We start from the raw sequence: 121,142 nt of genomic DNA, 5'->3' as shown, positions 1-121,142 counted from the left end.
GATTTGACAGAGGATTGATGCAGAGCTTCAAAAATTAAGGAGACAATTTCAGAAAAATGCACATAAATGATTTTTGTTTATTTGTGTTGTTTGATAACTGCTGTGTGTCGATTTTTATTTAATTTCATTTTACCCCCCAAATCACACTTCACACAATACATGGTTTCTACACTTTAGGTTTGTTATACTGTATTATAGTATCTATTGAATACAGTAAAATTTCTGGTCATTGTATTGCAAAATTTGTGCTAATAATTTGCAATTTCAGAAATTCTCATTTTTATTTAATTTTTCAAACATTTTCCCCAAAATTCACATTTCACAAAATTACATAGTTTCTTTACTTTTGATATATTAAACTGTAATATTTATGAAATACAGTAATTCTGGTCATTCTATTGCAATATTTGAAAAAGTTATTGGCAAATTCCAGAAATTCTCATTTCCATTTAATTTTTCATACATTTTACCCCGAAAATCATATTTTAAAAAAAAACTGTGTTTCTATATAATATATAATAATGTTAAATGATATATATTAGCTGCAGTAGTTCTGGTGTTTTTATTGCAAAATTAGGCAGAGTTATTGGCAAAATTCATAAATTGTCATTTTCATTTAATTTTTCCAACATTTTACCCCAAAAATCATTTTTTGCGCCATATAATTGTTCTATGATTTAAGTATATTAAATATGTTGCCTGATATGACATAAATTCATCAAAACTATTTTTGTGCAGTTTTCTTCATTTTTTGTTCAAAAATCTCCGTTTGTATACATTGAATAGAGAACAGAGGTGTTGAAGCACTGCTTCAACACCTCTGAGAATGAGTTTAGTATAGTGCACGCTACCACAATGTATATAGACTATAACACAGGTTCAAATTTACAGATAGAGAATAGTGCACGCCACCACAATGTATATAGACTATAACAGAGGAATTGATGTAAAGTTTCAAAATCTCTGGTTGATACATTGCATAGAGAACAGGGGTGTTGAAGCACTGCTTCAACACCTCTAAGAATGAATAGAGTATAGTGCACGCTTCCACAATGTATATAGACTATAACAGAGGAGTTGAAGTAAATCTTCAAAATCTCTGGCTGTATACATTGTATAGAGAACAGGGGTGTTGAAGCACTGCTTCAACACCTCTTGACAATGAATAGAGTATAGTGCACGCTTCCACAATGTATATAGACTATAACAGAGGAGTTGAAGTAAATCTTCAAAATCTCTGGCTGTATACATTGTATAGAGAACAGGGGTGTTGAAGCACTGCTTCAACACCTCTTGACAATGAATAGAGTATAGTGCACGCTTCCACAATGTATATAGACTATAACAGAGGAGTTGAAGTAAATCTTCAAAATCTCTGGCTGTATACATTGTATAGAGAACAGGGGTGTTGAAGCACTGCTTCAACACCTCTTGACAATGAATAGAGTATAGTGCACGCTTCCACAATGTATATAGACTATAACAGAGGAGTTGAAGTAAATCTTCAAAATCTCTGGCTGTATACATTGTATAGAGAACAGGGGTGTTGAAGCACTGCTTCAACACCTCTGAGAATGAATAGAATATATACCGTGCACAGTATATACTGGTATAGAATATAACGCCAGTGTATGTACTGTCACGGTGTATCGTGCATATCCATATAGTGTATAGAGTCTATGCACTGTGTTGATATAAGATATCAATCTCAACTTGGTCTAAGCATTCTAGATTTAATATTTTTTTCTAGATTCAAATAATTCACTGTTACTAAGTCTTAATAACAAACCATTGCATTTTGTAAGCTTGGCATTTCTTGTTTAAATCTGCTTAATTACTAATGAAATGGGGCAGATCAGTAAAAAATATCCGATAAGAAAATGTTCAAAGAAATCATAAAATGAATGCTTAAATACGGCGTGACACATTTACTACATAGATATATTTTAATTGCTTATTATAAATGCATTTGTTTGCTGTATATACGGACAAAACGGCGTTAAAAGTTAATTGTCATGAAACTTTCGTAAATAAGACGGCTACAGTTCATTATTTTGCACTGCATTCAATGAAAACGCTTTTTTATCGCTACAGTTAATGACAAAAAACAGGCCGTGAGACCACCAGGTCGCTCATAGCATGCTACTAGGCCGTCGGCCTCACGCTATTAGTAATCCGGCCGCTAGGCAACATACATCATGCCGCTTGGCCGTTCACTTCACACCTCTAGGCCAGCTTACTTCACGCCATCGGACCGCGAGGCAACTACCTTCACGATGCTAAGCAGTCAACTGAAGGCCACCAGACCCCTAAGCTGTCAACTTCGCCAGAAGTACACGAACAGCTACTATGCCATTAAATACACGATGTAAGCCAACATGTTCATGTTACCTGGCCTCTAGAATGCTTATTTCACACCGTTAGGCCACCAGGCCGCTTACTTAATGTAAATTATAATAAACTTTTTTTCAATCGCGAAACCAAAATATTCCTTGTAAACGACCCTTGTTTATGCCTTTTCTGCGTATCAGTGCTCCTTTTCATGCCCTTATAATCGCGTGTAAAGAGAGATGAAGAAGTGGAAGGGGAAGGTGTTTAGCAGGGCCTAGAATGTCCGTACATTCCAGCTTGTTTCCGGTCGCAACCACATCAGGTTTGACCATAATGATTTTGACCCGCAACAACGGTTCGCAACGGTTGCTTTACGCCACGCGAATGGGTCAAGTCTAATTGTTTGATATTCAGCGTTTTTGTTTTGAAATAATTTTACATCTCTCCCAGCAATACTTTTTTAGATATGCTTGTTTGTTGTAGTAACATTTTTTAAACATTCACCTCTTCACCGATGCCTGTTTTTTGTTGGTCGTAAAGGCATCCGTCTTATCCGGGTAGGTGTTACTTGAATAGAAAAACCGTACGTATTTATGTATGTTCAGGTAAACAAACATGTCGTATTTCATTTACGCGTATAACAAAATGTGTGTGTGTGTGGGGGGGGGGGGTTAATTCCAGTAATACAATGAAAACTACAGGAACAATCTCAGTAGTAAACCGTTGTTATTATTCACAAATAGGTTTTAATTTATTTTTATTTTTTGAATACTCTAGGTGTTGATGTCTATTAAAATGTCCGAAACCTGGATACTTAGTCTTCGCTAAACAATTATTTAAAGTTGATTGTAACTTTCTCTTTATTCCAGCTGTGTGAAGTTAGCTAAACATACGACATTGGACATTGGACATTCAAAATCGAATGTTGTGCTGGCACGACATTGGACATTGGACATCCAAAAGTGAAAGTCGTGCTAGCACGACATTGGACATTGGACATTCAAAATCGAATGTTGTGCTGGCACGACATTGGACATTGGACATTCAAAATCGAATGTTGTGCTGGCACGACATTGGACATTGGACATTCAAAAGTTAAAGTCGTACTAGCACGACATTGGACATTGGACATTCAAAATCGAATGTTGTGCTGGCACGACATTGGACATTGGACATTCAAAAGTGAAAGTCGTGCTAGCACGACATTGGACATTGGACATTCAAAATCGAGTGTTGTGCTGGCACGACATTGGACATTGGACATTCAAAAACGATTGTCGTGCCCGCACGACATTGGACATTGGACATTCATAACCGAATGTTGTGCTGGCACGACATTGGACATTGGACATTCAAAAGTGAAAGTCGTGCTAGCACGACATTGGACATTCAAAATCGAATGTTGTGCTGGCACGACATTGGACATTGGACATTCAAAAGTGAAAGTCGTGCTAGCACGACATTGGACATTGGACATTCAAAATCGAATGTTGTGCTGGCACGACATTGGACATTGGACATTCAAAATCGAATGTTGTGCTGGCACGACATTGGACATTGGACATTCAAAATCGAATGTTGTGCTGGCACGACATTGGCATTGGACATTCAAAAGTGAAAGTCGTGCTAGCACGACATTGGACATTGGACATTCAAAATCGAATGTTGTGCTGGCACGACATTGGACATTGGACATTCAAAAACGATTGTCGTGCCGGCACGACATTGGACATTGGACATTCATAACCGAATGTTGTGCTGGCACGACATTGGACATTGGACATTCAAAAACGATTGTCGTGCCGGCACGACATTGGACATTGGACATTCAAAACCGAATGTTGTGCTGGCACGACATTGGACATTGGACATTCAAAAGTGAAAGTCGTGCTAGCACGACATTGGACATTCAAAATCGAATGTTGTGCTGGCACGACATTGGTCATTGGACATTCAAAATCGAATGTGGTGCTGGCACGACATTGGACATTGGACATTCAAAAGTGAAAGTCGTGCTAGCACGACATTGGGCATTGGACATTCAAAATCGAATGTTGTGCTGGCACGACATTGGACATTGGACATTCAAAATCGAATGTTGTGCTGGCACGACATTGGACATTGGACATTCAAAAGTGAAAGTCGTGCTAGCACGACATTGGACATTGGACATTCAAAATCGAATGTTGTGCTGGCACGACATTTGACATTGGACATTCAAAATCGAATGTTGTGCTGGCACGACATTGGACATTGGACATTCAAAAGTGAAAGTCGTGCTAGCACGACATTGGACATTGGACATTCAAAATCGAATGTTGTGCTGGCACGACATTTGGCATTGGACATTCAAAAGTGAAAGTCGTGCTAGCACGACATTGGACATTGGACATTCAAAATCGAAGAATTGTGCTGGCACGACATTGGACATTGGACATTCAAAATCGATTGTCGTGCCGGCACGACATTGGACATTGGACATTCATAACCGAATGTTGTGCTGGCACGACATTGGACATTGGACATTCAAAAACGATTGTCGTGCCGGCACGACATTGGACATTGGACATTCAAAACCGAATGTTGTGCTGGCACGACATTGGACATTGGACATTCAAAAGTGAAAGTCGTGCTAGCACGACATTGGACATTGGACATTCAAAATCGAATGTTGTGCTGGCACGACATTGGACATTGGACATTCAAAATCGAATGTCGTGCTAGCACGACATTGGACATTGGACATTCAAAATCGAATGTTGTGCTGGCACGACATTGGACATTGGACATTCAAAAGTGAAAGTCGTGCTAGCACGACATTGGACATTGGACATTCAAAATCGAATGTTGTGCTGGCACGACATTGGACATTGGACATTCAAAAGTTCCTGGTTGTCATAGATATTCGCGCAGTGATTCAGATTATGTTGATAGTCAAATCGTTCTTTAAATAGTTCTGGATGCAGCAAAGTGAAGGCAATAAAAAAGAGTTCCATACGGGTACTTGTTTATCTTTGCCCGTTGGGAAGATAAGAATTTCACGCATGGACAAATGTTTGAATCTACTTTTCTGAGGTGACAGAAATATATATATCCGAAATCTTGGACTGGTGATAAGGCTGCAATTCTAATTTGTCCATTCAAATTATTGTGTTAAATAACGACATTCAACTTGGCTTTTATTTTTTAAAATATGGTTTATAATAACGTATATCTGTCTATTCATAGTGACCAAATATTATTTAGGCATCCAATGGAAGTGGTAAATATTAAGAGAAAAAATATAATGAAACGACAACCAGTATACAAATAATAATTGTTGGACAAAGGTCATTTTTACTCATTAATTATCTGTCAGGAGTACCCTTTAAAATAATACCAAAATTATATGGGATCCCCATGCATCAAAATGTAGCATTATCGCCAATGGTTTATGCATTGACAAGTTTAGCTGTGTGTGTATGTTGCCTTAAGTCACATCCATGTCCGACAATATTATACATTTGAGGTACCTAACACATATTTAACAAAGAAACTTGTATTTGAAAGTCCGCAACATTGTTATTGAGAGTTGTATTAAAACAATCCTTTCGATTGATATACATACATATTTCCATGTAAATGCAGACACATTCATTAATGTAATATAATTATTCTAAAGCTCTGTAGATAAACACATACTGAAGTGCACATTTGTTGGGTTTATATAATTATTTGCGCTTTGTTTCCTTTCAACCCTTTCAACCATTGTCAGTTCTGCCCAAGATGCCATTTCCAATGGCGCTGGTGTCACATTTTACATGTATAAATTGTATATTCTGTAAAACCTATAAGAACTTATGTCGTATGTGATGAAGACGTCATTTTAAATTCTTTAATGTCGATGCGATTGATTATAAAACGCTTTGTGTAATTCTGTCGACTTATCAAAAAGGTTTATCGAACACAATTATTTCATATTAACTTTACCAAATGAAGACGACGTAGCATGTTCGACTAACTGAGTCGATAAAAAAACAAGTCGACAGGCAGGAATAGGTTACTTTATCGACTCATTGACAATATTTTTTTATGTTTACGTAAAACCAGATAAAAAAGATGTACGGACGATTACATTTATACTTGTAGGAATCATCAATGCATGTCTATATTTTCCATATGTCATTATATACTGTGGATATAATTATCTTCACTTCCTTTATAAATGGTACTAGATGTGTAGCAGTGATGTGTAAACATTTAAGCTTATTAAAAATATGCCATTTTGAAAGCATTATCACTGTTTGTCTACATATAATCCACGACCATTCATAAGTATATTCATTTGAATCTTTCTCTGCATATGTGACATCATATATATCTGAATCATGCTTAAGTTTCAAATATTGCGATGGAATCGTCATGACAATGCTCTCTTGGTGTTAATAAATTTTATAATGGTTCATTGCTTTGTGATCTCTGACCCTTTTCAAATAATTTCAAGACAATATCTCAAATAAACAAAAATCCGAATAATGCATGCAATCAAAATTAATTTAAAGTCGGTAAAAAAAACATTCATTCATAAAACATGTCATACATTGATTTAAATGTGCTAACTGCTAGCACGACTTTCACTTTTGAATGTCCAATGTCCAATGTCGTGCCAGCACAACATTCGATTTTGAATGTCCAATGTCCAATGTCGTGCCAGCACGACATTCGATTTTGAATGTCCAATGTCGTGCCAGCACGACATTCGATTTTGAATGTCCAATGTCCAATGTCGTGCCAGCACGACATTCGATTTTGAATGTCCAATGTCGTGCTAGCACGACATTCGATTTTGAATGTCCAATGTCCAATGTTGTGCCGGCACAACATTCGATTTTGAATGTCCAATGTCCAATGTCGTGCCAGCACGACTTTCACTTTTGAATGTCCAATGTCCAATGTCGTGCCAGCACGACTTTCACTTTTGAATGTCCAATGTCCAATGTCGTGCTAGCACGACTTTCGATTTTGAATGTCCAATGTCCAATGTCGTGCTAGCACGACTTTCACCTTTAAATGTCCAATGTCCAATGTCGTGCCAGCACAACATTCGATTTTGAATGTCCAATGTCCAATGTCGTGCTAGCACAACATTCGATTTTGAATGTCCAATGTCCAATGTCTCGCTAGCACGACTTTCACTTTTGAATGTCCAATGTCCAATGTCGTGCCAGCACAACATTCGATTTTGAATGTCCAATGTCCAATGTCGTGCTAGCACGACTTTACTTTTGAATGTCCAATGTCCAATGTCGTGCCAGCACAACATTCGATTTTGAATGTCCAATGTCCAATGTCGTGCTAGCACGACTTTCACTTTTGAATGTCCAATGTCCAATGTCGTGCCAGCACAACATTCGATTTTGAATGTCCAATGACCAATGTCGTGCTAGCACGACTTTCACTTTTGAATGTCCAATGTCCAATGTCGTGCCAGCACGACATTCGATTTTGAATGTCCAATGTCCAATGTCGTGCTAGCACGACATTCGATTTTGAATGTCCAATGTCCAATGTCGTGCCAGCACAACATTCGATTTTGAATGTCCAATGTCCAATGTTGTGCTGGCACGACATTCGATTTTGAATGTCCAATGTCCAATGTCGTGCTAGCACGACATTCGATTTTGAATGTCCAATGTCCAATGTCGTGCCAGCACAACATTCGATTTTGAATGTCCAATGTCCAATGTCGTGCTAGTACGACTTTCACTTTTGAATGTCCAATGTCCAATGTCGTGCCAGCACAACATTCGATTTTGAATGTCTAATGTCCAATGTCGTGCTAGCACGACTTTCACTTTTGAATGTCCAATGTCCAATGTCGTATGTTTAGCTAACTTCACACAGCTCTTTATTCCAGGAGAATCATAGACCCTTCTTAATAAGCTCTCATGAATAATGTATGAGCCAACTCAGAACGAGGCTTACACGGGTCAGATGTAAACACAGCTGATAATATAAACTTGAATGTTACCTTCAACTCGACGGTCAAACGTTAATATCTGACATTGTAAGGGGAACAAACTGTGCAAGGTCGATAGAAATCGGGTTCCATGGTTTGTATCCCTTCCCTGTCATCTTGTTAGCGATTCAACCTGTTGTCCTTGACGTGACCAAAAAGGAAGAAACATTGTTACAGGTTTTGTGGCGCCTGCACGCAGTCCGAGTGCGCGATGGTTTAAATAGATCCCATGGCCGGTATTTATTTCTTCCCAACTTATGTTTTGTTTACTTTCTCAACTATCACATGATAATGACAAGCGTATTTGTTTCATACTCGCTATTCCAAATTAATAAATTGATAATAGGAAAACATTAATTTCACAAATTTTACATCCTTATTTACCTGTTTTCTTGCTTTAACACTGTCATGTCACTATCTCTGTAAAACGTTCGATATATGTTTGCTATGAATGTTACATTTAAAGCTGAATAAAGGTTATGTCAAGTGTTTTTGTATACTTTCTCAACTGTGTGATTCAGTGATCTGACAACAACAACATCGTGTGAAATTTGTCCGAACATTGTGACATTCCTACTATGTTATTATTATTATTATTATTATTATTATTATTATTATTATTATTATTATTAGTATTATTATTATTATTACTATTATTGTTATTATGATTATTATTATTATTTTTTTATCATTATTAATACACCATTATCACCATGATTATCATCGTCCTCCCTCCTCCTCCTCATCAACTCATCATCAGCATCATCATCATCATCATCATCATCATCATCATCATCAGGATCATCATCATCAAAATCATCATCATCATCATCATCATCATCATCATCATCATCATCATCATCATCATCATCATCATCATCATCATCACCATCATCATCATCATCACCATCATCATCACCATCATCATCATCATCATCATCATCATCATCATCATCATCATCATCATCATCATCATGAGTTTTTGATATCTCGCGATACAATGTCGAAACGGATACTTTACATTGGTAAACAGGATGAGAAACATGTGTATAACATAAGGAAAACAAATACAATGTATTTTTAATTTGCACAATGTGGTGTCTATAAAAAACAAATTGACACAGATTTTGATCATGCACGTAAGATATACACAAGGAAGAATATTTGAGAAAACGCGTAATTTGAGATCAACTGCAAATTTAGTTTTATTAAACTGCATCTCAAAAATCATTCCTTTACTTTTGTATATCTTATTTTAGCTCATCTTCTAAGCTTTGTTTACATGATAATGTGATAGGAACTGTAGGGAAAAGCCCAGCATCCAACATGACAAGGCCACTTATATAATAGAAATCTGCTGTGTTATGAAAATTATATTACATGTACATTTAGAAACCATTCACGAAACGTGAAAGCTAAGTCTTTCAAGCCATGAAGAACTTGTACAAAACTGAATATGCAATACTGGGTAGATGTTTAGATGTCCTGAAATTAACAATATCATTTGCATTCTATTTGACCATTTTATAATACATGCTAACACATTTTATATAGAAACAAATATTAAACAATCATAAAATGAAAACATTATATATGAAGTAGCTCATTATTTAAGCGAAATCTATAAAACCACTTGAATATGCCATATTACTCCCAAATAAGATTTTCCACAATTAATTATTATCTTTTAATATTCCATAAAGGATGAATAAATGTCGAAAACAATGGCTAATATGAGGGATACCGATTAAGATTTGAAAGAAATGAGCGTAAATTACTTTCTGCTATTAAATACACGGTTACAATCTTGTTATCAGTAATTAATATGTTCCATAAATGCATTAGTTAGTAAGTAGTTAAAGGTTCATCAGTCAAAATTGAAGTGTGTTGTTCATGTGTATGTATTGCTGTTGAATAAGAGTGTCACTTTAATATGTGATAACATTGATAACAGTTTTTGTTCTTTATATTATTACAGAAAAGCAACAATTTCAAACCAAAACTTACATTACATGATCTGTACTTGACACTCAACCAAACTCTGTGTCCACTCTCTTACTAACTTGTTAAAAGGTGACCCCAGGTTTGTGCTGTTTAAACATTAAGGCATGATAAGAAATGAGAAAATAAAATAGTAAATATCAAATTAATTTGACAGAAAAATATATACTTAAGACAGGTCGAAAGACAATATGAAAGAAGCCGACCTGAATAGAATTTTTTTGAAATAACGAAATGAAATCAAATGCAGTTTAACAAAGCAAATGAATATAAGTCAATTATCAATATTTGATCAGAGAACGAAGCACATTATTCCCCCTTAATACAAGGAATTTATCTTATTTATTTAACTAAGATAATCAAACTGTTGACAAATTTGTGGAAAATTGAAAACGGAAGTGATCTCAACATGTTTGCCCACACTGTTGAGTTTAAACGCGAAAAGGAGCGTATGGTTACACATGTTTAAAGATAGTAGAGTTTGACTGGTTCATGGCGTTTCGAACCAAACAGTATGAGTTGGAGAGGTACAGATCTAAAATAAGACTTTTTCAGGAATAATAAGTCTTATGTCATTTAAAGTGTATATGAAAGAAATAGTGGAAGCTGTTTTCAATCTTCCCGCACTGATACAAAGGACTTTGTATAATAAGTTTTGAAAACAACTTCTCGTTTAGGTTGCTGGTAGTCGTCTGTAACCTTGCGTATTTTGTCCATTTTGGCCCGCACTAGCAACGGTTGATTCGGGGACCTATCCAAGTCTGCGAGATAGCTGGAACAGCGTCATAAGGATTGGGGCTAACTCTGATGCAGCTTTCAGATTCCAATGTTTGTATGTCTTCCCTAGTAGTCTTGTTATCGATACAACTTGCTGTCAATTACATGACCATAAAGTAAGAAATTCTTGAAACGGATGTTGTTGCCGCCGACACGCAGTCCATGTGTGCGACGGTTTTAGTACAGCTCATTGCCGGCATTCATAAAACAACATAAGTCATTTCTAAAAGAGAATAGACACCGGATAGTCCAAAACTCGGCATGTTTATAGTATTTACTCAAAGACAAGCCTAGAATTGTCCATATAAGCCAGTATGTGGCCGAAAATACGTATTTGTACAATGAAAGAGTATACGCAACAATCATTTCGTCTCAAACGCTGTCTCAGCTGTGTTTCTCCGTTTAGAAATGGCAAAAATTGTTTTTGCCGAGCACCTCTAAAGTCACTCGATCGTTTCACACATTAATATGTCACTAAGCGTTACAGCCAAAGCCCTGTCACTTCCAGCAGTAGTATTCTCTTTCAAAAGTTTCCATTACCGATGCTAATTTGTTGGGCTCTGTGTCTACGTTGTTTTGCAGCAGTTTTCGCCTTCCTTGCATTGGCCGTCCTTTTTGGATTCCATGCATGTCATGTGTATATTAAGCATGTGGAAGTCACTTGATAAACGGCGATAAATATACCGTGGTTATTTTTTAACTTACTGGGTAGATTATAAGTATCTTCCATGACCGAGAGTGTAAGATAGGTTCATCCCGACCCGGGCGTAGGGTGTTTTGCGGAAACGAGGTTCACCTTTTCACCCACCTCAGTTAAACAAAATCAAATAAAAAATGTATTTTTGCTGGAACTCTTTTGTGCGTAGTGAAAACAAAGGCATATGGATATGTGATCATTCGTGATTGTCATGGATATGTGCGCAGATATTTAGATTATGTTTAAAGTCAAATCGGTCTTTAAATAGTTCTGAGGAGGAGAGTAAAGCAATATTTCTTGAAAGGTGTATGCAAACTTTTTTATGGTGACATTTGAAGCGAACAATAATTAATTAGCATTCTAAATATTGTCCAAAGACATGGTTTCTATGATGCTACAGACAACAGTCTTCAACAAAGGAGGTTATTACAAGGTGATAACCATTATTAAGGAGTTCCATACGGGTACTTGTTTTATCTTTGCCTGTGGGCAAGATAAGAATTTGTAGCATGGTTAGATATTTGGATTTACTTATGTGAGGTGGGGGAATACCCAGTAGAATTTGAATTGGAAACAATACACAAAAACTGCAAAAGATCAATGAAAGGTGAGCGATGTGTTACATCATCAATAAGTAAGATTCAATGGATTGTACATAAAGATATAATGTTTTTGTACGTTTTTAACAATTTTGATTTTTTTTCTGGCAAATGTTGTATCTGTCTTGTCTCTTAACTTCTCTCGTGTGTCATATGATAATGTCAAGAATCCTTGTTTTCATTCAATACTAATACTTTTATAACAATCAACAACAAAACCTTATCGACATATTTTGTTTTTAATTTGAGGAAATCTACTTAAGTTGGGAAATAATTTAAGATGTTTTATAAATACAAGCGATGGTAAACAGCAGCATGCACAGACAATTATTATGCAGTCTAATTGAAGAATGTGATCGGCCGAATGTAAGTAAAGCTTAGTGTAAGATTATTTCACAAAGCACCATAAGTACAGTTTGTGGAAAATCACGGTATTGACAAAGTAGTATTCTACAAATTGTGATCACATTTTTTTCTGAAAATAAACTTTGTAATCACATTATTCTTGAATGATAATGCTGAAATGCTTATTTTCATAATGGAGTCGAAGCAAATTTTTACAGTATTAGGTTTCATGTTTGTTCGCCTGCATAGATTGGCAGAAATACAGGGATGTCCTCGTCGTCGTTGTCGTTCACGTCGTCATTCTTTCATGTCCGCTCTAATGCTTAAGCATTTGTTATCCAATTTGCTGTTAACTTAAAAATGTTTATTGGCATACATTATTGACAGGTTTCGATGTTAAACCAGATCGCAACATTTAACTAACAAAGTATTGTGTTGCCTGAATGTTTTTAATGAATACACTTATAAATGCATAACGCAGTATCAATTGAGTACAAATACTATTAGAAAAGAGTGGTTATAGCTTGGCACAGGCACTTCCAAGACGATATCACATCACCTCCATTTATCACCGGTTAATGAAATAGTAGTACCTCCATTGTATCGTAACGACTAGTGGAACTATACTTTGGAACCTCATACTGATAAAGTAAAGGGTTTGCGATGACCTTTTCTGACGTACATCATGTATATCAATACAGAGTTATAAGTTTTAATGGCTGTTTGACATGTTATATTAAGATGACACGTTTTAAGACTTTATCTAGACGTTAGATAGGACATTTTATGCATTTGTGCCGTGTTTGACCACTATAACGTGTAACAGCTTCAGGAAAAGTATGCGTCAAGTCCGGAGATCGAAACCGGGATGCTGTCCTTGCAAGACATGCGCTCTACAACTGAACTGACCGGGCACGATTACCATATTGTGAAATAAGAATACAAAATTTTAACCTTTTGATTGCCATTGGTCTCCAAAACCAAAGTTTATTGATACTATGTCAAGTAGATTATCTTCTATTAAAGTCAATGTAAGACAAAATATTTGTATAACGCTTATAGCTTAAGGACACTCACATGTATTTTAGGAACATTACTATCCCTGTAAAACCCTCAGATACATTATAAATTTTATCATCATCATCATCATCATCATCATCATCATCATCATCATCATCATCACCACCACCACCACCACCACCACCACCACCACAACTACCACCACCACCATCATCATCATCATCATCATCATTATCGTCATCATCATTATCATCATGATTTCCAATCGTGGCTCAAAATAAATTTTTAAACTTCCTTACCTTTTATCTTACAGTTGTACAATGTATAAAATTGATTTCTGTTTACAGAATGAAAAGCATTGGCTGTCATAAGGAAAACAAATAACATATCTGCATGTGATAAGTAAAGACTTAAATATTCAAATTTACATAAAGGGGTTTAGATAGAAAACACATCAACGCAGATTTTGGAGATAAACGCTATAATATACATTATTTACAAATGTTAAGGAAGAAAATTTGAGAACGCGCAAGGTTTAAATTTATCTGCACATTTATTTTTATTAAACTGCTTCACAAATTTCCTTCCTTACTTTTTGTCAATTTATACTGTAATGGAAACTGTAGAGAAAAGCACATCATCCAACAAACCAATCCATGACAAGGCGACACTAATATATCAGCGAACTGGTTTGCCTTGAAAAGTGATATATTCAGCAACAAAAAGTTTAGGGTTTTGTTCAACTTCATTACATTTACTTCCAGATAACTTAAACGAAACAAGGAAGCAAAGCCAGTCTGGGTGCTAGTTTTGTTTTACTAGAATCACTGACCGTCACTTTTTAAAACATCATTTCTTGTATAAATCTGATGAACCACTAATTAAATTAGATAAAACAGATTATTATATCCGGTATGGAAACTGAAATACAATCTGTGCAAAATAAAAGTTCAAATTGACGGAAAATGGTTAATACTTAGTTTTAATTTACGAAAATATCTTTTTATTTGACTGCAAAATGCATTACTTTGAAAGATGTATTCAATGAAAAAAATATTGTTATTGCTATAGCAGATAAAAAGAGACCGTTAGGCGCTTGACCTGTTACGTAACTATAATAGGTGTCTAAACCACGAGCCTAACTCTGCTAGTTCGCCAACTTCTCACCACCAGACTAGGCCACTAATTTCACGCCACTAGGCAACCAACTTCACGACACCGCTAGGCTGCCAGGCCACAAAGTTAATGCACATTCAAAATGTTTGTCTTTCACCGTATTTAGTTAAGTTCGAATAAAGGCCATGTCGGATAAAAAGAAATCAGGTAACACATCCAAACTACTATATTTTATACCAGGTAGTAAAAGGCAATAATTGTCGTTACGTAGATCAATAATACAATTAAAACTATAGAAACAAACCCTTAAGTCAATAATTCAAATATAAACCCTGAAAAGAGCCAAGGTCTTGTCTTCGCTCAAGAGTTTTAATTCTCTGATGAAACATGTAAGAAAGTATGGTCCTGCTAAGTACATATCTATAAATTTAAATTGTGTTATTTTGAAATAAACCCTTTCATCCAATTTATTTCGACAAAAAAAAATTAACGATTTGAAGTATTCTATTTTAACTAAAATTATTTTAAACGCACTTCCAAACGCGACAATTGGTACCCACCGAATCGATTTCGTGCAACTTCACCCCCAAATGAAGACGAAAACACGGAAGAGAAGAGAAACCACACTCGAGATGATATTTAATAGCAAGATTTACGACGAGTAGACAACAGGCATTAGCGCATCATTCAAATGATGTATAATAAAGCTGTGAGTTATAATATGATTGGTTTAATTTATTAAATACTACGTATTGTTTGACATTTGACATCGGGCAATGTTTTAACAAAAGTTAATTAAAGATGGGTGATAGTCTTCTGACAACGACTACTAGTAGTTTTGAACATACGGTTAATGGCCCCACAGGCGCTGACAACGACATGGGACTGTCCAATGCGACAGAAAAAGAATTACTGGACCAACTGAATGACGAAATAAAAAGGGCATTAACACCTGTTTCAGTTTTTGTTGGAATTGAAGCTGTTGTGGGATTTTTTGGAAATTTATTTGTGTTGTACGTTTTTATAAAACGTTACCATGATTGTAACTTCCGGTACTTCGTGCTGTGCTTGGCTTTTCTAGACTTTATCAGCACACTGACCACAATTCCTGGGGAGATTCTCACGCAGCAGTTCTGGTACAAGTACCCGTTTCCCATCGTTTGCAAGATCAAATCTTTCTTTAACGTGTTCACGGTGTCAGGTGAGGCCTTATGTCTATGCATAATTGCCGTCGACCGCTACCGGAAAATCTGTGCGCCATTCAGATGGCAGATCAAGCCTCGCCAGGCGCTCATCATGTGCGGCGTCATCTACGGAGCGGCGTTCATCATTTCACTTCCGGTCTCGTTTCTCTGGGGAATCCACCATGACATTAGGATATACAATGGAAGAAACGTTACTGTCACCATCTGTGAAAAAGATGCTAAATATGCAGACAGTAGACACCCATTTGAATACGCTACATCTGTGGAGGTTTTAATTGGGATTTGCCTTATCGTCATGCTCATTCTTTATATACTGGTAGCAAAGAAACTCATCTTGGGACGCTCATTGGCTCAAATGCGCCAAAATTCGAGAGTACCTATGGTCAGCAAGACGACAGCATTACAAACAAAATTTAAACAACCTCCCGAGATCAGCGATGAAGTTGGTATTTCTACTTCTGACGTACCGACTGGGAATGAAAAACCAAACAAAGAAACAGAAATGAGGTCTATGGATGACGAAAGTGAACCAGTTGACGTCAATGATGTCTGTCTTACGGACGCCGAAACAACGTGCGAGGGTGGGACGTCGGAGGAACGAAACAAAAAACGGGTGCGACGTCGACGTCGAGAAATAGCGAGACGCGTTCGCAGGAAAACATACATCATGTTTGTTCTGACTATCATATTTATTGTCACAACAATTTTGTATTTGACGTTATTAGCGTTCATATCAGGAGGTATCTTAAACGGTTTAAATGACTATGAGATGGCAGTGTATTTCTTCTTCTTCAGGCTTGTTTTCATAAACCATGCTATCAACCCTTTCGTGTACGGCTGTCTTGATCCTCAGTTCAAACAAATACTAGGAGACATGAAAAATGTGTTTAAAAAAGGTCGGAAAGGGTAACAATACTGTATGCGTGTTCTTTATTTTCAACGAAACTTGTGTTATTCCTATTATACTCACCGTTATGTGCATACAAATGGTTTGCTAATTACAATTAACAATTGCGTATATACAAACAGAGTGCGCGTAGAAGACGATATTGTAACCATATTAAAACAGAGCGAGCTTACAAGACAAGTTTGTTACTATCTAATACAAGGACAATTCAAGAGATGAGTGGAGGGAGGGGGGGTGCACACGTAAACACTCCCCTCTCCCCTTGTCTGATTTAGATGTACAATCAAATTAATCAAATTGATTTATAAACATTGATTGTGTGATCAAATGGATATAAGTGTTCAATATTTTCATTTTCCATGTCATTTTCAACAAATGTTGTATTACGAGCGAATTCTAAAGTGAACTTTCAATTTTTCCCAACATATATGAATCATCGTAACACATTCACGTTACTTTTCGTTCGGGAACAATTCCAAATGGCCCGTTTATTAATACAATTATATACATTGCACAACAAAATTATGCATGTCTAGATATCAACTCTGTGTACATTTAAGACAATATCTTTTTTATAAAGAACCAAAATGTTATTTTTATTTAATCATTTATTTAAGAGTGAGTATCTTTTATAATTTTGTCGGTAATATTTTTCCAATAGTATATCAATTGAACTTGATTGCTGAAAGATATTTTAAAACGTACACGCTAAATCTTTTGGAAACACAATATCAATCATATTAAATTTTCCTTATTTTGTGACAAATATATAGCAAATGAGACTTACTGGGTTCAGTTTAGAGCGCCAAAGCTCTATGAAAATGGTGTTGTGGACAAAGTTGGTTCAGTAAAGAGTGGTAAACATCCATGCAAATGGTGTTCTAAACTAAATTGGTTCACTGAAGAGTTTTTAACCTCTGTAAATATGGTGTTCTGGGTATACAGACTTACGTCGACTTTGATGTTGATAATAATTTTCTGCGAACATATTAATTTCAAAATAAACAGTGCTAATACTATTTTGCCGTTTTATTATTGTTATAACTGGATATGTGCTCCAATTTTATTGACGTTCTTGCTTGTTTCTTTAAGCAAATGTCCAGGTACTACTAGTTTAAATTAAATATTTAACAATGTTTGTTTTTACCCCGATTCAATAAGCTATCGATGCAAAAGAAAAAACAAAAACAATGAACTAATGTTGGTACTCGTATTTTATGATTTTTTTCACATAGCAAATACGTTTCTAGTATGAGTCATTCGAATGGATCAGTAAGCAAGCAGGTTGTTTTTTCACAAGTAAACGGTTTCGTAGTTTTGATATATTTTACAACGATTTTAAATAATCTCACAGGCATCGGATATACTTTTTTCAATCGTGGACAATCGTGCGTTATTGCTATCTTAATTTTTTAACAGTTCAGGAAGAAAAGACATGAGTCACATGTATACACATTGCTTAATAGAATTCGCTTCGCAAAGATATCTGAACAATCGTGAGGAATCTTTCCTTAATATATAGATATCGTTGTAATTCGTATCCTCATCTTGAGATAATCGCCATGGACTATTCACAATCCCATCGTTGTGGAGTGGAGTAAATTTAAAGCACTCGAGTAAAAGTATATTATCAATCGAGGTCATTCATCACGATTAATATTTAAGCACACACAATAAAAACACTTAAACAATACATCAAAGGACGACATAATTTATTTTGAGGTCAAGCATAAAATAATATACAATTATGATAAATAAACAGCTTAGTCAGAAACAGAAATTAATAAAACAATATTTTAATAGCGAGTAATCAAATGATTATATCACAGTAAGATCTCGATTACTTAGATGATCCTATTTCGTTTCCTCCCTATGTACACATAAAATAAACTTCCCAAATCAGTGGTGTGACTTCATTTATATTGCGATGCGGAAATGATGAGAGCGTTTTTAAAGGGGTATTGATAAAACTGTTATTAGTGAATCCTTATTTGTAGAAATGAATCAAAACATTTTAAGGATGTTCCAACGTTCTTATAAACATACATTTATAAATGCTCCATTTAGTATAGAACTACTGGCTTCTGTATGTCCTATGCGTAAATCAACCACTGAATTAATGGCAAGGTCGTATGTAGAATTCTTTAGCGCTCTCCCATTCTAAAGCTTTGTCAAGTCAAGTCAAGTCAAATTTTATTTGTACAGAAAGGCCTCTGGCCCATAATACAACATATACATTACAAAACATAAAATCTATAGAGTTGTGTTTTCTTAATGGCAGTCATTTTTCTTATCTTTTTGTTTCTATATTACATTATATATTATTTTTTCGGTCATCGTTTAGACTTTGCATAAGATTTATGAATGTTTGAAGTCTTGCCTACCTGTGAACCATTTATAGATATAAAATTGCCTTTCTTGCCTGAATTTGCTATGAAAACCAAAGAACATATATGTGTTCGGGGATTAACAATAATCGTTCTGATTTTAAGGAAATCATATTGATTTAAAACATTTCATATTGACAATAATAACACAGTTTACATCCGTACTGAAAAGAAATTTACTCTAGCCGCCGAGTATTCACGTAGCGAACTCTCTACATTTAACTTTATTTTAATTTTTCATTCGAGTATCTTACACTATCTTGAAAACGTAAGTTTTACATGAATAAGTTTTATTGAAACAAAATTTGTTAATCTGTTTCTTATCGATATAAGGAAACACAGGAGGTTAAAATGAAGATAAACAACAACAACATTTAAATAGTTATTTATTAGCACAATTAACTTATCAGAACATAACAGTCATAAGTTTTGCACAAATAAGTTTTATCGAAACAAAATCTGTTTCTTATCGATATTAGAAAACACAGGAAGTTAAAATGGATCTACACTTTGTTACATGGAGTAATGGGCTGTATCACTCTTTTAACTAACACGCATGATTTAAAAAAAAATCACATTTAAATAGTTATATATTAGCACAGATAATACTTTTCAAAACATAATAGTCATACTGCTGTAAAATAACCTCAGTCCAAAGGAAGCACGCGTATGTCAGTTCGCAGTGTATCGAACGTTTCTGGAACCGTGATGGTAACTAAGTAATTATGAAAATCTGAAATGCATTATCATAATATTAAATCTTTGCAATGTCATATTTAAAATGGTCAAAACAACGTTCATTGTCTGCGACAAGGCCACTTAAACAAGGCCGGGCTGTTGAATCTTTGATAAAAATATCACCCATATGAAGATGTTGTGTGCGATTATCACGTGACGATCTAGAATATTAAATCAACACAGTGTTTCCGATTCAGCAGCGTATGGTTGCCAATAGCAATACAATGTATGTATTCGGGTCGATGCTTTCGTTAAATACATTGAAGAATCTTATTAAAATGGGTGCAACAACGAGGATAGAAGGGAAATATCTTTATTTAGTGCTATACAAAGCTAGTTTTGTTTTAAGCGGGAAAATAGTGTATTTAAAAGTCCCGGTATTCTCAATAAAGTATAACAGGTCCTCCATCCCGAAAACTTTCTACAATGCCACTATAATAGCCAGTGCGCTTACTTTCCCGCCTATATATATGTTTTCGTGCTTTAAAGCAATTAGACTCTTTACATAATCATCCTTTATAAAGAGCTTCATATTGTAAATCAAAGACGAAACCAAGATTAGCTGAATTCCTGTTGTCGGATTATACTTGTCATATGGTACGTAACGAAAAGTAATTCCGTATTAGAGTACGTGTTGCATTTTATTAGAGTTGTCTCTCCTGATATTAATAAATAGAGCGCTATAAGTTATATAAAATGTATATTGCATATCGCGTCATTTGCTAAACTTAACAAATATGTATTTTGTATTCAAACACATGTTATGTATAAACAAAATACTTAATAAGTTAATGTATCTAACTCTAAGTTTTGTCAAATTGTACAATACGCTTCCCGTTTTAACCGGTCACGAAGTGAAATTCGGTTCGAGTCTCTCAAAGGAGTGTACGAATAAAAAGAAACAATTTGACATACTAAAATTAAATACGAATACAAATATTAAAATAATTAATAATATAATGACAAGGTTAAAACACATATTTTAAAGTCCCGATTGAATCTCGCGACTCAAAACTGATCTCCACTATGTTCCAACTCGCTTACTACTTACCTCCTAATTCGTCTCCGACTTCTCTCAAACGTATCCCGAACTCTGCACTATCAACTCGTCTCCGACTTCTCTCAAACGTATCCCGAACTCTGCACTATCAACTCGTCTCCGACTTCTCTCAAACGTATCCCGAACTCTGCACTATCAACTCGTCTCCGACTTCTCTCAAACGTATCCCGAACTCTGCACTATCAACTCGTCTCCGACTTCTCTCAAACGTATCCCAAACTCTGCACTATCAACTCGTCTCCGACTTCTCTCAAACGTATCCCAAACTCTGCACTATCAACTCGTCTCCGACTTCTCTCAAACGTATCCCAAACTCTGCACTATCAACTCGTCTCCGACTTCTCTCAAACGTATCCCGAACTCTGCACTATCAACTCGTCTAAGGCACGTTCCCACTCGTTTACTAATACTCTCCACATTCATCTCCTTATAATCACGTTCCCACTCGTTTACTAATACTCTCCACATTCATCTCCTTATAATCACGTTCCCACTCGTTTACTAATACTCTCCACATTCATCTCCTTATAATCACGTTCCCACTCGTTTACTAATACTCCCCACATTCATCTCCTTATAATCACGTTCCCACTCGCTTACTAATACTCTCCACATTCATCTCCTTATAATCACGTTCCCACTCGTTTACTAATACTCCCCACATTCATCTCCTTATAATCACGTTCCCACTCGTTTGCTAATACTCTCCACATTCATCTCCTTATAATCACGTTCCCACTCGTTTACTAATACTCTCCACATTCATCTCCTTATAAACACGTTCCCACTTGTTTACTAATACTCCCCACATTCATCTCCTTATAATCACGTTCCCACTCGTTTACTAATACTCTCCACATTCATCTCCTTATAATCACGTTCCCACTCGTTTACTAATACTCTCCACACTCATTTCCTTATAATCACGTTCCCACTCGTTTACTAATACTCCCCACATTCATCTCCTTATAATCACGTTCCCACTCGTTTACTAATACTCTCCACACTCATTTCCTTATAATCACGTTCCCACTCGTTTACTAATACTCTCCACACTCATTTCCTTATAATCCCTAAATGCATCTCAGTTGTGCATACATTTTGTTAATACCGATGCTGTTCTCATACATATGCTTAGTTACGGTGGCTCGTTTTTTTCAGTTGTGTTATCTTGTGGCCACGACTTATTTGTTTCGTAGCCATGACTTTCTAACTCGATCAAACTACTTACTATCCTGTTCCCATGACTGTGTAATCTCGTGACTACGACTGACTTATGTCGTGGTAACGACTTACTAACTTGTCGAATGACGTATTATGTTCTTACAAAGAATTTCCCTGCATTTAGATATCTCTTAGTCGAGACTTCGACATGATTAGCCGTGGGAACGAGATAGTAAGCCGTGGGAACGAGATAAATAAATGTCACATGTCATTTTTGTTTGTTTATTTTCTGTTTGTACTAATAATTGCTTGAAACCTTTGAGTTTTACATAAAAAAATCTTATTGGAAACGTTATCACCAGTAACTTTGGCGTAACTCATATCTTCACGGGGCTAGTTTTACGAACATACTAAGACCATGAAACAAATTCCAGTATGAAATACAATGCTCAAATCTGATAGATGTAAAAACAATGAACTCAGGTTAAATGGAAGTCTGCTTACTTTTTGATGTTTGTGAAACCTGAGAGTGTGTTACAGTCGACCCAGGCAACCGAGAAATCTGCTTATTTTGTAATGTTTGTGAACTTAGGGACCATATTCAACAGTCAACCAATGTTACAGAGAATACTGCTTAGTTCGTAATGTTTGTAAACAAGTAGTCATATCAAACAATAAACCCATGTAACAAAGAAATTTATATATTTTGTTCTGCCTATGGAATAAGGGGCTGTATTATACGTGTTCTTATTCTTATTCTATAGTACGCCTAAGTGATAACATCCAGTCTAAACACTATATTTTACAGTCCACCCAAAACACCCACAGTCCGCTTATAAATGCCATAGCCTATTACTTATATTTGTAAAGTGCAAGGTTGCAGCTGATATTCATAATTGTATAAATGTGGCGTATAAGGTGCCTTAACCAGTTTACCCCCTGTATCGCTGACTCCAACACTAATTAAGAACTATATTATGATACATGTGTAGTTTGTCTGTGTTTTTATAGTGTGTGCATCTCGTTTAAGCGTTTGTTTGGCCTTAACATAAAGCCACTGATTTTGTCCCTGCGATGTATACACTATTGTTTTTCATATGAACTACACAACACAATATGCAGCGAGTATTCATATATTAACACATTTAGGATTGTGAATTATCAGTTTTGTTCAAAGGGTCGAAACGTTCGTGCTGGGACCTTTGGTTTTGGTTGGAAAGTGATAGAGTTGAGATGACTTCAAAGCAATTTTACCATTTCCATATTTGACGAGCATGCTCTGCTGATTCTGTTTTGCATGAATTATGCATTTAGGGATATTGCGTCACATCCGTTGCAGCCCCGGTTCTTTATTCCAATTACACTATATAGGCACCGCGGGAGAATGAACTGCCAAAACCTTGTTTATGATAATTAATGAGATATGGGAAAAAACTTCTATTTTAATTGCATGGATGTAAATTATTACTCTTAAATAAGTAGATAGACGTCATACTGGGTTTTTATAATTAAATATATACATAGATATGGAAAAGAACACACGGCTTTATCGCATTGACTTAGATTCAGACGAGGTTGCTATTTGGCACCAACAACACTGCCCTATTTATTAGCACTGATAACGAGCCTTCTTAAGTAGCGAAAATTTCCCAATGGTAATTAAGAGTGCTGAACATTAAAGTAAGTTGGGGACATAGAACGATGCATGCACATATACCAACGTATTTATTCATAGTACAAAAACATTTGAATGTCATCAATGATGTTATTTGTTATATGAAAAGATTTACGCACGTATGGATTAAAAACAACCACTACTACTACTACTACTACTACTACTACTACTACTACTACTACTACTACTACTACTACTACTACTACTACTACTACTACTACTACTACTACTGCTACTACTACTACTACTACTACTACTACTACTACTACTACTACCTACTACTACTACTACTACTACTACTACTACAACTACTACTACTACTACTACTACTACTACTACTACTACTACTACTACTACTACTACTACTACTACTACTACTACTACTACTACTACTACTACTACTACTACTACTACTACTACTACTACTACTACAACTACTTCTACTACTACTACTACTACTACTACTACTACTACTACTACTACTACTACAACTACTACTACTACTACTACTACTACTACTACTACTACTACTACTACTACTACTACTACTACTACTACTACTACTACTACTACTACTACTACTACTACTACTACTACTACTACCACTACAACTACAACTACCACTACTACTACGACTACCACCACCACCACCACCACCACCACCACAACTTCTACCACTACCACTACCACTACTACTACTACTTCTACTTAAATAATAATAATAATAATAATAATAATAATAATAATAATAATAATAGTAATAAAATCAATAATAGCACGTTTTATGAGTTATTTCTTTTTTTTGGTAGAAATAAGTAGGGATGGCGGATATTGATCTAGTATGAGTCAATTATTGTACAATTATGTGCAACATACATCATGGTTTCGCACTTTTTCCAGTAAACGGGATTTTTAACATTCCGTTACCATAAATAAAAAATTGTTTGTCGTCGAAGTCATTTGCATTGAACATGCACATAACATATTCAAAGTCCATTGAAACCATATACATTATACATTATACATTAATATTGAAATATTTTGGTATTTAAAGCCTGGCTCTCACTGCCAATCACCAATTTTGACAGATCATGGATATACATGAGACGGCATTTTCGTAACTCAATCGGGCATAGTCTTACGGACATCGGCGTAACTCAATCGGGCATAGTCTTACGGACATCGCCGTAACTCAATCGGGCATAGTCTTACGGACATCGGCGTAACTCAATCGGGCATAGTCTTACGGACATCGCCGTAAATCAATCGGGCATAGTCTTACGGGCATCTTCGTAACTCAATCGGGCATAGTCTTACGGGCATCGGCGTAACTCAATCGGGCATAGTCTTACGGGCATCGGCGTAACTCAATCGGGGATAGTCTTACGGACATCGGCGTTACTCAATCGGGGATAGTCTTACGGGCATCGGCGTAACTCAATCGGGCATAGACTTACGGGCATCGCCGTAACTCAACGGGCATAGTCTTACGGGCATCTTCATAACTCAATCGGGCATAGTCTTACAGGCATCTTCGTAACTTAATCGGGCATAGTCTTACGGGCAGCGGCGTAACTCAATCAGGCATAGACTTACGGGCATCGGCGTAATTCAATCGGACATAGTCTTACGGACATTGGCGTAACTCAATCGGGCATAGACTTACGGGCATCGGCGTAACTCAATCGGGCATAGTCTTACGGGCATCTCCGTTACTCGGTCGGGCATAGACTTACGGGCATCGGCGTAACTCAATCGGGCATAGTCTTACGGGCATCTTCGTAACTCAATCGGGCAAAGACTTACGGGCATCGGCGTAACTCAATCGGGCATAGTCTTACGGGCATCGGCGTAAATCAATCGGGCATAGTCTTACGGGCATCGGCGTAACTCAATCGGGCATAGTCTTACGGGCATCGGCGTAACTCAATCGGGCATAGACTTACGGGCATCGGCGTAACTCAATCGGGCATAGACTTACGGGCATCGGCGTAACTTAATCGGGCATAGTCTTACGGGCATCGGCGTAACTCAATCAGGCATAGTCTTACGGGCATCGGCGTAACTCAATCGGGCATAGTCTTACGGAGAGGTTTGTGTATATACTTGTAGAAAAGAAACTCCTATTCCCAGGTTATCCTATGGTCAGCATTTTGCCCTCGTCACAATTAAAATCAAAACAAAAGCCCGAGATAAGTGATTGAGGTGACGTGATGTCCTGAAAAGGAGTAGCAACCACTGAGTCAAGCAAACGGAAATGAAGTCCCTGGATAACGGCAATGGTGTTTTTGTCAAGAACACCGAAAGAACATGCGAGGGTGGGACATCTGAAGACCTTCGCAAAAAATGCCAGGTGTCGACGTCTTGAGCAAGCGATCCTCGTTTAAGACTGGTACTAATAAAATTGTCATGGTAAGACACATTTTTTGATAAGTTCGCAATTTCTTTTTACTATACAATTCTATATTATCAATTAAGAATAGCACTACATGATTCTGTATGTCGTTTGCGAAACTCAAATTCTGACCTTAAGGCTAAATTAGTATGCGATATTCTTTAGAACTGTTATATTGTTATTTTATGAACAACAAAGTGCATACATATGACGGGGACATAATCTGAATTTCCAAAAATTAAAATAAAAAATAATTGACGATAATATCCCTTATGTTTTCTTTCACTTATTTCAGCCAAACATAAATTATTTATTTATTAATCTTATCAAATATAAAACAACGACTGCATACGAGTGGTCAATACCGGGCAAGCATGTTTGTTCAAATAACATACACTCAATGGTTTCATGACTATGAAAAACAGACCACTAAATGTGGAAAATTGTGTCCGATCACTTATTCATAGTATCATAAAAAATAAAAGTACACATTGCACAAGCAACTGTTGTTAAAGTTCATGAAACCGCCTCTTTCAATCTGTACAACAATGTCATCCACCCAAACTATCATGCGGAACAACACAAATACGTTCATCTGAAATGATACAAATGTTATGAATATGTTGATAATTCAAAGTATAATCGTAAAATATGCATACATGCATAAACAAAATAAAAGGGTGGAAGGGAGGGAAACCCAGTTTTTGCTGCGTAAAAGCGTATACAACCTCGAATGACGAACGGACGTGTGCAAGCGGTTATATACTAGCCGCTTAGTTATATAAACGCACTGACCATCACCATATATGGTAGTAATCGTAGTTAGTTTTATTCTGAACCTTAATAAATAAATATATCGCACTTCGAACCAAAGCCAAAATAACAACATTCACGACCTGTTAACTTCGCGAAATCTGTACATTACGCTATATTTTTCTTTTAATGCATTTTATTTTCGCACTTTTTAAACTGTCTTGATAACATTGAAAGTACTAATGTACTATCAGAGTTAAAACATATTGATATCTTCTTCATAACAAGAAAACATAAAATGGAGTTACTCGTACATGACATTTGATTGCTACATTATAGACTGTATCCCTCTTTCATCACACAAGCATTGTTTTCAATCATGTTGACGACATTATATTGCCAGTAAACGGTGTTTGTGTATGCCTTGGCTGTGTAAAAGTACCCCTTGTTCATGCCCTTGGTATCGCGTGGGACGAGAGGCGGTATGAAAATGCATTGACCGGGCCTAGAATATTTGGACATTCCGGCTCTTTTCCGGTCGCAACGACATCAGGTTTGTCCACTTTGGCCCGCACCAGCAACACTTGCTTTGGGGACCTGTCTACGATTACGAGATAGCTGGAACAGCTTCACAAGGATTTTGACTTACTCTGATGCAGCTTTCAGATTTCAAGGTTTGTATCCCTTCCCTGTTGTATTGTTATCCATGCAACCTGCTGTCCATTACGTGACCATAAAGTAAGAAATTCTTGTGAGGGGTTTTGTTGCCGCCGGCACGCAGTCCATGTGCGCGATGGTTTAGGTACAGCTCATTGCAGGTATTCATAAAACAACATAAGTCATTTCTATAAGGGACTAGACATCAGATAGTCCCAAACTTAGCATGTTTAAAGTATTACCTCAAAAGCAAGCCTCGATTGTAATTTTACAATTAAATAGTTTCCCCGTTTAAAAATGGCAAAAATTGTTTTTGCCGAGCACCTCTCAAGTCACGCGATCGTTTCACACACTAATATGTCACTGAGCGTTACAGCCAAAGCCCTGTCACTTCCAGCAGTAGTATTCTTTCTCAAAAGTGTCCATTACCGATGCTAAATTGTTGGGCTCTGTGTCTACGTTGTTCCGCAGCATTTTCGTCTGTACTGCATTGAACGTTCTTTTGGGAATCCATGCATGTTGTGTGTATTTTAAGCATGTGGAAGTCACTTGATAAGCGTCGATAAATATACCGTGGTTATTTTTTTAAATAAATTGGAAACAATTCATAACAACTGAAAAAGATCAATGAAAAGTGAGCGATGTGGTACATCAATAAGTAAGATTCAATGCATAGTACATAAATATATCAATTTTATGTACGTTTATGACAATTTTGATATTTTTCTCGCCATTGTATCATCTGGCCTAAATTTTTCGAAACTTCTTAAGCTTTACAGGCTTAAGTAGCTTATTTTAATTAGCCAAAATACATACTTAAATTAAGTTTTGATCAATGAAAAATGGTTGAATGTCATTAACATAAACAAATTCCTATCTAAAGTATAAAAACTCTTAAAGCGGTAAATATTATGCAAATTATTGAAAAACAAAAATAGTGAGTTTAGCTTAGTCCTTTTATTAGAGACTTAAGAAGTTTCGAGAAATTTTGGTCTGGTGTTTTATCCCTTAAAGTCTCTCGATTGTCATATGATAATGTCAATAATCATTGTTTTCATATCAATATTAATACGTCAACAACAAACCTTATCAACCTTATTTTTTTTTTTTTAATTTGAGAAAATCTACTCCAATCTACTGAAGTTGGAAAATAATTTGAGATTTATGAATACATGCGATGGTAAACAGCAGCATGCACAGATTATTATGCGGGTCTAATAAAAAAATGTGATCGGCCATATGTAAGTCAAGCTTAGTGTAAGAACATTCCACAAAGCACCATAAGCACAGTATGTGTAAAATCACAGTATTAACAAACCACTTTTTAACAAATTGTGATAACATTTTTCTAAAAATTAACTTTGTAATCAAATTATTTTAGAAAGAAAATGCTCAAATACTTACTTTTATAAACGAATCGAAGCACATTTTACATGTTTCATGTTTGTTCGCCTGCATGGCACGTCGTCAATCTGTCATGTCCGCTCTCTTACTTAAGCATTTGTTATGAGCTTAACATTGTTTAATAGCATACTTTATTGACTAATTTCGATGATCAACCAGATCGCAACGGAAAAGAAAAGGGCGTTGTGGTTATAGCTCGGCACAGGGTCTTCCAAGACTATATAACATCACCGCCATTTGTCACCGGTAAATGAAATTGTAGTAACTCCATTGTAACGTAACGACTAATAGCATTATACTTCGAAACCAAATCATACATCATATTGATATAGTAAAGGGTTTGCGAGGATTTTTTTCTGAAATATTTAAATACAAAGTAAAAGGTTTAAAGTTTTACTGTTTTCACATGTTATATTAAGATGACACGTTTTAGCACTTCGCTTCATCTAGACTTTAGATATGACGGGTTACGCAATTGTGTCGTATTTGACCAGTACAACGTGTAACAGTTTCCAAAAAGTATGCGTCAAGTCTGGAGATCGAAAGCGGGACGCGGTCCTTGCAAGTCTAGCAACTAAGCTGACCGGCCTGGATATAACATTTAGTGAAATAAATAATACAATACTTAAACCTTGTTATTGGCATTGAAAATAAAATCATCATCATCATTTTCATCATCATCATCATCATCATCATCATCATCATCATCATCATCATCATCGTCATCATCATCATCATCATAATCAGCAGCGTCATCATTATCATCCGACATCGTTATTATCGATCATTTTTTAATGTGTGTTTAGTATCTAGCGATACAATTTCAAATCCATTTTTATCTTACATAATATTATGAAGTAATGTTGTTTGTACAATTAAAAGCATTTGAGGTCATTAAGGAAATTAACTACAAATTACTGCAATGAAAAAGTAATGACTTGAATATTTAAATTTACATAAAGTGGTATACATAGCAGACGCAGGTTTTAGAGATAAACGTTATGTAAACAAACGTTAAGGAAGACAATTTGAGAAAACGCATGGGTTGAAATTTTCTGCACAATTATTTTATATTAAACTGCTTGTCAAATTTCCTTCCTGACATTTTGACTGTTTTAAGTACATGTTCTAAACTTTAGATAAATTATATTGTAATGGAAACTGTAGGGAAACTATCAAGCATCCAACACACCAATAAGGACAAGGCGACACTACTATATCAGCAAACTACTTTGGTTTGAAAGTGATTTATTCAGCAACAAAATGTTTGGGGTGGAGGTCAACTTCCAGACGCAGCAATTGGTACTTAGTGAATCGATTTCGTGCCATTTGACACCCTAAAGAAGAAGAAAACACGGAAGAGAAACCATACTCGAGATAATATTTTATAGCAAGATTTACGACGAGTAGACAACAGACATCAGCGCATCATTCAAATGATGAATAATAAAGCTGTGAGTTATAACGTTATTGGTTTAATTTATTAAATACTACGTCTTGATTGACATTTTTCGTTGGGAAATGTTTTAACAAAAGTTAATAAAAGATGAGTGATAGTCTTCTGAGTAGACAACAGACATCAGCGCATCATTCAAATGATGAATAATAAAGCTGTGAGTTATAACGTTATTGGTTTAATTTATTAAATACTACGTCTTGATTGACATTTTTCGTTGGGAAATGTTTTAACAAAAGTTAATAAAAGATGAGTGATAGTCTTCTGACAACGACTACTAGTAGTTTTGAACATACAGCTAATGACCCCACAGGCGCTGACAACGACATGGGACTGTCCAATGCGACAGAAAAAGAATTACTGGACCAACTGAATGACGAAATAAAAAGGGCATTAACACCTGTTTCAGTTTTTGTTGGAATTGAAGTTGTTGTGGGATGTTTTGGAAATTTATTTGTCTTGTACGTTTTTATAAAACGTTACCATGACTGTAACTTCCGGTACTTCGTGCTGTGCTTGGCTTTTCTAGACTTTATCAGCACACTGACCACAATTCCTGGGGAGATTCTCACGCAGCAGTTCTGGTACAAGTACCCGTTTCCCATCGTTTGCAAGATCAAATCTTTCTTTAACGTGTTCACGGTGTCAGGTGAGGCCTTATGTCTATGCATAATTGCCGTCGACCGCTACCGGAAAATCTGTGCGCCATTCAGATGGCAGATCAAGCCTCGCCAGGCGCTCATCATGTGCGGCGTCATCTACGGAGCGGCGTTCATCATTTCACTTCCGGTCTCGTTTCTCTGGGGAATCCACCATGACATTAGGATATACAATGGAAGAAACGTTACTGTCACCATCTGTGAAAAAGATGCTAAATATGCAGACAGTAGACACCCATTTGAATACGCTACATCTGTGGAGGTTTTAATTGGGATTTGCCTTATCGTCATGCTTATTCTTTATATACTGGTAGCAAAGAAACTCATCTTGGGTCGCTCATTGGCTCAAATGCGCCAAAAGTCGAGAGTACCTATGGTCAGCAAGACGACAGCGTTACAAACAAAATTAAAACAACCTTCCGAGATCAGCGATGGCGGTGGTATGTCTACTTCTGACATACCGACTGGAAATGAAAAACCTAACAGAGAGATAGAATTAAGGTATATGGATGACGAAAGTGAACCAGTCGACGTCAATGATGCCTTTGTCACGGACGCCGATACCACCTGCGAGGGTGGGACGTCGGAAGAACGTCTAAAGAAACGGATGACACGTCGACGTCAAGAAATAGCGAGCCGCATTCGTCGGAAAACGTACATCATGTTCGTTCTGACAATCATATTTATTTTCACAACAATTCTCTATATGACATTATTAGCGTTTATATCAGGAGGTATCTTAAACGGTTTAAATGACTATGAAATGGCTGTGTATTTCTTCTTCTTCAGACTTGTTTTCATAAACCATGCTATCAATCCTTTTGTGTACGGCTGTCTTGACCCTCAGTTTAAACAAATATTAGTAGATATGAAAAATCTGTTTAAACAAGTACGGAAAGAGTAATTATACTCTATACGTATTGTATTTCCCGACGAAACTCGTGTTATTCCAATTATTTCCACCACTTTGCGCGTACAAATGGTTTGCAAATTACAATTTACAGTTGTGTATATTCAAACAGAGATGGCGTACAAGACAAGAGTGTAACCATATTAAAACAGAGTGAGCAAGAAGACAAGTTTGTTGCTAGCCATTACAATGACAAATCAAGAGGCGAGTGTGTGTAGGGGGAGGGGGGCACACGCTAACAAGCCCCTCTACCCTGCCTATTTAGATGAACACGTTAATCAAATTGATTTATATACATTGATTGTGTGATCAAATGGATTTAATTGTTCAGGTTTTTTATTTTCCACGTCCATTATGGACGAATGTTGTATTGCGAGCGATCTCTAAAGTGAGCTTGCCATTTTCCCAACGTATATGCATCATTGTGACACATTCACGTGACTTTTGTTTGGAAACCATTTCAAATGGCCCGTTTATTAATTCAATTATATACATTGCAAAAACAAAATTATACATGTCTAGATAATAAATTAGAGTACATTTAAGACAAATTTTTATAAAGTATTAACAAGGGATTTTTTTATTCATCTTTTCATTTATAAATGAGGATCTTTCATAATAATGTAAATAACAGTTTTCTAAGATTATTGCAATTGTACTTGATTGCTGAAAGATATTTTAAAAGTAAGAAAATTTACAACGTACACGCTAAAGTTTCTAGAAACACAATATCAATCGATTTTTCTTAATTTTAAGACAAATATATAGCAAATGAGACTTAGTGGGTTCAGTTAAGAGCGGTAAAGCTCTATGAAAAAAGTTTTCTGGACTTAGTTGGCTCAGTTAAGGGTGGTTAATCTCTATGAAATTGATATTCGGACTCCGTTGATTCAGTGAAGTGTTAAACCTCTGTAAATATTGTGTTCTGGGTATACATACATAAGTCGTGTTTGATGTTTCTGCGAATATTCATTTCAAAGTTACAGTGCTAATGCTATTTTGTTGATTTATTCTTGTCATAATTGGATATGTGCTTTAATTTTATTGATGTTCTTGCTTTTTTTCTGTAAGCAAATGACCAGGTACTACTAGTTTAAAGAAAATATTTAATTCTATTTGTATTTACCTCGATTCAATAGGCTATCGATGCGAAAGAAAAACAGAAATAATGAGCTTATGTTGGTACTCGTTTGTTATGATTTTTTTTTCAAAAAAAAAGGGATAGCAAATATGTTTTTAGTATGAATCATTCGAATAGGTCAGTTAAAAATCATGGTGTTTTTTTACCAGTAAACGGTTTCGAATTATTGATATTTCTTTACAACAATTTAAAACTTATATCACGGGCATCGGATTTACATTTTTCAATTGTGGGCAATCGTGGGTAATTGCGACTTTAATTTTATAACGATTCAGAAGGAATGGACTTAAGTCACATGTAGATACATGGCCTAATAGCATTTGCTTTGCAATGAAACTTTGAACAATCGTTAGGAATGTTTATTTTACATACACATATCGCTGTAATTCGTATCCCTGTCTTGAGATAATCGCCATAGAGTATTCGCAATCCCATCGTTGTTGAAATAAATTTGAAGCACTCGAGAAAAAATATATTATGAATCGAGGTCATTCATCACGATTGACATAAAAGCACACACAATAAAAACACTTATGCAATTCATCCAAAGACGCCATGAAATTTTTGAGGTCCAGCATGGAATAATGTATAATTATTATAAATATACAGCTTAGTAAGAAACAGAAATGAATAAACAATTTTTTCATAGCGAGTAATCAAATGATTATACAAAAGTAAGATCTCTATTACATAGATGATCTTATTCCTTCTCCTCTCTATGTACAAATGAAATAAACTTCCCAAATACGTCGTGTGACTTCATTTATATTGCGATGCGGAAATGATGAGAGCGTTTTTAAAGTGGTATTGATACAACTGTTATTAGTGAATCTTTATTTGTAAAACTGATGAAAATCACTTTAAGGATGGTTCAACGTTCTTATTAACATATAATTATTAATGCTCTATTTAGTATAGCACTTCTGGCTTCTGTATGTTGTATGCAAAAATCAACCACTGTCTTAATGGCAAAGTCGTATTCTTTAGCGCTCTCACATTCTTAAGGTGTGAACACCAAAGAACATATATATGTACGGGTATATACAATAATCGTTTTGATTTTTAGGAAATCATATTGATTTCAAACATTTCTTATTGACGATAATAACGCATTTTCACACCTGAACTGAAACGAAATTTACCCAAGCCGCCAAGTTTTCACGTCGCGAACTCCCGACATTTAGGTTTGTTTTCATTTTACATTCGCTTATTTTTAACTATCTAGATAACATTCATTTAACATAAAAAATAGCGAAATAAAAATATGATTATCTGTTTCTTATCGATATAAGAAAACACAGGGAGTTAAAATAAAAATACGCTTTCAGGAATTAATTGACTGTATCTCTCTTTCAACAAACACGCATGTTTTGAAAAAAAAATAAACATTTAAAAAGTTATTTATTGACACAAATAACGCCTATTAGAATAAAAGAATCATAATGCTTTAAGATAACGTCAGTTAAAAGCACGCGTACGGCAGATGGCATAGTACCTAATGTTTCTGGAACGGTGAAGGTAATTTAGTTTTTATGAACACCTGAAATTATCATAATAGTAAATCTTTGCAGTGTCATATTTAAAATTGTCAGAACAACGTTCATTATCTGGAAAGCCGGACTGTTGAGTCCTTGCAAATAATATCACCCATATAAACAGTGTATGTATACCACGTGATCAATTACGTCACAAATGCTACAATTCAAGGCAATATTTTGCTTTGAATTAAAACTTAAAACAAAGATAAATTGTATTTTTCTTCAATATTTTAAATGAAACAAAGGGTAGTCTATGCCCCGTCTTCGTTTTATTACCGGAGGTTGATAAGGTGATTAGTTTTCTCAAACACTTCGACAAACCTGTTTCCAAAATAATGTTTCGACAGTGCTCTATCAGGCGACGGTTTTGTGAAACGGTTTCTCTAAGTGTTTAAAGAAACATAACTCTCAATCAAACTCTGGTAAAAGACCGAAGACGGGGCTCTGTTAGCGGCGTAGACTGCGCTGGGTTTCATTTAAAATGGTGAAGAATTAATAAAGATATCTTTGTTTTAAGTCTTTATTCGAAGCAAACTATTGCCTTCCAACGGAGCATTTATGACGCAATTTATCACGTGGTATATTACACACACTGTTTAAAGATGTTGTGTGCGATTATCCCTTGACGTTCTATAATATTAAATCAGCACAATGTGTCCGATTCAGCAGCGTATGGTTGCCAATAGCAATACAATATATGTATTTGAGTCGATGCTTTCGTTGTTAACATTGAATAATCTTATAACAAAGGTTGCAACAACGAGGATAGAAGAAAATTACTTTTATTTAGTGCTATACAAAGGTAGTTCGATTGTAACTGGGAAAATAATGTATAGTGGAAAGACCACTGGAGCCCTTTCCAGTACAGATCTTAGTCGATATTATTCGTAGATTGAATGGTCTTATTATGTTAATATCTGCTACATATTGGGGAGAACGGAACTTAAGCAAATATTAGAAAAGTCGAGGAAATGAAAACCATCAAAGTTTTGCCATTTGTGACGACTTTACCTGCTGTTTCCAATCGACCACTACGAACAGAACAAAATACAACACCCATGCAAATATGGATTATGGGTCAAATCTTGGACACAATGATTTAGCTAACTGCTGAGGTAACTATAGCTAGTTACTAATTTACGAAATTATTAATAGCTCAACTATTTGAAGAATGAGGAGAGCTATACTATTCACCCTGGCGTCGGCGTCTGCATCATACCTTGGTTAAGGTTTTGCATGCAAGTACCTATTACACTATTGTGTACCAAGGACTTGATGTATTGCATTGCAACATTATTCAAGGCTTCCAAACCATCACACCAACTGAAAAAGCAAGTTAGATAACTCTTTCATGCTGTTAAAGCTTGTCAAGCTCAAAATGAGTAATGCAAATTATGGCCCTTTATTATCAACTTAGAAATTCTGGTTAAAGTTTTGAGTGACACTACTTTAAAGTTCATATCTCAGTAGCCTCTTGATTTATTATATTTAAACTTTATACAAGGTGTCTCAACCATTACACCAACTAAAATAATCAAGTAAGATAATTCTATCTTGCATTTAATACAAATTATGGCCCTTTTTTCTACTTAAAATTATGATTAAAGTCTTGAGTGCAACAATATTAAAGTCTATATCACAAATACCACTTGATTTATTACATTGAAATGTTTATGAATTTAATTGTGCAAATTATGGGCCTTTATTTTTTATAAATAAAATTCAGGCACACATTACGTCGTTCATTTCTAAGACAAAGCGACGTATAGTCAAGACCACTGTCCAATTATATATCTCGTTACTTTTTTAAAATACAGACAGAGCTTGAAACGTTTTTGTTTCTACAATGTCATGACATCAATGTATTTTTAAAGTGGAAAGCATTATTGGTGTCTTGATCCTGTGACAATTCTTTTTCTTGATAAACCATTAGTGTTTGAGCTAGCGTTTTCATTTTTAAAAGTTTGCATGTATTCTCGTTTTGGCATGTAATTCACCGAATGTGGTTGTGTATTTTTCAGGAATCAGAGGTTTATGGCACGGACTTTGGTATTGGTAGTCCTGCATCCGTCTGCAATAATGCTGAAGAAAGTATAGTTGTATCACAACTGTTACAAGTGTAGGAAGATAACTATTCTTAGGATGAGATAAACGCAATACTTGAACAGCCTGTTGACACACCATTCGAAGTACAAATGTACATGGATGTATTTTCTCTCTTGGAATCCATTTGATCGGTTATCATGAACGCAACAGATAGTTCACACAAGTTTTGCAAACAAAGGGACATTTGAAATAACGCCGAAAACAAGTACTCTAATGATAAATTGATTATTACGCTGGAGGTTTGAAGTCTTGCATTTTCGGTATACATATTATAAGATATCACAGCAGTACATATTCATGTGAACAGTATCGAGTTGACTGATTGTATGATATTTCGATATTGCATGCACTATGGGTTATCCAGTTTTTCTTTTCTTTTAACTGTTATTTGATTAACAGGCCAGTGGTCTTCATATTTTATATTTGTTAATTTTCTATGATAACATGGATTGCTTTTAGTCAATGAAAACAATAAGAGCTGTAAAGTGGACTAATTGTTTGCAGGGCCTTTTTACCAGTTTTTTGAAAGACGCCCTAGCCCTTTTAGTGGGGAAAAGAGTAATTTTCTTAGTTTTTGGGAATACATTGACGAGTCCTTTTCCAACATTTTGGGAACAAATGTTGTAAAATATCAATAAATCAGTTAATGAATAATTTAGAAACATCATTTATATATTATTGTGTAATATTCAAGACCAGAGCATGTGATGACAACAATCATATCATTTGTTTTACTTTATAAAATAATCTGAAAATGGCGATTCCATAGGCTATTTTGGGGGAAAAACAGGGTCCGTCGCATGGGGAAGTAGCCGGGTTCTGGTTACATTCAGGCCCTGGTTTGGCATGTTCTAAATATTAACCATATTTGAATGGTGTTTTGAATGCAAAGCTCACTTACCTCTCATTGTCATTTTTGTTTAATTTAAATTTCAAACAAAGTAAAAAAAGACCTGCTAATTGATTGTGAAATCTTATAATGTTTCTGACAGTAAAAATTTAATTATTTTTGTCATATTTTATACAACTTATGTTGGCACTTTCCCCTCTAGACCTAGGAAAGGCCAGGATGTTAGCTGAATAGTTAAGCATAATAGCCATGTCCTAACTCTTTCAGTTAACCATTTTGCACAACAACATCACAGCAAAGACAATTAAATCAGAATAGCCATTTTTGTATAAAAGAACAGCATAACACAAAGAAACACTTTATATGGTTTAAGATTTATTACAAACATGGTGAGTATTTAAAGGTCATATATTTTTAGTTGTGCCTTGTCAAAAACCACATACATCAAATTAAGCAGTATCATCTTGGTGATGACAAACAATAAGATATATAGGCTTAAATACAGCCACATGTGTGGTGCAAATGGAACTGTTTCTTAAGATAATGGATACAAATGTTTATCACTTATTATAAATTGTGAGTGAATGAGGGAAATATTCAAAAACGACCAACATACGAAAAAAATACATACTCGTACTTGGAGCTTTGAAGCCATGATCCGATTAAATATTCTTAGCTACAATATTGTTTAAATTAGCATTACAAGTACAACACAATTCGTTCCCTTACTTCATCCGTCAGCTGCTGAGTCGGTATAGTATTGAATCTCTTCACAAACATTGATGAGCACCACAGGATTTCGTGTAACGAAACCAATATGTGTTCTTAACTATAAGGTCAGGATCATTTTAATTTCAACGGTAATAAATGGATTTTGTAGCAATAAATCGTCTCAGCCATAACTACTGCTGTTCGATATAAGGCCGAAGCAACCAATGATTTTTTTGCTCTGATAGTATATATCATTTTATTCAATAATATCTTATTATCAATCAAAAAGGGGCGTTTGTCAGGTTTCTGTAATTGTCCTTGTTTAACTTTAAAGAAATAGTAATTTCCAAGACAAAGTTTAAATGCTGCATTACAGAAGTTATTATTCGCTATCAAATCAACGGTCAAGTCCGTTTTACCTTAAAATATATAAAATGTTTAAGAAATGCTGACTTGATTAAAAAGGTTTTATAAAACGTTACTGTAACGTACTTTATCGCTTATTAAGAAAACATAAAATTGAGATCTGTTCTATTGTGAATCTTAAATGTCTAAATGACTGAAGTTTGATTCTAAGACAAACAATACAAATTTCACAGCTTAGTGCCCTTTTAGTAATACGTACTTAAATTGTGTAACACAAAACTGTGTCCGATTATTTAATAAAAGCATAATAGAAAATACCAATGCTAAAACAAGAGTATTTCAACGTTGACCCTTATTGTGATTATCAAGTTTCTGAGCTCAAAGCCTGTCAGAACTTTAAGTTATAAAAATAATTATTTGTCATGCTGAATTTCAACTTCATCTCTGTTAAAAATGCGCTGGACTGCATAGCTGGGTTATTCAACATGTATTTTGTACATAAACATTCTGCAAATTGCTGCAGTGTGAAAATTGAAAAAATTTGTTCATGGGAAAATGTCCAAAAAGCTGTTATATAAGAATGCTGCTACATCCCAGCTATCAGAAACGCGGATTGCTGCTTGTTTAACCATTTTGAAAAGTGCAGAACTGGATAAAAAATACGAAGTAAACGATTGTGATAAGGTTTGTTAATATATTAAAGATATATCGGTTTACCATTTGTTTCACATTTCAATTTGGCATAATTTTTATATTTTGTTAATACCGATGCTATTCTCATACATATATTTAGTTACGGTGGCAAAGAGCTGACAAGACAGATTTATTTTTATTTCTCAGTCAAGTCATTTTATCTCATTTTTCACCTATGTTTTCTCCCACTTCAGATAAGTAGATCCGATCCCATAATTTAACAATGCTAGAAATTATTATCTTGCCCACGGGCGAAGATAAAATTCCCGTATGGAACTCCTTTTTTATGGTCGCCGCATAGTAATTACCTCCCTTGTTAAAAAAACTGTCGTCTGTAGCATCATGGAAACCTTGTCTTATGGCAATATTTAGAACGCTTATTAATTATTTCTCGCTTCAAATGTTACCATAAAACAGTTTTCACGCACCTTTCAAGAAATAATGCTTCACTCTCCTTAGAACTATTTGGCTATTAACATAATGTGTATCACTGTGCGCATATCCATGACAACTACGAATAATCGCATATCCATACGCAATTATTTTCACTAAGCACAAAAGAGTTCCAGCAAAAAAATAAATTTTTGCTTAACTTGTTTAACTGAGGTGGGAGAAAAAGCATCTACCATAGCCGCTCGTGTAAGATAGGTTCATTCCTACCCTCGCGCAGGGTGTTTTGCGGAAACTCGGTAAACCTCGTTTCCGCAAAACACCCTACGCTCGGGTCGGAATGAACCTATCTTACATTCTCGGCCATGGAAGATACTTATAATCTTGTTCCCACGACTAAGTAATCTCGTGGCTACGACTGTCTTATGTCGTGGCAACGACCTACTTACTCTTCGAACGACGTTTTATGTTCTTACAAAAAAGTTCCCTTGATTAAGTTATCTCATAGTCGTGGCTTCGACATGATTAGCCTTGGGAACGAGATAGTAAACCTTGGCCACGAGATAAATAAATGTCACACGCCATTTTTGTTTGTTTGTTTGTTTGTTATTTTGTTGGTACTAATAATTGTTTGAAACATTTGTGTTTACTTAAAAATAATCTTATTGATAACGTTATCACCAGTAACGTTTGCGTACCTCTTATCTTCACGGGGCTAGCTTTACGAAAATACTAAGACGATGAAACAAATTCCAGTATGAAATACAATGCATAAATCTGATAGATGTAAAAACAGTGAACTCAGGTTAAAGGGAAGTCTGCTTACTTTGTGATATTTGCGAAACCTGGGGGTGTATTGCAGCCAACCCAGGCAACCGAGAAGTCTGCTTATTTTGTAATGTTTGTGAAATTAGGGACCATATTCAACAGTCAACCAATGTTACAGAGAATATTGCTTAGTTCGTAATGTTTGTAAACAAGTAGTCATATCAAACAATAAACCCATGTAACAAAGAAATTTGCTTATTTTGTTCTGTTTGTGGAAAAATGTGCTGTATTCATTATACGTGCTTTTATCCTTATTCTATAGTACGCCTAAGTGATAACATCCAGTCTAGTAAACACCGTATTTTACAGTCCACCCAAAACACCCACAGTCCGCTTATAAATGCCATAGCCTATAACTAATATTTGTAAAGTGCAATGTTGCAGCTAATATTCATAATTGTATAAATGTGGCGTATTAAGTGCCTTAACCAGTTTACCCCCTGTTTCGCTGACCCCAATACTAATTAAGAACTATATTATGATGCATGTGTATTTTATTAGTGTTTTTAGTATACTGTGTGCATCTCGTTTAAGTGTATTTTTTTGGCCTTAACTTTAAGCCACTGAGTTTGTCCCTGCAATGTATATAATATTGTTTTACATATGAACTACACAACACAAAATGCTTAGAGTATTCATATATTAATTCATTTAGGATTGTGGATTTTCGGTGAGCTTTGTTCAAAGAGTCGAAACGTTCGTGCTGGGACATTTGGTTTTACTTTGTAGAACAGTGATAGAGTTGAGATGATTTCAAAGTGATTTTACCGTTTCCATATTTGACGAGCATGCTGTGCTGATTCTGTTTTGCATTAATTTTTGCATCAAGATATTGCGTCACATCCGGTGCAGCCCCGGTTCTTTATTCCGATTACACCAGGTACCGCGAGAAAATTAACTGCCAAAATCTTGTTTGATTAATGAGATATGGGAGAAAAACGTCTTATTTAATTTCATGAATGCAAATTAATACTCTTCAATTGGTAGATAGACGCCATACTGGGATTTTAAAATAAATTTACATAGATATGGAAAAGAGCACACGGCTTCATCGCATTGGATTAGATTTAGACAAGGTTGCCATTCGGCACTAACAACACTGTCCTATTTATAAGTAATGATAACGAGCCTTTCATAGCGAACATTTCCCACGGTAATTAAGAGTGCAGAACATTAAAGTAAGTCGGGGACATGAAACAATGCCTGCAAATATGCCAACATATTTTGTTCATGGTGCAAAAACATTTGAATGTAATATTTCCATCAATTGTGTTATTTATTATACAAAAGGATTTATGCACGAATGGATTTAAAATGTTATTTAACCTTCATATAACTTCAATGTGTTCGATATTATAATAAATTTAATGTGATAAGAGAGATGCTCGTCTTTTGAAATAAAACATGATAAAAATAACACCACATTCAATAATCGTACAGTTTAGTAAAACAACGAAAAACACTGATTTTATACATAATAATGCTGTCGTTATATGTTCAGACTATAATAAAAAAAACTAAACTGTTTTTGTTTGAACAATATGGTTTTATTAATGTAATATTTACAGAATGAAATGGTTATGTCCAAATATCGTTATGGTGACAGTGGTGCTGACAACTTGTGTCAGGGCGGACAGGTTGGCGAAATTGAAGGGCCAAATGACTCTCATGCAAGCCTTTAAGTTCTACTTGAAGGTGGTAGGTATCTATTTTACAATTATAGCCTTCTGTTGAGGTCAATATGTAGTTTTCTTGACGTAGTCTGCGATATTAACCGTAGAGAATGTTCAATAATAAACTTCATTTATTCAAAATTTTACTTTTGCTACCCTGTTAAAGTGACACTCAGATTCAAAAACAATACATACACATGAATAACAAACATCATTACATTTTTTTTAAGTTTAATTGATACAACTGTGATCTAAAATGTTCTTAAAAAGGGACTGTTAGATGTGAAGCTGGTTAAAAAATACCATGAAACCCGGCCACAGCGCCATCTTGTGGCTTAAATAGTCATATGTGGGTTTCAAGAAGTGCAATCGTACAATTCCGTACTTTTATTGACATGGGTATTGTTCTCGCTACAGAGATCGGACGCAATTGAAGGAAATATTAGTACATTAACTGAGCGGGTTTCCAGTCTTGAATCTCATGTAACCACGCTGGAAAACAAGGTTGAAGAACTGGAAGGTAGAGTAAACGAAGATGTTGTCGTCACTGATGAGCCGAGATCAACGACAAAAGATTGGGCCACTATCGGGGCGCGTAAGTAACTCGAAGCCAACACGAGGATTATAATCATATCCGTGTTTAAAGTAATTACATTTTCTGAAGATGACTACCTGTTATAATTATTTCAAAATATGCTGATAAGTGAATATTACAGGCTCATTTAAAAGGTTACCAATGCGTTTGATGAGCAGTGTATCGATCAATGTTTTGTTCCGTATAATCCTTTTGAAAATTTAAGTTTGCATGCCATAACTCTAGTTTATATGCCAACAGATGAAATTACTTAGGGCACGCTATTTGTCACCTTAATAAGCAGGTACATTTACAATTAAGATATTTTGGAAGTTCTACATTTCTCAAGTTGCTCCTGTCAAAGAGCCATTACTAGCCATTTGACGATTTATATACGATCATTATAAATTGAATGAGGTGTAACAAAATGATCATGGACACCGTGTTTTTACGCGAAAGAATAAGGGTTTAGGATTGGTCAATGAACAAAAACATGCGCTAATAAAATTACATTTAATTGTTTTGCTGTTGATGTTCTCGACCGCTTACACGAAAAGCGTTGCTGCCAAAAGTCATACTGACAACGACACGTCAGATAATGGGCAAGCTGTTAGAAATAGCGTGGTATGGGTCATTAAGTCTATTTACTATAGCCAGATAAAAAATAATATGAAAATAATCAAACTTGTATTCTTATTTGCGGCATTATCGCAGTACACAACTTGATAAAGACACTTTTGGCATCATAAACTCACCAGGTGACTGCAGCGATGTGTTAAAGCAGGGGTTGTCACGTGGTTCTGGAGTGTACAAAATCACGCCCTGGAACACGCACGGGGAAGTGGACGTTTACTGCGATATGGATACCGATGGTGGTGGGTGGACGGTAAGTATGATAGTGTTTATATAAGGGTTACACTACTCTGATAAGTTATATGACCTGTACATAGTAATGATAATTGTTGTTTATTGTTTTCAACACATGCATAAAACATACTCTTGTCTATGCCATTTGACCAACACATGCACATATTTATGCCTTTTAAAGGTATCCGACCCAATCATAGTAAATATTGTATAATAAGAATAATACTGTTTCAGATATTCGATACAAAAATATTAATAACAACTAATTCTGTTTAATGTACTCGCCTTTAATTCCAAAAAAGAGTATTAGGTATTTGACTTTTATGAACGGAGAGATAATAAAAAGCTGCATGATGTATTTAACCCATTATAAAGTGTAATAATTATTTAAAATAACTATTAGAGTATATGACACGCGCACATGCTGAAATTATATCACTTACTTTATGAAAACGTAAACAAATCAGGTTTTTTTTTTCATTTTTGACACTGCTTCCGGATAATGACGTCCGCCGGGGACCCTTCTTCGGCAAGGACTCATTTTAGGCAATCAAACTTTTCTATACATATATTGAGCTTTAACAGTTCAACAACCATTTCACAAGATTAAATGGTCATTAAAGCGAAATCGTGTCGCCTGGAATACAAAAATAAATATCGTTTTAGTTGACTTTAACTAAAGAAATATAATTTCGTCCGTAGGGATCCCGATCTAGAAAAAACAGACTTATTCCATTTTTAGGCTTATACGAAGAGTTTCTTCCATAAATGAACCATCACCATGAATTCAAAGGATATAGGGTTCTTCATTGTGCTATTTCTTTTATTGAACTTTGTCGGGAAATAGTGTAAAAAGATGAAATATACTATATATAATCTTTATGTTTTCAAAAAAAAAAACGCGTGGAATCATTTCAGCATGTGCGTGTGACAAATGTTCTTAGCATTGACTTCTATCTGTAGGTGTTTCAAGACGCTTGGACGGGTCTGTTGACTTCAACAGAAAATTTGTGGAGTACGAGAAGGGTTTTGGCTCACTGGATGGTGAAATTTGGATGGGTATGTTCTTAAAGTAATGGAACCTTGTCCATACCCAAAGGCGAATATAGTGCTGTTATTCGTTTCAAATAAACTACACATCTGCATGTCAAACTAGGCAACACAAAATGATGTACAGATGTTTACTTCCATACAATTAATAAGAGATGAGAGTTGAAGAAACTTATGACATGTTACCTTGAGTCACGTAATAATAATGTTTAGCAATTGGCCAGTATACAATGCACAACCGAAAAATGTCCAATGTTGCCTAAGGGCTGAAAGAGCTCGAGGGCCATCATCACAGAACTGTGATTAGCAGCCATTTGTTTATATCTTTAACACGAATGTATGTTATTTCCTTGTTTGTATGTCGGTGTATTCGGTAGGTTAGGCCTAGACTTTAAAAGCGAGTTTATAACAAAGAAATACGCAAATAACTTTTGTGCTATTTTGTCTCGCTTCCTGTGTGTCACGTGATAAAATTATTTCCCCACATTGTGTTTATCTCTAGTTCTTGTATATTTCTGTGTTCATTCAATCAACGTCTGATGTTAAAATGTTATGTGATATAACGCGTCGTTTACAGATAATAAATCAGTAAATCCGTAAGAAAAGAAGCACATTCTCTGTTATGGGTCTTATGGAATGTATAGTCGAAGCTAAGCCTCTTTTTGTCCTCGCTTAATTCGAATTGAATTTTGTTTGAAACATCTTTAACTTTAACTGATTTTTATCAATGTCAAGATCAGTTTTCAACAAACAGAAAGCTCCAATTGCTGGGTCTCCCCGGGGACTTACCCATTCTACTTGCTCCGCCGCCTTCCTCGCTGCTTGACATAATACAACAAATAGGTTTTCTGCTCTATAATAGTAGCCAGATAATAAATACAACCTCTAATTACGAAAGCACGTGTACAAGCGGCTTTTATAATAGCTACTTAGATATGTAAACCCACTGACTATCACCATACATTGCAATAGTCGGATATGCCTCGACCATCACTATGTACTGTATGGTAATAATCGTAATTACGTTTTATTTTGCTATGAAATGAATAATAAACATCTTGTTATATCACCTTTGAGTGTGAAAATCTGCTTATACGTGATACTGCTCTATTGTCATCGAATCAATCAAAACCAAGGGTGACAATTTACTTTTAACTGCGCTATGCAAAGAATATGCGTTTATGTATTTGATCGTTGTGTCTGAAATACCGAGCATGCACATGCCAAATTCGTATAATACCGCTTAAACTCGCAAAGTGGTCTCCAAACCTACAATTTATCATACTTAGTATAGTAGTGCTGGTTTGAGTATCCTAAAAAAGCCCGGACACGTATGTGTACATACGTCAATATCATACGTGTGCTCATACCTCAATATCATAAGTCAACTCATACCTCAATATTATAAGTGTGCTAATACCTCAATATCATAAATGTGCTCATACCTCAATATCATTAGTGTTCTTATACCTCAATAGTATAAGTGTGCTCATACCTTAATATCATTACTGTGTTCATACTTCAATATCATTAGTGTGCTCATTCATCAATAGCATAAGTGTGATCATACCTCAAAAGCATAAGTATGCTCATGCCTCAATATTATGAGTGTATACATACATCAATATCAAAAGTGTGCTCATACTTCAATATCAAAAGTGTGCTTATATCGCAATATCATAAGCGTGCTCATATCTCAATATCATCAGTGTGCTCATATCGCAATATCATAAGTGTGCTCATACCTTAATATTATAAGTGTGCTAATACTTCAATATCATAAGTGTGCTCAACTTTCAATATCATAAGTGTGGTTCTACCTCAATATTATAAGTGTGCTAATACCTCAATATCATAAGTGTTATCATACCTCAATATTTTAAATGTGCTCATTCCTCAATATAATAAATGAGCTCATACCTCAATATCTTTATTGTTCTCATTCATAAATATCATAAGTGTGATCATACCTCAATAACATAAGTATTCTCATACCTCAATTTCATTAGTGTTCTCATACCTCAATATAATGAGTGTGTACATACCTCAATATCAAAGGTGTGCTCATATCGCAATATCAAAAGTATGCTCATATCGCAATATCATAAGTGTGCTCATACTTCAATATTATAAGTGTGCTAAAACTTCAATATAATAAGTGTGTTCAAACCTTAATATCATAAGTGTGGTGCTACCTCAATATTATAAGTGTGCTTATACCTCAATATTATAAGTTTTATCATACCTCAATATCATAAGTGTGATCATACCTCAATAGCATAAGTACGCTCATACCTCAATTTCATTAGTGTTCTCATACCTCAATATTATGAGTGTGTACATACCTCAATATCATAATTGTGCTCATACTTTAATATCATAAGTGTGTTCATACGTCAATATTATAAGTTTGCTCATTTTTCAATATCATTAGTGTGCTCATATCGCAATATCACTTTTGTGTATATACGCACTTATCCTAAGCATGTACAACTTTTAATATCATTAGTGTGTACAAACCTCGATATAATAAGTGTTAACAACCCTCGATAAAATTAGTGTGTACATTCCTCAATACTATTAGTATGTACATGTTTTAATTTCATTAGTTTGTACATACCTCAATATCACAAGTATGTACATACCTCTTTATCATTAGTGCGTAAGTCCTCCAATATCGTTAAGTTGTAATAGATTCAATTATATTAATTAGCAACTACTTCAATATCATAATTATCACGTGCGTGTAAATGCCTGAATATAATCAGTGCGTACATACAGCAATATCATTTGTGTGTTTATACCTCAATATCGTTAGTGTAAACATACCTCAATGTCGTTAGTTTAAACATACATCAATATCGTTAGTGTGAACATACATCAATATCGTTAGTGTGTACATACCTCAATATCGTCAGTGTATGCATACCTCAATATTGTTAGTGTGTACAAACCTAAATATCGTTAGTGTGTACAAACCTCAATATCGTTAGTGTGTACATACCTCAATAGCCTTAGTGTGTACATACCTCAATATCATTAGTGTGTACATACCTCAATATCATAAGTGTGTCCATACCGCAATATCATTAGTGTGTCCATACCTCAATATCATTAGTGTACATACCTCAATAGCCTTAGTGTGTACATCCCTCAATATTTTTAGTGTGTACATCCCTCGATACCCTTAGTGCGTACATACCTCAATATCGTTAGTGTGTACATATCACAATATCGTTAGTGTGTACAAACCGCGATACCCTTAGTGTGTACATAACTCAATCTCGTTAGTATGACCATACCTCAATATCATTAGTGTGTACATACCTTTATATCGTTAGTGTGTACATACCTCAATACCATTATTGTGTACAAACCCTCATATCATAAGTGTGTACAAACGTCAATATCATTAGTGTATCTTAAATGTACCTTTTCCACAGGTCTGGGTCTTCTTCACTTAATGACAAGCCGGGCTAAAATGACCTTACGTATTGATACGAGTTTTCCAGAAGGGATTAAAGGATTCGACGAGTACTCGGGGTTTCATATTTCTCCACCAGATCAATACAACTTTACCGTTGATAGGAGGATCAACTCAAGATCAAGTATGTTTATCATAAAAAATGCAAGGATGATGTGGCAGACAGCTAGATCAAACACGTCTGGTTATGATCATAGTAATAATTGCCCTTGTCTTTCACCTAAATACTACTATAATGTTTCAATACAGTTGCTTGTTTATAGCGCAAACTTATAGACTTCTAGCGGAATACTTGTACTGCATTTAGTTGTTTATATAATTACCATACTGTGAATTAATATTCTCGAACCTCTTCTTAATATTTATATGATACTGATATAAATTGGGGTAACCCGGTATATTTACAAAGTGTCCGAATCCTTTCTCCTTACCGACACGGGTAAAGGCGGGGATATGAACCATCAGCCGTTTTCAACATTCGAAAGGACGTGGATAAGTCGCAAGGCAACTGTGTCCGAATGAATGAAGGAGGCTGGTGGTACAAACACTGCTCGTACAGTAACCTAAATGCACCCTACGATAGGGCTGGGTTTTCTTACAATTCCTTCGAACCATTCAAACGGTTGATGACGTCAACTATGATGCTGCGATTGAGTTAATTAGAGTAAACCGCAGTATTTAATGCATTTAATTGTGTTTTTGTAAATATATTCTAAAAGTGTTGCAGAATTATAAACTTGATGCATTTAAGCGAAACAAACCCGCATTTTTCTAACGCTATGAAATGTGAATAATTTCTAACTCAAACATGAAAGTGTTTCGTGAAGTTAGTGATTAAATCAAACCATTTACAAGTCATTAAGAAAAAATCTCTCATAGACAGTAAAAGGCAACAAGTGGGTAAATTATTGGAATTAATTTGCCCAATATCTCGAGGTGCAGATAGATTGCACATGTGGCTATTTCATGCCATTTAAACGCAAAACCTTCGGACTCCCCACAATTTAACCAGCCCAACTGCGTTCATACCCCGATAGTGACATTAATCCCGCTATCCATTCTTTAAAAAGAGTCATGATATATTTATGAAACATAAACAGTGTAATATCCAAAAGGAGTGGCGTTACGTAATAAATTGCGTTAAAATTGCCGTGCTGTATAGCGACGTGTTTAGCTCTGTGAACCGACATAGAAGTATTAATGATGTATCTACAATCTCACATTCGTGGTCATTATAAACGAAATTTATAAAACGCCTTTTCTATTCCGTATTTAGTGTTTGCCTTACTTAGTCAGACAATCAGGGGCGCTAGATTTTTAAAATGTTCAGTTTTTTATTTGTGAAGAATCGTTACTTGTTGCTAAAGACAACTCTTCATGAATAAATAAATTGCTATAACTGCGCATGTGTATTTAGTCACGCCTACTGTTTGCATATGCAAAGGCGCGATTTCAGTGTCAACGCTTATTTAAATGACGTCACACTACCTTGCAGTGATTGACGGGTCTTTTTGACAGGTGCACGGATTAATCTTAAAGCTGATGCAATTTCAGAGGGGCTAACACTAAGTCGGTTAGAATTTTTTAAGTAATTTTTTCGTAAAAAAGAAACCAACCTAAATCGTAGTTTTGAAGAATGAAGTTCATTGAGTGAGTCGGTAAGCTTAGTAAGAACGTGCATTGTTTTCACCATGTATTTTAGTAAAGGCATGATTGACGTCGCATGGAATTTAAAATGGAGAGACGCTTACACTAAAAATGGTCTGTGTCCCTCTTATAACAAACACTGAGGTTTTTTTAAAAAACAAAACAATTAAATATTTATATATTAGCACAAATAAGACTTATCAGAACATAACAGGCCTACTGCTTCAAAATATCCTCAGTCCAAAGGAAGCAAGGGTTTGGCAGATGGCAGTCTATCGAATGTTTCTGGAACGGTGAAGGGAACAACCTTCATTATCTGCAAGAAGGCCGCTAAAACAGAGCCAGGCTGTTGATTCTATGAACAAACTCTTACCCATATAAAAATGGTGTGAGCGATAACCCCGTGATTTTCTATAATATTAAATTATAATTAGCACAATGTTTCCTGTTCAGCAGCGTTTGGTTGTCGACAGCAATAAAACATTTATATCTTATTAAAAAGGGTGCAACAACGAAGATAGAATGATTGTTTTTTTTTATTTAATGCTATACAAAGCTAGTTCGGTTTCAATCAAGAAAATAGTATGTAATGAAAATACCGCTGGAGCGCGTTTCTATATAGATCTTAGAAGTAGTTAAGTCGTAAATTGAAATGATCTTATCATCCTATTATCTGCTACATAATGGGGAGAACAGAACTTAAGCCAATGTAAGAAAAGTCGAGGAAATTAAAACCATCAACGTGTTGCCATTTGTGACGACTATGCACATTTAGGTTTGTGGAAGGTACGTCTGATGAGCGAACGAGAAACTGTCATTTAAAAAGGCACTGTTAGGAAGTCGGACAATCGTGTGCAGTAACATGGATTTTATACTGTTGCTTTTATGATAAAGTTATATGGCATGAAGGAAATTATTGACTTTAAGTTAATTCTCAATGATTGTGAATGGATGGATTGAGCGTAGCGTACAAGCTTTTCATAATAATCAAGATATTACTTCAGGTCATCTAACTGACTAAGAAAACAACCTTATTTGCCGATACATCTCACGCTGTGAGTTTGTATCGGATGAGTGACAGTAGACGGACCTTTAAGCACCCGCGAAAGTTGAAATTCTTAAGGATTTAGTCTAGTACATAAGGATTGCCTATCTTGCTGATCATGTATGTTGTACTCTCAATAAAATATTACAGGTCTTCGATCCCGCAACCTTTCTACAATAACACTACAATAGCCAGTGCGCTTATTTTGCCGCCTATGTATATGTTTACGTGATTTACAGCAATTTGACTCTACACATATTTACATATATATAAAATTTAATCAAGCCTGAACTCTTTACATAATCATCATTTATAAAGAGCTTCATACCGTAAATCAAGGCCAAAACCAATAATTGCTTAATTCCTGTTGTCGTATTATACTTTTAACCAAGCACGTAACGAAAAGTAACTCCGTATAAAAGTTTGTTTTGTATTTTATTAGAGGTGTTCCTCCTTATATATATATATATAGAGAGAGAGAGAGAGAGCGCTATAAAATATGTATATTGCATATTGCATCTTTTTATATTTTATATATAAACAAAGTACCAATTTAATGTATTTTATCTTTCTCTGATAGGTTTTATAAAGTTTGTAAAATTAACAGATTGTTTGATACGGTTCTCGTAATAACATTTCAAGTAGTAAAATTCGGTTTGACTTACATTTTACTAATATTAGTTAAGAATACAAATACCAAAATGGTTTATAATATACTGGCAAAATTATAAAATATAATTTCAATGTCCCGATTGTATTTCGCGTCTCCAAACTGTTCTTCACTATGTTCCAACTCGATTGCTACTTCTCTCCCTATTCGTCTCCTACTTCTTCAAACTTATCACGAACACTGCACTATCTATTCATCGCGGGCACGTTCCCACTCGTTTACTAATACTACCCAAATTTGTATCCTTATGCTTTCCCAATTTATATCCTTATACTCTCCAAATTAGCCTCCTTACACTTTCAAAATTTATTTCCTTATACTCTCCAAATTCGACATACTATATTTTTCAAATCTCCGTATACCTTCTAATTCATCTCATTATACTCTCCAAATTTGTCTCCGTATATATTCCAAATTCGTCTCCGTTTTCTCTCTGCATTCGTTCCCGACACGTGTCTTATTCGTGTCCATATCTCTCCGCATTCGTCCCCAAACTGGAATTTATTAAAATATGCATTCCTTAAAAAATTAACTTGATCAAGCAAATATATACATGCATCATACATCGATGATCAAACAGTAAATAATATGTAACAGTACTTAAGAGTAATGATAACGATACAATGTTCAAATATGTAACGTTTGAGAATTAACTGTTACTTATATTATCAAACTAACATTCAAAATAAGAAGTACAGATATACTCATTAATAAAGTAATTTTGTCCCAAGTTATCAAATATTCTTCTTTGGCAACAACCACACCTGCTCTGTGAGACTCAATCATAATTGGCAACTACGACGAGCTTGCTCCTTAAGGATCTGCCTCAAGGCCTTTATTAACCAAACAATGTAGCACCGTTATCGAAAGCATGATATTCGCAAGGACCGGCGCTGATGGTTATCTGGAAGATAAGGGTTGATAGCTTAATGCTCAGGCACTACACAAAAATGTTTCAAAAAAGGATATGCCTACAAAAAACAATCTTGACATTACATGATAACCGCTCCTACAAGGGAAAATCCCATTTTAGTTTGGTACAGGCACTCCTTTTCCCTCGGCGCCAATTCAACATACATATGTTGTCCTGGAATAAGTTTGTTTGGTTCAGTTCTCTGAAAAATCTTATCTGCTTAACAAGTGTTTCACTTGTAATCCATTGTTTACTGCAAAACTTCCTTAGTATAAAAACTGCCCTGATAGCTCATTGGTCCGCTTCAATTGCTAAAAGATGTGGGTTTAAATACTGATCTGACGATATTATTACAACGAAGAAAGTAGCTCCTTCGCCTTGCACCGTTTTCTTGAAATAAACTAGTGTTTACATTCAAACATGGTGCTAAATGATATTTCTTCATAGATTATTATTATATATATAGTTCTGGGTTAACATTTGAGAAAAAAATGAACAAGAGCAAGATATGAATTTCAGTAGTTACTCATAAATTTGAGCCAAACTCGACCGTTGTTTCAAAAATTAACCTAATAAAGGAAATTAAAATACACTGCTGGTTTAACATATTTAATAAATATGGAAACAACAAAATGCTTTACTTTACATTAATAATTCAAAATACAAAAACTCGTTTGAGTAATGTAGCTATAATAACTAACATATGAAAGAAAATTTGAAATTTCATGCAACTATTAATCGCTAAGTCAATTTAGGTTGTAATTATTTTGGGAAGCTAACGTAAAAAAGAGTGTCCACCAAATTATACATGTATTATTAGACTGTCAGAAAACATTAAAGTCGTAACTGTTCATGTATGTTTGATTCGAAAAATAAATAAATAATAAATCCTGTATTTTGTTCATAGCTTAAAAGTTCCAGCAGTAACAGAAATTATATTGCGTTATATTCAATGTACTATGAAAGTTAAACACTCAATTTTGATACGCCAATATGATTCTAAAAGAAAGACTAAATGGCCTATTTTGTAAACAAAACAAAACAAGCTAAGCATAGTTGAAAGTATTTAAAACATTATGCAGATCTTTAAGAAATGAAATGCCGATTCATTTAAAAAAGGTTGCATAAAACAAACATATTTGAAAATAGCAAATACCTTCCTCTTTTTAGTTTACTTGTAAGACAATCTTCAAAGGCTGCCAAATTCCAAATAGCCGGGGGATCTGTGTTTTACATAATGTGATACCCATTCGGGCAAAATAAATCAAACCTCCAGACTTGGGGCAAATATGCCCAAGATTGTAAATGTACCCTAAAGGGTATTTGTGTTCACATGAACATAATTGCCCTGCATCAAAATTGATACCGACGGTATACCCCCCTTATGTAATTAGACATATATGTTATCAGGTTTTGCGTCAACAAAAACGAAGGCCAAGTTTGAAATAATTATAGCACACTAATGGGTTATGTCGCAGGTTTACATTCATGTACTTACTCAGGTACATATCAATATTTTTTAACGCATGACTTTCCATTTCAACGGAATAAATGGCATCGAATGGTTATATCTGCATAAAACAATTACTGATGTCATTATATTCACTGGACTGCAATTTGCATGTAATTACAAACTCTCAACCATTTGTGTTCAAGTTGATCAATCGGAAACAAATATTAAGAACACGGGACCGGATTTAAACGTGATAAGTATAGGTCAGCATTCGACATTGTAGTTTTAAGTATATTTATAATATAGTTCATGTGTTACACTTATAACACCTTTGATCCAATGTGTCGACGCGGCCATATCTATTAGTCGAATTATTCGCGTCGAAGCCTACTTAACGATATACTGTGCACAAAACACTTGGTTCAGATTTACTTGTTGAAGCATTAAGCAATAATGTTTCAATCGTCAAAGTTTCGTTGAGTGTTCTGTTGTCAATGTCACAGATTAAACTGGAACAGAGTTAGCTGTTATGTCATATTGTATGTCATGTTTGTTTTCTATGTTTGATTCTGTAACTTCTTATTTCTTCTCATCACCCTTATTTACTCATTTGCATGCATTTCCTATACTTAATTGACTGCATGGTGACCGTTGTTTTAACACCCTTTTCGGCGTTCTCAGGCACGCATGCGCAGTTCATATATTTAAATAGGACAGGCGCGACTATCCCTTGTACCAAGGCATTAGATATCCTTATTATCACATAAAGTGTGTTTAAAGTGTTTGTAGCCGAATTTCACTAAGAGAGCCCAATAGGAGTCGTGACATTAATGTGACACTACTCATAAAGTGCCTTATTTGGTTTACTTCTAGTAAACAGAGTAAGCTTATAATAAGTTTATTCTACTTCGTCAAAAACCCGTCCATTATGAAGATTAATTATTAAGATCTGTTTAAACTTCGGTTTCAGAAATCCCTAAACAAAACGGTTTATCATGCAGTTTATAAACACGAGGGTCAGAAAAAAACATTGTAAAAACAGACTAATTGGTAGCTCGCGAAGATCCGGTTCAGTTATCTATATCCTTAAACTTCACAAGACATCATTGTATTTCGTTTGCCGGAAGCTGCCTAACCACCAATAAAATCAGCTCTCACAGATAAAAAAATATCTGGAATGAATGCTTTTCGAAGAAATTGTAAAATGCGTGTTGTGTACACGGCGTTTCAGATTGACACAATCAAGATTAGTTCAATTGCTTGTAATGGTTTGTGAAAACACTTAAAAAGACCATTTCGTTGAAATGCTTATAAAGGAAGTACTTAAAATAGTGTCTACGTATGAGCTATTTGGTTGATAATAGCATGCTAAAATATTATAGTATTTCAAGTGAATCATAGGCAATTAAAAATCACTATGTAGGTTAAGGTTAGTAAATACATATTATTTATATTATCCATAAATCCTCGTTTAAAAAATTATTAATCATAAATAATATTTCAATAACGTGTATTAGAATAGAAATAATGAAGTCATATAAAATAAATTAATCTATCAATCAATTTATGATCGATCAATCAATCACATAATAAAAACGCGCGAACGGTATTAACAAGAATTTAAGTTTAAGAATATAATATGGTTTAAGGGAAACGTAAAATAACATGCCAGGTGCCTTGATTAAATGGTAAAAACATAAATTTAGATCTGTATGAAAAGAAAACGCAAATGCATTTCTCCAGTACAACAGTTGATATTGGAAAAGAGGTTAACTACCAATGCAAACGTTAATATGTTTATACAGTAGATAACACATATTCTTCCACCAGGCTCTAGCCGTCTTAACTTATGCCACTAGGCCGCGAACACAAATCCATTTCCTGCAATACAAAGGTTCATTATCATGACACTGTCGTTAATAACACCGCAGTCATTATTGTGAAAGTTGTAGTCAATGTAAACGTTATGAAATTGTTACATAAATAACATAAGATAGACGGAAAGGCAGCTGTGTGGTTATATCAGGCCGCCAGTCCGCTTACTTTACAGCGCTTGGCCTCTTACCTCACGTCGCTATGCCGCTAGCCTGCACACTTGACGCCGCCTAGCCGCCCAGCCGCTAGGCCGCGAAGCTGATTACCTCACTCAACTAGGTCGCTAAATACACATATATTCAAAACGAATGAAAGTACTCTGTCCATTTCAAATGTTAGCCGTGTGGGATACAAAAACAGATCACTAGATCAGATATTAGTAACATATTGTAAACATTAAAACTCTAACTATAATACCAGAAAGACAAAATCAGAATGTCAGTCAAGTTCTCATGTTTACAGTTTTGGTACTCTGATGTACGAAATAGGGAATATACTTATTTTCAATTTCGTCATAACAATGAGCGGTACATTGCCAATTGACCATTTATACGTGAGCTCTTTCATCTTAGCTTTTCCGCTTTTTACCTTTTTAGATGTGTATGCTAGCTTTTATATAGCTAAGAGCAATATTTTCTGCAAGTTTTAACGTATAAAGCTCAATTATCATACCAATATTATATTTATATATCCGTGTGTATATATTGTCATTAAGTAATGCATATATTTCATACCACAAGGTTTTCAGCATTGGAATCGTCCCATCAGTAACAGTTCCATCAAGTGTCAAGCGCCAAAGGAAGACACCACACAGCTAGCAATGTCAGACTAGAAACAACCAACCATGCTTCTTAAATGGAAATTGAACTGCCGTATAACCAGAAATTTATATGAGTGTATTGTTGAAAGAGAGGTAAACATATTTATCAATATTTCGAAGAAGCGTGTTTTTTTCTAGCATATTTCAGTGAAATCCTTGTCATAAGCACTTACAGGCGCAGAAATTGTTTTCTATTTTCTATTAGATCGAATAAGTGCATCTCATTCGCCGGATCAAGACAATAGGGAAGAAAATAAATGATATTTAAGTCACGATTTACGAGGAGTAGGCACTAAACAAACCATCAATCAAAGGACGCGTAATAAAGTTCTGAATTATGATGTTATTGATTGAATTAATTATAAACTATATTCTAATTGACATTTCGTAAGTTGTATATCAATGTTTTAACAATATTTCTTCAGACAATGAGTACTATTAGTTTTCGGCATACTGTGAATGACAGAGGCGCTGACAATGGCACTATTCTTTCTAATGCGACGGAAAGTGAATTATTGGACAAAATAAATGACGAAATAAGACGGGCTGTCACACCTGTGTCGGTTTTTGTTGGACTTGAAGTATTTCTTGGATTTTTTGGCAATTTATTTGTTCTGTACGTGTTTAAAAAGCGTTACCATAACTGTAATTTCCGCTACTTTGTGCTGTGCTTGGCTTTTTTAGACTTTATCAGCACGCTCACCACGATGCCTGGAGAGATTCTCACGCAGCAATACTGGTACAAGTACCCGTTCCCCATCATCTGTAAAGTCAAGTCCTTCTTTAATATGTTCACTGTATCAGGGGAGGCGTTTTGTCTGTGCACAATTGCCGTCGATCGCTACCGGAAGGTGTGTGCTCCATTTGGATGGCAGATCAGGCCTCGCCAGGCGCGTATCTTGTGCGGAATCATCTACGTCGCGGCGTTTGCCATTTCTCTCCCGGTCTCGTTCTTCTGGGGAATCCACAAGGACGTTAGGATATACAGGAACAGAAATGTCACTGTCACTATCTGTGAAAAGGATGCTCATTATGTAGACAGTAGACAGCCGTTTGTATACGCTACATCAGTGGAGGTCATTATTGGGATATGTTTGGTGGTCATGCTCGTTCTTTATATACTGGTAGCAAAGAAACTCATTATAAGTCGTCCATTGGCTAAAAGGCGCCAACAATCAGGCGCCCATATGGTCAGCAAGTCACCAGCGTTACAGACAAAATTCAAACACAAAACTGAGATCAGCAGTGGAGGAGGTGTTTCCTTTTCTGACGTACTGATCAGGAATGGAATAGCAACCAAAGAGTTGAGTACAACGGAAATGAGGTCCATCGATGACGAAAGTGTCCCAGTTGACGTCAATGATGTTTATAGCACGGACACCGAAACAACGCGTGAGGGTGGAACGTCTGATGACCTTCACAGGCACCGGTCGCAGCGTCGACGTCGAGAAATAGCTACCCGTGTTCGCCGGAAAACGTACATCATGTTTGTTCTGACAATCTTATTCATTGTCACAACAATTATGTATATGACATTATTAGCGTTTATATCAGGAGGGATCTTAAAGAGTTTAAATGACTATGAGAAGGCCGTATATTTCTTCTTCTTCAGACTTGTGTTCATAAACCATGTTATCAACCCTTTCTTGTACGGCTGTCTTGATCCTCAGTTTAAACAAATATTAGGAGATATGAAAACATACGTACTTAAAACACTAAGGAACGGTTGATTAAACTGTGTGCGTGTCATTTTTTGCCAACGATAGTCGCGTTCCTCAAATTATGTTCAACGGAACTCTAGATACAAATGATTTGCATGCTACGACCTCCGATCTAGTGGCATTTTTTTCGCCATATTCGTACTCAGCGCGACTGTAAAACAAGTATGTTCCAATATTTCAAGAAAGTGTGCAAACAAGAAAAAATGGTAGCCACCCGAAATAATGAAACGTCAACCGACAACGTCACAGAGGTATAGCCCAATGCAGTGTGTTTTTATCAACAAAACGTATGATTAAGTGCTGATTTTAAATTGTTGCATATTATGATTACATTTAAAAAAGAAAAACACGTCATTCCAAAGACAAAGACTTTGTGTAAATACATGTCAATTTATATAAGTTCACTTCCAGTATTTTCTAAATGCATTCTTGTGTTTGTCAGAGTGCGAGTTAATGCGTAAATATATTGTTGTGTTTCCTCCGTAAAGGTATTGTACCTTTTTAAATCTGTTTGAAAGTTTGTGTCTGTTTTCTTTTTTTACGGTTTGGATGAAAACATAATCCTTAATTATAAAATCTATAGAAAAACGAACCTTGTATTGCGCTCGATGTCTATAGTGATCATGCCATTTTGTATATGTTTCATTGTTAAACGCGAGACTCTTTTGTTTTGGAACCAATTACAATGGCCTTTTTAAAAATGAAATTGTATAAATTGTACAACAAAATTATAATTATTCAATTATATAATATAAAAGTAAAAAATGAGTTTCAAAACCTCTTTTTTCAGTGTTTATTTAGTACATATGGGTATCTTTAATAATATAAACAATAAAATAATAATATAATAAAAAATATTAATATCTGTAATAATGCTGTGGATTAATCTATAACAATTCAACTTAATTGCTAAAAAAAATTTTAAAGGTATGAAAATAAGAAAATGTTTTTACAAGACCAAAATTATCAACACAGCTAATATTGCTAACTGTAATAGGAAGTCCATAATGAGTCAGATTTGTACTTAAAAAATCAAAGTCAGCACTTTGTATAATAGTAGAGCAATCGCAACTACAAGTTGTTGAAAACAGGCAAACAAGGAAATTTAAAAAAAAATCACACTATTTTCAGCGTTTAAGTATTGTATATATATATAGCCCTATTTTGATCTTCCCTTATTTGTTAAAATACAGAGCTAGCCTCTCATAACACGCTCTTAAGAATTTCAAGTATTCAACACATGAGATTTAGTTGGTTCAGTAAAGAGTGATCGACCTCTATGAAAAATGTGATCAGATCTTAGCTGGTTCAGCTAGGAGTGGTTAAAGTCTATGAGTATAGTGTTGTTGTTAAAACTAAAAACATAACATTTCTAGTTGTTGTTTTTTTTTAATTTCATAGATATGAGTAGCGATTGACATTGGTAAGGATTTCCTGCGAATAATCACTTCTGAGTTACAGCACTAATACTTTTTTGCAATTGTATTCTTGTTATAAATAGACATGCGCTTTATTTCAAGTTAAATTATGTTCTTGTATTATTCTTTCAGCTTGAAGGAAAAAGGGGGTAATACTTGTCTGAAATAAACAGTTCACTATATGTGTGTCTACATCTGTACAATAGGCAAACGGTGCACATGTAAACGATAAAAGTAAATAAACTATTGCACTATGTGATGTGTTATTTTCTTTCATTTTTGTATAGACATTGATAATGAATCAAGCTTAATCTTTATTTCAAGACTCTATTTGAAGCAAAATAATTTGTTTGGGCGTAAAATTTATGACGTTATTTATCTGTTCTTGTCTAAGGGGCACCGGGGTTACACATCGGGTCTAGTCCAACTGGTTTCCCCGTTACACAATCTGTCCTTGTCTAGCGGACACCTGGATTACACATCCGGTCTTGTCCTACGGGCATCGCCGTTACTAATTCTACATGTCTAACGAACACCGGGGTTACACATCGGGTCTAGTTCCACGGGCAACGTCGTTACTCAATCTGGCCTGGTCTTACGGACACCGGGGTTACACATCCGGTTAGTCATACGCGCATCATCGTTACCCAATCAATCTGTTCTTGTTTAACGGATACCGGGGTTACATATCGGGTCTTTTCATACGGGCATCGCCGTTACTCAATCTGGCCTTGTCTAACGGACACCGGGGCTACACATCCGGTCTAGTCCTACGGACATCGACGTTACTCAATCTGTCCTTGTCTAACGGGCATCGGGGTTACACATCTGGTCTAGTCCTACGGGCAACGCCGTTACTTAATTTGCCCTTGTCTAAAAGACATTGGGGTTACACATCCGGTCTAGTCCTACGGGCATCGCCGTTACTCAATCTGGCCTTGTCTAACGGACACCGGGGTTACATTTCGGGTCGAGTCCTAGGTGCATCGCCGTTACTCAATCTGTCCTTTTCTAACGGACATCGGGGTTAAATATTCGGTCTAGTCCTACGGGCATCGCCATTACTCAAGCTGTCCTTGTCTAATGGACACCGGGGTTAGACATCGGATTAAGTCCTACGGGCATCGCCGTTACTCAATCTGTTCTTGTCTTACGGGCATCGCCGTTACTCAATCTGTCCTTGTCTAACGGACATCGGGGTAACATATCAGGTCTATTCCCACGGACATCGCCGTTACTCAATCTGTCCTTGTCTGACGGACACCGGGGTTACACATCCAGTCAAGTCCTACGTACTTCGGCGTTACTCAATCTGTTCTTGTCTAACGGACACCGGGGTAACATAACAGGTCTATTCCCACGGATATCGCCGTTACTCAATCTGTCCTTGTCTGACGGACACCGGGGTTACACATCTAGTCAAGTCCTACGTACTTCGCCGTTACTCAATCTGGCCTTGTCTAACAAACACTTGGGTAACATATCGGGTCTAGTCCTACGGGCATCGCCGTTACTCAATCTGTCCTTGTCTAACGGACACCGGGGTAACACATCAGGTCTAATCCTACGGACATCGCCGTTACTCAATCTGTCCTTGTTTATCAGACATAGGGGTTACACATCGGTTATAGTCCTACGGACATCGCCGTTACTCGATCTTTCCTTGTCTGACTGACACCGGGGTTACATATCGGGCCTAGTCCTACGGACATCGCCGTTACTCAATCTGTCCTTGTCTAACGGACACCGGGGTTATATATCGGGTATAGTCCTACGTGCTTCGCCGTTACTCAATTTGTCCTTGTCTGACTGACACCGGGGTTACACATCCAGTCAAGTCCTACGTACATCGCCTTTTCTCAAACTGGCCTTGTCTAACGGACACCGGAGTTACACATCGGGTCTAGTCCTACGGACATCTCCGTTACTCAATCAAGCCTTGTCTTATGGGCATCGGGGTAACACATCGGGTCTAGTCCTACGGACATAATCGTTACTCAATCTGTCCTTGTCTGACGGACACCGGGGTTACACATCCAGTCAAGTCCTACGTCCTTCGCCGTTACTCAATCTGGCCTTGTCTAACGGACACCGGGGGAACACATCGGGTCTAATCATACGGACATCGCCGTTACTCAATCTGTCCTTGTTTAACAGACATAGGGGTTACACATCGGGTCTAGTCCTACGGACATCGCCGTTACTCAATCTGTCCTTGTCTTACGGACACCGGGGTTACATATCAGGTTTATTCCCACGGACATCGCCGTTACTCAGTCTGGCCTTGTCTAACAGTCACCGGGGTTGCACATCGGGTCTAGTCCTACGGACATCGCCGTTACTCAATCTGGCCTTGCCTTACGGGCATCGGGGTTACACATCAGGTCTAATCATATGGACATCGCCGTTACTCAATCTGTCCTTTCCTAACGGGCATCTGGGTTACACATTTTCTTAGCTTAATTCGCAGTTGCATTTCACTTTTTTACATATAGGGAGAATCTTATTATATATACCCGCATGTTACCTTCAAATCAACAACCAAACGTGTATATCTGATACTGCATTAAGTGGAACAGACTGTGCAAGGTCGATAGAAATCCTTGTCATACCTGGTACTGCATTAAGTGGAACAGACTGTGCAAGGTCGATAAAAATCCCTGTCATATCTGGTATTTCATTAAGGGGAACAGACTGTGCAAGGTCGATACAAATCCCTATCATATCTGATATTGCATTTAGGGGAACAGACTGTTCAAGTTCGATAGAAATCCCTGTCATATCTGATATTGCATTAAGGGGAACAGACTGTAAAAGGTCGATAGAAATCCCTGTCATATATGATATTGCATTAAAGGGAACAGACTGTGCAAAGTCGATAAAAATCCCTGTCATATCTAGTATTGCATTTAGGGGAACAGACTGTACAAGACCGATTGAAATCCCTGTCCTCTTTTTATCGAAAAACTTACTGTTCGAGACGTGACTACATCGTAAGAAATCGTTGAAATAGGTTTTGTGGTCGCTTGCACGTAGTCAATATCCGCGATTGTTTAAGTACAGCTAAGGAGCGGTACTCATAGAATATCTTATGTCATTTCCTATATTGAAGTCCTTTCTTAAGCTTCATAATTACCATCTTATTAAACAATGTCAATGTTGAACATTCCTTTTCATACACTTAAATCACAATTAATATTTCTAATGGAAACAAAACCTTATTACAATTGTATTATATATTTTAAATTGACAATGAAAATTCGCTGATATGTAGAAGTGACAGATGCACAAACAAAATGCGTGTCTCATTTGAAAACTGTAATCGGCCAAATGTGAGTCCAGCTTAGTGAAAGACAAGTCAACATAGAACCATAATCACATTTTGTGAAAAATCACAATATGCACAAATCACTTTTGAACAAAGTGTGATTTCATTTTCTCGATTTATAATTTGTGATATTTTGTGATACGAATCGAATCGAAGCACAATTTCATAGTAACCATTGTTATAGTTGTCATACTTTGTCGTCGGGCAAAGCATGACGGACATATGGGGATCATGTTGTCCGACATCGTCGTCGTTTACATCGTCATACTTTCCTGTCCGTTCTCTTACTTGAACATCCGTCATCCAGTCTTTATTGAACTTAGTTACAATGTTTATTGGCATACTATCTTGACCGATTTCAACAACAGCCAAATGGCAATATTAAACTTATTAAGTTATATGTTGCCACAAATATATAGTGTCTGCACGTATACATACATGCAGCAGTATCTATGACACATCACGACGCGTTATGATAATATCCAAGCACATGCTCTTCCGAGCCGATATCACCTTCCGGTCTTTATCACTAGTTAATAATATATTCGTACCTTTAAATTTAAATGCATATGTAGATATACCGTACAAAAAGTTCGGTAGTTGTAGTAGAAGTAGTAGTAGTGGTAGTGGTAGTTGTAGTAGTAGTAGCAGTTACAGAAGCAGTAGCAGTAGTAGAAGTAGAAGGTCCGACCGTTCTTGGTAAGAAATGCTCAACGTGCTTAAAATATTTTTGATATGTGGCAACTCCATATGATATCAGTTTATTTTACATCCGAAAGATCGATGTTAATAGGATGAAAAGAATATATGGTTATAAGGAAAACAAATACATTTCAGAGCATGGGAATATCATCGTCTTAAGTATTCAATTTAAAGTGGTATCCATACTTAACACGATTTTTGGAGATGAAAGTAAGATATTCAAATGTTAAGGAAGAATACTTCAGAAAACGCATACGAAAAATAATTGTATTTAAACTGCTTCTCAACTATCCTTCCCTAACTCTTGTTTATCCTAAAAGCTCATCTTTAAAATCTGTTCAAATTCTAATGTTATGGAAACTGAAAGAAATAGTCTTGCATCCAAAACAATATATCAATGGCAAGGCCAACTTGTTTTGAAAACAGAATGAGTTGTTGGGCAAGAAATTGTTTGAGGCTCAACTTTAGTTCCTGTGCTACTAGCTTCAAGCTCTTTTGGTGAGGTTATGATTACAAAATCTTGTGCAGGATATATCAAAATGAATGACGCATACTTCTTAAACCTTGAACATGTTCTCGAGGCGACCTAGTATGGAAGCGTAAATCGTATATACTGATGATACGATTTTCTTATCTTATCAACTGATGAAGTGAATTTGACAATTTAAGTTGTATCGACAAAAACAATTGAACCTTTTATGTTGACTTCATTACCATTTTTATAATCGAACTTAACATTCCGTTCATAATGACAAGGATTCTGCTCACAAGTTTCCTTGAATTTTAGTAAATATATCGGATCTTACATTTGACCTTATGACATACTGTTTGACCATATACGGCTTGTTAAGAAGGCATAAAGTGACCAAATTGAGTTTATTTTGTGCACAGTATTAACGTAATATTTCTTTCACCAAGTTACCTATCTATTGACACAGCATATCCAAGTATCTGATGTAACCAATTTGTTATTCCTATGTAAACAACAGCAAAATCAATACCAAAACATGGTACATGACCTCGAATTTATAGACAGCTTTTCGGTTTCATGTTTCATTGATTCTTGGCCAAAATTGCGTCCTAAACAAATCGAGGAAAATAACGCGGACTGGCCGGAAATTGTCAGAATTGAAGTATAAATCCTTAAAAGGGCCTAATGCAATGACCCAAATGACACTAAATTGGAGACAGAAACGTTTAAACACCACGTACACACATCCCAAACAGACGAAAATACATCCAAATATATAGTAAAAAGATGTTGGTCTCTTTTATATTATCAAATGACACTTAAACATTTTATCAGAGTGTTATAAAAACTGCCCTATTGAATTATAAGAGCTAGATAATATTTTCTCTGAAAATGGACCAAGCTCGATGACATATATTCCAGGTATCCTAAAAGATAATAACAATTCATTGCATTCTGTTTGACTAAATCTGAGGAACCAACAACTATACGATTATTACAACGATACCATGCATGGCAATGTACGTATAAACTGAATGATATTAACCCGGCGTGACAATTTGACTACATTTTATTAGTTTCGAAAACACTTAAAGTGAACATTTCGTTAAAATGTACGTACTTGAACAACTTCCTGAGTTTGGAATATATTGGTGATAGTTTGAATATTATACTAGTTATTATATGGTATTTCAATTATTCATTCAATTTTTACAATCAATATATCAATATTTACGTTAGGGTTAGACAATTAAGCAACACATATATAGATCTACATCATTTAGGCCAATAAACGTGTTAATCACAATCAATCGTTTAATAAATATGTTTTAGAAAACTACTCAAAATATAAATAATTTCGTAATCAATCAATCAACTTATATATTTATTATAAATCCTTCAGTCAAAAAAAATATAAACGCACAAATAACACTTAAAAACCAAGCAAAATTTAAATTGATACAAAATGTTAAAATAGCATGGCTGGTGCCTTGTTAAGATAGTAAAACCTGAAATAAGCTTTGTATAAATTGAAAAGACACAGGCAATTTGTGTAATATAAACGTTCAAATTGGCGTAAAAAGGTTAATTATCATGAAACGTTCGTTACATAGACGACAAAAAATCATCATTTTGCAAGATGTGTTCGATGGAATATTTAATGTTAATTTTACAGCATAAGACCGCCAGACCTCCAGGACCCGTACATCACGCAACAAGGCCGCTAGGCCTCTAACTTCACGCCGCTAGGCCGGCAGTTTCAGGCAACAAGGCTGCTAGGCCTCTAACTTCACGCCGCTAGGCCGGCAGTTTCAGGTAACAAGGCTGCTAGGACTCTAACTTCAAGCCGCTAGGCCGGCCGTTTCAGGCAATACGGCTGCTAGGCCTCTATCTTCACGCCGCTAGGCCGGCAGTTAGACACAACAAGGCCGCTAGGCCTCTAACTTCACGCAGCTAGGCCGGCAGTTTCAGGCAACTAGGCCGCTAGGCCTCTAACTTCACGCCGCTAGGCCGGCAGTTTCACGCAACAAGGCCGCTAGGCCTCTAACTTCACGCCGCTAGGCCTGCAGTTTCAGGCAACAAGGCCGATAGGCCTCTAACTTCACGCAGCAGCTAGGCCGGCAGTTTCAGGCAACTAGGCCGCTAGGCCTCTATCTTCACGCCGCTAGGCCGGCAGTTTTTGGCAACAAGGCCACTAGGCCTCTAACTTCACGCCGCTTGGCCGGCAGTTTCAGGCAACTAGACCGCTAGGCATCTAACTTCACGCCGCTAGGCCGGCAGTTTCACGCAACAAGGCCGCTAGGCCTCTAACTTCACGCCGCTAGGCCGGCAGTTTCAGGCAACTAGGCCGAAAGGCCTCTAACTTCACACCGCTAGGCCGGCAGTTTCAGGCAACTTTGCCGCTGGGCCTCTAGCTTCACGCCGCTAGGTCGGCAGTTTCAGGCAACTAGGCCGCTGGGCCTCTAACTTCAAGCAGCTAGGCCGGCATTTTCAGGCAACTAGGCCGCTAGGCTACCAGCTTCACAGTACACTCAAAATGATTTCTTTAACCGTTCTTTGAAAGTTTCAGTTAAAGTCATGGCAGATCAAGAAAGGAGGTACTTAAGTCAAGTTCAATTGCATGGATCTCTTTAGACTATTCAATCGATAAAGAGGTTTATACTACGGGTTTGCTACATATCACAATACTTTAACTAATTGCTGTACATCTAGTCTCATGTTTTTATAATTATTATTCTTAAATCATATTTGTTTATCTAAAAAATGGCATTTTCATTTGGGGAATATCAAATACGTTTGTACTTTACATTTATAATTTATGAAGTAAAATTCGTCAAATGGGGTTTATAAAACGAATTTATATGTATTCACCTGTCAATTGATTGACTAATAGTTATACCTAAATGAACATGAAAACGAATGTACGACACATTAATTATGATCAAAGTTTAAATTGTCTTATTACTTTGCAAAAATATCGAAGTTTCAGGCTCGTCAATTATGTATGCAATGTTCGAGGTTTGTCCGTTACTTAAATATTATCTATGTACGAGCTCTAGATCTATTTCTTGACATCCTACCCGTGCACGGATGTTTTCTAGTATGTCTTCATTCTTCATCAGTTACACCGTTTCAAACATGGCCTTGTATTACCTTGTAGATACATATTCCCCTCTTAACCACAGAGTAATTAGTTGAAAGGCCTTCGTGTTTTGGTTCACACGCCATGTACATATAGACTTTCCGCCACGCCGCAAGTATTTGTCTGTAATTCTGTTAGCACTTTTACAAACCTTAGGCCACTTGAATCTGATGCATCAGAAAACACATCTGCTTCACTATAAAAATCAAAGTCAGATAACAAAACAAAACTAGCAGATGTATTAAATTTGTGAAAGGAATAGTTTAAAAATGAATAAAAACACAAACAACTTTAATTAGAATTTCATTCCCACCCTGGCTGTTAATAACGTCTAAGCTTCAACAAATGCTGAAAAAGCTTAAATGTTTAATAACCTTTTTTGGTCTAATTAAATCCGTTCTGATTAAAAAACCCACTTCCTAATATATCCACTGTTCCTTATAGTTCTCCTGATGCCTCATTTCTGAGCAGGAAACAAAGTTGTTTGGATCCTGCAGAGGGTCATTTGCCAGATTTTATCGGCCTTAAACGTGAAGGAGCAGGTGCTCTAGTGGCTTCATTGTCTTCTTTTCTACCAAATTAATCGCTTCCTCCTCCACATTTACATCACCATGAACGCTTGCTTATGTTACCCCTTTTTTAAGAAGTCTGATTCCTTCGAAGTTGTCAAACTATCGACTTGTTTCTATTCTAAGCTGTTTGGGAAGTTAAAAGAACGCTGTATTAATAAAATACTGCACAATTACGTTTTTATTCATGACCTCATTTCATCGTATCAATCTGGATTTACCAAAGGGACTCTACAGTAATTCAACTTGCTTTTCATAAAGTTGAATCTGACAAGCTCTCGATGAGGGCAGGGAGCTGAGGGCTGTATTATGTGATATATCTAAAGCCTTTGATCGCGTCTGGCATATAGGTCTTATATATACATAATAAATGGCATCAGAGGTAACCACCTGATCAACTTTATATCATATCTCGCGGTAGTAAACATGTCGTTGTTTCGTCATGTAGTGTCTGATTTACTGGCAGGAGTACTTCAGGGCTATATTGTTCGCCCTCTTTTTGTTCCCATCTTCACACACTACATTGTTTCTGATATTAAAGTTACTAACCTAGGTCTTATATATACATAATAAATGGCATCAGAGGTAACCACCTGATCAACTTTATATCATATCTCGCGGTAGTAAACATGTCGTTGTTTCGTCATGTAGTGTCTGATTTACTGGCAGGAGTACTTCAGGGCTATATTGTTCGCCCTCTTTTTGTTCCCATCTTCACACACTACATTGTTTCTGATATTAAAGTTACTAACCTATATAATGTGGTCGAGACACCTTACGCTTCAGCTACTCTCATCAATTCTAAACTTCAAAAAAAAACAATCAAGTCACGTAAATGGCTAGTCACATTTAATCCATTGAAAACAGAGTCAATGTTGTTTTTTTCTCTAGGAAACGGTATCAATTGATTCATCCACCCCTGTTTATGCACAATATCATATACAAAGTGATCGTTCCCACAAACATCTCGGTCGCTGTTTTTTCTAGAACAAAGAAACATAGACTTGTTCTCTGTTATAAGATGAAAAACGGCAAGGCACCTGATTATTGAACTTTGTTTAACCTTCCCATGTGTCGAAGCCAATCATATGCATCATAATTTCTTTCTGCTTCAATCCGGCATCAGAATTTCCTTCCAAAAGCGACGATACAATCGGAATCAATCAAATCATTCAAATATAATCTTCACCCACACTCGGCAAACTAACCCCACATTACAATGTCGGTTCACGACGAAGGTAAATAATGCCTTGCCATCTAAGGCTTGGCTTCAGTTCCTTTAAGCATGATATTCACCGAAAAATATCATTGCTTTCATTAAAAGCGTTTCTATTTCTTCTAATATACCCCTCACCACAGAGACAGCGTTGTTTGAGTGACCTCCCTTGTGCACATACCGATCACAATCTACCTTAAGGTGAAGAAAGCTTAAGTTTTGAACAGAACAAGGAAGTATTTCTATGTGTACATGTGCAGAAATTTGAATAGATTCGTTGTTTGTGGTGACTGCTAAAACGTTGTATATCGGGGTTGTATGTCATGCATGAAATCAAAACCCAAGTAATAGCTACATTTATTAAACGTAATAACAGTATGGATCATTTATTGTACCTTAAACATCTTTCTGATTACAGGCATTTTGACCGCAAATGCTCGCAATGAGCTAAATTGACTTAATATCTTTAACAAAGGAATTTACATAAGGTTTAAGTAACTTGTTTTCCGATTCTTATCTTTTGTAATATTGAACATAATTTTGTTAATTGAAATAAAATACTGTTTAAATTAAGTTTAAACATTGCTAAGTACCAAGTTCTTGTCTGCGCTTAACAGTTTTAATTCTCTGAACAAAGATTTAGGGAAATAAGGCTCTGTTAGGTTATTTACATTTAAAACATTTAAAATTGTGTCATATTTAATTGAACGGTATGTATCGATTCGACAAATTAAATCAACCATTTGTAAATATATAACACTGAAATTATTAACGCACTTTCAAATACAGCAAGTGTTACCTATTGAATCGATTTAGTACATCTAGACCCAACGATTAAGTCAAAATACGGAAGAAAATAAAAACCTTACTCGATATGATATTCTAACTACGATTTTCGATTTAGTAGGTACTAAACAGCACATCACTCAAACGGTGTCTTATAAAGTTGTGCACTATGGTGTAATGGATTGAGTTAATCAAATACTACGTTTTGATTGACATTTTTTAAGTTTAAACACAAGTTCATAAGAGATGGGTGATATTTTTCTGACAACGAGGACTAGTAGGTATGGCAATACAGTTATGAGCCATAAGGAAACTGACAACACTAATGGACTATCTAATGTGACGGAAAGAGAATTATTGGACCAACTGAATGACGAAATAAAACGGGTATTAACACCTGTTTCAGTTTTTGTTGGAATTGAAGCTGTTGTGGGATTTTTTGGAAATTTATTTGTCTTGTTCGTATTTATAAAGCGTTACCATGCCTGTAATTTCCGCTACTTCGTGCTGTGCCTCGCTCTTTTGGACTTGATCAGCACGCTCACCACGATGCCTGGAGAAATTCTCACGCAGCAGCACTGGTACAAGTACCCGTTCCCCGTCGTCTGCAAAGTCAAGTCCTTCTTTAACGTGTTCACGGTGTCAGGGGAGGCATTTTGTCTATGCATCATTGCTGTCGACCGCTACCGGAAGGTTTGTGCGCCATTCAGATGGCAGATCAAGCCTCGCCAGGCGCTCCTCATGTGCGGCCTTATCTACGGCTCGGCGTTCACCCTTTCACTGCCAGTCTCGTTTCTCTGGGGAATCAAGCAGGACGTAAGGATATACAATGGAAGAAACGTTACTGTCACTATCTGTGAAACGGATTCTTATTATGCAGGCAGTAGACAACCGTTTTTATACGCTACATCAGTCGAGGTTTTAATTGGGATATGCCTGGTGATCATGCTTAGTCTTTATGTACTGGTAGCAAAAAGACTCATCTTAGGTCGCTCATTTGCACAAATGAACAGAGACTCGTGCTTGCCTATGGTCAGCAAGCCGACAACTTCCCAGAAAAATGAAAAAAGCGGGATCAGTGATGCAAGAAATGTTTCTATTTTAGAAGTACAGATCGGGAATGGAATAGCTTACAAAGAAACAGAAATGAGGAATATGGATGACGAAAGTGATCCAGTTGACGTCAATGATGTTTGTGTCATTGAAGCCGTAAGGCCGGAAGTCTGTCACATTAAGGTACAGCATCGACGTCAAGAAAACGCGAACCTGGTTAATTGGAAAACGTACATCATGTTCGTTTTGACAATCATATTCATTGTCACAACAATTACGTATATGACATTATTAGCGTTAATATCAGAAGGAATCTTAAAACGTTTAAATGCGTATGAGAAGTCTGTGTATTTCTTCTTTTTCAGACTAGTATTCATAAACCATGCTATTAACCCGTTCGTGTACGGCTGTCTTGACCCTCACTTTAAGCAAATATTAGGAGATATGAAAATCTGCTTAAGGAAGTAAGGGAGGTAGTTAAACTGTTTGCGTGTAATTCCTTCCATTCGTGACATGCACACTATATTCACCACACATGCGCATTGAAATGGTTTGCATGTTACAGCTTACAATTTTGTAAATTGTGTATTTCGTCATTTTGAACGAATCTTATATTGCAATCGAAGTTGGGCGTGTATTTGCCATTGTCTCGTTGAATTTTTTGGAACCATATCTAATTGCCTGTTTATCAATTAACTTTTATCAATAAAATTATATACACTGCACAACAGCCTGTGTTTATTTAACACACTTAACTTCTTTAAAAGAGTTTTCAAAAACCTAAGTGTATAATTTATGGATTTTAATGTGTGTCTTTTATAATACTCTCGTTAACTTCAGATTCCCAAAATAATAGTAGTATAATAATTGGTATTTCGCGGCCATTTTGTTTGGTGGTGCGGTGGTTCTGTCGGTGGTTCCATTGTTTACGCATGCGCAAGTTTGAAATTGACTTTCGCGGCCATTTTGTTTGGTGGTGCGGTGGTTCTGTCGGTGGTTCCATTGTTTACGCATGCGCACGTATATGTTTTGGCGGACAATTTTCAAAGTTTAACTCAACCAACATTGAGCGGGAAGACAATGGTATCGATTTCGCGCGTTAGCGGTCATATTTGGCGATTTCCCGCTTTTAGCGGTTATGTTTAACCATTGTTTAAAATCCAAGACAAAGGGTCATTGTTTAACTGGGTCTCCATTGATTATCAGTATTAATCTTTTTGCGATTGAAGTTGGCAGCCATTGTTTTACCGGCTAATATGAGTTATAATTTGACACCATATGACTCAAACAGGAGAATGTTTGATTCCTTTTGGGATGAGAATGGTAATATGTTACCCTGGAACGATAGTGAAGTTCGTTGTATATATTTGTGGGTTAAGGAGAGTCATCAGAAAATGGTAACTCTTTTAAGACAAACTAACAATTTTCAAACCATAGTTGATCAGTACAATAGCCATCAAGAGATTGAAGAATATCCGGATAGATGTAAATTCATTCCCTTTTTAACCGCATATACAGGACTTAAAGACGAGCCCATAGTACGAGAATAATCAACGTCCAAGACATTTTTTTTTTTGGATTGTCAATAGTGGTATATAACAAACCGAACAAATTGGATATTGTAAGTCTGTGCTTTAACAGTTGTCTAAAGTGTTTAAAAAATACAAAAAATGGCTCAAGCTCAGATACGTTTTTCTAACGAGTTGCAGACATATTTGAGAGGTTTTGGTTTTGAAAATGTCTCTTGGTCACCAATAAGAAGGGAAATTACATGCACACTTGGTGACAAATTTGTCATAGTTGTGAAAGAGAGACAGCGACGCATTAAAATAATATTTAAAAAGGGTCACCAAAGTTTTCAATTACCATTTGATATTTTTGAAACTCTCTGTGATATGAAGGAAAGTGTTCAGTTATTGGCTTCATTCTTACACGGACAGTCGAAATGACAACTTCAAAACTATTAGAGTTTGAATATAGTTCTCCAAGCATGCTATTCTTTCAAGACAGACTTAAAACGTTCGACATGTGGCCACCTCAAATAGAACCAAACAAGTTCCAATTATCTTCAGCAGGATTTTATTATACTGGCAGAAATGACACAGTAGAGTGTTTTTCTTGCGGTTTGCGATTACATCAGTGGCAGAAAGGAGACGAGTCGTTGTTAGAACATAAAACACATTCTCCAAGTTGTTTATTTTTGAACATAATTGGACATCATGAAACCGACATTTCATGGCAGCATAAGGACACCCGATCTTCGTCCTCCAATGACTCATCCCGAGCACCATGGACGTGGACCGAACCTCTGGCGGGTTTTCAATATGGCGATATCCCCGGATGATCTGAAAATTCAAATTTGAATTTTTCCGTTACCATATGTAACTATAAAAGACATACAACACAGCACAAACATTCAGTGTTTCATCGACATTTGGTGTGATCATATCGCAGCAGAAAAACTTAACATGGATTGCAGTGAACTATCTCAAGATATTTATAAAAATGAACATTGTGACTCCAAAACGAATGTTATGGACACTACAGAGATTTATACTCCAGTTTCTACAAGTGTCGCGCTAATGAATTCATACTTTGACTTTGTATATGCGAAGGCACTGTGTGAGGTTATGGGTATGGTGACTAGACAACTTTGCTATGGTTGCCAGATGGATCTCCCATCTCAAAAAGATCACGATTGTATCATGGATACAGACCCTGATGATGATGAGTATAAAATAGAACGTTACTTTAGTGACATGCTAAACGCAGTTAATGAAAAAAATATACTACAAAGTTGGGAAGAAATTATGCGCATTTCAAACATTTCCTCTGAAATGATTGATTTACACAAACATTTGCTAGAGAGCAATGACTATCTGCAGATAATGAAAACCGAGCGGTGGTGTGAAAAAATGAAAAGAATGGTGTTGACAATCAATCGCATTGAAGATCGACTGTTTCGTCCATCACGTTGAGCAAAAGAATATTTACAACACAACAAAATGGACATATTATGCAATGTTGTATGTGTTTTACTGCATTTTTCTTCAAAAAAAGAATTCATGAGAAATTAAGAACTCTGGCATTGTGTGGCGTAAAATGATTTGTTATATTTATTACTTCACGAATTTCCTTTTTGCATGTTTCAAATAAATATTTAATTCACTTTATGTACATGTATGTCATTGTATGTATATGTTTGTATGATCATATGCTGACTTATTTTATACATGTTTAGTTTCAAATAAATGTATTTATATCTATACATGTTTTCATTTCCTTGCTTTAGTTTAATTAACAACCCATGTGTCCCATAATATAAACTACTAACAACGATGATCATGTTTAATCATGGATAAAACGCAGAAGGAACATATCCTATCACAATATTATTTCGATTCTAAAAACGCAGGCAGCTTTTTGGGTGCAAAAAAGTTACACAGGATATTAAACCAAAACTATCCAAGAGTATTTACTACTTATTTCATACAGAAATGGCTCAACAATCAAGACTCGTATGCCATTCAACGTCAGGCGAGACATACATATAAAAGACCACGTGTTGAAGTGGCGGGTATGAACGATCAGGGTGATATGGATTTAATGGCAGTTGATAACATTGCTAAATACAATGATGGAGTTAAATACCTACTCATTGTTATAGATATATTTTCACGTTTTCTATCCGTTCGACCCTTAGTTAATAAAAAATCTAACACGGTATTGTTAGCAATCAAGGATATTCTTAGTGTTCATAAGTTTAAAAAGTTAAGAACGGACCGAGGTTCTGAATTTATCAATCGTGAATTAAAAGCGTTTATGCAAAAGAAGAGAGTTTACTTGTTTAATACACAAAGCACCGCTAAAGCAAACTATGCAGAGCGAGTCATTCGTACCCTTCGTGGTATGATATTTAGAATGTTAAGATATCAGCGAAATTATAGATATATAGATCACCTTCAAGATATTGTAAATAGTTACAATAATTCCCCTCATCGGAGTTTGGATGGATTAGCACCAAGTGATGTTACAAAGAAAAACGAGACACAACTTTGGAGTAAAATGTATCTAAAACCTAAAAAATTCCCCAAAACGCCTCCTCGCTTTAAATATAAAATTGGTGATTTGGTTAGATTAAGTTACACGAAACATCCCTTTAGAAGAGCTTATCAACAACAATATACTACAGAAGTTTTTAAAATAAAGAGCAAGATTTTCAAACAAGGTTTTCCATTGTATAAGATCATAGACTTGAATAAAGAACCAATATCAGGTTATGTGAATCAAAATGAAATAATTCCTGTTGATAAAGATGCAGACAGTCTTTGGTATGTTGATAAAGTTTTAAAAAAGAGAAAAGTCAAAGGGAAATTAGAGTATTTTGTTCGATGGGAAGGATTTCCAAAATCATTTGATAGCTGGATTGATGCAGATCAAGTTCAAGAACAATAATAATGGAACGATATGTGTTTGTGAGAGACAGTGAAAGTAATCACATCTTCATCGAGAACAAACCCTATAACTTCAAAGTGCAGTTAAAATTACCTCTATCTTTTAATGGTTACTGGAAGGTTGCTTTGTGTGAAATAAGTATAAAAACTGATCCTAAAGCAAGAAGAAAAACTGTAGATAATACCTTATTTATTTACTCAAACGTTTGCAAAGAAAGCGTTGTTGACGGAGGTGAACGTCCCTTATTGAGAAGAATAGAGAAAAAAGAAGATTGGAATTATGTGTTAGAATCTCCTTTTTATTTACCCTTAAACCGATCAGAATTCCAAGAGATTGATTTCAGTATAAAAACTGTGGAAAACGAGTATGCTTCATTCGTAAGTTCACCAGTGCATCTCACACTTCATTTTAAGCGATATCCATTTTACCCCAAATATGAATCAATCTAAGTTGTATGTACCGAACCCACAAATGTGGATAGACTATTTCAAAAATAACAAACCTCAAGTTGGGAGGGGATTTGCCATTCCACACAAGTCGAAGATGGGAAGTAATGGTATGACAATCAGCACAGTTTCCCCATCGGAACAGACAGTAAACCAGGCGAAAAGTGAGCTGAAACGAGATGGTTTAAATACTTCAGAAATGTCAACCCTTGTTCATAAATTATCCAAACCTTCAGAAGTAACACATCGTGTATACAGCGCGAGAAAAAAACAGTTCAGAAACAGGAGTAAACAAACTAAGCCGAAAAAAGGACAGAAGTCTACAAGAAAAAATAAACAAACTGAAAATAAACCTGTAAAAAACAATCAAAAATCAAGAAAAGGTTTAAAAGCAAGCAAAAAAGTGGACAATAAATGGAAAATTGATAAGAAAGCGAGAAATAATTCGAAGAAATCTATAACAACGTGGGATATATTTGGTTCATAAAATGTCTTATTTCACAAAAGACGGATTTTCTGAAGGTGTTCCGAATGAATTACTACTATTTGACTTACCTCCTACACAAGTTGCGGTGAATGATGTCCATTATCAAGAGATTCGTCCAATATCCCAAGTGTCGGATGATACTCCCATTGAGTTTCAAATCAGTGGTCAGAATTCGATGGACTATCTCGATCTGAAAGATACACAGTTATGTGTGAAACTAAAAGTAACTAATCCAGATGGATCTAACTTAAAATCGGGTGAGAAGGTGGGACCTGTGAATTTGTTCTTGCAGGCATTATTTTCAATTATAGAAGTGACTCTACAAAACAAGGCGGTTATATCATCTAATTACAATCCATATATAGCCATGTTTAATACTTTACTATGTAATGGAAAAGATGCTTCATTTTCTCAATTGTCTTCTCAACTATTCATAAAAGATGACAATGATCACCCAGAAGACTGTGATCCTAGTGGAGCAAACAATGGATTGTTTTTACGGGCAAAATATATAACAAAATCAAAAACTTTAGAGTTGCAAGGGCCTATATATCACAGTTTATTTACTATTAAACGGTACCTGTTAAACCAAGTGGATGTTAATGTGAAGTTGTATCGTAGTTCTCCAGCATTCTGTCTAAGTTCTGGCGAGACATCCCCAAGCTATAAAGTAAACATTACAGATAGTTATCTTTTAGTAAAAAAAGTTAGAGTCAATCCAGCTCTCATTGTTGCTCACTCTGAGATGTTAAAGATCAACACAGCAAAGTATCCATTTGATAGACTTGAATGTCGGTTACAAACCATTGCTGCAGGAAGTACGGTGTTTACGTGGGATAACTTATTTCAAGGACAAAAACCAAATACAATTGTCGTTGCCTTTGTTAGATCAAGAGCAATTTCGGGAGATTATAAATCAAATCCATTTCATTTCCTAAACTGTGACATTAGGAGTATTTGCCTTTATGCTGATGGGGTTCCAGTGTGGGGTAATCCACTAAAAACAAATTTTAATAATTTAAATGGAGAAAGTTTTATGAGAGTATACGCAAATATGTTTCTAACAAATGGAATGTGGAATAAAGATGCTGGACTTGATATAAACAGAGAAGACTTTGCACGCACATCCTGTATTTTTACATTTCAATTAGAACCAAAGTTTTCTGATGAAGCATTTCTATCTCTAATAAAAACAGGAAATGTGCGATTAGAGGTTCAATTTGGAACGGCTTTATCTACCGCAACAAGCTGTATTGTGTATAATAGTTCTCCTGGATTTTTTCAAATTAACGCTCAGAGAGACATAATAACAGAATGAATACATCACAGCTTCAGTGTTGTATAGACTGTGATCCAATGTTGCAAAAAACAATTTTGGGGGTGTTTGCGGCTGATCAACTACCAAACGACTTGGTATTTCCATGTGGTTTTATTGCCAATACAGACAATCATTTCATGGAAGGAAGACATTGGTGTACATTTTACTTCCCAAATTCAACCACTATCGAATATTTTGACAGTTATGGGAAACTAATTGACTATTTTAACACTTATTTTCTGAAATATGCTTCTTATTTTTCAACTGTTATCACAAATTCGAGACAGCTACAAAGTAATTACAGTGATGTTTGTGGGATGTATTGTTTGTTATTCTTACTACAACGAACAAATGGTGTATCTTTTTATGACATTGTACATAGTTTTTTCAATGATTATGACTGTAATGATTTACTTGTATATAACTTCGTTAGAAATATGTTTCCATATTGTTCGCAAAATGGTTGTTTCAAAAACCAAACATGTAGATCACTAATAAAGTAGTGTATTTAAATGGTTTTTGTTTGTATTCTATTTATTGTGTTCTCTGTTATCAACAAGTGTAGATCATGTTGGATGCATTAATTAAATTTGAATGCCCTGCCACTTGTATTGTGGCAGGAACAAGTGGAAGTGGAAAGTCAACCTTTCTATTTGAGTTGTTTAAAAATGCAAACTCTATGTTTACCATGATTCCGAAAAAGATTATATATATTGTTATTCTACCTATCAATCCTTATTTGATGATATGAAAGAACATGTGGAAAATATTGAATTTTTTGAAGGTTTACCAACTAAAGACGATATGGACATGTGGACTATGGAAACTGACTTCAAAATATTAGTGATTGATGATTTAGCACAAAAAGCTTCACAAAGTGTAGATATTGTCAACTTATTCACCATTTATAGTCATCACCATAATTTTTCAGTCTTTTTCGTAGTGCAAAATTTATTTACAGGAGGAAAATATTTTCGAACTATTAGTCTAAACAGTCATTATTTTGTGTTGTTTAACAATCAGAGAGATAAATTACAAATTCAAGCATTAGCCAAACAAATGTTTCCCGGTGAAACGCATTATTTTATGGATGCCTATAGAAAAGCCACAAACAAGAAATATAGTTACCTTCTGGTGGATGTAAGTCCACATTCTAACCCGTTATATAAACTTCGTACAGACATCTTTCCACATCAAACCCCCATTGTATTTCTACCTGAAAAGGAGAAAAATGGAAGATAAACTACAGAAGGAGAGACATTTTTTAAAATTTATGATCAACACCAATGAAAAACAACAAAAAATGTTGATAAAAAACTTAACAAAATCTCAATTGGCTGCACTTATAGAGGTGATTTACAATGCTATCAGGGGAAATCTTGTCATTCCAGAAAAGGATAAAAAGAACTTGAAACGATATAGACATGTCATACGTAAAGTAATATCCAAAAGACTCTCTCAAAAAAGGAGGAAAGCCATTCTGTTAAAATATTTCAAACAGTTTTTAGCGTTAATTAAACCCAGTGAATCATGGCTCAAGAATTAGTGTTAATTCCTAAATCAAAGTATGAATACTTACTCTCTAAATGTGATGGAAGTTTACAAAACAGTCAACTTTCTAAAAACAATAACATGGTTTTACAACAAAATGGTAAGAATTCACAGAAAAGGTTGACTCAAAATGGCGGGAAGTTACAGAAAAAATCAATTCAAAATGACGGAAATTTACAGAAAAGACTAGTCGTGAAACGTTTAAACAAGTTTTTTGAAAAACCTAAAAAAAATAAGAAAAAAAATGAGAATCTCAAAGAAATAAAGTCAAAACAAAACAAAAGGGGAAACACAAAGATAATTAACAAATTGAAATGGATTCCCTATAGTATTTGAAATTCAAATGTTTAAAATTCAAATGTTTGGCGAACTTTTTTCCCGCCAAATTCACATTTTGGTGGAATATTTTCCCACCAAAACATTTGACAAAATAGTTCATTTACTATTGAGTTTCCGAGTTAGTAACATTCTTTAAGTTTTTACAGAAGGAAGAAATTGATACTTTTGAACCTGAAAAAATACCAGAGGATGGATCTAAGGGGTATATTCTAGAAGTAGATCTAGAATATCCAAAACATTTACATGACAGTCATAACGACTACCCATTAGCTCCGGAACGTAAATTCACACCCAATGAAAAATTATCTCCTTATGCTCAACATGTGTTGAAACATTTACACAACAGTGAGGAACTTCCACCCAGAGCAAAGGTGGAAAAATTACTCACCACTTTAGAAAACAAACAGAATTATGTACTTCACTATCGCAACCTGCAACTGTATCTCCAACTCGGTCTTAAATTGAAAAAAAATACATAAAGTATTAGAGTTCCAACAAGAGGCTTTCATGAAACCCTACGTTGAGTTCAACACCAAAATGCGACAACAAGCCAAGACTGCTTTCGAGAAGAACTTCTTCAAACTCATGAACAACTCGGTCTTCGGTAAGGTTGTTGTTTTGTTTTTTTTTTGTTTTTTTTATTGTTTTTTGGGGTTCGTGTTAATTATTGCATTGTTATCATTTTTGTATGATCTGCCCGTATGTAATTTATACAATAAATTTATTGTCACTTCCATACCACTAATACTTATCTACAAAAACAACTGTTCAATAATTGTCAGGCGTAGTTTCACTTTTTGGTATTTCATTCATCTTCAATCAGACGCTTACAAGTGCTCATGTACAATTAGGAACCTAAAGTAAAACTGACCAAAACTAACTACCGGCAAGTAAAAAGTGTATTTTTCGGTCCCATTTTCATATCCCTCATCCAAAACACAGGTATCTAAGATAACGACGGATACCATCATAAAAACATATATTGAGCAGTTCAGAGTAAAGATTAACATGATGAAAAGTTACTTACCAAAAATTTTGTTTACTTTCAGGAAAAACCATGGAAAATCTTCGGAAGCATCGGTCCGTAGAACTTGTTCATACAGAAAAACGACTACAGAAGGTGTCATCCAAACCCACTTATAAGATGCACCGGATTTTTTCTGAAGACCTTGTTGGTGTTGAATTAAGTCGCAAAAAAATTAAATTAAATAAACCAAATTTTTGTTGGAATGAGTATCCTTGATTTGTCAAAATATACCATGTACGATTTTTATTATAATCATTTGAAAAATGTGTATGGTAGCAACGTTGAGCTAGAATTAACGGACACAGATTCATTTTTAGTATCATGTACAACACCGGACATTTTCCAAGATATGTTGGCCTATTCACATTTGTTTGACACTTCAGAGTTCCCTAAAGATCATTTTTTATATAGTGACTTCAACAAAAAAGTAATGGGAAAAATGAAAAGTGAAACAAATGAGAAATGTATTAGTGAATATTGCGGTTTGCGATCGAAAATGTATGCATTTAAGTGTGATGATATAGACGAGAAAAGAGCAAAAGGGATATCAAAAGCGGTTGTTAAAAAATCATTGACTCTTAATGATTATAAACATGTATTATTTAATAATTCTCAAATGCACTCAACAATGCATTCATTAAGAAGTCATAACCATAAAATTTATCTGGAAACAATCAGCAAAGTAGGATTATCTAGTTTTGATGACAAAAGATTTTTATTAGAAGATGGAATTAAATCATATGCTTATGGACATTATAAGATACAAGAGATATAATTTCTATGTTTTATACCAAATTACATCTAATTTCATGTAATTTCATGTGATGTTATCTACTGCTCTACTGTTGAAATGTAACCTAAAATAGATAAAAAAAATAAATAAAAATGTATGATCTTTGTTAAACAAATTGTTTGAATTCAATTATAATCAACTTTATTTGTATTTGCATTGTATTGTATTTATAAGAAAATAAATATTAAAATCTTGTCTGATATTTTATTTATTGATACAACATACCGGAATGGTATAAAATAGCTCGTCAGACATGTCCTCAACTTATAAATCTCAATTTGGTCTTGTTAAATTTTAAAATATTGTATTAATGGAATGAAATAGTTATACACAAAAATAAATAATAAAAAACATTCACGTTTTCATTAAAATAAGATCGAACACATCTTAACATTTCTGTAGGGTTGATTTAATGAAATGTAAACGATACATCATACCTTTAAGGTATGAGGTTATTTGATAAAGAAATTGTGTGAATCCTTTACCGATTTAATAAAAATAGTGAAACTCAAAAGAAGCTAAGAGAGGACAAAACTGTTATATCTTCAAAACCTACTTTTGGTGGTCAAAATAAAAGATTATTTAGTAAGTTGTTTGAAAAACTTTCATGTCATTGTAAGGTTCAACGGAGGTGTCCATAATGATAAACAGAGTCCAGTGAATAGAGCGCTGGCATTTGACAATGGTTTAATAAGTGATTTATTGTGATAGCTCACCACAGTGGAAGAGCTTTAGTCACCCTGAATGATAAACTAGATATATGATAACGACAATCTCGTCTTTTGAGTCATCAGCAGCTCATTTAACTGTCTTCACTTTTAAGTTATTACAATGGGTACGTCGGAGAGTAATTGGGTGGCTATTAGATATGGTGTTGTTGTACAAATTGACACTAAACGGTCAGGTTTTAGTCATTCAATTTCTTGAAATCACTTTCGATCACGCGATGGCTGGGCTCTGATGAACTTTTGTTTGTCAATGACCTGTGATCTTACATATAAAAGAATCCGTTTGATCACATATAAAGATGGTGGAGGTTATGATAAGTCCATCGTCTGATGAGGGAAAACAATACCATTAAATAGATCCTAGGTCGATGACCCTATGTTAGAAACATTGGATGAGTTGTCCTTTGACATACAATACACTGATGTGGTTAGTGTGACAATGCTATTGTTTATATCCCTTTTATTGAAATGAATACTGTTAATCAATGGAGACCCAGTTAAACAATGACCCTTTGTCTTGGATTTCAAACAATGGTTAAATATGGCCGCTAACGCGGGAAACCGCCAAAGATGGCCGCGAGAGTCAATTTCAAACTTGTGCATGCGCAAACAATGGAACCACCGACAGAACCACCGCACCACCAAACAAAATGGCCGCGAGAGTCCCCTTTTTACCCTACTAATGAAATTAGCTTAATCCTGTTATAAGGGACTTAGAAGTTTCTAGAAATTTAGGTCAGGCTTTGAAGTGAATGTCGACGGTATTAAGGTGTTTGGTTCCAAAAGCCTCAACCAATGAAGGGTAGTATGTCAATGAGGATGAATGGTTTGATTTGCATTCAGTGTATTTACAAGCTGAAGAATTCACATTGATGTACATGAATTATAATATAATCATACTCACTAGTCACAAAATGCAAATAAACATTAGCTCAGCACTCAAGGCCGCGAGTACAGAGTTTGAAATTATGCATATTCAACCCTTTATCAATTAAACATTTGCGCAACACACTGTAATTGTCTTTAAAAACGCAATTGAATCCAAAAAGTAGCTACAAATTGTACACAAATTATACAACCAATATTTGAAAAAATGAAATATTGTTAGGATGCACAATATATAATTATCAAGAATAGCAATATAAATAGTAAAACCTTTTAATTCATTGCTCTCATTGTCTCTCACAAACACATAACGTTCCATTATTATTGTTCTTGAACTTGATCTGCATCAATCCAGCTATCAAATGATTTTGGAAATCCTTCCCATCGAACAAAATACTCTAATTTCCCTTTGACTTTTCTCTTTTTTTAAACTTTATCAACATACCAAAGACTGTCTGCATCTTTATCAACAGGAATTATTTCATTTTGATTCACATAACCTGATATTGGTTCTTTATTCAAGTCTATGATCTTATACAATGGAAAACCTTGTTTGAAAATCTTGCTCTTTATTTTAAAAACTTCTGTAGTATATTGTTGTTGATAAGCTCTTCTAAAGGGATGTTTCGTGTAACTTAATCTAACCAAATCACCAATTTTATATTTAAAGCGAGGAGGCGTTTTGGGGAATTTTTTAGGTTTTAGATACATTTTACTCCAAAGTTGTGTCTCGTTTTTCTTTGTAACATCACTTGGTGCTAATCCATCCAAACTCCGATGAGGGGAATTATTATTTACAATATCTTGAAGGTGATCTATATATCTATAATTTCGCTGATATCTTAACATTCTAAATATCATACCACGAAGGGTACGAATGACTCGCTCTGCATAGTTTGCTTTAGCGGTGCTTTGTGTATTAAACAAGTAAACTCTCTTCTTTTGCATAAACGCTTTTAATTCACGATTGATAAATTCAGAACCTCGGTCCGTTCTTAACTTTTTAAACTTATGAACACTAAGAATATCCTTGATTGCTAACAATACCGTGTTAGATTTTTTATTAACTAAGGGTCGAACGGATAGAAAACGTGAAAATATATCTATAACAATGAGTAGGTATTTAACTCCATCATTGTATTTAGCAATGTTATCAACTGCCATTAAATCCATATCACCCTGATCGTTCATACCCGCCACTTCAACACGTGGTCTTTTATATGTATGTCTCGCCTGACGTTGAATGGCATACGAGTCTTGATTGTTGAGCCATTTCTGTATGAAATAAGTAGTAAATACTCTTGGATAGTTTTGGTTTAATATCCTGTGTAACTTTTTTGCACCCAAAACGCTGCCTGCGTTTTTAGAATCGAAATAATATTGTGATAGGATATGTTCCTTCTGCGTTTTATCCATGATTAAACATGATCATCGTTGTTAGTAGTTTATATTATGGGACACATGGGTTGTTAATTAAACTAAAGCAAGGAAATGAAAACATGTATAGATATAAATACATTTATTTGAAACTAAACATCTATAAAATAAGTCAGCATATGATCATACAAGCATATACATACAATGACATACATGTACATAAAGTGAATTAAATATTTATTTGAAACATGCAAACAGGAAATTCGTGAAGTAATAAATATAACAAATCATTTTACGCCACACAATGCCAGAGTTCTTAATTTCTCATGAATTCTTTTTTTGAAGAAAAATGCAGTAAAACACATACAACATTGCATAATATGTCCATTTTGTTGTGTTGTAAATATTCTTTTGCTCAACGTGATGGACGAAACAGTCGATCTTCAATGCGATTGATTGTCAACACCATTCTTTTCATTTTTTCACACCACCGCTCGGTTTTCATTATCTGCAGATAGTCATTGCTCTCTAGCAAATGTTTGTGTAAATCAATCATTTCAGAGGAAATGTTTGAAATGCGCATAATTTCTTCCCAACTTTGTAGTATATTTTTTTCATTAACTGCGTTTAGCATGTCACTAAAGTAACGTTCTATTTTATACTCATCATCATCAGGGTCTGTATCCATGATACAATCGTGATCTTTTTGAGATGGGAGATCCATCTGGCAACCATAGCAAAGTTGTCTAGTCACCATACCCATAACCTCACACAGTGCCTTCGCATATACAAAGTCAAAGTATGAATTCATTAGCGCGACACTTGTAGAAACTGGAGTATAAATCTCTGTAGTGTCCATAACATTCGTTTTGGAGTCACAATGTTCATTTTCATAAATATCTTGAGATAGTTCACTGCAATCCATGTTAAGTTTTTCTGCTGCGATATGATCACACCAAATGTCGATGAAACACTGAATGTTTGTGCTGTGTTGTATGTCTTTTATAGTTACATATGGTAACGGAAAAATTCAAATTTGTATTTTCAGATCATCCGGGGATATCGCCATATTGAAAACCCGCCAGAGGTTCGGTCCACGTCCATGGTGCTCGGGATGAGTCATTGGAGGACGAAGATCGGGTGTCCTTATGCTGCCATGAAATGTCGTTTTCATGATGTCCAATTATGTTCAAAAATAAACAACTTGGAGAATGTGTTTTATGTTCTAACAACGACTCGTCTCCTTTCTGCCACTGATGTAATCGCAAACCGCAAGAAAAACACTCTACTGTGTCATTTCTGCCAGTATAATAAAATCCTGCTGAAGATAATTGGAACTTGTTTGGTTCTATTTGAGGTGGCCACATGTCGAACGTTTTAAGTCTGTCTTGAAAGAATAGCATGCTTGGAGAACTATATTCAAACTCTAATAGTTTTGAAGTTGTCATTTCGACTGTCCGTGTAAGAATGAAGCCAATAACGGAACACTTTCCTTCATATCACAGAGAGTTTCAAAAATATCAAATGGTAATTGAAAACTTTGGTGACCCTTTTTAAATATTATTTTAATGCGTCGCTGTCTCTCTTTCACAACTATGACAAATTTGTCACCAAGTGTGCATGTAATTTCCCTTCTTATTGGTGACCAAGAGACATTTTCAAAACCAAAACCTCTCAAATATGTCTGCAACTCGTTAGAAAAACGTATCTGAGCTTGAGCCATTTTTTGTATTTTTTAAACACTTTAGACAACTGTTAAAGCACAGACTTACAATATCCAATTTGTTCGGTTTGTTATATACCACTATTGACAATCCAAAAAAAAAAAATGTCTTGGACGTTGATTATTCCCGTACTATGGGCTCGTCTTTAAGTCCTGTATATGCGGTTAAAAAGGGAATGAATTTACATCTATCCGGATATTCTTCAATCTCTTGATGGCTATTGTACTGATCAACTATGGTTTGAAAATTGTTAGTTTGTCTTAAAAGAGTTACCATTTTCTGATGACTCTCCTTAACCCACAAATATATACAACGAGCTTCACTATCGTTCCAGGGTAACATATTACCATTCTCATCCCAAAAGGAATCAAACATTCTCCTGTTTGAGTCATATGGTGTCAAATTATAACTCATATTAGCCGGTAAAACAATGGCTGCCAACTTCAATCGCAAAAAGATTAATACTGATAATCAATGGAGACCCAGTTAAACAATGACCCTTTGTCTTGGATTTTAAACAATGGTTAAACATAACCGCTAAAAGCGGGAAATCGCCAAATATGACCGCTAACGCGCGAAATCGATACCATTGTCTTCCCTCTCAATGTTGGTTGAGTTAAACTTTGAAAATTGTCCGCCAAAACATATACGTGCGCATGCGTAAACAATGGAACCACCGACAGAACCACCGCACCACCAAACAAAATGGCCGCGAAAGTCAATTTCAAACTTGCGCATGCGTAAACAATGGAACCACCGACAGAACCACCGCACCACCAAACAAAATGGCCGCGAAATACCAATTATTATACTACTAATAATGATATTTCAACTTGATTACGCTGTAATACATTTTAAAAGAAAGCAAAAAATAAAGTTGATAAGACTCCAAATAACAACACAATTACTGCTCCATTTGATATGCAGTCTATAAAATACCATAGAAATCCTTAATGAGTCAGATTTAATTATTTACCTTTTCACTTTATGAATGTTATTCACTATTTTTGACTGTTTTACAAAAATTACAATGTATTGAACTGTTGACCGGCCTCGGGACAACAATTCTGAAGTCATCCCCTCAACCTCGGGACTACAGTTTCGACACAAATGTCCATGCAACAGCTGTTTACTGTAATAAAAGTCACCACAATATCAACTTAAAAGAGCAAAATAGAAGCCGAACAGTCAGAAAGCTTTGGCGAAAAAATAAAAATTAAAGAAGCAAATTATTATTTTAGTAAATTTAAGCTTTTGAGAAAGGTGATAATTATGCTTATCCTTTAATTTTGAAATATATTAAAGGCGTCTGTAAATACGCTTTTAGAATTTTGAATATGTTTACCTTTACACCGTCAGACTTAGTGAGAGCGGTCAACCTCTATGAACATGTGTAGCTCAATTGGGCGTAGTTTTTCGGGCATCGGAGTGACTCAATCGGTTCTTATAGGGTTTCTACGTAACGTAATCGGGAAAAGTCATATGGGCTTAGGCGTAACTCATTCGGACTAGTCGTATTGGCAAAAACGTTAATTAATTTGGCGAAGTCTTACGGGCTTTGTAACTCAAGTTTGCATAGTCTTACGGGTATATTCTTTCGGTCATTGTCGTAGTTCAATCATAAGGCATAGTCTTACTGACATCGGACATACATTATTCGGGTAATCGTGGGTCTTCGTGTTTATATCGACTTTTATTTTACAAGGACGCAATAGGAATGGACATTAGTTACTTAACTTTATATGGATTAATGTATTTGATGCGATATTGTTTTTGAGATGTTGTAAGGAAACTTGAGTAAATCAAACACATATCTCTGTTGGTCGTTTTCCCAGCATGGGATCAGTGTTCGCAATCAAGTGTCAGCATTAAAACACAAATATACGATTAATATTGGCATTTTATCACGATAGTTAGGGGGAATTCAGGGTTGACATCGACCCTGGCAGTCAGAGCTCGACCTAACATAAATCAATGAGATTATATATCCACGTATATAAACGCTCACAATAAATCTCCGATGCCAGTTCAACCTTGAAATAATGTGTTATGGAAATATTGTTTTGTAAAGGAAAGAAAAAAAATAAACAATAATTTTTTAGCGAATATATTTTTTTTTATAAATATACTCACCGTAAGAGCTCGGTTACATAACTGTTTTTGTTGTGTTTCCCTTTTTTGTTTAAATTGAATAAACTTCAAATATGAATAGTGATGTTTTATTTTTAAGTGCAAGAGCGAACCAGGTATTGTTTGACAGACAGAAGAGCTTCCCTAAAATGCCACGAAAGGTCATTCAATAGTAATGAAACCACTTTTGTGTCATTCTGCACTTAGGCTTCGTGACAATGGTAAACTTTCCAGTGCCCGCCTATACGAGGCAGAGTTTTATATGCAGCGTTGATGAAAACTCCCAAATAAATGGCTAAAGAGAGCCACATAGTCTTTTGGTTACATATATGTATTTAAGCATTAAAGTATTGAAAAAAGCAATCAATTTATATTGTATTTTCAACCATCTACACTACAAGTGCACCGCAACATGATGGAAAATAAACATAAAACTATGGTTCAGAAATATTACAAGTTCTGGACATACCGATAATGTAATCAACTGGATATGCCCGTTCGTTGGAACATCATTTTCACAATTTAAACTCATTTAAGCATGTGTATCACCGGGCTCTGTTTGGGCCCTCTACTCTTTCTTATATACGTTAATGAAAAAGCTTATGCACTACAAAGCACAACTAGACTTTTTGAGGATGATAGTCCTTATTGCAAAAACTTACGTTTAACAAAACACAGACTCAATCGCATGTTGCGTTTTCCCCCATTTGTTTTACTTTACTCTTATTATCATTTTAAAAGGGAAAGTAAGAAAACATAATCAGCGTTAACGTCCATTTTCGACTCATTGGCTCTATAACGGAGGACGCTTATGTTTTCAGTTCAGACTAAATAAATGATAACGGTAATGACAATATCTGCATTGAAGAGCACTTGCCTTCTAACTTTTGAAGACGAATACCTGAAACAAAATATAGGGTTGAATATAGCATCCTTTCATACCTAAGCTTTCAGTCCTTTAATTTTATGAAGATTTTACTAGTTCGTGTTATCTTTAAAACCGTATTTGGCAAATCATTTAGCTAATATATGTTGCTTTTATTTTTAATAATGTTTTCCTTATTTGTTCCCAGTTTTAGTACAATGATGCTTTTTATTATGAAACTCTATGATCACACAGTTTTAAACCTTGTATTTTATAAGGCAGACTGTGTGTGATGTTATTAGTTTCAAACAATAACTGCATCGTATCTTTGAAAAGTTTTTGCATTAGGTGCTCTGAATTTTATTCCTCCGTCTGCAGATAGAGTTGGGATCTCTAATCATAGAAGTATTTGGAGTTTACCTATACGTTTATTATTATTTGTTTTATTGATAAGTTTCCTCAAGTAAATGCAAACTTTGATAATATTTACCTTTTGCGTTTTATCTTTATAAAGGATTGTTGGGTTTGTGCACATATACTGGTTTAAACCCCCAGTAAATTTATATTTTACTGACCGTTCTAAGGCGGTATCTAACAATTCTTGATAAACATACCAAGTTTTTTATATAAAGTATGTGTGCACTGTGTTGTTTGTGGGGTTATGTGCTGTTCTTCTATGTTTCTTGTTTGTGATTTTATGTTTTATGTCTTTGACGTTTACCCAGTGCCATTAACCCGGGTTTATGTTTAAACTTTTTGCTACTGATCTTGTTTCTGCAGCCTTTTGCATAAATATTAAATAGAATTATTGATGTCATTTTCTGTTTGTGAAGAAAAATATGCACTGGTTTTTGTACATAAGTTGCATGCAGACGCTCCTGCTGTTTGTGTTTTAAGTTGATTAACGGGAAAACTCTAAAATAAATTTGTCAGAATAAGGGGACTTGCTAAGGATAAGTTTAGGTTATCATTCATGCGTTAAAGGCCTAGTTTATTCCTTCTGTAAGTCCCCCCCCAACAAAATAACAACAACAAAAACACACAAAAACAAACAAACCCCCGTGTATTGTACACAACCTCTGTGTATTGAATTAAATCTAATTGCTTAATTGTCTTATAAGATCTCAGATCTGAATATCCTGCTGTGCAGTTTTGGAGCCTTTATTATAGAATTGGACCCTAAATGGTCCTAAGACAATAAACAAATACACAGGAAATTGGCCCCTACTGTGACATCAGTGCAATTAGCAGGAGATTCACAGCAGAGGATTGTCATGCCAAACATTCCTTAAACCAGGCCTTTAAGAAGCTAACAGAGATTTTTTAAACATTATTTGTAAAGATTTATCCGCGACTGATGTTTTAGACATATGTAAATATTTCATTTATGTCAAATTTGTTTGTGCTGGTTTTACACACAATTCTTGAAATTTGTACGACAGGGTCACTACAATTGAAGAAACGGGTATATAAAGCGTTGTTAGCGCTTTTTGTTCCCTTTTCAATGACCGGTCTTGTCTGACGTTGATTAAGCCATTGCTTATTATTCATGCGTCGATACGGCTTAAAAAAATAAATTCAAGTTTCATCCCAAGTGAGCAACTCAGAAATTTAACTATGATTACAATTTCTTTTCCAGAAGTGTTTTATACTTGCGTTTACCCTTTGCTGTATATAAATAAGGATACTCATGGACTATAAACGTGCATGTTACCTTTAAATCAAGGGCTGGAGGTGTATAATGTTGCATAAAGGGGAACACACTTTGTTAGGTCGATTGAATATTATTACTATTATTAGTACTATTATTATTATCACAATAATTGTTGTTGTTGTTATTATTATTATTATTATTATTATTATTATTATTATTATTATTATTATTATTATTATTATTATTATCATTATTTCCGTTTTTATTATTCTTCTTCTTATTATTATTTTTATCATTATAATTATTTTTATTATTAGTAGTAGTATTATTACAATTATTATTATATTATTATTATTATTATTATTATTATTATTATTATTATTATTATTATTATTATTATTATTAATATCGTTGCATGTTATCAATTTTTAATGTGTTTCTGATCTGATATTTTGCGATACAATTCGAAATATTTTATCTTAGGTGAAAGGAAATGTTGTATGTAGATTTTAAGTCAAATCCTACTTTTGTGATGTAAATATTGTAAAATTTCGGAGAGCACTTACAACAAGGTTAAGACTTTCATCACATAGAATAGAAATCGAAGCCGGTAGATGGTATAAACCCGAATCTATACGTTCATTTCTTGTTAGAATGTACATTGTATAATGATTTAAGAAAACAATACATCAGTAAATATTATTGGAAAAGACCAAATGTACTGAAATTTGTTGAACTTATTGCCAGTGATAGGAAAACTACATGTAGAAAATTATCGATGTATGTACATAAACCTTTTGAATTAAGAAATAGTTTTTTTTTATATTTAACATATGTAATAAGTCAGTATCTGTATAGCAGCCACAGTCTCATCGCTGTGATAATATTATAGTATTATATATATTATGGTTTGAATTATATAATAATATAGTGTTAGTTATTGCAAGAAAATGTATCTATGAGCGTGTATTTGACCACTGATCTATGAATTGTCATGATATGTGTATATATGCCTAATTCTTGTACGCTCATTGGCTATGGCCTTTATGCATTTGAAATAAACTATGAAACTATGTAGGTTGAAAACATTCTTTACCATAAGGAATAACTATCGTCTTATATCTTTCAATATACACAAAGTATCTATAACAAATTCAAATCAACGCAGATTTTGAAATATTAAAATAACATTTACAATAAGTAAGGAAGAAAATATGTGAAACAAGCATTGTTTGAGTACAATTGCATATTTATTTTCATTCAATCGCATCCTAAGTGTGTGTCTTAAGTTTATATTCCTTAATCTGTTTAAAGAACAATACAGAAAGTGTATGGCAATCTTAATTATTAACAGGCGCCCCTCATATATCAGCAAACTGCCTTGTATTGTGATTTATTCAGCAACTAATTGTTTGGGCGCGCGGAACATTGGTACTAAACGAGGAAACATACTCTCTTTGATATATTATAATTTGGTGCGAGTTTGTACCTTAGGCTACATTATGTGCCGGTTAGATTAAAACGGCTGAGCTCTACTTCTTTATGTTGTGTTCGAAATAACTAGAAATGAAGCGTACATCGAATATACTGATGGTGTATTCATCTAGTCTTGTCGACTTATTTGATATCGACCTAACGAGTTCGAACACGACATATTGTCAAAGCTTTGTCGACTCGTAACTTATTTAGTAAATGTTGCAAGCAATTGTGAATCAACAAAACGAGTTGAAAATGATTTTTTTGTAATAATTATTACCGGACTTGACATAAATTCTATGAAGACTAGAATTTCATCAAGTTCCATTGCATTTAGGTTAAAATGGGGCTTCTTTGATTAGACTTACTCACCTTGTGTTAACTTTACATGGTCTATATTCCAAAAAGAGGAAGATTATTCGGAGTCATAAACATCAACCAAATTGCATGGATGTGGGGGCTATGGCTCTGGCCTGTTTAATGATAAAGAAATATGCCATTGATTACCCTTGCGTCGTTGTTTTTCACTTTCGCCTAATGACCCATTATCAATCTTGACTTAGATTGTATGCTGACAAACCAAAATTCATTAACATAAGAACTTAAAGGAAAATTTTCTTTCACTGGATCTAGTGACCTACTTTTTGATAACAAACAACATAGTATCAAAGATGACCTAGATTTTATAAAACAATTGTCGTTGATTCTTGACCAAACTTGTGGTCTCAAGACTGTTAACGATAATTATATAATAATCATCACTTACACATTTGTTTAATTTTGCATATAACTTAAGTGGAACATTATTTAACCTAGTTTAACTAAGCAACCTGATTGATGTGTTACGATTACTGTCTTTACTGTGATTATAATAGTTCGTGCGGGGCAATACTTTCCTCGTGACACTGGCCCCTGATTCAGTTGCATCTTTTTATTTCAGTGTAAGATCGTATTTAAGATCGAGAGTGATAGAATAAACGATATTTTATGATCTTTACTGAAATAAAGTACGATCATACACGGAAATCATGTTTCTTTTATTGTTGTTTCCGGAGAAAATCCCCTCTTTGCATTTCCAGGTGCTACACTGCTACCCGTGGGACTCCCCTTAGGTACAGATTTGATCGCCAATTACGATAATTGTAATCCCTATGCCGGCATGTGAAGAAATATTGTTTACCCTTATTTCCGTTCAAGCATTATATAAACATAGATCAATACTTTGTATACAAAATGCAGTAATCTTCAAAATATTGAAGTTAAAATTCAAAACAGAATAAATTAAACAGCGCATGAATTAATCTGAACAAATTACCCTGGTCACATTTTATTGAATGAGATATTTGAATGGTCAAATGTGTAATCAAAACAAATGTGGTTGTCGAGATTGTTCTCATGGTATTCAATGACTATCATTGTCAGAAATCAGCCTGATTCGTCTTTAGACGGGTAGTTTTGGGGAGGTTCATATTAAAAACCGTATGAAAAAAATCAAATACATAATATAACATCGACTCAATATTCTATCATTTGTTTTCATTACAATGGTTTTGTTCAAAAGCAACTGTTCAGATATACACCTTCAATGAAATGTTTGAAATATAACAAAATAGCATAGTGCCCTGATAAATTGTGAAAACCTGAATAAAAGAATGTATTAAAAACGCAAATACATTTCCTGCAGTAAAAAGTTTAAATACAGTAATAGGCACGATGCGTTCGTTAAAAACTGGTACAAAATGTTATGTTGAACTGTTAATGCTATCAACAAAATGCAGCTAGGCCAGGTCAGGCCTGGCCGCCAACTTTATGCTGCTTTGCCGCTATAACACTTGATTTCTAGTCTACCAACTTCATACTGATAAGCCGCTAAGCCGCCATGTTCATATACATCCAAAATGACTACTCAAACCCCCTTTGTCACGTTCGATAAAAGGCCATGTCGGATAAACAAATATAAACGTTCAAACGTCTACGTTTTATACCATGCAATCATAATCAGACTTACAGGTGGAGTTCTTGTGTTTGCTCAACAGTGTTGGTTCTCTGATGAAAGATAGAGGAAAATATGGCCTATTATATACTCTCTTATAGTTTTAATTTGTGTGATACCTTATCAACGTTTTTTTTAACCATTGATCATTTAAGCGTACGTTTCACACTAAAATTACTTTTTTACGAGTGTCTTTTGTTAGTGTAAGTACTTTAATGTTAGGACTGTCGATTTAGACGTGTATGCTGGCTGTATTTTAAATTAGAGTAAATCTTATTGAAGTTTAGTAGAATCAAGAAAAATTAAGGGTGTATCTGCTCAATTGATGATACCAGTATTGTATTAAAATGTACATGTCATTGTATAATGTATATAAGCTTTCGCAGCTTTGAAAGAGTTCGGACAGAAACAGGGCAAGCAGTCGCCAATTTCGAAAGGCATCCATCACACAAACAAACTTGGCATACTAGAAATATACATGTTATGTTAAAGGTAAATGAACTGTCGGTTTACCAGTTATGGAGCTATGGGTTATGTTAAAAGAAAAAGGAATATATTTTCCATTATTAGGGAACGTCATCTTTACAATAATTTACTTAAGAGTATATGTGCAAAGTTTTGTGCAATCTGTTTCTTAAACATCACAAACCCCAAAAAATCAATTTAAATTTCATTAAATGCGTTTTGAATACCGCATTATGTCGAAACCACGGAAGAAAAAAGGGAACCATAGTTAAGTTGATGATTCAAGAGCAAGATGTACGACGAGTAGGTACTAAACAGCGCATCATTTAAAGGATGACTTATAAAGTTGTGTGTGTTCATGTGATGGTATAAATCAATCAAATATTACATTTGTATTGACCATTTTCAAGTTGTTGACCAAGGTTTTAACAAAAGTCATTAAAGATCAGTAGTTGCCATCTGACAACGGCTACTTTTATTTTTTGAAATACTGTTAATGGCAACACAAACGCTGACAACGGAACTGGACTACATGTTGTGATGGAGAGTGAATTACTGGACCAAATGAATGACGAAATGAAAAGGGCTGTTACACCTGTGACAATTTTTATTGGAATTGAAACATTTCTGGGATTTTTTGGCAATTTATTTGTATTGTACGTGTTCATAAAACGTTACCATGACTGTAACTTTCGCTACTTTGTGCTGTGCCTCGCTTTTCTGGACTTTATAAGCACACTGACCACAATGCCTGGGGAGATCATCACGCAGCAATTCTGGTACAAGTATCCATTTCCCGTCGTCTGTAAAGTCAAGTCATTTTTCAACGTATTCACGGTCACAGGGGAGGCCCTATGTCTGTGCATAATCGCTGTCGAACGACATAGGAAGGTGTGTGCGCCATTTAGATGGCAGATCAGGCCTCGCCAGGCGCTTATCCTTTGCGGCGTCATCTACTGCGTGGCTTTCGTTGTTTCCCTCCCGGCCTGGTTTCTGTGGGGAAGCCAACAGGACGTTAGGTTATACAACGGAAGAAATGTAACCGTCACTGTCTGTGGAAAGGATTCCAATTATGAAAACAGTAGACAACCTTTAGTTTTCGGTACATCCCTGTCTGTTTTATTTGGACAATGCCTGATAGTTATGCTCGTTCTATATATACTAGTAGCAAGGAGACTCATCTTAGGTCGTCCATCGGCTCAAAGGCGCCACATCTCTTGCGCGCCAACGGTAAGCAAGTTGTCTATGTCACAAAGAAAATCAAATCAAAACACCGAGATAAGCGATGAAAGTGGCTTTACTAACTCGGACGTATCAACAAGAAAAGGAAAATCAACCACAGAGTCAAGCAAAACGGAAAGCCGGTCTCTGGATGATGAGAGCGAAGCGGTTGACAAAGATAAAGTTTGTGTCACGGACGCCGAAACAACATGCGAGGATGGAGCGTTGGAAGTCCGTCACAAACAACGGATCCGGCGTAGACGTCGCGACAAAGCGAATATTGTTCGCCGAAAAACGTACATCATGTTTGTTTTGACAATCATATTCATTGTCACAACAATTCTGTATTTGACGTTATTAGCGTTTATATCAGAAGAAATCTTGAAGAGTTTAAATATCTATGAAAAAACCGTGTATTTGTTCTTCTTTAGACTTGTGTTTATAAACCATGCTATCAACCCTTTTGTGTACGGCTGCCTTGACCCTAAGTTTAAACAAATATTAGGAGATATTAAAAATATGTTTTAAGTAGCTAAGGAAAGGTTGCTTAAACTGTATTGCCAGCTAGATCGCCATCATCAGAATTCGATACAAAAAGTACAGCGTAGCCACGAATAAACTGCGGCATTTAAAACTTAAAGGGGACCTTCTGAAGACGTGCGTTCATTCATTCCATCCGGAACATATGTGCTCTAGACACCAGGGATTGTCCCTCAACTCTTGTGATGTTCGTATTAGTGTTAAATATTGCATTCTGGTGTAATTTACGCATACTTTTTCTACCATATTCACATGAAAAGACACTTTGACAATTGCGTGTATTCCCATGCAATGCAGAATTCCTCTAGGAAATGAAATTTAAGAATATTGTTATTCAAATTCGAAATTGTTACATATTTTGTTTATACGACGATCTATATTTTTATCACTATTGCAAATAGCAATTCATGTAATTCCAAAGGCAAATTCTCTGTGTACATGCAATATATACATGGTCGTTTTCAGTTTTTATTTAGATTTAGTAATGTATGCCCGTATTGGTCATAATAAGAGGAAATGCGTAACTGTATTGTTGTTGGGTTTTTTCTTAACAGTGTTTTAATTTCCGTCTTTTAACTTTTAAGTCAGGAACATAATAGCTATTACTTCTTGTATGTCCATATATGTATAATAAAGTTAAGAGTTATCATCCCAGAATGATACGGAAAACATATGTTTTGTTATTGACGTAAACAACGTTTTGGACAACATTTGAATTACAATCCAGTTATTGTTTTAAACTATGAACATCAGACACAGTCAGCTTTAGAAAATAAAAATTTAGATAAAAAGCATCATTGTACGAAATTGCTAACAAATGAAGAAAACATCAAAATTAGAAACGACATGTATTAGCTAAACTTTTCATGATTACCTATGTAAAATATTTGAAGAAAGGGACGTCACAGGCCCGAACATTCCTAGCCAACCAATGAGGGTTTTAAAGATAACTTGAATTTGCAAAATTTTCATAAAATCAAAGGACTGAAAGTTCAGTTATGTAAGGACGCTATATTCAACCTTATACTTTGTTTTAGGAATTCATTTTCATTTTCAAAACCTAGAAGGTAAGTACTTTTCAAAGTATCGCCGTTATATCCACGGTTTGAATAAAATCCAAGCAATTCATTAAGTCTATCTGCCCAACTATCTGCTGGAATAATTTTCTTTAAAACATCACCATAAAATATGGATGGTCAATACTATTAGCAATCAGTGATTTAGGTCTTTATTGTACTTTGATATAATATAATTATGACCATAAATATTTTTTCGAAAGTCTCCTTGATTTGTGATATCTGAAACCCTGTTTTAGAATCTTTTCCGTCATTAGTTTACTGCTAGAGCTGAAAAACATATATAATATTGCATCTGTAAAGTGTAGTTTACGTAACCACTGTTATCAAGAATATCATTAACCTTGCAACATTACTAAAACCTGTAATTGTACATATATTTTTAAAAACACAGACTAGAAATGTGTTGTAACCCTCGAAACAAATGTGTTCCTTAACATACTGATTGTGAAGCAGTTTCCGACAGTTTTTATACGTTTTCATTGAATTATGCATACGTGTTTAAATACCTGCTAAAATTGTTCACATTTTAGATAACTACAGCTCAAGCTGCTATTGTCAATATATTGGTCCCATGTTTGACGTCACACATAGTGTGAAGAGGGGCGCAAAGAGGGTACATACACTGTTCTGATTAGCTTGTGATAAGAATCAGTTTCCGACAAATGGAATGCGGGGCAGATTTAAGGTACCTATTGTGTGTTTTTATTATCCGTTTATTTAATGTACTAAATATAAGACTGTTAAGAGAGAAATAAGTTTTAATTTTTCAGCATTTACGAAAAATTTAAACCTTAAAATTTACGACAGCCAATTCATGCTTTAAATCAAGCAGACATTGAATATCAATGATATTTTGGTTAATTTCTGATAGAAACTTGTGTTTGCATACGTTTAAGTGAATGTGGGAGCGAAACAAGCACGACACCAGTGTTCATAAATATGTACACAATGAACATCGTTTTTATAAGTCAGTTTAGGAAAACCTTATAGCTTTTCATAGATATGGAAAGTAGGTTCGCACGCACGCGCAATACGCTGCGCGTGCCGATCCCCCATGTGCAAGTTTGTGTACAATATGAAAAATAAACATTAAACATTAAAAATAATACGTGTCTCGATAAGAATTTCACCTTTTGATTGCCTAGTTACGACATACTTGAATTGCAGTACCTCCTTATTAAGATCAAAAGAAAGTACTCGATAAAGCGATTTGTTGAAGTGCAGAAAAGAAATGCTTACACGTTAGATTGTTTGTCTTTTTTGTCTTAATTTAACAGTTAGGCGAGAACATCAATCAGAAAATATGAATAGTCAAGTTTCAGATATTTTAAATAAGACAATCGACATATGACACTGCATTCAATTGTAAATAGCAATTTACTACGTTTCCAACATTTCCATGTTATTGTATTATATATACATCATCGTCGTGCAAAAGGTTTTATTTTTTAGTTATTAAGAATAAAAGTAAAAATGTCAAATAAAAGGTCGAAAAGATGAATATTTGGTCTGTTAGTAGTTATTTATTGTTTCACGTAACTTTCTCTACACATATTAAGTAGAATTGTTGAATTTAAATTTGTATGTTAGCTTAAAATCATTGGCCAAAACGGTATACCTGATAATGCATCAAAGGGAACACACTTTGCAACGTTGATATAAATTGGATTCCAAGATTTGCATCTCTTTCCTGTCATCTCGTTTTGATACAACCTACCTGCCATGAATTAGCCACGTATTAAGCAAGCGTTGTTAATTACATTGCCATGGTTTTAGTACAGATTAGGGCCGGTAATCATAACACATCTTAAAGTGACACTCGTATTCAAAATCAATACATACAATGTACGAGTATATCAAACATCAAATTTGATTGATAAACCTTGAACTACTAACTAAATCATGAATTTACGGAGAATATTAATAACTGATAACAAGATTGTAACTGTGTATTTAATAGCAGAAAACGCTAACATATTAAATGATTGGTGAATGCTAAAAGATTTACTTTCGTTTACTTTAGTCTCATAATAGAAATAGCGTGATTTATGCTCATTTCTTTCGAATTTAACTCGGTATCCTTCATGAGAACCATTGTTTTCGACATTTATTCATCCTTTTATGAACATTAAAACAATATAATTAATTGGGTTCAATTTTATCTGGGAGTTAGAGTGCATTTTTAATAAATCATTTTACTTTACTATGACTATTAACTTTTGAGGATATCGACTTAGAAATTTTGATCCTTTTATTCGTGAGGTACTCGATTGCATAATTTTAACACGAATCGAAGTACATTTTAGTTGTCTTTATTTGCATAGCATGGCGGACATGCAGGGAACGTGTTGTCCGCCGTCGTCATTGTCCGCGTTCTCTAATCTGTTATCCAATATTTATTGAACTTGGTTTCAATGCTAATTGACATACTATCTTGATTGATTACAATCAAATACAATATCGAATCATGACGAATGAACTCAAACATACATACAGCAGTACCTATGGAATACAATGACTTTCCGAAAAGTGCGATGTGATAATAGTCCAGGATATGCTCTTCCAAGCCCATATCACATTCCGGTCCTTATCGCCAGTTAATAAAATCACAAGTGCCTCTTTTTTGTTCCAACTACCAGTACAATTACAACCAAATAGCACGTCATTTTGATTGACTGTTCGAACGTTTACATAGGCATGTAACGTTTTAACACCTCACTTTATGTAAACGTTGATGAGCCTATAATTATACTACTACTACTACTACTACGACTACGACTACTACTTCTACTACAACGTCTTCTACTACTACTACTACTACTGCTACTACTACTACTACTGATACTACTACTACTGCTACTGCTACTGCTACTGCTACTGCTACTGCTACTACTACTACTACTACTACTACTACTACTACTACTACTACTACTACTACTAATACCGCTACTTCTGCTGCTACTACTACTTCTGCTGCTGCTACTACAATATATAATTTGTTGTCATAAGGAAAACAATTTACTCCACCGCAGGAGATTAGTATCGTCGTTAGCATTCAATTTACATATCAAGCGATATCTATAGAAAACATCAACGCAGATTTTGAAGATAAACATTTTGAAGTTAAGGAAGATTATATATATGAAAACGTGCGTAGTTTCAGGTCAACGGCAAATTTATTATTATGTTTGACATATTTCCTTCCTTTTCTTTCATATACCTTAAACTCATCTTTCAAACTTTGTTTAAATAATAATGTAATGTAAACTTTATGAACTAGCCTAGCATCCAAAACAACAACAATGACAAGGCCACTCATTTATCAGCAAACTTGTTCTGAAAAATGAGTTATTCAGGAACGATTTGTCATCGGTTCAACTTTATAACATGCACCAAGAGATACCTTTAACGAATCGAGGAAGCAAAGTCTTTGAACAATATTTGTTTTGGTGTGAGTTTGTTTTCTTAACGCATGTGATGGTTAAATCAAAATGCCTGACAATTAGTTCCTTAACATATTACTTGTGTTCGTACGAACTTGTATGGTATCGCTCGTATAAACTTGGACTTGTCGAATTCTTTTATGTCGACCTGACAAGTTATACCACGACAATTTGTCACAATAATGACCACTGTTACACGTTAAAGTGAATATAACCAATTATTAGTATCGATAAAAAAGCGTAACATGATCGGTTCATTATTGTAATTGTTCATTATCGATCTTGACTTAAATTTTATGACGACACGCGTTTTGAACAATTTTTGTTGAACTTGGTTTTACGTGATGATTTGATATGACCTAATGACCTAATGCTCGACCCTATTCGACATATATTAGAACTAAAATTGAAAGGAAAGCCAGACACTAACAGATTTGCATTTATTTTAGGCCATAAATGTGGAATTTGAAGTGTAAACGAATGATTTTCTTTTATTAGAGTGACCAAGTTTTTGATACCAAATGTCCGCAGTATCGGACATGGCATAGGTTATAGGAAGACAACTTTCCAAGTTTCATTGAGTCTTGACAAAGAAGGTGGCCTAAACAGAACAATGATAAATACTGGGACAAGTAAAACAAAATAAGTATGAACCATGTTTAGAAATACAAGGGCCCAAACGACACTGAACTAGATACACAAACTAACAAACACCACGTACATACGTACAAGACATTGACCTAGATACACAAACTAACAAACACCACGTACATACGTACAAGACACTGAACTAGATACACAACCTAACAAACACCACGTACATACGTACACACAGTTCACAGACGCATCACCATAGCTTCAAGAAAGTTAATGATGTGAGTTTCATTTATTTTACCAATTGAAACCAATATTTATATGAAAAACTACAGAAACAAGCTCAATAGCAAAAGGTTTAAGCATAAACCCCGTTTAATGACACAGGGTAAATGCCAAAGACATAAAACAAAAACACAAACCCAGAAGCATGGAACAACAGCACAAAACAGACATGCTTTAAGTGTCATTATTACTTATTGGATTGTATCTTTTCTGAAATGCGCCCCTGATACAGTAACATTTATAACTTTATAACAAATCATTGCGTGTCATTTCTTGTCTACATCTGATGAACCACCATTTTAACGAAATGTCAACATCAGATATCATTACAAAATATCTGGTAAGGAAATGTATTAACTGAATGCTATAAACACGGCGTAGTATTTTGACTATATGGATAAGTAAAAAATGTTAATTCTTTTTTAAAGTGTTCCTTTGGTTAAAATGTTTATTTAAGTCGTACATAAACAACTTTCTGCCTTTCCACTAGTTCGATTATAAATTGAATAGCATACAAGTAATCATTTTAATAAATCAATCATAAACATTCAATAAATCTGTTTTCCGTCGAAAATACGGAAGAAAATTCGAACTTCACTTGAGATGAGATTTAAGACAAGAGTTGCGACAAGTAGTCATTAGACAGCACAACATTCAAACGCTGAATGATAAAGCTGTGCGTTGTGATGTGATTGTTTTAATTAAGTAAATACTACGTATTGATTGACATTTTTGAATGAAGTTCGGTAATGTTTTAACACAAGTTAATTAAAGATGGCCGATGTTCATCTGACTACGACTACTAGCAGTTTTGGACACACAGTAATTGACCAAATAGGAGCAGACAACAGCACTGGACTGTCCAATGCAACAGAAAGTGAATTACTAGACCAACTAAATGACGAACTAAAAAGGGCATTAACACCTGTTTCAGTTTTTGTTGGAATTGAAGCTGTTGTGGGATTTTTTGGAAATTTATTTGTCTTGTACGTGTTCATCAAACGTTACCATGACTGTAACTTCCGGTACTTCGTGCTGTGCTTGGCTTTTCTAGACTTTATCAGCACGCTGACCACAATGCCTGGGGAGATTCTCACGCAGCAATTCTGGTACAAGTACCCATTTCCCATCGTATGCAAGATAAAGTCCTTTTTCAATGTGTTCACGGTATCAGGGGAGGCATTTTGTCTATGCATCATTGCTGTCGACCGCTACCGGAAGGTCTGTGCGCCATTTAGATGGCAGATCAAGCCACGCCAGGCGCTTATCATGTGCGGCGTCATCTACGGCGCGGCGTTCATACTTTCACTACCAGTCGCGTTTCTCTGGGGAATCCACCATGACGTAAAAATATACAATGGAAGAAACGTGACGGTCACAATTTGTGAAAAGGATGCTAAATATGCAGACAGTAAACATCCGTTTGAATACGCTTCATCAGTGGAGGGTATAAGTGGAATATGTCTTACAATCATGTTCGTTCTTTATATACTGGTAGCAAAAAAACTCATCTTAGGTCGCTCTTTGGCTGCTCAAAAGCGCCAAAACGCGAAGGTGCCTATAGTCAGCATATCAGCAGTTTCACATAACAAAATAAAACAACATCTCGAGATCAGCGATGGAAGTACTGCTTCTAGTTCTGACGTCAAGACCGGGAATGGACTAGCTTACAAAGAGACTGCAATGAGGTATATGGATGACGAAAGTGAACCGGTTGACATCAATGATGTTTGTTTTTCGGACGCCGAAACTACATGCGATGATGGGTCGTCAGAGGACCGTCACAAAAAACGGGTACGGCGTCGACATCGAGAAATAGCTGGTCGCATTCGCCAGAAAACGTACATTATGTTCGTTCTGACAATCATATTCATGGTCACAACAATTATGTATATGACATTATTAGCGTTAATATCAGAAGGAATCTTGAATCGTTTGAATGACAATGAGAAGGCCGTGTATTTCTTCTTCTTCAGACTTGTGTTCATAAATCATGCTATCAACCCTTTTGTGTACGGTTTTCTCGACCCTCAGTTTAAACAAGTATTAGTGGATATTAAAAATCTGCTAGGAAAGTAAGCAAAAAGTGATTAAACTTGATGTATGTTATTTTCTCCAACGACAGCTGTATTCTGCAAATAAAATTCACCACACATACGCATACTCATGTTTAGCATATAGAAACTTACAATTGTGTATGTTAAAACAGAGCGCGCGAAAGACATACGATACCCTAACATGTATGTCTTAGAAAGTGAGTTCTTTCTCCAGGAACCGAAACATTTGGTCCCTTATTATTCTTCATATATTTGTGTTGCTCATATGAGCATTTAGTGATGCATTTTGGTATACCTAATGAATACTTTTTACCATATCAAAATGAAATGTTTCGTTGGACAATGGGCGATGGCTGAGGGAGGGGGAGCCATCGACAACTAACCCCCTCTCCCAAAACGAATACCTATTTATGTCGCACGCCAGTTTGAACGTCTCTTGTATTGCGATCGACGTTCATAATTATCTTGTCTTTTCTGTGCGTATATGTCACAATGTAAAACTGTTTTTTTGTTTTGAGAACTATTTTGAATGTCCCAATTATTTATAAAATTATATTTATTGCATAATAGAATAATGGATGTTTGGATAACAATTTATATGAAAGTTATAAAAGAGCGTTTGTTTTTAAATAAGTATCTTAATTTCAGTTTTTCAAGAAAAAATAAAATTTCAACTTGATTGCTGAAAGAAATTTTAAAAGTCAAGAAGTCCGAATTTATATTTTAAGACGCAAAATTACAACATAATATCATTAACATTGGGGCAACGTCCGTTTGCTCACCACCTCGGTGTGACTCAATTGAACATAGTCTTAGCAGCGTATTTCAATCCGGCATAATCTTGGTGTAATCGGTGTTACTAAATCGGGCTTAGTCCCACGGATATCGGATATATATATATTACTTATCATTCATTGGTAGATGTAGCAATCGCTGTTAATCGCAATCCCATTGAGCAAACACTTATCATTAATTAGGGCCTTTTATCACGATTAACGACAACACGATGATACATTTGACATCAGGGCTGTCATCGTGACAGCGAGAGCCAGACCTAACAAGAATCATAGAGACACAAATAATATATATCATGCTTGACCTCATACTATTTCATGGCGCCCTTTGATGCCATGTTTAAATGCATCTTGTATGCTTTTTGTATGATCTAATGATTTTATTATGGTAAAAGCTTGATAATAAATGTTCTGAATTCGTTTCCCTGGTTTTGTAAACATGAAATAAACTTCCCAAACAAGTCGTGTGACTTTATTTTTACAGTGATGCGGAAATATTGAGATGGTTATGAAGTAGTTCCAATAAAACTGTCATTAATGAAAAAAGTATTGCTTAACAATATTAACAACATCTTTAAATAGGTTCAAACGTTCTTATTAAGATACAACTATATTGCTTAATTAAGTATAACATGACTGGCTTCTTTATGATATATGCGAAACTCAACTACTGGTTTAAATGAAAAAGCCGTATGCAGTGTTCTTTAGAGCTGTCATATTCTTTGAATATGAAAAAACAAAGAATATATTTAAGGACGGGTATTAAAAAATGGTTCCGATTTTAGGAAAAGCATCTTTTTTTCAAACATGTCTTATTTACCATAACAAAACATTATCATACCCGAACTGAAACGAAATATTCTCCAACCGCCTCGTGTTCACAACACGAACTCTCATATTTAGCTTTATATTCATTTAACGTTCGCGCGTTATTTATTCATTTTACATATACATGATATATCAAAATTGAGATACATGCATCTGTTCATATCGATTTAAAAAACCCAGAAGGAATTAAAATGAAGATACGCTTAAATGAAGTTATGGACTGTATCTCTCTTTCAGCAAACACGCATTGTTTGAAACATTGAAAATCATTTTAATATATATAAAGTATATATCAGCACAAATAACGCATATAAGAAAATCAAATCATAATGTTTTAAAATAACTTCAGTCAAAAAATACCATACGTAAGGCAGTTCGCATTGTATGGAATGTTTCCGGGGCGGTAATTTAGAAACTATGAATATAGAAATGCATGATAATAATATTAAATCATTGCATTGTCATTATAAAAATGGTCAAAACAACGTTCATTATCTGCAACAGGCCAGACTGTTGAATCCTTACAAAAAATATCATCGATATAAAGAAATCATGTGCTATTTTCCCTTGATTTACTGTAAAAAAATAATTAACACCGTGTTTCCGATTCAGCATGGACTCGTTTCCGAGTGCAACAAAATTAATGTACTGGTGTCGATGTTTTCGCTATAAACATTGAGGTATCTTATAAAGTAGCAATAACAAGGTCTGAAATTTCGAAGAACAGGGAAAGGAGCAATTATTTAACGGTATTGACGGAAAATTCCATTCTTAAAAATTCTACAAAGGCAGTTCTAAAGGTAACTCTAGAAGGGCATTAAGTATATAGTGGTTAGACTACTAAGCACGGTTCAATAAAGATCTTAGTCAATTATCCTAGTCAAATGAAAATATCTTAGTATCCTCTTTGCGTTTTTCTTGCGTTGAAATTTGGTCACGATACTTTTTGCAGTTCAATACGGACATATAAAGAAGCATACTCCTAAGTTAAAGTACCGCGCATACTTAAAGACACCCTGCTATTGTTTCACGATATCAAAAGGCAATGTAATGAAGTCGATTACATGTGTACTGTTGGTTTTATATAAAAATTAAGCGTTGGAGTGTTCAAATCCACAACTTCTTACAAAAGGTCTAAAATAACAAGTCTGCTTAGTATCCCGCAAAACTGATCTACAGTAATATTGGAACCGACATAAAAAACAGGATTTATTATTCATCATACAAAAATGCTTAACATCCGAAAACAAGAACGAAACAAAAGGTAAGTGCCGTCTTAATGATACTGGTAGTTATTTACGTAACGAAAGATAATCCGGTTTAAGATTACACGTTCTATTTTATAAGAGTTGTCTCTCTTTAGATTTGTAAAAGGGCGGCTATGAATAAAGTTTACTTCATCTGCTGACGAGCTCTAACAACATATGTCATTTTACATAATTTTATCTATTGCTGACCTTACCGAGCATGTTTGTAATTTTTCATACAAATTTCATATATTAACAAAAGTCAAGTAAATGTATTTTATCTAAATTTATTACGTTTTATTAATGTCACCACAAGCTCTTATTGTACTATACGCTTCACGTTTCTCCTACCAGGGATAAACCCAGTTATCGTTTCGTCACGGCATCCGTATTCAAGGGGGCGCCAGTTCGGCATTATCAGTTTAATAAAAGTTCTGACGATGACATTACAAAAAAAACTTCAATAAAATTTCGCTTGACCCCCTTTTCTCGACAATAACTAACCATTTCACAGACTAGCATGGTTCAAAATGTAAAATAATTATAGAATGTTCGAATGATTCTAATTCATGGATTATAGTTTATATGGTTAATAGAAATTGTACTTAAGAATTTACACAGAAAAATTGAAGCTTGAGTAATGTAGATATTTTAACGAACATACATAGTTCCATAGCGTTGAATTAAATGTACTTTGGAAGTTGTGCTATCCATTTTATACGTATATATGTGGATCGCAAAGAAAGTCCAAATGACCAAACTTGAAAACAAAATAAATAAATCAAGAAAGTTATAGTATTTAAAACGTTTCAGACCTTTCTAGAAGGAATTTGCTGAGACATGTGAAAAAGTTTGATAGAATAAACAATCTGTATTTCAAAAATTTCCTCTTTGTTATTTTATTTGTGAAAAGGTACTTAAACTGCAGCCATATTCCAAATGGCGGCCTGGGAAGATTATGCCCCTGAGGGTTAATATACACCAGAGGGTATTCGTGTTTACATGCACAAATTTGCAATTGGCTCTAATTTTAACCAAAGGCTATATCTCCTTATGAAATAATACAAATAGTTGCACATGTTTTGCTTCATCAAAAAGGACGGCCGAATTTGAAAGTGTTGTACAATAATGTTTTATATCGCAGGTTGACAGTCATGTACATGATAAGTGTCGAATTAATTATACAAAGCATGGTTTATGTTTTACATTTAAAATAAAATCAACTGTAACCGTTCATTACTGCATAACTGATGTCACTAGTAGCCTATGAATAAAACTACCCGCCGGAATGAATACATAAATTGCATGCAGTTACAAGCCCTCAATCTATAGTGATTTAAGTTGATCGATGACCAAAATATATTCTGGAAAGAGGACGTGATAAACGTCGGTAAAAATAAGACGAAACTTTTCAAAATTTGAAGGACGGCACAACTTGATAACGGACCAATTCCAATTCCTCTCCTAATCACTATGCAATCTTCTTGGAATGGTATAATAACAAATGAACGTTTGCCGTCGGAGCCGTCTTCTGATTCTTCGTTGGTTCCGCCTGAGCAAAATAAGTGAAATGGTATGTAATAACGAGGATTTTTCTCATACCCACCAGACGACATCTCAAGAGTAAGAAAGTACATGCAAACGAGACAAAAGGAACGAGATCGGCGGCATAAGAAGCCGGTGTCTTCCGACGAATGCAACGAGGGCAGCTCGGAACACGTGTCTATACAAAACCGTCCATCCTAGGCCAAAGAAATCTGGATTTGAATAGAAAATATGTGAACTGGAAAAAAAATGTTAAGCCTCGGAAAGAACAAAGTGACCAACAACCTGGCTCTGCCATTTCCTCAAAATCCCCAGTACAGGTGTCTTCTATAACGCCAACTAAAGCTTGGCTGGCTTGTGTCTAGCTGAAATAATGCTTAAAGTGATTCTCTTATTCAAAATCAATGCATACACATGTATAACAAACATAAATTTTAAGTGATAAACCTATTACTATTAAATTAATAATGTATTGATGGAAAATATTATTTACTAATAACAAAATTGTAACCATGTAGTTTATAGCTGAAAACGCAAATACATTAAATGATTGGTGAATACTAAAAGATTTACAGTTATCTACTACCGTCTCATAAATTAGAAATATCGTGTTTTCTTTCAAATTGAACTCGGTATCCTTCGTAAGAACCATTGGTTTTGAAATTTATTCAACCCGACATCCTTTTTGGTATATTTAAACAATTGTATTCATTGTGGTTAATATTACTTGGCAGTAAGATTGCATCTTCAATATACTTGAAACAGTAAAATCTTTGGATTGATCCAGCTTCCAATCTATACCACACAATGTTTCACTAGGAAGCGACTCAACAACATGTTGTACAAAGGTCTGAGATGATATGACAGATGCCGTATAAATAGCCTTAGCTGCATCGTATAAGACGACAGTTTCCTTCTCTGGTATGAGTGACAATAAGTCAGCATCGAATTTCGAACGAATTGAATGCTGAAAGTGTATGTCCAGAGTGATGCCAGCAACCTGTAACGTTGAAAAGGTTGGCGTTCGCCTATCAAGCGGCAATCAGTCAGGCACGCTAGCAGGCTAAGCGTCACAAAATATGGTATTACCTAAAGGTCCGGGATGTACGTATTGAGGTAGTTGACAGGATTCTTATGAAGTACGTAGGGCTGAAAGGAAAATTCAAGCTGGCAGAGGGTGGGATTGGGGCGGGTAGATAGTAGACGCTCAGCCTTATTCGATATTCCTATATTTCACAACATACCAGAGTAGTGAAATGGGACACGGAGTCTACTACAGAGGCATTTATTCTACCATTCCATGACTACTGCTGCAAGAGCCTCATTCTGCGGCAGCGCAATGAGTTGCAGATCAGAATCATGTTAGTTGGCCCTGATAATGAAGTTCGAGACACAACCCCCTCTGATAAGTATGTTATATCAGCGCATAGGCAGGATTCCATTCCATTGAGACCAGAAACTCCACACGTTGTTCCTCCAAAGCCGAAGAGGACGAGATAGAAACCCTCTGTTTCTTTTACTTTTAAATGTGAGTTCTCATTACATCTAGTCGCCGATCATTTACTCACCTGCATTCATTTCCCATATTTAACTTATTGTATGGTGACCGTTGTTTTTACAACTTTTTCAGGGTTAAAGGCAAAATTATTCTCATTATAAGCATTATACTGTGTTTATAGGTTTATGAAGCATTTAGGAAAAGTATGTTTTATTCTGTGTATTAGAACTGTTATTTTCAGTGTATTTATTCGTTCTGTGTTTTTATTAGATGTAAGGGCAGTTCATATATATATGCCGTACACAAAGGGTTAATCACGTAGTTTATACACACGAATGCCAGAGAGAAAATGTACATTGTCTACTAATCGTCCGCCATTGTTCTGAGAATTTCAAAAAAAATCCATCATGGTAAAGAACAGACTGATTGGTAACTCGTGAAGATTTGGTTCAATTATATCGTTATACTTAAGCTTCATAACACATCATTGAACTTTGTTTGCCTTACGTGACATGTTGACACCAGGATTTGTTCAATTGCTTATAATGGTTTTAAAAACACTTGAAATGATCATTTCGTTAAAATGTTTATTTGTTTATTTAGGAAGTACTTTAACAGCCCTCTACGTATGAAATATGTCGATGATTAATTCGAAATACCATACTTAACATTATCGATGTATTCCAAGGTATTCAAAAGTAATCAAGAAATCACTTAGTACTTTAAAGGCCTATTTTAAGCCTTCTATAAGTGCCCCCCAACAACCTATGTGTATTTAATCTGCTTGATCCCTCTTATCTTGCTGTGCAGTTTTGAGGGGTTCTATTATAGAAATGGACCCTAAAAGGCCCTGAGCCAATAAACGAATGCACATGACAGGTGTCTTGGTACTTATATACTAAATCAAGCTCTTTATTAAATGGAATACAAATACAAATGTACATAATATCCTGAATAAAGGTTTATATTGGTGAAGAAATGTTAACTATCAAGGCAAACGTTAATAATATATTGCTACAGCAGATAACGGAAACTAAGTCACCAAGCCCTAGCCCACTTACGCAATTCCCTTTTCTGCAATACAACATTCAAAAGGTTAAAGTCACGTAAATTTATTTCACGTTCGTTAATTAGAAAAGTCAAAATGCTAACTAGCATGACACTTTCGTTGATTAGACGACAAGCATTAGTGTGCAAGCTGTACTCAATGTAAATGTTATGTGATGGCCACATTTAATTACAAACAATAGGCGGATATGCCGGTTATTTCAAGCATCTAGACCGCCAGTCGGCTTACTTTACACCTCTGAACCACTGACATTCGGTGGCTTCGCCTCTAGGCCGCCAGTCCGGTTATTATACCCCGCTGGGCCACTAACTTCACGTCGCCATGCCACTAGGCCACACTCGTAAAGCCATCAGGACGCTAGGCCGCGAGGCTGAATACCTCATGCCGTTAAGTCGCTAACTTTACAAACATTCAAAATGTGTATTTTTAAGTTCCAATATAAGCCATGTCGGATAAAAAATAGATCACTAGATCAAATAATTGAAACATATTATTGTTAACATTCAAAATGTTACCAGGTAGTCAAAATCAGAATTGTCTGTATGTAGTAGTTATGTTTACGGTTTCGCTACTCTGATCAACAATATCGGGGATCTTGACCCTGTGTTTACACTTAATATATGTTACCTTTGTTATATTTAAATGTACAGTATTTTGTCCATTCACCATTTGAAGTATGCTTCTGAAACTTCGATTATTATATTCAATGTGAGTACTCTTATCTTAAGACTTGCGCTTGCGATGTATAGGCTAGCTATCATAAGAGTAAAACAATTTTCGAATTAAATGAGGGCTCAAGCTTAATTTGCGCAATTGACGATACCAGTTTTGTGTTTATATAGCACTTTGTTTTTATTAATTTCAGTTGTCATTATATTATGTTTATGTTTCATATGACAAGATGTTGCAGCTTTGGAACTGTTCGGTCAAAATCAATACAGGCAAATGCCAAATGTCAAAGGCAGCCATCGCACAACTAGCCACGACAGACTATAAACAACCAACAATGTTACGCGTTACAGGGCATTTAACTGCCGTAAGACTTGTACTCGATATGAGTCTTTTCTTAAAGGAAAAGTAAACATAATTCTCAACATAAACATGACTTAATTTATGGTGACGTCAACTTAATATCTATTTGCGTAGGCATCTTGAGTATATTTGAGTGAAATCCTTGTTTTAAGCACCTCCAATCGTTGAAAAGGATTTCCTTTGAATCGTTTAAGTGCATCTTGACCGTGTATCAAGACAAATACGGAAGAAAAATGATGGTACTTAAAGCACGAGTTTTGATGATTGATCACTAGATAACACATCACTCAAAGGATGCGCAATTACGTTTTGAATTATGATGTGATTGATTGTATTCATTAAAAACACTATTTATTATTTATTATGTTTGTTGTAGAACAAGGTTTTTAGAGAAAGCTTGCTGATCATCTTCTGACAATGAGTACTGTAGATGACACAGGCGTTGATAAAGGGACTTGGCTATCTAATGCGTCCGAGAGTGAACTATTGGACGAAATAAATGACGAAATAAAAATAGCCGTAACACCTGTGTCAGTTTTTGTTGGAATTGAAGCCTTTTTTGGATTCTGGGGAAATGTATTTGTACTGTACGTGTTCATCAAACGATACCATGACTGTAACTTCCGCTACTTCGTGCTGTGCCTCGCTTTTCTAGATTTTATCAGCACGCTGACCACAATGCCAGGGGAGATTCTGACGCAGCAGTACTGGTATAAGTACCCGTTCCCCATCGTCTGCAAGGTCAAGTCCTTCTTTAACGTGTTCACAGTATCAGGGGAAGCATTTTGTCTGTGTACAATTGCCGTCGATCGCTACCGAAAGGTGTGTGCTCCATTTGGATGGCAGATTAGGCCTCGCCAGGCGCTTATTATGTGTGGAATGATCTACGGCGCGGCGTTCGCCCTTTCACTCCCGGTCTCGTTTCTCTGGGGAGTCCACCAAGACGTTAAGATATACAAAGGAAGAAACGTTACTGTCACCATCTGTGAAAAAGATGCTCAATTTGTGGACAGTCAGCAGCCATTTGTATATGCTACAGCCGTGGAGATTGTCAATGGCATATGTCTGGTGATCATGCTCGTTCTTTATATACTGGTAGCAAAGAAACTCATTTTAGGTCGCCCAACGTCTCAAAGGTGCCAAAACCCTGGCGCATCTATGGGCAGCAAGTCTCCAGCGTCACGGGCAAAATCAAAACAAAAGCCTGAGATCAGCAATGGAGAAGGTGTTTCTTTTACTGACGTACAGATTAGAAAATCAATAGCAACCAAAGAGTTGAGCACAACGGAAATGAGGTCCATAGATGACGAAAGTGTACCAGTTGACGTCAATGATGTTTATGGCACGGACGCTGAAACACCTGACGAGGATGGAACGTCGGAAGGTAGTCATAAACATCGGTCGCGGCGTAGACGTCGTGAAATAGCGAGTCGTGTTCGCCGAAAAACGTACATCATGTTTGTGCTGACAATCCTATTCATTGTCACAACAATTATGTATATGACATTATTAGCGTTTATATCAGGAGGTATCTTAAAGAGTTTAAATGACTATGAGAAGGCTGTGTATTTCTTCTTCTTCAGGCTTGTGTTCATAAACCATGTTATCAACCCTTTTGTGTACACCTGTCTTGACCCTCAGTTTAAGCAAATAATAGGAGAAATGAAAAACAACGTGCTTAAAATATTAAAGAAAGGGTGATTAAACTGTGTGCTGATTATTTTTTGCCGAAAAGGTCTTTTTCTCCACATTACATTCACTGCACATGCGCTTACAAATTGTTGGCATGTTACATCTTACGAGTGTTGCATGTGTCGCCATATTCATACTCAGTGCATACTCAGTGCAACAAGACAATTATGTTGCTATACTGAAACAGAATGCCCAAACAAGAAAAGTTTGTTGCCAGCCAATACAATGATACGTCAACCGCCAATGTGACAATCCAGTGTGTTTCACCGGTCGAATGCAGTTTTACCACACCGCCAACAACAAATTAGAATGGATGCACTTGGGAAGTGCGTTCTATCCTCAAAACCAAAGAATAAGCAAATTGAACTTATGGGGTCGTCCCCAATACTTGTGTTGCGTACTACAAAATGTATAGATAAGTGCATTGCATTTCATTTTCAAATCTGTCGCATGTTTCGACTTAGTGATGTTATGACGTTTGATCAATTTTGCAAAAAGCAATACACATACTTCTGAAGACAGATACTTTGTGCGTATGCAATATATAGATGTCAATATTTCGTTGCAATTATGAATGTCAGTCTAGGTACAGTATTTCCTAAATGCATAACTGTGTTTGTCAGAATGTGAGTGAATACAAAAATGTATTTTTGTACAAATATTTCTTTGATTCGTTCGAAATTTTATTTCTATATTTTGTCTTGGCCTGACAGGGACTCGCTCATGTGGACCACAATAGTTGTTCACAGTAATACAGTATAATTATTTTACTCTTTGATACCGAAATTGTAGAAGAAAACAAAACAATCAAAGTATACGAAACCTGGTTGTAGTCTCGAACTAACCCACGCCGGCACAGTCAAGAATGAATACAAAACAAACAACACAGCCAATCGGACTCGTACATACCCGAAGGGATAATTTTGTTGAAAATCGAGACTGACGCTGTTCTAAATCGTAGACTTCAAAGACAAACAAATCATATGTAAACACTTGTTCTTAGTTTTAACCCGCGTCATGATTTGCCAATCTTTTTATCGTCTTAAAAAAGTTAATTTTACAAAACATGAGCGAGTCCCTTGAACAAAGATTGGGGGGAAATGAAAGAAAAGTTTGATTTGTTGAACATGATCATGAAATTGTTTTGTATGCATTGATGATGTGACCATGCTATTCCTATTTACCACGTCATTTGAACGATTTTGTAACGCGAAGCCATACTGATCATTCAATTTCATATATGTATCATGGAAAAACTGGAACGTAAGGCCTTTCGAATTGCCGTTTATTAATAAAATTAAGATGATTAACATTTATAAAATCAGTATCAAAAGATTTTTTAAAAATCTTTTTTCTGTTTTGAATGAGTTTCTGAGGAAAGGAAATGTTGTCTTTAGCTTCAGTTTTTGAAACATAATTAATTACTATTCACGCTGATGTGCGGGAAGAAATATTAAAAATGAGGAAATTAGCATGTTGTATTTTTACCAGACACAAAATAACAAAACATTGAATAATGGTCATTCCAAAAGGAAACCTTTTTGACCATAAATATCCTTAATCAATCCGAATGAAACTGAAGTCAGCACGAAGTCTACTAACAAAAGCGAAAATAAAGAACAATCGAATAACTAGACGTGGTAAAAAAGAAAGGATAAAGTAAACGATTTTTCGACGACAAAGCTTTGCAACAAAAAGTTCACATACATCGTACATCGTAAGATAATCATCCCTAATTTTGTATAAATATATAGCAAGCTCTAAAAACACTTTGGTTATATTTCGTGTATTTGCATTATCCACTCGAGATTTTGTTGCTTCAGTGAAGAATGTTTAACCTCTGTGAGAATATAGCATATGATTAGATTGAAATATAACATTCATAGACTACATTTATACAGACATAAGTTGTGTTTGATGTTGACTAGGCTTTTTTGCAAACATTCTAAATTACAGCGGTATTTCTATTTTGCATTATATTCTTGGAATAAATGGACATGTGCTGTCATTCAATTGATGTTCTTGCTTCTTTCTTTTAGCAAATTACCAGGAAGAACAAATAGATACTACTTGTCTGACAAAAAACTTCCACTATATTTAAACATCGTTAATCCGAAGTCGTCGGTAAATTGAATTGAAAAATCGGATTAACGATAATTCGAAATAGTAAATTATCAGAAAATGGCATTTAAACAAAGGGTAAGATTGCACTGCTAATGCACCCACACTTGCATTCTAAAGCACTGAGTATAGTCTCCTGAACCGATTTGGGACCGAAATACGTAATTTTGACGTCGAAATAGTGGTAGGGAAGAAAGTGTATTATGGAAAGACCACTTGGGCCCTTTTAGTTTAGATCCTAGTCGATTTAAGTCGTAAATTGAGATAATCTTATAGAGGATATTCGTTTATTTCAGTGTAAGATCGTATTTTATTTCACGAGTGTCATAGAAAAACATATTTTTACGAGTGGCGAACAAATTTTCTGTTTCTTTCATGCTTATTTTCGGAGTTTTATTAGTTTTTAATTTATTTCTTAATTACCCCCTTTTTTGAAAAGGGTGTTTTTTATGCCGCTACCATTTGGGCGCCCCTCACGCAAAATTATAGCTGCCAACTTTTCTATTTCCGGTTTGTTGAGAAAAAGTTATCTGCTATTCATTTTTATAGTTTATTATTCGCTCGTTTTTTAGTGCAAAGCTTTTAAGAACAGTTATCCATAAAGTTTTGTAAGTGCACAGATGTTCTAAAAAAAATAACGAAAACACTTTTATGTTAAGCGGGACATGAATACATAACCAATTTCCTATGCCGCGATTTAATGAATGAACATTTGGAAGGTCAAATATGTTAGCAAAACAAATGCGGATAATCATTGGATTTGAAACATTTTTCTTAGTTTTAGACTGTGTTTATGATACATGAATATTCAGTCATCTTACTGTCAGACACCAGTCTGTTTCGCTTGAAAACAGGTTTGTTTTCCAGGTAAAGAGTGAATGCCACGCTAGTTTGTTGACAAATTTTGAGGCAAAACAAATGCGGATAATCATTGGATTTTAAACATTTTTCTTAGTTTTAGACTGTGTTTATGATACATGAATATTCAGTCATCTTACTGTCAGACACCAGTCTGTTTCGCTTGAAAACAGGTTTGTTTTCCAGGTAAATAGTGAATGCCACGCTAGTTTGTTGACAAATTTTGAGGCGTGGGTGGGCTGAAATTATCAGTTTATCTGTAAATTGTTGTGTGAATTTTCCGGGAAGCTCCTTTTACGTATTACAACGATAAACAGTTCAAAATGCATTTGAACGACGATATAAAATTCTATTTAAGTCATCGTTCAAATGCATTTTGAACTGTTTATCGTTGTAATACGTAAAAGGAGCAAATGTTCGAACATTCAACTTCAAGATCAAGAAAACGTTTGAAAAACGGGATAACCGATAATAAACTGTAAGTTTCTTTAAATTTTTAACATTTTTGCCAAATTTTCTGGTTCAAACTGAAGTGTTCTGTTTTGATCAAGGGGAAGTAACTACAAAGGATTTTAAGTTGATATTTTCACTGTTGTTATTTCACTGATAATACCCCATATTTCATCGAAAAGCATGAAAGAAATTATCCTATTTCTGTGAATCTGCTACATATTTGTGATAACTGATATTAAGCCAATATTTTAAAAAAAGCCAAGGAAATATAACCAATCAACGTATTGTCATTTGTGACGACTTTACATATTACGTTTTCTAAAGTTACGACTAAAGAGCGAACTATCATCTAAAAAGGCAATATTAGAAAGTCGGACAATCCAGTGCAGTTACATTTCTACTGTTGCTTTTATATTAAAGATTACCGGTGTTCGACCCCGCAACCTTTCTACGATATCGCTACAATGGCCAGTGCGGTTACTATCCTGCCTTTTATTAGTTTTCCTGATTAAAAGCAATTAGGAAGATTGTGTGTAGTGGTTAGACCATTTGGCGTTACATTACTTCATTCATGGAGTCGTTAATTATATGAAGAGTTATTTCGAGTCCCACAATTTTTATTCAATTCCATTCTGTTTGTTTAATTACAATTGATAGTTGTACACGATTATCATATATACAACAATCAAACAGCTTTTTTATTCCTATGTTGCCAATATTTTAAGAATAATATTCGTTGAATGCATTTGAAACAAATCGACGATTGAGATAGTCTATACACTATCAATTAATATTTTTTTTAAATAAATATAAATAAAGATTATGGTGACTAGTTTAGATACCTTTTAAATGCAGAACAAAACGGACATGTAAGTGTCATATAATCCTGAGTAAAAATAATGCGCTTTTTTTCAATTGCCCCTGCTGTTGTACTTCTTTGCAATATTTACAATGGTAGGAACGTACGTGACGTCACGCCCATCTGCTAGAACGGTCCCACGCGTACAAGAGAAAACGTCAAACAACCAGGTGGTTTTCTTTAATAACATATTTTCCCGACATAGTTCTATAAAAAAAAATGCCGTGAACAATGGTTTTCTCTATATTCATAATATACAAGGAAGTGTTTCATTTCTGAAAGCCACTCATTGAAAAAGCCTAAAAATATAGTGTGATTCTTCAAGAAAGGCTTCCCTGCGGATTGAATTAAGTTTATTTTGTTAAGGTCAGCAAACACGATAGTTCTATGCATTAAACGCGGCACGATCTTATTAAAATGCGCTCTGAATCTTGTTCAACGGTTGTCGGACTTTTTAAGCTAATGATCTGCGTGATGGTTGCGCGTTAAAAACCCGTCTCGGTTGTCTTTAAATACGAGTTTATAAACTTTAAATACGAGTTTATATAAACGCTACTGTACATATGTAACTGCGCTAGATTGTCTAACTTCCGCTTACTTCCATTTAACGCTTTAAATGCCATTTGCGTCTAGCTTCAGTTCAACAACCGGGAAGCGGTACGTTTTGCCAAAACGCCTTAAAACTACAGAGGAACAGGCGCTACGATGAGAAAAATGTAAAGCTAAAAACCCTGATATAGTGTTTCAGATTGAGCTAGTTTTGGATGGAACTAATAGAAAGTTGTTGTTTTTTATAAAAAAAAAAGTAGGGACGGGTTTGTGACTAAACTGCTTTGTATAAAAGTGTCTGTTTTGGAAGAAATGTATTTCATTTCACTATTTCTAGCATATTATCACTATTAGATGCATTTATCTTGTCTGGTTGATCAAAATATGTAATTTCCTGGTTTTCACATCGTTTGCCTATAACTTTAAATTCAGTCATCCGCATATCAACGTACACGCAAAATATTCATTCAATGGAAACTTGACTTCAGGAACTTAAAACGTGTGCTAAGATGTGTAGAACGGCGATATCTGATGCTTTAAATGCCATTTGAGTCCATGTTCAGGTCAAAAACCTGGAAGAATGGCATGTTTGGCCAAAACGCCTTAAATTACAAATGCACAGGGGCTAGGATGACAGACGGTGAACTTGGAAATTATGACACATTATATCAGATTGAGCTAGTTTGGGGTGGGACTGATCGATAGATCTTCAGTGACGTGTCATTTTGACATTGCATTTTTCATTATTTCTGACAAATTATCACTATTTAGTATTGTCTGTTTGATCAAAATATACCATTTCATGGGTTAAACGAGTTCACCTTTTTTTAACCGTCTGCATTCATACGAGCACACAAAATGTCCATATTTGTTGTAGATTTGACAATGAGAACTTGACATGAATGGAATGATTTGAAGAACTGTACCATTTGGTGCTTGAAATGCCATTTCCGTACGGGTTCAGTTGAAAAACCTTGAAGAATGGCATTAAAACTAGAAACACTTCTTGAATGATAGGCAGTTAAACTGGAAAACTTGACACAGACTATCAGTTTTAACTAGTTTCGGATGTATTTATGTATGTAGCGCTAATCGAAAGTGTTTTTCACAAAAAGGTGCAGAACGGAGTAAACTTGACCGTTCTCCTAAAGTCATAGTTCTGAAGGTTCTGAAAGACAGGGAGAATAGCATACAGGGTGTCGAGAGTAATGATCAGATTCATTTAAAGAACATAGTGTATCCCAATCATAACTACAATTGATGTTAATAACATTTGCAACTACACGGATTTAAGTTTTGCCGCAGGAAGGGGCGGACATGCAATGGTGATAGCAGTTTCTCGATGGTAATTGAGTGTAATAAAGTGAAGGGAAAGGCATTTGGTAAGCAATATTGCAGAGCATTAGGGTTCAAATAGGCGATAAATCGCTACAAATGTTGTTGAAATTGACTTGTTCGGTAATCGTCAATGCCGTCTCCATGCTGTCTACTTATTCGCGACTGTTCCTAATAAATCAACGCAAAGACAGTGCTTAGATTCTGGGGGAATAGCATAGCGGCTGGCGAGACTGATGTAAATGAGGTAAAGCATTGAATAGGTGACTTTGAGATGCATTTGATATACACTATCAATATGCTATGCAGATGCAGTTTGCATAACAAAAGATAGCATGTTTATAAGATTGCACGATTGTTTGATGTGTAGACTATTTGTAAGTCAATATGTTTTGCAACAATTTGCCTTCATACTGTATTATTGATTTCATAACATGCATCATTTACAGGTAACTACTGCAACATCAATAAACAGATTGTTATCTTGTTAGAGAATATCACTTATTATTTGCAGAATTCACGGACTTATCGTATTAACAACATATTTCGTAACGATATAATTCACTATCACGCAAGTTGTACATTAAAACCATACTTCTTGCACATAACAAACATCAACAGATCTTACGCATAATATATGTTCAGTATAGACGTAACTTCAATGGATGTTTACCTCATATCGCCATCACCTCTTCAATTCATTGCGTCATTAAAATCAATCTCGACACTCAAAATTCCATTCCCCCAGTCTCTAAAGACTTGGAGTGCTTTGATTCTTAACGTGGGTGTACTCATACGGTAGGACTGGCGTCTTATATGTGTACGCTAGCTAACTACTGGATAAGAGAAAATGTCCTTTCATTCCAGATAAGCCTCAAGGTTAAGTTACGCAAGTGATGATAGGACTTTAATATTTAAATGGCATTAAATCATCTGTTTCATAACACAAGGCCATCTCAGCTTAGGAATCGTTCG

The 121,142-nt window shown here is 35.2% G+C and overlaps 7 protein-coding genes and 2 long non-coding RNA genes across 9 annotated transcripts; 7 read left to right on the top strand and 2 right to left on the bottom strand.

Annotated features, from left to right (window-relative positions):
- Positions 1 to 15,507: 15,507 nt before the first annotated feature.
- LOC128210963 (D(1C) dopamine receptor-like) lies at positions 15,508 to 18,015 on the top strand. The gene has a single exon (XM_052915315.1). The coding sequence runs from the start codon at positions 15,686 to 15,688 to the stop codon at positions 16,997 to 16,999; it is 1,314 nt and encodes a 437-aa protein (XP_052771275.1). The 5' UTR covers positions 15,508 to 15,685; the 3' UTR covers positions 17,000 to 18,015.
- A 12,882-nt stretch (positions 18,016 to 30,897) lies between these two features.
- LOC128211753 (uncharacterized) lies at positions 30,898 to 45,067 on the top strand. The gene is made up of 5 exons (XM_052916788.1): positions 30,898 to 31,998; positions 42,446 to 42,575; positions 42,968 to 43,145; positions 43,883 to 43,999; positions 44,955 to 45,067. Exons 1-5 carry the CDS (start codon positions 30,935 to 30,937, stop codon positions 45,065 to 45,067), a joined length of 1,602 nt encoding a protein of 533 aa, XP_052772748.1. The 5' UTR covers positions 30,898 to 30,934.
- A 6,602-nt stretch (positions 45,068 to 51,669) lies between these two features.
- On the bottom strand, positions 51,670 to 57,066 carry LOC128212281 (uncharacterized). The gene is made up of 3 exons (XR_008257420.1): positions 56,863 to 57,066; positions 52,652 to 52,791; positions 51,670 to 52,381 (listed from the first exon to the last, which is right to left on the bottom strand). It is a non-coding gene; the product is annotated as an uncharacterized LOC128212281 (long non-coding RNA).
- A 165-nt stretch (positions 57,067 to 57,231) lies between these two features.
- Positions 57,232 to 60,343, top strand: LOC128210346 (5-hydroxytryptamine receptor 1-like). Its single transcript, XM_052914636.1, has one exon. The coding sequence runs from the start codon at positions 57,377 to 57,379 to the stop codon at positions 58,676 to 58,678; it is 1,302 nt and encodes a 433-aa protein (XP_052770596.1). The 5' UTR covers positions 57,232 to 57,376; the 3' UTR covers positions 58,679 to 60,343.
- Positions 60,344 to 70,390: 10,047 nt separating this feature from the next.
- LOC128212224 (D(1A) dopamine receptor-like) lies at positions 70,391 to 72,075 on the top strand. Its single transcript, XM_052917561.1, has one exon. It carries the CDS (start codon positions 70,549 to 70,551, stop codon positions 71,821 to 71,823), a length of 1,275 nt encoding a protein of 424 aa, XP_052773521.1. The 5' UTR covers positions 70,391 to 70,548; the 3' UTR covers positions 71,824 to 72,075.
- A 1,486-nt stretch (positions 72,076 to 73,561) lies between these two features.
- LOC128212148 (uncharacterized) lies at positions 73,562 to 80,774 on the bottom strand. The gene is made up of 7 exons (XR_008257395.1): positions 80,691 to 80,774; positions 80,340 to 80,406; positions 79,190 to 79,277; positions 77,324 to 77,406; positions 76,812 to 76,933; positions 76,313 to 76,425; positions 73,562 to 73,700 (listed from the first exon to the last, which is right to left on the bottom strand). It is a non-coding gene; the product is annotated as an uncharacterized LOC128212148 (long non-coding RNA).
- Positions 80,775 to 95,429: 14,655 nt separating this feature from the next.
- Positions 95,430 to 97,129, top strand: LOC128212554 (neuropeptide Y receptor type 4-like). The gene has a single exon (XM_052918049.1). The coding sequence runs from the start codon at positions 95,609 to 95,611 to the stop codon at positions 96,815 to 96,817; it is 1,209 nt and encodes a 402-aa protein (XP_052774009.1). The 5' UTR covers positions 95,430 to 95,608; the 3' UTR covers positions 96,818 to 97,129.
- A 5,778-nt stretch (positions 97,130 to 102,907) lies between these two features.
- Positions 102,908 to 104,797, top strand: LOC128212374 (D(1) dopamine receptor-like). The gene has a single exon (XM_052917810.1). The coding sequence runs from the start codon at positions 103,005 to 103,007 to the stop codon at positions 104,307 to 104,309; it is 1,305 nt and encodes a 434-aa protein (XP_052773770.1). The 5' UTR covers positions 102,908 to 103,004; the 3' UTR covers positions 104,310 to 104,797.
- A 7,774-nt stretch (positions 104,798 to 112,571) lies between these two features.
- LOC128212330 (5-hydroxytryptamine receptor 1-like) lies at positions 112,572 to 116,007 on the top strand. Its single transcript, XM_052917731.1, has one exon. The coding sequence runs from the start codon at positions 112,718 to 112,720 to the stop codon at positions 113,999 to 114,001; it is 1,284 nt and encodes a 427-aa protein (XP_052773691.1). The 5' UTR covers positions 112,572 to 112,717; the 3' UTR covers positions 114,002 to 116,007.
- The last annotated feature ends 5,135 nt before the right edge of the window (positions 116,008 to 121,142 follow it).

This window comes from Mya arenaria, chromosome 12 (assembly GCF_026914265.1).
Source record: "Mya arenaria isolate MELC-2E11 chromosome 12, ASM2691426v1".
NCBI lineage: Eukaryota > Metazoa > Mollusca > Bivalvia > Myida > Myidae > Mya > Mya arenaria.
The sequence above is the reverse complement of the archived record's forward strand: the minus strand, read 5'-3'. Positions and strand labels throughout refer to the sequence as shown.

What these genes read in the sequence shown, in the direction of transcription:
- LOC128211753 (XM_052916788.1), top strand. Translation starts at nt 30,935, where the DNA reads ATGAGTGATAGTCTTCTGACAACGACTACTAGTAGTTTTGAACATACA. An exon ending in TTAAGTTCTACTTGAAGGTG is followed by an intron (nt 42,576 to 42,967) that starts GTAGGTATCTAT and finishes TTCTCGCTACAG; the next exon opens with AGATCGGACGCAATTGAAGG. An exon ending in TTGGGCCACTATCGGGGCGC is followed by an intron (nt 43,146 to 43,882) that starts GTAAGTAACTCG and finishes TAAACTCACCAG; the next exon opens with GTGACTGCAGCGATGTGTTA.
- LOC128212330 (XM_052917731.1), top strand. Translation starts at nt 112,718, where the DNA reads ATGAGTACTGTAGATGACACAGGCGTTGATAAAGGGACTTGGCTATCT.
- LOC128210346 (XM_052914636.1), top strand. Translation starts at nt 57,377, where the DNA reads ATGAGTACTATTAGTTTTCGGCATACTGTGAATGACAGAGGCGCTGAC.
- LOC128210963 (XM_052915315.1), top strand. Translation starts at nt 15,686, where the DNA reads ATGGGTGATAGTCTTCTGACAACGACTACTAGTAGTTTTGAACATACG.
- LOC128212224 (XM_052917561.1), top strand. Translation starts at nt 70,549, where the DNA reads ATGGGTGATATTTTTCTGACAACGAGGACTAGTAGGTATGGCAATACA.
- LOC128212554 (XM_052918049.1), top strand. Translation starts at nt 95,609, where the DNA reads ATGGAGAGTGAATTACTGGACCAAATGAATGACGAAATGAAAAGGGCT.
- LOC128212374 (XM_052917810.1), top strand. Translation starts at nt 103,005, where the DNA reads ATGGCCGATGTTCATCTGACTACGACTACTAGCAGTTTTGGACACACA.